The sequence below is a fragment of the Chenopodium album genome, chromosome 2 (genome assembly GCF_948465745.1).
Source record: "Chenopodium album chromosome 2, dcCheAlbu1.1, whole genome shotgun sequence".
NCBI classification, from domain to species: domain Eukaryota; kingdom Viridiplantae; phylum Streptophyta; class Magnoliopsida; order Caryophyllales; family Amaranthaceae; genus Chenopodium; species Chenopodium album.
Window position 1 is genome coordinate 13,929,541 of NC_137835.1, and position 119,886 is coordinate 14,049,426.

Below are 119,886 nucleotides of genomic sequence, written 5' to 3' on the forward strand. Positions count from 1 at the left end.
CATATTTCTAAGTTTATGGGTCTACATCCTCTAAATGAAGCCATTTCAAGCCAAAATGGCTTGTTACATGCCTATTTTCTTTATTTCTTAACTTTTGAACTCATTCTTTCTCAAACCATCTCAAATTTACATAGTTTTAACATATTTTGACTTTAAATCACATAAAAGAAGCATATTTCTAAGTTTATGGGTCTACATCCTCAAAATGAAGCCATTTCAAGCCAAAATGGCTTCTTACATGCCTATTTTCTTTATTTCTTAACTTTTGAACTCATTCTTTCTCAAACCATCTCATATTTACATAGTTATAACTGATTATGACTTGAAATCACATAAAAGAAGCATATTTCTAAGTTTATGGGTCTACATCCTCTAAATGAAGCCATTTCAAGCCAAAATGGCTTGTTACATGCCTATTTTCTTTATTTCTTAACTTTTGAACTCATTCTTTCTCAAACCATCTCAAATTTACATAGTTTTAACATATTTTGACTTTAAATCACATAAAAGAAGCATATTTCTAAGTTTATGGGTCTACATCCTCAAAATGAAGCCATTTCAAGCCAAAATGGCTTCTTACATGCCTATTTTCTTTATTTCTTTACTTTTGAACTCATTCTTTCTTAAACCATCTCCTATTTACATAGTTATAGAATATTTTGACTTGAAATCACATAAAAGAAGCATATTTCTAAGTTGATGGGTCTACATCCTCAAAATGAAGCCATTTCAAGCCAAAATGGCTTCTTACATGCCTATTTTCTTTATTTCTTAACTTTTGAACTCATTCTTTCTCAAACCATCTCATATTTACATAGTTATAACAGATTATGACTTGAAATCACATAAAAGAAGCATATTTCTAAGTTTATGAGTCTACATCCTCAACATGAAGTCATTTCAAGCCAATATGGCTTCTTACATGCCTATTTTCTTTATTTCTTAACTTTTGAACTAATTCTTTCTCAAACCATCTCATATTTACATAGTTATAAAAGATTATGACTTGAAATCACATTAAAGAATCATATTTCTAAGTTTATGGGTCTATTTCCTCAAAATGAAGCTATTTCAAGCCAATATGGCTTCTTACATGCCTATTTTCTTTATTTCTTAACTTTTGAACTCATTCTTTCTCAAATCATCATATATTTACATTGTTATAACAGATTATGACTTGAAATTACATAAAAGAATCATATTTTTAAGTTTATGGGTCTATATCCTCTAAATGAAGCCATTTCAAGCCAAAATGGCTTTTTATATGCTTATTTTCTTTATTTCTTAACTTTTGAATTCATTCTTTCTCAAAGCATCTCATATTTACATAGTTATAACAGATTATGACTTCAAATCACATAAAAGAAGCATATTTCCAACCAGACAACATACCGTAAGCTGGGAAGCTACTAACGGTCCAAAGGATGGCTGCTTGAAGATTGAAATTTTGTTTCCTTGAAATGTCATAAGTATTTGCGCCAACTTCCCATAAATGTTTCAACTCTTCTACCAACGGTTGCATATACACATCCAAATTTCCCTTAGGGTTCTTAGGACTATGAACGAGCAATGAAAGGAACATGAATTGTCTTTTCATACACATTGAGGGAGGCAAGTTATATGGGGTCAATATGACAGGCCAACAAGAATATTGTCCCCCAAACTTACCATGAGGAGAAAAACCATCTGTACACAAGCCAAGTCGAACATTACGAGGCTCATTGGAAAATTCTGGAAAGCAATTGTCGAGGTGTTTCCAAGCTTCACTATCACTAGGGTGCGCCATTGTGCCTTGAACTCGAGGATTTTTCGAATGCCATGTCATTTCCTCCGAAATGTTCTTGGTTGCATAGAGCCTTTGCAATCTCGGTGTGATCGGAAAGTAAATTAAAACATTCAAAGGCACTAAGCTACCTTTGGAAGTCTTCTTGTATCGGTCGCTACCACACACCCGACATGTAGATAGCTGAACATCATCCTTCCAAAATAGCATACATCCTTTCGGGCATGCATGAATCTTTTTCACCTCATTAAAATCTTCTTCACCTCATAGAATGTATCGGCCATATTGTTCTTGTTAGGAATAGCCTCATTGACCAAAGAAGCAAACCCATCAACACATCTATGGGGCAAATTATACTCGCACTTAAGACTAGTAATTCGGGCATCCATCTCTAAGACAGACAATGAACTTCCTTCGAATAATGGTTGTTCGGAAGCTTAAAAAATCCAAGAAATGCTTCGTTTCTGCATTAGGCTCCTCCTCTGCCTCTTCAGAATGCCCTTGATCTTCATTATGACCAAAATCATCGAAAACCATTTCACGGTATTCATTTGACGGCCCTTCAGGAACTCCCGGAAACCCTTCCCCATGACACATCCACTCATAGTAATTAGGCACAAAACCCTTGCGGTATAAATGAATTTTAACCGTTTCCGCTTCCCATAGCCGTTTGTTCTTACATTTAAAACATGGACACCTAACTTCATTCGGGTTGCTGCTCTCGGGATGATCTTCCATGTATTTAAGGAATTCATCTACCCCTTTCACAAAATCCGGATTAATAGAATGTTTAACCTTCCTTTCATACTGACAGGGTAAAGGCGTATCCCCTAATCAAAAGTAAATACCTAAATCCTCTAACTAAAGTAGATAGGGAAGTAGGGTCGATCTCCACAGGGAAACAAGTCTTTTTACTCCCAATTAATTATTATAATCTAAATTATCTAAGTAACCAATATTTATATTCGAATAAGAAACTAAACTACTAAGATTGAGAATAGAGAGAAAACAATATATAAAAGGATCTAGGGCATAGGTTCACCAATAAATAATACTCCAGGGTAAAACATAGTAATCAATCATTGACATTGCATAAATAACACGATCAACAGGCTCTCGCAATTTATTAATCACCATAGATCTAACAGGCTTTCGCAATTTACTAGATCTAAGTTCTTATTGAAAATAGCCTTTAATATCAAACCAACATCTGCTCGATTCATCAATTTAATATTGCCATACTTTTACAAGCCGCAATTGTAAAACGTTAAAACAATTCAATAAGAAATTATCATGCAATACCAATAATCAATAATAATAAATCATCAATGCATCAATTAACCAGATTGTAAAGGGCTTTCGCTACGTATTACAATCACACAATTAATTTACCGGTATTAAATCTCATCTCTCGAATCTCGACTTAACCATTTATAAATTAACCTTCCTATTGAAACTAGACCTAAACATCAATTCTCATCTGTCGAATCTCGAATCAATATTGTTAAACTCATGCATAAAAGATCTGCGCGAATCTAGTCATAGAGCATTAAATCAATCAATAGGAAATTAATATAGCATTGATAATTAACAACAACAATTTACCCCTTCATATTATTTATGGATCCCCACAAACCCTAGAAATAAAACTACTCACACATATTAAAAATTAAACAAATCAAAGCAATAAAATAAGACATGATTAAAGGAATAGAATAAATAACTAAGATTAAGAGAAGAGGAATCGTTACCAAAATAAATCTGGAATTAAGAGTAGAATTAAGAACAAAGGTTTAAGAGAAAAGAAATCTAAGAGAATAATTAAGAGAGTAAGGAAAGAGTATAAAGAGAGAAGAAGAGATCCTAAAATCGTATTACGGAGGAGTATTCATACTCCGTACAAAATCCTAAACTAAAACAAATTAAAACGACGTTAAACGTCTACTAAGAAATACACGCGCCCGATCGGGCGAGGCACCGCCCGATCGGGCGCGCCTTTTTTGCTCCTAATACTAATCTCGCGCCCGGCCGGGCGCGTCACCGGGCGCCAGCCTAAGCTTCTCCCGCCCGGCCGGGCGCGCCTTCGGGCGCTAGCCTCTTTGGCCGGGCGGCTCATTTGGGCCAATATTTGGACTTCGATTGGGCTCCAATTCTTCGGGCCAATCTGGATTCCTCTTCCGGTCTTGAATACTCGGTCCAAATGCCCCGGTATCACCTATACCGAGCCCTTAATCACCGGTTCGATGGCTCTAACCGGCCCTGGGCTATAAACTCTGGTCGTGCTTCTCCAATGCTCGTGATTGCTCCAAAATATCTCGGGAAAATACTCCAAAAGCATAAATCCCTGCAAAAGTCAACCAAATCTACGAAAACACTAGAAAACACCAATTAGTAATTAAAGTGGCTTAAAGAGCCAAAAACACTACTAATTATGACCAAGGGACGGGGGTAAAATACTACATGAAATAGACACATCAAACTCCCCCAAGCCAAACCTTTGCTTGTCCCTAAGCAAAGATCTCATCAATGAATCAATAAATATGCTTCACCCCAAAAAGTAAAAATCAAGCACAAACGATTCAGGGTAAATCAAATAAACATGCTTCAGAGTCAACTAATCTAGTCCATCCAATTACCTTTCTTCCCTAACAATTGTCAAATAGAGCAAACCACAAGAGCATATAGAATTCAAGACTAGTGCTCACACACTCAACTCTCATTTTCGTGGCGAGTAAAAGATATACTCGATCGCTCTCCATCCAACCCCTTTATATGAACAATGCCCTCCCAACTCACACTCTCGTGTGTATAAAACAATGAACGCTCAATCCTACTAGTCGACTCGAAATATGCCAAATCATAACTTGCATTGATAAACAACACTTTCACATTCATACAATTCTATGCACAAAGGTCGGAAGGTCTTTAAAGCTTGTAATGTAAGGCTAGGGTAAAGGGTAGGATAAATTTGGGAATAAGTGAGAGAAAAGCTATGCTTAAAGGAGCCATATCCTAATAAAACCCATGATCAAAATAAATAGTGATCATACATCTCCTACAAAACCAACTCTAACATCAACCAAATAAACTCCAATCATAATAAATAATCCCAACTCTTACAATTTCACTCATAAAAATATAATAATGAAGAAGTGGAGTGAATAATCAAACTTTATTTCCAAACTTGAGTTTTTCATTGAAGCTCAATTTTTTTTCTTGTTATCGACCTCCAACTAGAACATTTGAACATTGAACACTTTTCTTTTCTTTTGAAGTTCACTTATTTTTTTACATTTTTTTTTTCTTTGAACTTCTATTTTTTTCATAACATCATGGTTTATTTTTTTCAAGAAAATATAACTCTCAAGCTCGTAAAAAATAAACATGAACAACAACAAAACAACTTCTCAAATCCCACCCAAATTGTGCAAATAATAAGCACACTACAAAGTCCCTCACCTCACTCACTAATAGCTCCCCCAAGCCAAGCTTGGGACTAGTAACCAATGGGGCAAAATAGTCTTGTAATGTGGCTAATAAACAACAAAATGTCAAGGCAACAACATGGGTAGCAAGAAGGGAACAAATGAATCTACAATCATCTGGAGGCTACCTAAAAGAACAAATGCCTTCGTCCTCCACAATGTGCATAATAATGAATCATATAAACATTACTTATAGTTGCAAACCAATACTCAAATTCATTGACATACCAGGAACTATGGAACTATCACACATTCCTTACCAAATCAACTAGTCAAGCACTATATTCACAAGAAGTTAGACAAAATTGACGCATGTTAAGGTTTCAGGGCAATCAAACATCAAATCATGATCAACTAATCCACAATGCCTATCATCAAATACCAGGAATCAAAACAATTTTTCTCAAGTAAGGGGCACAGGGAAGCATAATTTACAATTCATTGGAACGTATTTTTGGATTTTTTATTTTTCAATTTTTTTGTATTTTTCATATATAAGAAAGCAATAAAAACTAACCTAGAAAGCAAGAAATCTAACCTAAGAAAACACACCAAAAATAAAAGAAAAGAGAAAAAGAAATATACCAAACCAAAACCTCCCTCAAGCCAGAATCAGACAATGTCCTCATTGGCTCGGAAACTAGCCCAGCATAGCTAGTCCTCATTATCCTCGTCCATCGAGCCGAAACCCGCACCTCCACTGCCACCTGCACCACCTGCACCAGAAGAGCTACCACCAAAATAATCAGCGTGAAAACTCCCTCCCCCCGCCGGTCCCCCGAAAGGAATGTCCTGGCCGTACCAAAAGAAAGAAGAATAGTCAGTGTAAATACCACGGGCAGTGGGATCCCTATCGTATCCCTGGGGTGGAGGCTGAAACCAGTCAGGGTGAATAGCGTCGTTGGGAATGTTACCCCGACGAGCATAATCATCGTACATAGGGTAGAGAGCTCTACCCTGGTTCCTCTCTAGGTACCCTAACCTCTGGTCTAAGGAGCCTACCATCCTCCTAATGTTAGTATGTGAATGCTCGATACGTCCTAGGGTCTGACCTATACTCTAAAGATCCCAAACTGGGTCAGAGTCAACATGAGGAACAGAGTGGGACATACGAGGTGGAGAAAAAGCCACCTCGGGCTGAGGCTGGGGTGGTGGAACTGGTGGTGGTGGTGCCTGCCCCCTAGCGTTGGCAACTAAAACATCATAAGTGTAAGAAGGTTTCCCTGGGGGAAAGGCGGTCAAGTCAGGACTGGGTAAGGGAAAAATGGGCAAAGGTTGCTCGCTCCCAGTCCGAATACACCAAAAGGGTGTCTTCTCGCTATCCGGTCTAACCCACCCCACATCCTCAAAATACCTAGCAGTCATGTAGGTATCTGGTCCACAGTTAGTCAGCTGGTGGGGTCCGTCTACTACAAAACCGGCCTTTTTCACTGCTATTCGAGTGATAAGGCCACCTAAACGGATAAGGGTCTGGGAAGTGGTGCTGGCGGTGGCATGCCTACTCAAATGGTGAACTATAAACCTACCTATGTTCAATTTCCCGTACCCGTACACATAATGTCCTATGACAGCTAGTTCGTTAGATTGAGCGTTATGGGGCTCAACCCTACCTAAGAAACACAAACCCGCAAATCTTTGCCAGATTTTTGGGACAGGGTGGTGAATAGGTTTGGTACTAGCATGTTGGGGGTCGGGGGTAGGCAAACCAGTCAAAGCATAATATAAGTCACCCATTTTATAGTCTGCATGCCACTGGTGAGATAATTCAGAATTTAATTCAAAAATTTTACAAAATTCTACAAAAGTTAAACTAATATTTCTATTATTTAACCTGAAAAATAAATTTGGCCCATTTCTACTACTAACAACATGAAAAGTGGACAGGAATTCACAAGTAAGTTCTCGGTATGTAGGATAGTGCATGTCAACAAATTTTCTCATGCCATTGTCATTCAAAAATCGTTTAACAAAATCATACAAACCAAATGATTCTAGGGTAGGGCGGTGTAACCACCGAGAAGGAATTACCTCACGACCGACCAAATGCTCTAGCCGTTCCTTTTATTCCCGGCTCACAATCCAGATCGTCGGCCAGTACGGGAGTTGCAAGTCCGGGTCGTATTCCTCCCTCGAACTGGAGCTCCTACAAAAAATGGACCTAGCCCTCTTTGATGCCATGTTCAAGAAATGGGTTTGAAAAGTTATTGAATTAAAACTGAAAAATTTTAATATGAAAGTGAAGAGGATGAAGAGAGGATCACAAATATGTAAAGAGTTTTGAATTTGGGTAAGAAATGGAGGAGAAATCTTAGAGAGAAGGTAGAGAGAATTTGAGTTTTAGAGAGAGAAAGTAATGGAGGAAAGAAGAAATGGAGAAAGAAAGAAGAAGAAGGGGGCGGATACGCTCGCGCCCAGTCGGGCGGTGGGTCGCCCGGTCGGACGATCTGGAAAATTTCGTAGCTGATTCTCGCGCCCGGTCGGGCGGCCTTCGCCCGGTCGGGCGATCTGATTTGCCTTAATTTCGTAACCTTTCGCGCCCGGTCGGGCGCCACTCGCCCGGTCGGGCGATCTAACGACCTGATTCATTCTAGCTCTCGCGCCCGGTCGGGCGCCATTCGCCTGATCGGGCGATCTGTAAGTCAAAATTTTCACCCTTCTCGCGCCCGGTCGGGCGAGGCTTGCCCGATCGGGCGGACAACTTAGTCCGTATACGACGAATTTCGCGCCCGGTCGGGCGAAATTACTTATTTTCAGATCCTTGCTCTCGCGCCCGATCGGGCGAGCTTCGCCCGGTCGGGCCCGAGACTAAATCGGCGAAATATTAATTTTCTTCTTTTCTCCAAAATTTGGCTAACTCTTTTCCTTCAAACCTGTACAAACACTCATAAAACTCGTTAAATTCCCTCATCTATCCTCTCATAAGAAAAAGAAAAGAAAAACTAGTCTAAAAAGCATTAAAAATACGGGTTGCCTCCTGCAAAGCGCTGGTTTATCTAGGTCCCGCACGACCTTCTTAACAAGTACAATTTCTAGGACCCTTGGCCTAACGCTCGATCGGGTGGTTTCTCACCCGGTCTAGAAGTGTTTAGGCTGCGATGCGGCTTCCTGACATACCCTGTGGGACGCTAAGTCTCCTTATCTGGTGGATCCTCCTTGACTTGGACTTGGGGATCTTCAATGCTACGCACTAAAAATCCTCCTTCGATCGAAGGTTGCTCCAGATTGTCATTGCGTTCAACTCTTGCAACTCGATCCGGCGGAACACTTACCGTAGGCTCGGTTTGCACAACTTGCTCGATCGGTTCCACTTGTTCATCCTCGAAACCAAGACCAACATTATAGAGTGCTCTTTCTATTGCATCGACTTCCTTCTGCCATTTGTCTATCTCATCTGAAAAGGATGCAACACAAGATACCGCCTCCAAGGGATCTTTTTCAAGAGCTTGGGGCTTGTTAGAATAATTTACAAGCACATTAACACTGAAACATTTCTCCTCAGTCATGGAGCTTTTAGGGGCATTATTCAGATTAAAAACAACTTTATCATCCCCTACTGATAGTGTTAACTTACCACTTCTTACATCTATGACTGCTCCTGCAGTGTTAAGGAATGGTCTACCCAAAATAATTGGGGTTTGCGTATCCTCAGCCATATCAAAAACAAAGAAATCTACAGGTATATAAAATTTACCTACTCTATGGGGACATCCTCTAAAACACCTAAGGGGTATTTGAAAGAACGGTCGGCCATTTGTAGAGTTATATTGGTAGCTTTTAATTTACCCATATTCAACTTAGAACACACAGATAATGGCATGACGCTAACAGTAGCACCCAAATCACATAATGCATCATCAATCAAGAGATTGCCAATATGACAAGGGATAGAAAAACTACCCGGATCTTTTAATTTAGGTGGAGACTTATTTTGAAGTACGACACTACACTCTGCAGTGAAAGCTACTGTCTCTACCTCACTAATAGACCTTTTTCTCGTCAATATTTCTTTCATAAATTTTGCATATGAGGGGATTTGTGTGATCAATTCAGTAAAGGGAACTGTTACCTTCAAATCTTTAACTACCTCCAAGAACTTACCAAACTGCTTATCCAAGTTTGTCTTCAATTGACGATTGGGGAAAGGAAGTTTGATAATTGGGTTTGGAGCATTATTATTCTTGTCTGGAGTAGCCACCTTCTCTGGAGTTGTACCCAGCAATGTAGAATTAGATGTGTTAGTATTATCCTTTAGCCCTGCAGGGCTATCAACTACATTGTTTGGTTTAACGGAATCAAGATTAGCATTATTTAATAAAACAGGTTTATCGACTCCGGGCTTAGAGGGCCTTTCATAGTTTGAACCACTCCTTAGAGTAATTGTAAATGCTTGATCCGTAGGCCTAGTCGGCTGTGCCGGCAGAGCTCCCTGTTGGCGGGCTTGTAGAGTAGCGGAGAGTTGCGCAATTTGATTATCCATAATTTTATTATGCGCTAGAATTTGATCAATTGTCGCATCTCTGCTCTCCATGTGCTTTTGCATATTAACCAACATTGCTCTTATTTCCGCCAGAGAAGGGTCGGAGGATGAGGGGGTTTGTTGTGGTTGGTTCTTCTGGCTAGCATTGGGATGATAATATTTCTGCTGCTGTGGCGCCTGTGGTTCTTGTGGTGGTGGATTTTGAACGTTAGTGCTCCGGTAGGAAAGGTACGGATGATTCCGATACCCAGGATTGTAGGTGTTGGAGTATGGGTTATTCTGCCTATAAGCTTGGAAGGCATTAACTTGCTCCACGGAACTCCTGCAATCTTGCTCCCAATGACCTACAATACCATAATTTTCACATAAGGCCTCATTAGAATTATTATTAATTGCAGAAACATTAGCTACATTAGCAGTGCTCAGATTATCTAATTTTTGGCAAATAGAGGTTAGTTGAGCTTGCAAAAAGGATAAAGAGTCGACACTATGCTTCCCCTTGTTAGCAAATCCTCTGGGATTCCCATATTGGGAATTGTGTATCGCCATATCTTTAATAACCTGACCTGCATCATCAACATTAAGATTCATGAATCTCCCACTAGCTGCAGAGTCTAAAATTATTCTAGAGGAATTTCCAATGCCGTTATAAAAGGCTTGGACTAACTGCCATTCCGCTAAATTATGGTGAGGGCATTCTCTTTGTAAGTCCTTGAACCTCTCCCAAGCCTCATATAAAGATTCATCGGCTTCTTGGGCAAAGTTCTGAATCGCACTCCGTAGTACTGCTGTTCTCAATCAATCAATCAATCAATCAAAGCCTTAATCCCAAAAGTGGGGTCGGCTAACATGAACCAAATTTGATTATTCCGTGTAGTCATCAACATAAATCTTTCTCCTCCATCCCTTACGATCCAAAACTTCATCCTCACGTAAATCCATGCACTTCATATCCTTCCTCACTCCTTCCAACCAAGTCATCTTTGGTCTCCCTCTTCCTCGTTTAATCCCTCCATGGTCCCACTCTTCCACTCTTCGCACCGGTGCACCCTCGGGTCTCCGTCTTACATGTCCAAACCAACGCAGACGATTTTCCCTTAGTTTATCTACAATGCCCGCCACACCTACTTTCTTGCGAATAACCTCATTTCTGATTCTATCTCTTAAAGTGTTTCCACACATCCACCTTAACATGCGCATTTCCGTAACCTCCATCTTTTTAATATGCTCTTTCTTAGAAGCCCAACATTCTGTACCATAGAGCAACACTGGTCTTATGGCAGTCCTGTAGAATTTTCCCTTCAACTTTAAGGGAATGCTGCGGTCGCATAGCACTCCCGTGGCCGCTCTCCATTTAAGCCACCCTGACTTAATCCTGTGGGTCACGTCTTGATCAATGTCACCATTCTTCTGGATGATCGACCCTAGGTACTTAAAACATTCACTCATGGTCAAATCCTTTCCATCCAAACTCACCACTTCATTGCGTGTCCCCCTCTGAGTGCCAAAACGACATACCAAATATTCAGTCTTACTCCGACTTAGCTTAAACCCTCTAGATTCCAACCTTTGCCTCCATTGCTCCAACTTGACATTAACCCCATCCTTAGTCTCATCCACCAAAACGATATCATCTGCGAACAGCATACACCATGGAACCTCATCTTGAATTGGTCTAGTTAATTCGTCTAGAACCGTTGCAAAAAGAAAAGGGCTTAATGCAGACCCTTGATGCAATCCGATTGTAATAGGGAAATCTTTTGTCAACCCTCCGCATGTCCTCACATTTGTTGACACATCCCGATACATATCCTTAACTAGGTCTACATACCTTCGTGGGATACCTTTCTTCAACATTGCCCACCAAAGTATCTCTCTTGGCACCTTGTCATATGCCTTCTCTAAATCAATAAAGACCATATGAAGATCTTTCTTCTTTACCCTATAAAACTCCATCATTTGTCTTATCAAATGGATTGCCTCCATAGTAGATCTCCCAGGCATAAAACCAAATTGGTTATCTGAAATGCTTGTGCATGCCCTCAACCTTTGTTCAATCACCCTTTCCCACAACTTCATAGTATGGCTCATAAGCTTAATTCCTCGATAGTTAGAACAATCTTGAGCGTCTCCTTTGTTTTTATAAACCGGGACCAAGGTGCTCTTCCTCCAATCTTGTGGGATCCTTGTAGCCGTCCATATCTTGTTGAAAAGGTTTGTTAACCAATCAATACCAATCTTACCCAAACACCTCCACACCTCTATCGGTACCCCATCAGGGCCAACCGCCTTCTTAGGTTTCATCTTCCTCAGTGCAATCTCCACCTCTACTCTCCTAATCCTTCGCACATACTCCATGTTGATTTCTTCATCACTCATAGAGGTATCTCCTATCACAACTCCATTACTTCCATTAAATAATTCATCGAAGTACCCCTTCCACCTGTCCTTGATGCCCTCCTCTTGCACTAGGACCATTTGGTTCTTATCTTTGACACACTTCACCATGCCAATATCCTTCCTTGCCTCTTGTCTTCTCTTTGCCATCTTATAAATGATCCTTTCTCCCTCCTTGGAATCAAGCTTTTCATAAACCTCCTGATATGCCTTTTCTTTTGCTTGGCGAACAGCTGCCTTTGCCTTGCTCTTAGCCTCCTTATACGCTGCAAAGGTTTCATCACTCCTACATTTTCCTAAGGCTTGATAGCATTCCCTTTTTTGCTTAATTACTGCTTTCACCTCTTCATTCCACCACGAAGTATCTCTCTGTACCGAAGTTCTTCCCCTTACTTCCCCTAAGACCTCTTTGGCCACTCTTAGGAAACAGTTCTTCATTCGTAACCAAGTCATGTCCGGATCCACCTCTCCATCCCAATCCGCTTCTTCAATTACCTTTTCTGTAAAAACCTTAGCTTTTGCATCCCTTAGGGTCCACCATCTTATCCTTGGTTCTTCTTGTCTAACTTTTTTCTTCGCCTTCTCTTTCAGACGAATAGTCATTACCAATAGCCGGTGTTGGGTGACCACACTCTCCCCTGGGATAACCTTACAGTTTATGCAACTTTGTCTATCTATGCTCCTTGTGAGCAGGAAGTCTATTTGAGTTGCATTTGCTCCATTCCGAAAAGTTATCAAGTGTGAATCCCTCTTCTTAAACCAAGTATTAGCCAAAATTAAATCATATGATTGGGCAAAATCCATAATAGCTTCACCACCGGCGTCCCTCTGCCCATACCCAAAGCCTCCATGGACACTCTCATAGCCATCTCGGCTCGCCCCAACGTGCCCATTTAGATCCCCTCCAATATATAACTTCTCTGAGTGGTGGACACCCTGCACCACCTCGTCTAGGTCCTCCCAAAATTGTCGTTTCTCTTCTGCATCTAAACCCACTTGGGGAGCATAAGCACTGATAACATTCACAATCTCCTTGCCACATAGCAACTTCAGCCTTATCAACCTATCGTTCTTCCGATAGACCTCGATCACCTCTTTTGCCAACCTCTCATCGAGAACCACACCAACCCCGTTCCTAGCTCCACCATTCCTTGTTCTGTGGCTCGTTTCTTGCCCAACATACCATACCTTATACCCCAAAACCAAGCCTCGAGCTCCTTCTCCTGTCCATCTTGTCTCTTGGAGGCACATGATGTTCACGCGTCGTCTTTTCATTACTTCTACCAATTCTGCTGATTTTCCCGTAAGAGACCCCACATTCCAAGAACCAATCCGCAAACTAAATTCTTTTCTCCCACGCTCCCTCCTGATCCCAACTCCAAGCCCTTGATTATTTGACACCACAATTGGGCAATATGGCGCGTCGCTTCTGGGCGACGACCTAGCAACCCTTACATACTTATCACTGCACCCGGGTCTGGGAAGTGCAGCGCGTCGCTCAGTAGGGAACGCCCCAATGGCACGCCCTTGCTCATTTGACACCACACTCGGGCAATGTGGCGCGTCGCTTCTGGGCGACGACCTAGCAACCCTTGCATACTTATCACTACACCCGGGTCTAGGAAGTGCAGCGCGTCGCTGAGTAGGGAACGCCCCCACGAAAATATCTGTTTGGCTCATGTCATGGGATGTGACGAAGTTTTATACTGGCTGTCACTGGCCTACCGTAACCCTCCTCCTTTATCCAGGCTTGGGACTGGCAGCGGGAAACCCACTGGCGGAGTTCGTAGTACTGCTGTTCTCTCTGCAGATAATACTTGTTATAGAAATTCAAAACAAGAGTTTCCTAGTCAGTTATACCAAGTGTAGTTCTATTTAATCCATTAAACCACAATTTAACTTTTCCAGTTAAAGAGAAGGGAAAGAGAATCTCCCTGATTTGGTCTTGAGTGACCCCGGCTTGCCTGATGGTGTTGCAATATTGACAATAGTCGGCAATGTGAAGATTCGGGTCTTCACCCTTGGCTCCACTGAATTGCTTCCTCTCTATCATCGTTATAAATTGAGGTTTGATTTCAAATTGAACCCCATCAAGAGCCGGAGTAGGGGTGAGATGTGGAAAATCCGTAAGCTTTGGTTGTGAATAATCACTAAGCTTCTTTGGAGCCGTCATCTCTGATTCTGCGTCTGATGATGTCTCTGAATCGCTAGAACCAGTTGGAGGATCTCGGTGATTATTGTTATTATCACCAGAATCCGCCAGGATTTGCTTGTAGAAATTTTTCTGTCTATGGAAGGAACGTTCGATCTCAGGATCGAATGGGATGTAACCTGATCTGGAACACCTGGGCATAAACAAAAACTAGAAGCAAATATGAGATTTGTCTCAGAGAACTAACGCTCTCTGAGACAAAAGAGAAATAATCTAGACTACAAAAACAATCAGAAATAAAAATAAAACCGTTTCCCCGGCAATGGCGCCAAATTTTGACAGGGTAAAGTCGTATCCCCTAATAAAAATTAAATACCTAAATCCTCTAACTAAAGTAGATAGGGAAGTAGGGTCGATCTCCACAGGGAAACAAGTCTTTTTACTCCCAATTAATTATTATAATCTAAATTATCTAAGTAACCAATATTTATATTCGAATAAGAAACTAAACTACTAAGATTGAGAATAGAGAGAAAACAATATATAAAAGGATCTAGGGCATAGGTTCACCAATAAACAATACTTCAGGGTAAAACATAGTAATCAATCATTGACATTGCATAAATAACACGATCAACAGGCTCTCGCAATCTATTAATCACCATAGATCTAACAGGCTTTCGCAATTTACTAGATCTAAGTTCTTATTGAAAATAGCCTTCAATATCAAACCAACATCTGCTCGATTCATCAATTTAATATTGCCATAATTTTACAAGCCGCAATTGTAAAACGTTAAAACAATTCAATAAGAAATTATCATGCAATACCAATAATCAATAGTAGTCAATCATCAATGCATCAATTAACCAGATTGTAAAGGGCTTTCGCTACGTATTACAATCACACAATTAATTTACCGGTATTAAATCTCATCTCTCGAATCTTGACTTAACCATTTATAAATTAACCTGCCTATTGAAACTAGACCTAAACATCAATTCTCATCTATCGAATCTCGAATCAATATTGTTAAACTCATGCATAAAAGATCTGCGCAAATCTAGTCACAGAGCATTAAATCAATCAATAGGAAATTAATCTAGCATTGATAATTAACAACAACAATTTACCTCTTCATATTATTTATGGATCCCCACAAACCCTAGAAATAAAACTACTCACACATATTAAAAACTAAGCAAATCAAAGCAATAAAATAAGACATGATTAAAGGAATAGAATAAATAACTAAGATTAATAGAAGAGGAATCGTTACCAAAATAAATCTGGAATTAAGAGTAGAATTAAGAACAAAGGTTTAAGAGAAAAGAAATCTAAGAGAATAATTAAGAGAGTAAGGAAAGAGTATAAAGAGAGAAGAAGAGATCCTAAAATCGTATTACGGAGGAGTATTTATACTCCGTACAAAATCCTAAACTAAAACAAATTAAAACGACGTTAAACGTCTACTAAGAAATACGCGCGCCCGATCGGGCGAGGCACCGCCTGATCGGGCGCGCCTTTTTTGCTCCTAATACTAATCTCGCGCCCGGCCGGGCGCGTCACCGGGCGCCAGCCTAAGCTTCTCCCGCCCGGCCGGGCGGCTCATTTGGGCCAATATTTGGACTTCGATTGGGCTCCAATTCTTCGGGCCAATTTGGATTTCCTCTTCCGGTCTTGAATACTCGGTCCTAATGCCCCAGTATCACCTATACCGAGCCCTTAATCACCGGTTCGATGGCTCAAACCGGCCCTAGGCTATAAACTCTGGTCGTGCTTCTCCAATGCTCGTGATTGCTCCAAAATATCTCGGGAAAATACTCCAAAAGCATAAATCCCTGCAAAAGTCAACCAAATCTACGAAAACACTAGAAAACACCAATTAGTAATAAAAGTGGCTCTAAAGAGCCAAAAACACTACTTATTATGACCAAGGGACGGGGGTAAAATACTACATAAAATAGACACATCACATACATCCAGCTACGTTCTGTTCGTTTCATGATTACAACTTCTACACAACTCACGAATATGTATAATCACATTAGTCACAATGCGTATTGAATATTCATTATCCATAAAAATGTTATGAATATTCAAGTAAGATTGTAAATGTTGTCCAAAGGTCCTTATCACTCCAACCTAACCCATCCTTGGACATTTAATCTCACTAGCGAATGTATGCCAGGTTTTCAATTCTATGAAAAATCCGGCAGCATTTCCCTTAAGTTCTCCAAGTACACGATCTAGGCTATTAGATAACCCGTCATATGTACCTAGAGAACATTGTAGAGAAATGACAAACCAGGATAATCCCTAGAATCAATAACAAGACATACATTCACCACCTAAGTGAGAATAAACGTCTAAGGACAGTCCCAACCGGGGACTATTCAAGACATACTCCTAATGAGTATGACTTGAACGGGTATCTAGGCAAATGATTATGCAAATGATTCATTCAAAAATATATAAAGTCAAAAACACATACATTGTTATAACACATTCATTATAACATATCCATCATTATAACACGCTCATTTTAAAATATGCCAAGCAAATAGCACAACCATTATAAAGTAAAGAACACAATTAATTAAATTATAATAATAATTATAAGTAAACCAAATATATCATAATCATCATTAAATAAATATAAATAATCATATATAAACAATTAATATTCATAATTAAATTTATGCAAAAAATTATTAATCATTACATTAACTAAACAAAACTAATGAACATTATATTAAATCAAACAAAACTAACATACATTATAAAATTATAATAAATTAAACTAAGCTAACATACATCATTATACTAAACTAAACCAATATAAATTAACATATAATCCCGTACATTATTATAATAAAATATCAACCTAAACTAACATATCATGTCATACATTATTATACTAAATCAAAGCAAATTCACATGTCATGTCTTACATTATTATAATAAACCAAATTAAACTAACATATCAACCGTTATTATAATAAAATAAACCAAACTAAAGTAACTTAAAATAAAAACTTGAATAAACTAAACTAAGAATTTTTAAAATTATAATGTCACTAACCTCAAGATCTGCACTTTTTATTGAGATTCAAAGCAAGTAAATGTTCAAATCCTACAAATAGTTAAAATTAAAATGTCAATTTTTATTCGAATATATATATATATATATATATATATATATATATATATATATATATATATATATATATATATATATATATATAATAAAGGTAAATTACCGGCTGCAGAACGACGGGAGGTGAAGATGGTGGTGGTTCTGGTCGGAGCGAGGACAAGATTGGAGGAACCTGTCCAAAAAGGGTGGTGGTGGTTAGGGTTTAAAAATAAGAAAAAAAACCAGAAATTATAAAAAAAATAAATAAATAACCAGAAATTAAAAAAAAAAAAAAAAAAAACCAAAACAAACCGGCGGTGGTGGCGGCTGATTTTAAAGGCGCCGACTGGAGACTGGCGACGGTGGTGGCTGTTCAAACCAAAGGTGGCATTTTTAAATTAAAATTAAAAAAAAAACACAAAACAACACTTACCGGCGGTGGAGAACTGCGTGGTTGGGCGACGCGGGACCTCTGACTGGCGCAGTGGTGGCTGTTCAAAGCATACGGTGGTGAATGGAGGCGTTTTTTTAATTTTTTTTTTAAAAAAACCAAACCTACACTTACCGGCGGTCGAGCAACGAAAGGGCTGGGCGACGTTTACCTCCGGTGGCGGACCTCCGACTGCGGCCTAGGGCAACGCTTCTCTTCGACGGCAGCTGTTGTTGCTTCCCTCCCTTTCTCCCTTTCTTTATTTCTCTCTCTTCCCCCTTTTTTCCCTTTCGTAACAAATGGTTTCAAAATTGAAAAAACTGACTTTGTTTTCCAAATTTTCCGACGGAATTAATTTCGGTCGGAAAATTAACTTTCCGACGGAATATTCCGTCGGAAAGTTAATTTTCCGTCGGAATACCGATTTTTCCAAGGAATTTATCGACAAACATAGTTCTGTCGTTGATGATAGGTTTTGCGACGGAAAAAATGGTCCGTCGGCATAATTCGGTCGGAAATTGGCCATTTTCTAGTAGTGATAACATAAGGCAGCAAGATCACATCCACACATCAAACACCAGATCCCAACAACATCCAGAATAATCAATCAGCAACAGAGTACAGGGGACTCAAAATATCACCAACATCCAAAATCCAACAACATATGCATAACAATCCAACACTACATGGAGTATAATGCAACCACAAGCATGATAATCCAACAGATTTAGCACACAACAACAAAATCCAACAAAATATGTGCCAAAGGACTCATAATAATTCACCAATCAACAACAAAATCCAATAATACACAAACCAACAAGCCTAGAACAGAAGCATCAATTCAAATTCGAACAATAAACTTAAACCAGAGACTCAAAAATTAAAAGTAAAGAGGTTAGGGTTAGGAATCGTTACGAATGCAGTAGGGTTCATCCGCCTCACATAGCATTTGACAACAGGGACAGAAGAGCATCCAGATTCAGGCTTCTTGGAAGGAGTAGGTGAATCCTCCTCCATTTCCTCGTCCTCATCAGAAGAAAGGACGATGTACTCATGGTCTGGAATCCCACGCATCCTCCTTAGAGAAACACGCGCCGCCTTCCTGGAAGATTGATCCTTTGGGGGAGGGGGGTGGCCTTGGCCTCTTAGATTTGGCCTTTTTGGGAGCCACAACACTCCCCTCAGCAGATTCAGCCACCAGATCTACATCAATATCAGCAAAATCAAGCGATTTCTTGCCTCGGGACTCAGCTTGACCCTGGCCTCCTCCCTCTTCACTCGTTCCTCCTCCTAAATACTCTTAAGAACTTGACCCAAAGCTCCGTAGGTATACAAAGTACAGTAGGGACCTATTTTGCTAGAATCGTAGAATTGACAAGGGAAAGGAGAACCAGTCTCAAAGCAATGCATGAGGTTCTGGATCAAGTTCTTCTCACCCTTATCATTTGAGGCCATGTACGCGTCCCTCAAAGGATCGAGGTTAACCATTGTCGTAGGGGACTCTTTTGGTGAGAAATTGGAGTGGTGAAGAGTAGATCTAGAGAGAAGAAGAGGAATAATCGAAGAAGAAGAGGAGAGAGAAAGTGAAAGGGGATGAACTAGGGTTCATCTTCTGAAGAACTCTCCATAAAATAAAGGGAGACCCAACCATCAGAATTTAATTTTTGGTGGTTGGGGAAGTGAGTAAATGATGAGAGAATGAGGGGGATGGGAAAATAAAGGGAGGGAATCATTAGATTAGATGATTCTGATTAGTTTTAGGTTAATTAGATTAGGATATAATAAGGGTAATGATTAAAGAAGAAAAAATTAAGTAAGGGTAAAATAGTAATTTACAACATTTTTATTTACTAAAAATAGGAAGAAAATGAAAAGTTGCACATAACCCCGATCATCCCGAAATGGCAAAAGTTGCAGAAAACATTTAACGGAGGTAGTACTAAAATAACAATCGCTAACATCATCTTTTTTTAAAAAACAAAAAAAAAACAATTGTACACATGTCAGCTTCTCCTTAAATTTTTTCCCGCCTAAACTTTCTTTTTCCTCTTCCAATTCTCATTATTTATTTTATTTTTTTATTTAATTTTTATTATTTTGGAAAAGCTAAATATTGACTACAAAATACTTTTATCTTAAATTACTTATATCTAATCTTATGGAAAACAAATATTAACCACTAGGTTAGCCCCGTGCGATGCACGGTTTTAAAATAAAAAAATAAATCATAGACTCTTTGGCACATGTTGATAGAAAACAACTACTTTCTCTGTCTACCTAATTACTTTTTAATTAAATAAGAAAATACAATTTCCAAAAATCCAAAATCAATTAAACTATATTATTAACTATTTTTAACAATTACTTGTAAATAATAAAATAGCGTAATATCGTAGAAAACCTAAAATTTAAAATTCAATTTGAATTTAATTTTTAAAATAATGTTAAATATGGTAGCTCAAAAAGGGAAAACAAAAACAATATGACATCATCTTTGTATTTTGGCGGGAAAAAATTAAATAAGAAAGTGACACGTAAGCAATATTGACGTCAGCGGTTGTTACTTTAGTAATATTTATAGATGTATATATGTAATTAATCCGTCTAATTATAAATTCCACTAAATTTTTTTGTAAACATGAATATATATTTTTTCATTATACAAAGAATATTTTAATTTTTGTAGTTGTTGTTGATTAATACAAAGGTTTTACATATTTTGAGTGATAATATGACTTGAAATGCATGTATACAATTATAAATTCTTTTTATCATATCCGTGCATCGCACTGGAGCTAAACTAATTTACTTATTAAAATGAGCCCAAAAGTAAACAACAATTTTCGTCAAAACTTTAAATTAACAACCCAACTACATAAAGTCTTAAAGTATGGGTTTTAGCATTTATACTGCTTGAAATATGAGTATCTAATTAGTTATTACTAATTAGTAACATTCTTATTACTTCTATTTTTCAATTTTGATAAGATTTTACAATTCGATATTACCAATTCGATCATACACTGCTTACCGATCTAATGTGGAATCTCAATCCGATCCAGACAGTCTTGTGTTCAACACAAAGAGTGACTTTAGTGATGCATCCTACGAACATCAGGCAATTTAAACTCAGTTATCATCACGGGCTTCTTGGATAGATTTTGTATATTAACCATCATAAATATGATGACCTCATAAATATGAGGTCATCATATTATAGCCATGTTTCGGTAAAATTAGTTATGATTGTTAGCTCTGTGGCTTTTTAGTCACTACTAATATCTACTTATACCACTACTTTACCAAACATCCTAATATTTCTTAGCTAATGTTTTGACTTGGTCCAAACACACCGCTATTAAGGAATAACGCCTATGGTGACGGTGAGATTCCTATCTCCGATTCTAGCATAAATTGGTAGGACATTTTGAGAAACCATCCTTGAGAAAATACAACAAACTACGCCAAACCCAGTAGGCTTCTTTTAGTCCAAAATCTTAGATTTTTTAATCTGTTAGTACGACCCAGTGGGCTTCGATTATTTCAGCCCAAAATCTTGATTTCCTTAACCAGATAATTTTATGCTTACTTCCAAATATTGGCAAGATTAGGAAGTATTTCTTGGCAAGGCCTTCCCTTTTTATCCAACTTATGGTTCTTTAATGTGTTAAGTATGAGACTTTATAAAAATATCTAACTTCATTGTATGCTTATGGGAAAGATTCATACTCCATCCGTTTCTTAGTTCTTACAATAAAGGGGTAGCACGGTTCTCAGGTCAAAACTTTTTAAGCATACTTAATGAAAAATAAAGACATATAAATGACGTAATTAAGGAGGAGAGAGGGTGAATAATTAATCCAACTAAAAAGAAATTAAACAACCAAAGTCCAGCACTACCACCGGTGAATGCACGCCACTCACAACCATCACCCAGAACCACCTTGACTCGTGCCACCAAACCCACGAAACCATCAAAACCACCGCTCCACCCCTGCAAAACCACCGACACCGCCAGAGCTAGACCCACCGAAACCACCAACACCAACTAAACAACTAGATCTAGTACCCCCAAAACCACTAGAACCAACCAGATCCATGCCATAAACCCACAAAACCGCCATAGCCCCTCCTCCATCCCCGCGAAACCACCGACACGACCAACTAGGGATGGCAAAAGGTCGGATCAGGATCTGGGTCCATCTGGACCTGATCCAGATCCGTTTTTGTATGTAGGATCCAAACTCGACCCGGATCCATCGGGTCTGGAAAATGGAGACCTGGATCCAGATCCGACGAGTCCAACGGATCTGGGTCCAATATATTTTGCCCATTTTTTTGTAACTAGTTGTTGGCCCGCACGCTACGCGCGCGGTCCCCCAATTTGGTGATTTCGCCTCGGTGATTAGTGTGTAATTAGTCGTTGTTTATGTGATAATGTAGTTGGCTGCATTTTGATTGTTGATTTTCGTTTGCTTTGATTGGTTAGTGTATAATGATCACTTTAGCTATAGTTAATAAATAAATGCACAAAACTAATGCTTCAACTAAAATTGGAGCTGTTTATAACGTAATGTCAAAGAATTGTGTTTAGATTATACGAACTTTGCATAACATGTAGCATTTCAGAGTGTATTGAACCAAATTAAGTAATGATGGGAAGTAATACATATAACTTTATTATAAGTAAACAAATAAGTAATGTTACGGAGGGAAAAGATGAGAGCGCACGGTCCCCATACATGGTGATCTACTCGGTACGCACGCGGTCCCTCAATTTGGTGATCTATACTCGGTGATGAAGGTGTAATTAGTCGTTGATGTATGTGTAGATTATTTTAATTTTGTTTTGGTAACGGAGTCGGGTAATTTGATTCGTCTTTGGTAAAACTCCCTATTTACTATAACATCTCTTTCTTCTCTTTAATTTTGTCATTTGAGAAGTATATATATGATGATAAGAGTACATAAATAATGTTTATTTATTAATTAATAATCTATAATAAAAGTTTTTTATCAAAATATTTTCATTTTTTTGTAAATATCATATTATAGGAAGGATTTCGAGCTTCTTACGAGCTTTCGAGTCGTGTAATGAGCCACTCGACTCGTTAACATTTCGAGCCAATCTCGAGTTTGAGTCGAGCTCACTCGAGTCGAGTTTTGACCCCGTTAACATTTCGAGCAAATTTCGAGTTCGAGTCGAGCTCACTCGAGTCGAGTTTTGACCGTGTCAAACTCGAGTAGCTCGTGAGTTGTCTCGTCTCATAAGCTCCCCTATGAATTAAAATCGAATTTAAGAGCTTTGATTTAAATGAATTAAAATAAATCACTTGGGGTATCAAATGTTAAAAGGATACTTTTAACTCAAATGGAAAACCTATATAAATACAAGATGTATTTGTTAACAAATTTGTATCATCATAAATAACGGCGCGCAATCCCCCAATTTGATGATCTCTAATTGATTATTATCACTTTTTTTTTTAGGAAGTTATTATCATATAAAGTTATGTTTTATGTTACATTATTTTATCTGTTTACTTATAATAAAGTTATGTGTATTTATAAGTGTAACAATTTTGATTAGCTTTGTTTTATGTTAATCATCGAACCTATAATTCTGGATAATGTGAGCGGTATTCAATGTGTATATATATATACAATTTTTCTAAACAAATTGATTTAGTAACTTTTACGATTATACAATACAGTTATGTAGACATAGACTTCATTGTCTGTATTTTTTAAACAATTAGTCCTGCATAATAAAAGTATTAATTCTGCAATCCTTTCATAATGAAGAATGCTACTTCGATTACAATACGTTAACGAATTTCTTATAACCATACAGAAGGAAAAAAAGGGAAAAATTCATGAAAAATTGCACATGTCCAAATGTAATTGCTACTTAAGCTGTAAATTATAAGATTCTTAAATTCGGTAAAGAGCCTCCTCGATCTCCTCCTCAGTTGCCGTAAAATTAATCAAAGTAGACAAAGAACAAAAAGTATGATCATTCTCATACTCGGCTATAAACCTATTGAAATCAACTGTCCTTACCCCGGGATCAAATCTCATGCCTGAATCATTTACTTTATTTTGTTTCAAAATGTCAGCTAACATGAAGCCAAACTTTTTTTTGAAGAAAGCGGTTAGTGCATTAATTCATAGAAATAGAGTCCAACAATACATACGGAGAAATCTCATCAGGCACGAGAAACTCCCACAATTGTTCACAACCAAAAGGCACTAACCTAGCTAAGTGATGAGCTACAAAATTCCCATCACGCTTAACATGTGACCAAAAAATGGAAGAAAAACACACACTCACAGACACAATATCTTCTAAAATTCCATCAGCAGCCGCTAAAGAGAAGGAATTTTTCTTCAGCTTTGATACCATTTGCAAAGAGTCAGACTCCATAATGGCATCACTATACCCTTGCTCTCTCGCCTTTTTTATCCCAAAAAGAGCAGCCTTGCACTCAACTACTAATGGCTCCCAGTAAGCTTTAATCCTACGAACTGCAGAGAAGAGAACACGACCCCTGCTGTCTCGAGAAATAGCCCCTAAGCCCACCCATTCATCATCAGAAACAGCAGCATCAACATTGAGTTTGACAACTCCAGCTGGGGGGGGGGGGCATCCACATCGTTCTTCCAGCAGGCTCGGGACTGGGCAGAGTACCACCATAAATTTTTTCCGTATAATTACCAAAGTCAGCTATCAATTTGCTATGTCTGATAAGAGTAACATCAGCCATATCCCATTGTTCTTCAAAAACCCACTTGTTTCTTCGGAACCAAATAAATCATGTGAGGAAAATTGCTCTCTGATAAATTTCTTTCAAGATATTTTTTGCCCAACAGAGTAATACTTCCCCAAACGATTCAGACACAGCAAGATTGAGAGCCTCCTCGCAGCCACTTCTTACCCAAAGCTGATATGCACATGGACACTTAATAATAACATGTGTGGCTATTTCAATCTCGGATCTGCAGCAAGGGCAACTAGGATCTTCAATTAGATGTCTGTGGTGCAACAAGAAATGGCGAATTTTCGGGGTAGCCTCCACCTTCCACACTTCAACCCAAAATTGCTCAAAGTTGTCCAAAGGAAGAGATTTTCCTAGAAGATATGCAGATTTGACTTCAAAGTGACCATTCCTCGACCAAGCCCAAGTAAGAGAGTCATCGGGCCTTCGTTCACTGATTGGTATGGCCAAAATCGCCTGCTTATCACTGTCATTAAATGTTCTCTCGACCTTGTCAATGTCCCAGCAGCATCCCACTTCATCAATCAGATCAGCCACAGTACACAAATCATCTCTTCTGTCAGTGGTAACAAAACGACTCTCATCTGATACGAGGCAAGGGTCATCCCATATTTTGATGTTGCGACCATTCCCAACTCTCCAAAGCATACCTTCCTTAATGAGCGCTTTTGCACTCCATAAGCTCTTCCACGAGTAGCTAGAAACCGGCCCAAGTGCAGCCTCAAAAACAGAATTTCGAGAGTAGTATTTGGCTTTTAGAACACGGCTAACAAGAGAAGTTTCATTAGTTGCAAGGCACCAAATTTGCTTACCAAGAAGGGCGTCGTTAAAAACTCCCAAATCTCTAAAACCCAAACCCCCAAGGAACTTAGGTTGACATAGAGATTCCCAGCTTTTCCAGTGAATTTTTCTTCCCTTTTCATTCGAGCCCCACCAAAACCGAGCCATCATACTATGAATTTCTTGAATCAAGCCAACTGGGAATTTATAAACACCCATAAGATAGGTTGGATCGCTTGAATAAATGACTTCAAAAGGACTTCCTTTCCGGCTCTCGATAAAAGTTTTTCCTTCCAACCCTGCACTTTCTTCCAAATTCGATCCTTCACAGAAGCAAAAACCGCTTTCTTCGACCTCCCCACTACAGTTGACAAACCAAGGTATTTAATATGGTTATCAGCCATTTCCATACCAAGAATAGAGCTAAAAGTGATCCTTGACGGTAATGAAACCCCTTTACTAAAAGATACTTCCGACTTCTCCAAATTAATTTTTTGCCCGGAAGTTGCTTCATATTTGTTGAGAATATCAACAATGATTGAACATTCCTGTTGAGTAGCTCTAGTAAATAAAAGACTGTCATCTGCGAAAAACAAATGAGTAATCTCCGGACCACTCCTACTAGCCCGAGCTCCATGGATCAATTTCTTCTCCGATGCCTTCTGTAACATTCTAGAAAGCACGTCAGCAACTAGAATAAAAAGGTAAGGTGAGATAGGGTCACCTTGTCGAAGCCCTCTAGATGGGGTTAAAGAATCCGAGGGGGCCCCATTGATGATAAAAGAGTAATGAACTGTAGAGACAAATGTCATGATAGTGTCAACCTAAGCTCCTGCAAATCCCAACTTAGTCAACAATCTTCTCAAAAACTCCCATTCCACCCTGTCATATGCTTTGCTCATATCCAAATTCATGGCAATCGTCCCACGACGGCCTTTCGATCTCTTTTTCATAGTATGGAAAAGTTCAAGAGCAATCAAAGGATTATCAGTAATGAGACGTTTAGGGACAAAAGCACTCTGATTTTCCGTAACAATGCCATGGAGAAGAGGCTTTAATCTATTAGCCACAGATTTTGAAGCTAATTTATAAAGCACATTACACAAAGAAATCGGCCGAAATTGGGAGATACAAGTAGGGCCCTTAACTTTCGGGATAAGAGCAACATTGGTACGATTAATTTCACATAGGGATGTTCTACCAGAAATAATATTGTTGACAAAAACAGTCACATCATCACCAACTATATGCCAATATTTCTGATAAAAAAATAGCATGAAGGCCATCGGGCCCCGGAGCCTTACACGACCCCATTTGGGAGAGAGCAAAAAATATTTCATCCTTGGTGTAAGCACGACAAAGAGACAGATTCATACCTTCATTGACCATGGTCGGGACACAATCAAGGACTTCATCCATCAACGACTCATCAATCTCCCCTCTAGCAAATAAGGACCCGTAATAATCGAGAATTAACTTCTCAATGTCCTTCTCTCCAGAACACCACTCCCCTTGCGCATTGTTGAGACCCTTAATGTAATTTTTGCTCTTCCTTTGACCCGCCTTATGATGGAAGTACTTGGTGTTGTGGTCACCGTCTTTGATTTCGGAAACTCTAGATCGAAGAAACCAATACGCTTCATTCTTTTCATGTAAATCATCAAGGATTGCTTCAAGGCGACCACATTCGGCAAAATTAGACTGAGTACATGCCTTACATTGTGCCTCCTTTAGCGCATCTTCAGCTTCAACAATTTTAACCCCCAAATTTTCGAACGAGTACTTACTCCATGCTGTCAAATCATTCGCCACCTGCAGCAATTTGTTAGGCATACTTAAGTGACCCGAATCCTCCCAAGCCTTCCTGATGACATCCTCAACTCCATCCGCAAGCAGCCAGCAAGTTTCAAATCGAAATCTCTTCTTCTTCCCATGAACATGAAGCCAAACTCATCCTTCCAATACACCACCTAATTTTATAATAGAGAAAGCCATAATCAGAACAGATTATTTATTTTAATGCCCACATTAATTATCTTTAATCAAAATATAAAGTAGCAAAAATCCTACAAAATCAGAAAAGCATAAGCAAATAAAGTAGCAGCTTAAAATCCTCGGATATTATTTAAATCCACATGTACCCACACTGGAATTAACCTAAAAAATTAGTGTTGAGACTTGAGAGTAATAAATCATCTTAAAATACTTCTTATTACTACCATTTCCCTTAAAGAAACTCAAGACTAATCACATTTGCTCTTTGTCCTATTCCAGACAGTCACATCACCATGAAGATCACAATGTCAAAGCAATAGAAGATAAAAGCACTCAGTAGTACATTACAAGTATCCTTTAAGCTCTTTAATGATTAAAATCATTTGAAAATCCAGCAGATTATTCATGGAAAGACAAATGAAGATTATTTCAATCAGCAAAAAAGCCTTTCTACATACTACACACAAAGACCAAGTCTGACCTTCTTGACAACATTCAGTACGCAAGGCCGGAGTTCTTCGGTTTGATAGGCTCCAACACCAAGATTGAGCTTCTTTTCATTCATATTATCTTTAAAAGTTTCTAAAACACCTAAAATAGGGTCTGCAGAAGCCATTGGTATACCATCAAAACGAGAAACATTGACAGTGGAAACCATGCTAACCCGACTGAAAGACTGCAATAGGAGGACCAAACACATAAAAACAATAAGCATACAATGAAGATTAAAACCTTGTTTTAGGTAAAGCTCAACCAATAAAACCTTCCAATCCACCCATCTTCTTCCCCTAACCTAAAATGATTAGATTTATTGTTTATGGTAAAGTTCAGAATCATCCATGAACTTTGGCCATTGCTAACCAGTATCATTACACTCAAAGAAACAATTTCAGCATGAAATTAAGATAACGTTGTCCAATATGCATCATGATTCTCCCCCCCCTCTCTCTCTCCCTCTCTCTCTCTCTCTCTCTTTCTCTCTCTCTCTCCTCCTAAGAATTAAGTAAAGGATTCCCAGTGATTCAAATCCTAATTGTTGTGATAATGAGTCAACACTAACATGCTAAAGCTATATACGGATTACTGACCTCTATTCACACCTGATCAGATTTTTAACATAATGGAAGCTAGAGAAGTGTCAAATGAACAAAGTAAACATCCCTTAGCTCATAAATCAGAGAGTAGTAGTCTTTCCACTTTCCTGCACTTATCTAAATTACCCCACTTCATCCTGAATAAAGAACCCTTCTCGTTGTTATTCTCACTACTTATAGTACCTCAATCGATATACAATAACGATTCGATAACTTCACATTCATTCTATTCAATATTGAATTGCTCAACGCTTCCCCCAATAATCCCCATGCCTACCACAATTTATGTTGCACGTCAAGATATTACTGATTAACTAATCTTTATATATACTACTTGCATCACAGTTAAAGAGGAAACATACAAAGTGCATAGATGAGTGATTATCAGAAGAATATTCGATTTCAACTGATCAAATAGAAGCCAAACCTGAAAATATACAAAATAAATCATTTCCACTTATTTGAATAATCTAAAGACCACGTATAATGGTAGAAGATATAGGAGTCTGCAGTATCACACTATCACATGCCCATATTCTTAAGCCTTAATAGTCACTTAGATGAGAACTCTCTAATATCAATTGACCACCAGAGATAAAACAGACAATCAAAACCTATATTTAGAACAATGCACCTAAGGTTCCAATGTAGCTAAATATAAAAAACTAACATCTCATTCAAATCAAGAGATCAATCAAGTAAATGTTTCAGCAAAGGCAAAAGAGGATTTGTCCAGCTTGAGTATATTATTAACTAATTACCAAGATAGAGAAGTCATGCCTTGACAGAGCTCACCAAGGGGAGAATGGCTAACATTGCTCTTGACAAAGGTCAGTTCTTCCTGTGTGCATCCAAAGACTGATGCTAGGTGATCTGGTCGGGTCTAAATCTACCGCAAGTGTACGGGTCAATTACAGTAAATATAGGGTGAGCAAGGTATCGTATTCACAAGGAGGTCTACTCAAGTACCAAATTAAGAAGCTAGAATATTATTTAGACGACGAAAATATGAGAAAAGTAGTACTAAACTAAAAACGATTAAGGCTTGAAAACTAATAAAACGATAGACAATAATAAGAAGTAGTTCTAGGTTTCGGGTTTCGCCAATTACTCTCTATAATGAAATTAAACTAATTGCAGGGTTGAACATATATAATGTAACAATGATCGAATTACCAATAGTATGTAATCTCCTCTTCCAAGGTAGAAAACGCATATTTAAATCAACATTGTGTCTACTTCCGTGATCACAACAATTGAAATAAACTCATTAAGAATAGGAATTCAAAAAGACCACCCCAAGTGTATAACTATTCCTAAAATTATACTACTTGACGTTTGATAGTCCCACGAACTAGTATTGAAATTTCACTTCCGCTAATAATCCAATACCTTAAACATACAATCAATTGGCCAGATTAAGAGTACGAATTAAAACAAGATTATCAAATTGCAATTATATAAATCAAACTCAAACAAAGTAATTCAATTCATTGATAGATTATAATGGACTACATCCCTAACCTAGAACAAAGGAAATTAGCTAGACATGGAGATTAAGAAAACACAATCAATAATATATAACATTGTTAATTGCATAATCTTAAAGAGAGAAGAGTAAACTCCAATTATAGAAGTTGAACGCTGCTCAAGGCTCGTCTAGAGGCGTGGTTTGCTGATGCTTCGTCCTCTTCTCCGGCTGCTCTTCGTCTCCGTCTTTGTGTGTTCGTGCTCGCCGTGTGTGTCTTTCGCTACTGCCTCTGCTTCCCCTTAAATACAGTATCTCAATTTTGAGGGTTTTTCCTCCAATTCTTTGTGCGTGTGCAGCTTCTGTTTCTTGGGCCATTAGGGGTTGGTGGGTATTAAATCCCACTACTACTACTTCTTTTGCTTATATGTTGCACGTGAGTATATAGTGGGCTTTTGTTTCTATTGTTTTGTTTAGTCTTTGTAAGTAATAAACCTGAAACAATATGAAAGTTGAAATTTTAGTAATTCCTTTGTCAAAATCGTATATTAGGGGTATAATTAAGTAAATGTTATCAATTAAGCTCAACAAAGTAAATTTCATGATAAGCCATTAATATCTATATATAAACACATAATTTATACTCTAAAATAGAGTAAAAATGATACAATAAAGTATATAAAATATGAACTTATCATGATCCTCACTCTCAGACCAAATTCAATAATATCAACTTTGATATTATTCTAGTGTTCATGCTAGGTGATCCTCACAGCATATATTTGTTGGGTGGTCCAGTCTTGCTGAATTTGAGGTCAGTGACGGCAGCATTTTAAGGTTAGCACACACATTTATAATTCTATGCTAGGTTAGTTTGATAATACTTTCAAATTTCAAATTCTGAAGCAACACAACTATATAAGTTTCCTCAACAGTGTACAAGAATTTGTTTTCTGTAGATTGTATGGTTTAGGGTGTACGTCTGAACTATGAAGTATGAGCAGTGCTGTCTATTTATCAAATGAAAATCAAATCCTATGAATAATTCCAATTAATTAAACTAAATAAAAAAACAATCAATTTAATTGCAAAAAATACAGAAAATCTCACCCATATCCATGCTCATAATAAGGTAAATTAAAGAGAAGGGTTTCAACACCATCGAAAACCCAAGCATCCTTTTCTTCGCCAGAAACATTAGCGGACTTCGCGGATTCCAACTCATCTTCGGCGACAACTTCCAAATTTGAAAAGTAACGGTCCCTGGTTAAAAAAACAGCAATAGATTAAAGAATCATCTAAAAAAACACAACAAAAATCTAAAGAGAAAGAACCTAGACAATCGAGTTTCGGGTTATAATGAGAGAAATATACACACACGCTGAATTTTACTATGCAACCCATCAATACATACTGACCCAAGTAGGTATGAGGTGGTGGGCGATTGCAAAAGGCCCCGGAATAAACATGGACGCAAGCTCTCCACTTTCAGTGTTGAAGTCCGAGGAGAGGTTCTTACTCTGCGTGACCCCTTTGCAAATCTGCTCTACCTTGGCAGCAACTGTTTTTTCTGCCTTCTCATATTCAGCAAATGTATGAGCTTTCTTGATATCTTCTCTACTATGCCACTGGGCATCTAAATAACCGCATACATACATTAGAGACGAAAAATAGATTAGATATAAGCTGATATTTAGTCGCAATCCATTAATCAGGTATAAACAGTTAATTGTAAGTTCTTACCTAAGTAATACTTCCTCTATTTCTCAATACATAAATCGTTATGACTTTCATGATTACCAACGAATAACTTTGACTCTTAATACCTAATTTTTAAAAAAAAGATATATATATATATAAAGTTAATACATTAAAATTATACTGAGATTAACCAAACAGTTATAATAGTTTTTATTTATTTTTACTTATTAGTAATAAAATGAGGTCCTATAAGTAGTCTAAAAAATCATCAAGTAATAAAAGAAGTATTGAGATCCTACTTTAAGTTTCATGTCCAAATGAGGAAGGCAAAAGAAAGATAATACAATAATAGGAGAAAATGTGGCAAACCATACCTTCCAATTCATCCTTATCCATAGTTATTTCAAGAGATCTCGCATAAGCAAAGAAGCCTACCATCAACTGGCAGGGCATGCTGCTTGGCCCAACTGGAAAAGGTCAAAAGTTCAAGTTTGTTAAGCTGAGACAAGAAACTGATTGCAGAAATTTATCTGCTATGATCATTAATTCATTACAGACTTACAGTATGACAACAACAACAAAAAAAAAAGTTAAATAGGAGATGACTTTTACTCAGTGTAGACACCCAAATGTGTCTCCCCAAAACCAAACCCAGTGATGAGTACCTTGCACGTCGAATCATAATCGAATGAAGTGAAAGTGTGGAAAGTCTAGTGTTGCGGAAAGTTTTATTTTCTTTTCTCTTCTCTCGGTTTTTGAAAAGTTATTTTAAGAAAACAGCCAATCCAGTTTTGTTGGTCCATGATATGGGTCCAATAGTAGTGTAGTTGGATGGGGCTTGCAAAGACCTTTCCAACGATATATTATAAGCCCAATTCCGATGAATATTGAGGAAGTTATGGCCAATTTACCAAACTGGGCCCGGTTTGAGCTTTATATGCGGCCCAATGATCTAGAGGAGGGCCTAATATGATTTATCATTCCTAATGTAATTAGGAATTGTTTTAGTCTTCTAGAATCTTCTATAAGGTTCTTTTCATTCCTAATTCAATTAGCATTGATAAATTGACTTTTTGTTGACTTTTCAGAGTTTTAATCAAAATCAAATAGCATTTTCGAGGAAATTATATGATTTTATCCTCCAGTACGTCAAACTTATCTGATTTTCGAAAACGCGTTGGAAATAGGCTTGGCGCTTGACCCCAGGCCTTGGCGCCTGGAACCAGGTCTGGCGCTAGCCATTGGCGCCTTGCGCTAGTGTTGGTGCCTGGCGCCAGCTAGCCAGGGTTGGCGCCAGCTCTGTTTTTTGTGCGTCTAACTCTGTTTTGTTTAATTTATCTTTTTGGCTGATCTTCTCTATAAATATCGTATTAAAAACTCCGTTTTCGATCATCAATTCTCCTCATTCATCTACATTCACCAATTCTCACGATCAATAATCATCTACATTCATCTACGATCAGTTTTCTTTATTCCTTCAATTCTTTCTTTCTTTCTCTAAACTTTGTTTTCACATACAAAATTCCGCATTCACAAGATTTAGAAACACCTAGCCATATTCGAAGTTGTCTTCGCCCTAGACGTGAAAGGTTTTAATTTATGAGGGTTTGGTCCCAAATCTCTATTTCAATTATTTAATTTAATTTAATTGTTTATTATTTTCCTTGAAGTTACTAACGCGTGTATTTTGTTATTAGAAAGAGGTACGAGGCATCAAAGTAAGTACTTTAATGGTTTTAATTGATATTATGATGTAGAAATCATGTTTACATTGTTCTTATGATATTCCTAGTATCATGTCTAGGGTAACTTTAATATTAAATATGATTATTACGATGCTTCCTATTTTCTTCCTAATATTTATGATTGTTAGTATCATGTTAGGGTTAAAGATTTGATTTTTATTGCTTAGTGACATGCTAGGGTTTGTTATTAATCTTGTTAGTATCATGCCTAGGATCTTGCTATTATTATTATGCTTTAATATTAACATGAACATGATTATGAATATTATTATTATGATTATTACAATGATTGATTATTTATTATGTTGCTTGATGCTTATTTATTTTTATTGTTTGATCACGCCTTTTATGCATGTTAAAGGGAATTTGTACTTGTAATCACGCTTAATAAGATAATTAATAATCTTGTTTAGGGTTAATTTGATTATAAATTCAAGTGATCGCCAATAATAGATTTATTTGTGCATTAATATTAAACCAACGTAGATAAACAAGTTTAGGGTTAATCTATTGATTGCATGTTAATTAGAAAGCGCACATGAATACGATCAGAATAAAGTAGAGGCCTATTATTAGGGCAGGTTCAATCTCTTTTAGGTTGGATTTGTACCTTCATCCCCGAACCCTTATTTGGTTCTAGACCTTATGGAGTTGATGATCTCTTGGATCGTTAAGGGGTGTAACCTTCATCCTATGAACGGTTTACAAGTTCCTAAAACTTGTTGGCGACTCTTTTGCTCTATCTTCTTCCCTTTTGGACGCCACCGTACTTTAGTGTATGATCACAGTGGGGTTCAAGATAGTGGGATTCTAAGGCTTGAATTTATTCCCTACAGTTTTTTGGCGACTCCATTGGGGAGGATTTCTATTTTAATTCCTGAATTTGTTTCGGCAATGATTTAGAATGAGTGGATGAGACTTGAAACGTTCTAAGTATTTCATGTGCGTAATTTTGATTAACATTATTGTCATATGCATAAAAAAAGATCTCATTGGAAAGACCATCCGTAATGAGTTAAAAACATAGGATTTTACACGTAGGAAATTTGAGAAATATCTTTCACAACTAAGACCGAAATAACACCGCGCGAAACTGGAAAATTTTATCGAGCACAGAAAGCTGCTGAGGCATGTGGAAAGTAGCGTCAGGGGCCAGAGCATTGGCGCCAGTATTTTAACCGTAGCGCCAGACGCCAGCCTTGGCGCCAGGCGCTACAGCTAAAAGCTGGCTCCAGTCTCTGTTTGCTGGCGCCAATTTCCCCCAATACCGAGCCAGAAATATGCGTTCTAATTTTGACCAGTTTTTCGTATTGTTTGCTCGATCCTACTTCCTGATTCAATTTTTTCTAACTTTTTTGAAACCCATATGTGTTCTACATATGGACATAACTCTCTGGGAATTCATGCTCCATATACCCGATTGAACGCTCCGTGCAACAAAGGGTACATCCGAGATGTTGAATTCACCAAACCATGGAAGCGAGTTTTTTTTCTAAAACTCGCGGTGTCCCATCCACTCGCGCCAACCCTTCACGGTTAAGCTTCCGCGCGGTGCATCCGGACAATTAACCATGGACCCTCTTTGACTAAACCATATCTCAAACTTTAGAGAACTAGAGCCATGGTTAGGTTGCAAACGCATTGCATCATATTGTGCCTACTTGACTAAGTGTGCATTATTTGTTGTGCATATATATTCTATGTTTCTCTTAACCGTTTGTTGACTTGTGTTGAGACTAAATAAATTAATGGCTTAAAGAACTTTGCCTAATTAATTAATTGATTAATTAATTTGAGTCATTAAAGTCTAGTATTTTAATCGGATTTGACCTAGTACGACTTTAGGCATACCCCAATTGACTAATAACACCGAAAACAGTCCTAGATCGAAGCTCCAATATTGGCGCCAAGGTCTGAGCTGTAGCGCCACATTATGGAGTGTAGCGCCTGACGACATCTCTGTCGCTTGGCGCCAAGCTCTACGATGTGACGCCAGTCCTGTCGTTTGGCCGACAGTTTGGATTATTGGTCGAGTCATCACCTAGAATCTAATTAATCAGTTTGCTAAATAATTCGGTTAAATTTTGCTGTCAATAGTACTTATTTGAGTCAATGATCGAGTTTAGACACTAAGTCCCATGGTCTTACACAAGAGTCCAAGCATGTCACTTACACTCAATGAACACACCAATACACATACTTTGACCATTTTTAAGAGAGTCTTATGTGCGCGTTTTTCCGTCATTTTTTTAGGGGGGTAAGTCGGATATTAATCCTCCAATAAAAAAAAAAACTATACTTATGTCCCTAAAAATATGTACATTATTTTTGCCAGAAAATATGCACCCTTTTTTTCTTTTTTCTCTTTTCTTCCTTAAAATAAATCGTAAATTCAAGTTGATTCGAGTCGAGTAATTAAAACGCAAAATGGTTTAATTTACAGCGCGTGGTCAAGAAAGGAAGGACGGTTAATCAAAGTCAACCTCTTCGTACAAGTCCAACTTTTCGACAAACCCATAGCTCGTAAGAGGAAAGCTAAGACTATAGCAACACAAGAAGAGGTCAATGATCTTAAGAACCAACTGGCTACCGTGATTGAGACACTAAAGCTTCTCGCACTCAAGATCGATGATCCCGTGAAGCAACAACAGATGGACCTCATGCAATAGAGCCTAAGCAAGTTGTCTAGCGACTACAAGTTTCAAGAGCTTACATCACAAGGGGTCTCGGTGGACAAAGAGCTTCTTCCGCAGAAGTTCAACGCCAACGACATCCCAAAATTCAGAGCAATTGACAACCCTTACTTTCATTTAAGATCATTTGAAACAATAATGAGTATCAAGGGTATTGATAAGAAAGTGTTCCCCTCTCTGTTCTCACTATCTCTCGAGACCGTTTGCCAACAATGGTTCTTTTCTCTCGAGAAAGAAAAGACCTCTACTTGGGATTCCATAGCAAACGCTTTCGTTGATAGGTACAAGTGCAACATTCAAGTCGAGACTGACCATAGGGAACTTGAAATCCTCAAACAGAAAGAGAATGAAGGCTTCACCTCTTTCTTTAACAAGTGAAGAGAAACCTCAGCAAAAATGATTGAGGTGCCAAGTGAAAAAGAGTCTGTGAGACTATTCATAAAAAATCTCCAAGAAAAATATTCCACGCATCTCAAATATCAAAATAATCTCCATACCTTCAAAGCCATTTATGACATTGGGATCAATATTGAAGATGACTTGGCTAAATTAAAAGCTGCCAACAATAACTCCAACAGTGGCTGGAAAGGAAAGAAGAACGACAATCCATCTTCTTCCAAAACCGCCCACTCAAAAAATGTTAGCACCTTTAATTTAGGAGAAGTCCTTGCCATGAACAATCAAGGACAGAAGAAACCATTTAGGAGAAACTTCACTCCTATTAGCATGAGTTATGACACCGCATTTGATCGATTAAATGCAAAAGGTCTTATAACTCCTATTGGACTATTTGGCGACCCACCAGTTGAGAAGAGGTCGGCTTATTGGAACCCCAATGCACACTGCAAGTATCACCAAGGTAAGGGCCATCTCACTGAAAACTGTTGGAAGCTTAAGGAAGCTATCCAAGACTTAATCGACAACAACAAGCTGTCGTTGCCCCCTGCCAGTAAGAAGCCAAGCATTGACAATGCACCTCTCGCTCATACCCTGGCAATCTCTCATTAGACCTGTCAAAGAAATCCGTGTCAAAGAAAAAGAAGAGGAAATCTTTTTCGATGCCAAGGATAACCTCCCAGAACCGGCAAATAAGGAAGATATACAATTGCTCACACTGTCCATGAGGGAGGTATCGCAACTACTACGCGAAGCTCTCAAAGTTATGAACGAACTCCATAAGAAATATGATGAGCTTCCACTTCCGAAAGATGAACCTAAAAGAGAATTCACACCGGTGGGAACGACTTATGAGGCAAAGCATTTTCCCTTACAAGTCACTGAAAAACCCAAGAAGAGTAATAGAATTTACACTCTAATTGGGATCCCATATGCGCAAATGTTCGAAATGCTCTCCGAGAGTGGCGAGATCAAACCTCTCGAACCGAGACCATTCGAATCGTTGAAAAGGACGGATAGATATTACTGTCAGTATCATCAATCAGGGGGTCACACTATAGAAAATTGTTTCAAATTCAAGGATTTGGTACAGAAAATGATTGATGAAAAGAAACTAGTCCAAATTCAACAAGAAGAGGATGCGACCATCAATGGAGTTTGGGACAGTGATGAAGAAGATGTCTATCTGAAGGACATAGTAGGACCTTCACCTTCTGTGTCATATACCACAGATGACATTTGGGCTGAAGAAGACTCATCGATAGACGTCCTCACAAGATCCGGGAGAATGCAACCTCCCGTTTCAACACAACCTATGCCAACCACACAACAAGTTCCCATACCTATCATCGAAGACAATGATATTGTTAACCAGTTTAAGAAGACAAAAGTTGAGATGAATGTGTGGAAACTTCTGGCAACATCTCGAGAACATAGGTTGGATGTAATGAATGCCTAAGACAAAATCGGGATAGATTTTGACACTACTCCTGAGGGACTAGCCAACTTCCTCACAAGTGACCTTCCTAGTCCGATTAATTTGATCACCTTTTCTGACAAAGATTTACCCCCAGAAGGTGACAAACATTACAAGGCATTAAACCTCACAGTAGTTTGCAAGAGGATGAATGTTCCTATGACTCTTGTAGACAATGGATCGGCTATCAATGTCTGTCCACTTAGAACTGCGAGGATGCTCGGCATAAGGGACGAAGATTTAACTCTGTCCACACAAGGAATAAGGGCCTACGATAACACTCGTCGTCAAGCTCTTGGCAATATTACCCTAAATGTAACGGGAGGAGCAATAGAACATTGTACTACTTTCCAAGTAGTAGACATCAAAGCTTCATTTAACTTGTTGTTGGGACGCCCTTGGCTTCATGATCTAAAGGCCGTCCCTTCATCTCTCCACCAGCAAGTAAAAGCTATAGTTGGGGGAATTCCAATCACCATAGATGCTTCGCCTATGAGAATCAAATCCATAGAGAATCCAATCATTAATGTGGAGCACGATGAGGATGATGAAGATTTATGGGGCTTTAACGAAGAAGTCTCTTTAATCTAGGAGGATGAAAGGACCCCTCTTTGCCATGACCCCCATTCCAACATGATTGTCAACGCCATGCTGAAGAAACAAGGACACTTTCCTGGGATGACCCTAGGGAAGAAGAAAGCAATGGAAAAACTGCGGAAGTCACCTGGCCTCCCTAAGTTAGATACTTTCGGACTTGGTTTCGAACCGACTCGGAAGGATCTCAAGCGAGCCCAGGAAAAGTCGAAAGCACGTAGGGACGCTCGCATTCAAAAGAAAGCAATTCCAATGGATCAGTACCCTCTTACGCTTAATGGTCAGTTCATAAAAGAAGGAGAGGACTATCCATGCCATGAATTTCCCGAGCCATTTTTTGTAAACGGCATAAGACAAACGGGATTTGAGATTTTCTTGGATTTCTACTTCACTGATGAAATCCCAACTCCCGTCCACAAGGAGAAAGCACCCCCATGCTTTGACTTTGACGTCATGGGATTACTGTTCGGGCAAGAAAAGAATGAGCCAACTTATAAAGGAGATAACTCCTCGCTCATTCAAACAGTCCTACAAAGTGAAAGCTTCGATCCCTCGAAGCTAATTACTCCAGCTGAAGGATCACTACAGGGGTGGCGCAAGACTATCAAGGTGACTACTCCAAGCGGAAGGAAGATATCCATCACGACAGGGCAAGGACCGATGTTTGAAGAGTCGTCTGAGTCTGAGTCTGAGTCTGAGTCTTTTCCTTTAGAGTCTTCTAAGTCTTTAGCAGCAACACCTCCCCCTCTTATTTCTTCTCCTAGGATAGTTAGTGATCCAGTCCCTGAGGACATATCACTCTTTGATGTAATGATCTCAGAGTATAATAATATTTCTCATTCTCCTTACTTCTTGTGTTCTTCTCTAACCCAAGATGACGAGCATTGCTTAGATAACGATGAAAAAGACAAAGAAATTATTAAAGCAATGGAAACACTCGAAAAGAAAACACCGATAATCGAAGAAACTGAAACAGTTGATATCTCAAATGATTCAACTCATAAGAGAGAAGTTAAAATCAGATTAACATTGAATAAGTAAGAAAGAACCGATTTAATTAACTTACTTACAGAATTTATCGACGTATTTGCTTGGTCATATGAAGATATGCCAGGCATTAATAGAGAAATAGCTCAACACACTATACCACTAATTCCAGGAATGAAACCTGTAAAACAAAAGTTACATCGAATGAAACCCGACGTAGCACTTCAAATAAAAGAAGAAGTTCAAAAACAGATAACTGCAGGTTTCATCAAAGTATCCAAATACCCCGAATGGGTCGCCAACGTCGTCCCAGTTCCGAAGAAAGACGGAAGGGTAAGGATGTGTGTCGACTATCGAGATCTAAATAAGGCAAGTCCAAAGGACGACTTCCCTTTGCCACACATCTATATTCTGGTAGATAACACGGCAAATCACGCGCTTCTTTCGTTTATGGATGGATACGCATGTTACAACCAGATTCTCATGGCAGAAGAAGACATGGAGAAAACAACCTTCATAACGCCATGGGGCACTTACTGCTACACGGTAATGCCATTCGGGTTGAAAAACGCGGGTGCCACTTACCAACGTGCAGCAACTGCTTTACTCCATGACATGATGCACAAAGAAGTCGAAATATACGTCGACGACATGATTGTAAAATCAAAAGACTGTCCAGGCCATCAAGTAGCCTTAAGAAAAAATTTCGAAAGGCTAAGGAAATATAATATGAGGTTGAATCCATCTAAGTGTGCTTTTGGAGTCACCTCAGGCAAGCTTTTGGGTTATGTCATTAGAGGAATAGAGGTAGACCCAACCAAGATCAAAGCAATCATGTCCATGCCACCGCCCAAGACTGAGAAATAGATTCGAGGGTTTATTGGCCGGTTGCAATACATAAGTAGGTTCATATCAAAACTAACGACGATATGTGAGCCAATCTTCAAGAAGCTCAAGAAGAATGTACCAGTAATATGGGATGACGAGTGTCAAAAAGCCTTTGAAAAGATCAAAGCCTATCTCGCAAATCCTCCCGTATTAGCACCAGCACTCCCCGGAACACCTCTTAGGTTATATTTGACGGTTACCAAAGAGACAATGGGAGCTATGCTAGCACAAGAGGTAGAAGGCAAAGAGAACGCAATCTATTACCTAAGCAAAAAGATGCTCGAATACGAAGCACGCTATACACCACTCGAAAAGTTTTGCCTCGCCTTGGTGTGAGCCACAACTAAGTTAAGACATTACATGCTGGTGCATACCGTCTTCGTAGTCTCCCGATTAGATCCACTCAAGTATCTATTCAAGAAATCTACACTCAATGGACGCATTTCAAGATGGATAGTCAATCTAGCCCAGTTTGATGTAAGGTTTATGCCACAAAAAGCTATCAAAGGGTCCGTGGTGTCAGACTTTCTAGCAGATTTTCCAATAGAAGACTCGACGCCAATACAAGATAATGAATTTCCAGATGAAGACCTAATGGTTACTGAAGATGATACCTGGACCTTGTACTTCGACGGAGCCTCAAACCAAAAGGGATGTGGCGTTGGAGTACTACTTGTATCACCCAAAGAAGAGCATGTTCCAATCTCCATAAAGCTTGATTTCGACGTTACCAACAATGCTGCTGAATATGAAGCGTGCGTGGTAGGCCTTGAAACAGCTTTGGCATTGGGAGTAAAGAAGTTAAGGATATTTGGAGACTCTTCTTTGATCATCAATCAGATATCTAAAAGGTGGAAAGTAAGGAGCGAAAGTCTAGCCCCTTACCAAACCTATCTGGAAACTCTTACCGATCAGTTAGAGAAGGTAGAATACACATATCTACCTAGAGAAGAAAACCAATTTGTTGATGCCTTGGCAAGATTAGCCTCAATGGTTAGGATTCCCACGGAAATCGAGAAAATGCCTCTAACTATTGAAAAAAGGCACAAATTGGCATACATGCATCCAGGCCATAGAAGACGACGAAGTAGTCCAAGGCGAAGAAGAAGAAGAAGAAGAAGAGTCGTGGTACACGGACATACTCAATCATGTCACCAATGGAGAATACCCTCCTCATGCTGACAAAAGAGCAAAACGAGCGTTGAGGCTTTTGGCTTCCCAATATGTACTCATAGACAACGAGCTACATAAATGGGTACCTAAAGGTCGAGTTCTCCTATGTGTAGGAAAGAAGGATGCACAAAGAGCAATGAGAATAGTCCACGAAGGAATCTGTGGCACTCATATAAATGGCAAAATGTTAGTCCAAAAGATAATGCGAAAAGGATATTATTGGACTACGATGAATAGGGATTGCCATCAATACGTAAAAAGATGCCCTAAGTGCCAAATTTATGCCAATTTACAACATGTTCCTCCATCTTTGCTCTACACCTACACATCTCCATGGTCATTCTCTACATGGGGAATTGACATCATCGGCAAAATCACTCCCCCAGGAACAGGAGGCCACGAATATATCCTAGTAGCAATCGATTACTTCACAAAGTGGGTCGAAGCGCAATCATACGCTAAACTCACTGCAAAACATGTAGCACTCTTTATCGAGAGAAATATTATTTGTCGATACGGAGTCCCACATGAAATGATAAGTGACAATGGAACTCACTTTCAAGCCGAATGTGAAGAATTGCTACAAAAATATGGCATTCAACATCATCATTCTTCCCCTTATAGAACTCAAGCAAATGGAGTAGTCGAGGCAGCTAATAAAAATTTAAAAACTATCATCGAAAAAATGACGGAGAATTATAAGGATTGGCCTGACAAACTTCACTTCGCATTGTGGGGTTACCGCACGTCAATCCGTACATCAACAGGAAATACGCCATTTTCCTTGGTATATGGAATGGATGCCGTACAACCTGTCGAACTAGAAATACCATCTCTACGCATTGCGTTGGAGAGTAAACTCGATGAAGTTGAATGGACTAGGGCAAGATATGAAGAATTAATTCTACTCGATGAAAAACGACTAGAAGCTCTACATCACACTCACTGTTACCAGACTCGTATGGCTAGGCATTTTAATAAGAAGGTCAAGACAAGAAATATCAAAGTAGGAGACTTGGTGTTAAAAGCACTAAGGAAAAATGTTTTAGATCCAAGGGGTAAATTTAGACCCAATTGGTCTGGACCCTACATTGTCAAAACAATCATGTCAGGAGGTGCAGCAAAATTAACTGATATGGATGGCAATGAATTCTCAAACATGACAAATCTTGACCAACTTAAGAAATACTACCCATAATTACTTGAGTAGGATGCTCAAGAGAGCTACGTTCGGCCTGATTCCTTAAGAAAGGATACGTAGGCAACCCTTTACGGGTGCGGCCACTTTATTTTTCAACATCTCCGGGTTCCAGAATTAATTAAAAATTCAACAGAAGATCGGCGAATCATCGGCGTCGCAGAGAAGAGCTTGGCGCCAGCCAACAACCATCAGCGCCAGACAATGAAATTGGCGCCTGGCGCCAGACATCAATGACAGGCGCCAAATGCAAATAACTGGCGCCAATTTGGAAATAAGTTCTGGGCAAATGTCGGTGTTTTTCGAAAAATTTTCGACTTCCGTACTCGAAGAATTTCTGGAAAATTAATTTTTTCGGTTTTCGTTGCTTTAATAAGATAAATTTAAAGTAAATAATTTAATTGAAAGCTCAAATTTCATTAATAAAATAAAATTACATTATTGATGGAATTTAAATAAAGCTGAAATAAATTAACTTTAATAAAAATAATAAACTAAGTCTAATAAATTGAAAGTCAAGCAATGCTCCTAATCTTTTTTTTCCTTCTAGCCCTTTTCCAATTTTTGTCTGCTTCCTCCTCCTCATCCATAACTTTAGCTAGTAGGCATCCTTTAGAGGACCTACATTCAATTTTAGAGTAGATAGTCTCTCCTTCAGCTAACACTCCATGCTTCTTTTCCATCCAAGCCTTTTTATCTGTGGTGTTAGCTTTCCTTTTCCCTTTGGTAGCATTTTTCTTCCTAGGCATTGCAGGTGTTTTGAATTCAATTCTTGCACCTAAGCGTTCCTTGGCAGGAATCACCCTGTCACCTAGACGATTCTTCACATCAGTTCTACCCTGATCATTCGAAGACTTCTTCAGCAACCACTTCTTTACATCATTGGGCAAAGAAGGAGGAACCTTTTGGGTAACCACTTCCCATAAAGGTCTAGCACTCCAGTAAGCATCAAATCTGTCCACTTCTTGAGAAACAGGGTACTCATAGGGAGGACGAAGATCCCCGGAAGGAATATTCTGTAGCAAGTCGTATTGTCTTTTTACCCTGCAGGGGTAATAATAAGTTACACGGGACAAACTTGGAAGATGGCAGAAAGGTTGCTTGTTAACACCAACCATCCTTTCTATTTTCCACCATGGGATGACCCACTTGATAGCAAAATCACGTGATTCGAAGACTTTTCTCCACCCATGACGCCCAATCTTAGGGAAGCGTTTCTTCCTCCTCACGAAGCAATTAGGAGTATACTTCTCAATTTCGTCTGGAGGGCTAATTAATCCTAGCCTTTCCATTAGCCACATCTGTAAACAAAAATTGCAATGCAAATAAATCATTAATTATTACAATACAAAAATATATTTTTTAATTTCTGTAATTAAAATTATTATTTTTCTACCTGTAATAAAATTGGAGAGCCGCGAAAAGGTGCTTTTGGGTCCCTTTTCAGTTCATCAAGACTAATCATGGTCTCTCCAACTATCAATGGCATTAGATTTCTCCCTGATTCAATTTGTTCTAAAACAGTGGTTATAATTGATTGGCCTTCATTATTTTTACCACTACTATGAAAAAAATGATTAAGCATGTGTAGGGAATAATTTCAAGCCTTTAAAATCCCAATAGCTTGAACCCCACTGTGATCATACACTAAAGTACGGTGGCGTCCAAAAGAAAAGAAGATAGAGCAAAAGAGTGGCCAACAAGTTTTTAAGGAACTTGTAAACCGTTCACGAGGTGAAGGTTACACCCCTTAACGATCCAAGAGATCGTCAACTCCATAAGGTCTAGAACCAAATAAGGGTTCGGGGATGAAGGTACAAATCCAACCTAAAAGAGATTGAACCTGCCCTAATAATAGGCCTCTACTTTATTCTGATCGTATTCATGTGCGCTTTCTGATTAACATGCAATCAATAGGATTAACCCTAAACCTGTTTAATCTATGTTGGTTGAATTTAATGCACAAATAAACTATTATTGGTGATCACTTGAATTATAATCACAATTAAACCTAAACAAGATTATTAAATATCTTATTAAGCGTGATTACAAGTACCAATTCCCTTTAAACATGCAATAAAGGTGTGATCAAGCAATATAATAAAATAATGTACCAAGCAACATAATAAATAAATAATATCATGAATAATAATTATAATAAATAATCATCATCAAAATAATAATAATAATCATCATAAAATATAACAATTATAATCATAATCATGTTCATGTTAAAGCATAATAAGAATATCAAGATCCTAGGCATGATACTAACAAGATTAATAACAAACCCTAGCATGTCACTAAGCAATAAAAATCAAATCTTTAACCCTAACATGATACTAACAATCGCAAATATTAGGAAGAACATAGGAAGCATCATAACAATCATATTCAATATTAAAAATACCCTAGACATGATACTAGGAATATCATAATAACAATGTAAACATGATTTCTACATCATAATATCAATGAAAACCATTAAAGTACTTACTTTGATGCCTCGTACCTCTTTCTAATAACAAAATACACACGTTAGTAACTTCAAGGAAAATAATAATCAAAACAATCAAATTAAATAATTGAAAGAGAAATTTGGGACCAAACCCTCAGAAATTAAAACCTTTCACGTCTAGGGCGAAGGCAACTTCGAATATGGCTAGGTGTTTCTAGATCTTGTGAATGCGGAATTTTGTATGAAAAAGCAAAGTAAGAATTAAGAGAGAATTAAGAGAGAAGAAAGAATTAGAAAACTGATTGTTGATGATAATTCGTGAGAATTGGTTAATGAATGTAGATGATGATAATTGGTGAGAATTGGTGAATGAAAACGGAGTTTTAAATACGATATTTATAGAGAAAATAAGCCAAAAGATAAATTAGACAAAACAGAGTCTGACGCTCAGAAAACAAGGCTGGCGCCAACCCTGGCTAGCTGGCGCCAGGCACCAACACTAGCGCCAGGCCTGGTTCCAGGCGCCAAGGCCTGGGGTTAGGCGCCAAGCCTGATTCCAACGCGTTTTCGAAAATCCGATAAGTTTACCGTACTGGAGGATAAAATAATATAATTTCCTCGAAAATGCTATTTGATCTTGATTAAAACTCTGAAAAGTCAACGAAAGTCAATTTATCAATGCTAATTGAATTAGGAATGAAAAGAACCTTCTAGAAGAATCTAGAAGACTAAAACCATTCCTAATTGCATTAGGAATGATAAATCATATTAGGCCCTCCCCTAGATCATTGGGCCGTACATAAAGCTCAGACCGGGCCCAGTTTAGTAAATTAGCCATAACTTCCTCAATATTCATCGGAATTGGGCTTATAATATATCGTTGGAAAGGTCTTTGCAAGCCCCATCCAACTACACTACTATTGGACCCATATCATGGACCAACCAAACTGGATTGGCTGTTTTTCTTAAAATAAGTTTTCAAAAACAGAGAGAAGAGAAAAGAAATAAAAACTTTCTGCAACACTAGACCTTCCACACTTTCGTTTCATTCGATTATGATTCGACGTGAAAGGTACTCATCACTGGGTTTGGTTTTGGGGAGACACAAATGGGTGTCTATAGAAGCCCCCACTTTGACTGAGTTTGGAGAAACGCGAGTTTCGAAAACGAAAGTCAAAGTATCGATAGGGACAGAGAATGATTTAAAACGTTCTGCGATCCTAAATCAATCTTGCAACGCCGATACCTGCAAAACTAGCGTTAGTTAAACAGATAAAAGAGTTAAGAAACGCGTATCTTGCACCGTCGAGCACACGTCTCTGAAAGTAACCGATTGTTTTGACGACCTCCTGCAAGCTAGAGAATGTCATCCCGCTTGAAAACCGCAACGCCTGTAACTGATTCCAAATTTGGAAGATTACTTCGCCTGAAACGATCCTCCTCCGCATTGATAATATTTCGCGTCCAAGGGAATACTATCGAAGATTGTTTCTCTTGAAACAATCCTCATCCGCATTGATAATACTCCACATCCAAGGGAATACAATCGAAGATTATTTCTCTTGAAACAATCCTCATCCGCGTTGATAATACTCCACGTCCAAGGGAATACCATCGAAGACAACTTCGCCCGAAGTTGTTTATGACAACCCTCCGCAAGCTAGGGAACGCTGTCGAAGATATCTTCTCTTGAAGTCATCCTCATTTGATGCGATAATTTTCCAAAGGAAATTACCGAAGATCCACGCATGTCGATCTTTAAAAGTTCGCCTGAACTTTGCTCCCACTATGCCTGTACGTCGGCGCTTCCGTTGCTTTGAACATGTACGTCGGTGCTCTTTTGCTTTTGAACCTATATGTCGGTGCCTTTTTGCGCTTTTGAACCTATATGTCGGTGCTTTTTTGCTAATGAGCCAATGCTTAGGCGCTTTAAGCTAAGTGAGACGATCTCTTATCAGGTCGATCACTTTATGTAATCAAGACGATTACTAAATCATGTCAAATTTCTTAGAGGGGCTAACTGGCGTACCAAGGAACCCAAAAATATGTTGCAGAAGGCTAGCACAACCTCATCAGATGGCTGGGTGCTTTGGCGTCGCTGAAAAACCATCAGCGCCACCTTATTAGCATTGGCGCCAGGCGCTGATATTGGCGCCAAGACAAATATGTGACGCCAATGGATAGGGCTTGGTGCCTGCACGGGGATTTCCTTAAATACCCCTTTCTTCTTCATTTTGCTGCTTTGTTCGTCGCGAAACTGCTCGAAGAAACCCGAAAGCTTCAATTGCTCATTGCTTGCTCGTTTCTCAACCGAATTTGCTCAAAATTGTTGCAAATCAAAGCTCTTTTCATCTATTTTCCTGATCTATGTAAGTTTTCTTCAAACTCACATCAATTTTTATGAATTCTTGGCATGTTTATTCACGAATTTCATGAAAATTCGAAACTTATAATGCTCAATTTGCTTTGTTTGTCAAGTTTTATGCCATGAAATTGCTTGTTTATGTTTGTATATTGCCTTGGGAGTAATTTGAGACTTGTTTGACTCAATTTGGTGAAGAAATGAGCAATTTGCCATTGTTGGACCTCTTAAGGTCGTGAAGAACAATGTGACTCGTTCTTGATGTTTTTGCTAGCAATTCTTGTTCAATTTGCCACAATAATCACTATAGTGTTGCAAGAAATTGTTTGATTGCTTGAAAAATGTTGTCATGCTCAATTTGAATTTGTGCTCTGTTTTAGTACTACGTACTCAGTTTTTTGCGAATATAGTATCATGCGGCTAGGCGAACCTTAATTAGATACTATAGAACCTTAATTCGTGATAATTTTGCACAATGTAGCATGGCTAGACAGCGAGGCTCGGGTTCACGATCCCGAAACACTAGACAGGAGCATGAGCCCGTAGAGGATGACATTACGCCTTCCACTTCGCTTGGTCGGCTTCCGGAGTGGGATGAGCGGACCCTGTTCTTCGCCCCTGTCCACCACATTTCTGAGAGGTTGAGACAGGGCATCGCGCCCGGGAGGACACGGCATCACGGCTCTGGCTGTGATGGTTTAGGCGATTTGTACAGGATGTACATCGCCAGGGATCTTGAGACGAGACTCCTATGGGAGTCTTGTGGACTAGCTACTCTGTTCGAGACCTCTGAGGCTATGATCGCCTCCAGCGGGGGTCATCATGTAGTGCGCGCTTTGGTGGAGTTCTTCTGGGACACCACCACCACCTTCCATTTCCCCTGGGGCGAGATGATGGTCACCCTTACGGACTTCAGTCTCATCACAGGACTGGAGTTCACTTCTGTGCCACTGCCGTTTGACAGTGGAATCGACGTCTTTTCTTCGGAGGTCGAGGAGCTGTTGGGGCCGATCGCTATTCGGGCCCGAGCTGAGGTCGAGACTACTCAGTTTAGTGCTAGAGGAATTCGCCGCTCGACGCTGGCAGCGGCTCTTGATGACGATGCGACCACCCAAGAGCAGCGGGTGCGCATCTTTGTGCTGATGTTGTTGTCAGGGACATTCTCCCTGACAAAGGTAGTAGAGCGTTGCTTTACTATCTTCCTGATGTCCGTGATCTTCACGGGATCGGGACTTATGACTGGGCCAGCTTGGCCTATGCTGACTTCGTTCGTGCGCTGAGGGACTCGTGTCGCCACCGGTCCTTTGGGGTGAACGTTGCTTTGTCTGCCTTTTGGAAGGTCGTAGAGGTAAACATTTATTCCTTATAAAGTTTAGCTCTGCATATTAGTTAGCATTTTCTCACACTTTTAACTCTTTGTAGATCTGGTTCTACGAGTACTTTCCTTCTGCTGCGCCAGCGAGACCATCGCCGCGGGGATTTCCAGTGAGCGCCTCTTGGGGCGGTCATCATCTGGACATGTCCACTACACATGTCCGGAACCGGATCATCTCGGTACGACTTTTATTGTTTATCTTGCTCTTCCGCGGTGCTTTAGATGTATTCTTGCCTGATTGATGCTTTTTATAGGGACCTGAGGTGGTATACCGGCCGTGGGGCGGTTGGACAGTCCCTGGGTTAGCCGCACAGTATTCTACTAAGCGTCGCTATTTTCTGGGGACTTATGGAGCGGTCGCGTACTTAGGAGAGTGGGTCGCTAGACAGCATTCTTCTGATGTCTTCGTCGTTCCCGTTGCTCCACCACGTCATATGTTCGACGAGGCGCGGTTGTCGAGCATGTCTGAGGGAGCTGGTACTCCTTGGCGATCCCATGTGATCCTCGGGCGGTGTTATGCTGAGGAGCTACTACCTTTGTTAGCTCCAACCCCTGTACTGGCTGAGGATGTGAGGGTAAGATTTTCTTAGCTTTACTTTCCACTAAGTAGCCCCCAAGTAATGTTTTACTGACCTTTTTGTCTTATCAGGACGGTGCTACTGAGTTCGTGCCACCCCGTATGTCCATCCACTACCAGGGGATGTACGGGCCGATCGAGGAGATGATTTCTTCGGCTCCAGAGGGAGAGCGCTTCGTAGAGCGGTCGATTCCTCGCCACCAGACTAGAGTAAGCCTAGTTTTTTCAGAATCTTATGTTCATATATCATGTATCTTTACTGAATTATTTTTCTGACAGTTTTCACGCGAGGTGGTTTCGGCGATGGCACGATGCATAGATGCCTTCCGGAGCCAGCTCGTCCGGATGAGGAATGCGGGCACTTGCCGTCGGGATGACATCACCCGAGAGGTAGCCTTTCTTTACTCATTATTTTTGCATTGCTGCTTCAATTTTATTTTGTTTCTGATTTAACTCTTTTTGCAGGGCCAGCCTATCGCTTCTCACACCCGCACGAGACCTGAGGGGCGGAGGGACCCAGCGAGGTCCAGCTCGAGACGTCGTCGCACTTCGTCAGGGGGTAGAGGTGGTCGCTCTAAGGCTGCTCGAGCTGACGTTGCAGAGGGCTCGGGATCTTCTTCTGAGGGTGCTCATGCTGCACCGGTAGGAGAAGCTACCTCGGCTTTCAGAGGTGGTGGGATGTACGAGGTTGGCTCGTCATCGCAGCAGCCTCCGCGTCCTCAGCCTCAGGTTGATCCTGGCTGGAGTGGTTCTATATTGAGTCTTCCTCCTCCTACGGAGACTGGAGCTGGAGCTGGTGGAGAGGTGACTCCTCGTACGGCGCAATTTTATGACATGATGGGCCTACGTCCTCCGGCGCCGTAGTTTGTTCCTGTGTATATTTTATTTTGACTTTTTTATAGAACTTTGCCTTAGACTCTTTATTCATAGACACATTTTGTACATTTATGCCATTATGAATTTATTTGATGTTGTGTGTATGTTTGTGTGTGCAAGAAAAGTGTGACAACAATTTTGCGCAAAAAATTCCGTCATTTTTATTATTGATGGAGGGTATCCGACTCTCTCCCCCAAAAAGAAAAAAATAAAAAAGGAAAAATTGAATAGAATGTCGGGTGTTTGGAAATTAAAATAAAGTCCAAAAAGAATAATAAAAATTAAAAAAAATAATAGCTATATTTAATTAATTAGGAAAAAGGATGGAAAAGGATTAAACAGAGTCATAAAGTCATTAATCGACTCGAGTTTAATATTAAAAACGCAAGTTGAGCACGCGCGGCTGGTCTGGCAGCTTGGCGCCAGCTGGCGTCACACTATGGCGCGTGGCGCCAGGCGCTACACTTAGCCTGTGGCGCCAAGCGCTGGCGGTTGGCGCCAATCACGGTATTGTGACGCCAATTGACGCTGATACCGTGTTTCATTCTGATTAAAAGTCTTCGCAATTTGTGTATAAAAATCCCCCTGCCCAATCGATTCTTCTCATAATTCCAGCGAATAAATAATTCTCTTCTATAAAAAAACAATAATTATGTCTTTAGTCACCAATACCTTCACCCAATACACTCATGAATGGTGTCGATCTCTTAATGCGAGGGAGAGAAAAGAATTAGACTTATTTCACCTGGGGGAATTTATGGCATCAAAGGGGTAGATCTTGACCTAGACTTCATACATACCGCTTTAGAGTTTTGGAATGTTGATACTCATTGTTTCAGAATAGGGTATGATGAGATTAGCCCTTTGCCGGAGGAATTTGGTGCTATCTTAGGCTTCCCTGCGATAGACCTTATAGCAATCCCTAGAGTAGATGCATATTATTATAAGGATTTTGAGCGCTTCTTTAATTTAAAGGAAAGGGATTTATCAAAAATAGTGGATGGCAATATAGTTAATTTGAAAGAATTTGCACGCCATTATTTTGATAAACCTCTTTCTGAATCTTTTCATATATATAGAAGAAGGGCGTTCTTATTTTGCATGCTTAATCAATTTTTTCTTAGTAGTGGTAAAAATAATGAGGGTCAATCAATTATAACCACTGTACTAGAACAAATTGAATCAGGGAGAAATCCAATTCCATTAATAGTTGGAGGGACTATGATTAGTCTAGATGAACTGAAAAGGACCCAAAAGCGCCTCTTCGCGGTTCTCCAATTTTATTACAGGTAGAAAAATAATATTTTTAATTACAGAAATCAAAAAATATATTTTTGTATTGTAATAATAATTTATTTGCATTACAATTTTTTTACAAATGTGGCTAATGGAGAGGCTAGGATTAATTAGCCCTCCGGACGACATTGAAAAGTATACTCCCAATTGCTTTGTGAGAAGGAAGAAGCGCATCCCTAAAATTGGGCGCCATGGGTGGAGAAAAGTCTTTGAATCACGTGATTTCACTATCAAGTGGGTCATCCCATGGTGGAAAATAGAAAGGATGGTTGGTGTTAACAAGCAACCTTTCTGCCGTCTTCCAAGCTTGTCTCCTGTAACTTATTATTACCCCTGCAGGGTAAAAAGACAAGACGGCTTGCTTCAGAATATTCCTTCCGGGGATCTTCGTCCTCCCTTTGAGTACCCTATTTCTCAAGAAGTAGACAGATTTGATGCTTACTGGAGCGCTAGACCTCTATGGGAAGTGATTACCCAAAAGGTTCCTCCTTCTTTGCCCAATGACGTAAAGAAGTGGTTGCTGAAGAAATCCTCCATTGATCAGGGTAGAACCGATGTGAAGAATCGTCTAGGTGACAGGGTGACTCTTGCCAAGGAACGCTTAGGTGCAAGAATTGAATTCAAAACACCTGCAATGCCTAGGAAGAAAGTTACTACCAAAGACAAAGGGAAAAGGAAAGTTAACACCACAGATAAAAAGGCCTGGGTGAAAAAGAAGCATGGAGTGCTAGCTGAAGGGGAGACCATCTACTCCAAAATTGAATGTAGGTCCTCTAAAAGATGCCTACTAGCTAAAGTTATGGATGAAGAGGAGGAAGCAGACAAGAATTGGAAAAGAGCTAGAAAGGAAAAGAAAGATTAAGAGCATTGCTTAGCTTTAGATTTATTAGACTTAGATTGTTATTTTTATTCAAAGTTAATTTATTTCAGCTTTTATTTAAATTCCATCAATAATGTAATTTTATTTTATTAATGAAATTTCAGCTTTCAATTAAATTATTTACTTTAAATTTATTTTATTAAAGCAATGAAAATCGAAAAAATTAATTTTCCAGAAATTCTTCGAGTACGGAAGTCGAAAATTTTCCGAAATACACCGAAGATCGCCCAGATTTTATTCCCGAATTGGCGCCAGTTATTGGCATTTGGCGCCTGCCATTGAGGTCTGGCGCCAGGCGCCAATTCCATCGGCTGGCGCTGATGACTTATGGCTGGCGCCAAGCTTTTCTTTGTGACGCCGATGATTCGCCGATTTTTCTGTCGAATTTTTAATTAATTCTGGAACGCGGAGATGTCGAAAAATAAAGTGGCCGCACCTGTAAAGGGTTGCCTACGTATCCTTTCTTAAGGAATCAGGCCGAACGTAGCTCTCTTGAGTATCCTACTCAAGTAATTATGGGTAGTATTTCTTAAGTTGGTCAAGATTGGTCATGTTTGAGAATTCATTGCCATCCATATCAGTTAGTTTCGCTGCACCTCCTGACAGGATTGTCTTGACAATGTAGGGTCCAGACCAATTAGGTCTAAATTTTCCCCTTGGGTCTAAAACATTTTTCCTTAGTGCTTTTAATACCAAGTCTCCTACTTTGATATTTCTTGTCTTGACCTTCTTATTAAAATGCCTAGCCATACGAGTTTGGTAACACTGAGTGTGGTGTAGATCTTCTAGTCGTTTTTCGTCGAGTAGAATCAATTCTTCATATCTTGCCCTAGTCCATTCAACTTCATCGAGTTTACTCTCTAACGCGATGCGTAGAGATGGTATTTCTAGTTCGACATGTTGTACGGCATCCATTCCATATACCAAGGAAAATGGCGTGTTTCCTGTTGATGTACGGATTGACGTGCGATAACCCCACAATGCGAAGTGAAACTTGTCCGGCCAATCCTTATAATTTTCCGTCATTTTCTTGATGATAGTCTTTAGATTTTTATTAGCTGCCTCAACTGCTCCGTTTTCTTGAGGTCTATAAGGGGAAGAATGATGGTGTTGAACACCATATTTTTGTAGCAATTCTTCACATTCGGCTTGAAAGTGAGTTCCATTGTCACTTATCATTTCATGTGGGACTCCATATTGACAAATGATATTTCTTTCGATAAAGAGTGCTACATGTTTTGCAGTGAGTTTAGCGTACGATTGCGCTTTGACCCACTTTGTAAAGTAATCAATTGCTACTAAGATAAATTCGTGTCCTCATGTTCCTGGGGGAGTGATTTTGCCAATGATGTCAATTCCCCATGTAGAGAATGGCCATAGAGATGTGTAGGTGTAGAGCAAAGATGGAGGGACATGTTGTAAATTGGCATAAATTTGGCACTTAGGGCATCTTTTTACGTATTGATGGCAATCCCTATTCATTGTAGTCCAATAATATCCTTCTCGCATTATTTTCTGGACTAACATTTTTCCGTTTACATGAGTGCCACAGATTCCTTCGTGAACTATTCTCATTACTCTTTGTGCATCCATCTTTCCTACACATAGGAGAGCTCGACCTTTAGGTACCCTTTTATGTAGCTCGTTGTCTATGAGTACATATTGAGAAGCCAAAAGTCTCAACGCTCGCTTTGCTCTTTTGTCAGCATGAGGAGGGTATTCTCCATTGGTGACATAATTGAGTATGTCCGTGTACCACGGTTCTTCTTCTTCTTCTTCTTCTTCGCCTTGGACTAAGTTGTCGTCTTCTATAGCCTGGATGTATGCTGGTTTGTGTCTTTTTTCGATAGTTAGAGGCATTTGCTCGATTTTTGTAGGAATCCTAACCATTAAGGCTAATCTCGCCAAGGCATCGGCAAATTGGTTTTCTTCTCTAGGTAGATATGTGTATTCTACCTTCTCTAACTGATCGGTAAGAGTTTCCAGATAGGTTTGGTAAGGGGCTAAGCTTTCGCTCCTTACTTTCCACCTTTTAGATATCTGATTGATGATCAAAGAAGAGTCTCCGAATATTCTTAACTTCTTTACTCCCAATGCCAAAGCTGTTTCAAGGCCTACCACGCACGCTTCATATTCAGTAGCGTTGTTGGTAACGTCGAAATCAAGCTTTATGGAGATTGGAACATGCTCCTCTTTAGGTGATACTAGCAGTACTCCGACGCCACATCCCTTTTGGTTTGAGGCTCCGTCGAAATACAAGGTCCAAGTATCATCTTCAGTGACCATTAAGTCTTCATCTGGAAATTCATTGTCTTGTATTGGCGTCGATTCTTCTATTGGAAAGTCTGCTAGAAAGTCTGACACCACGGATCCTTTAATAGCTTTTTGTGGCATAAACCTTACATCGAACTGGGCCAGATTGACTATCCATCTTGATATGTGTCCATTGAGTGTAGATTTCTCGAACAGATACTTGAGTGGATCTAATCGGGAGACTACGAAAACGGTATGCACCAACATGTAATGTCTTAACTTAGTTGTCGCCCACACCAAGGCGAGGCACAATTTCTCGAGCGGTGTATAGCGTGTTTCGTATTCGAGCATCTTTTTACTTAGGTAGTAAATTGCGTTCTCTTTGCCTTCTACTTCTTATGCTAGCATGGCTCCCATTGTCTCTTTGGTAACCGTCAAATATAACCTAAGAGGTACTCCGGGAAGTGCTGGCGCTAGTACAGGAGGATTTGCGAGATAGGCTTTAATCTTTTCAAAGGCATTTTGACACTCGTCATCCCATATTACTGGTACATTCTTTTTGAGCTTCTTGAAGATTGGTTCACATATCGTCGTCAGTTTTGATATGAACGTACTTATGTATTGCAACCGGCCAATAAATCCTCGAATCTGTTTCTCAGTCTTGGGCAGTGGCATTGACATGATTGCTTTAATCTTGGTTGGATCCACCTCTATTCCTCTAGAGCTTATGACGTATCCCAAGAGCTTGCCTAAGGTGACTCCAAAAGCACATTTTGATGGATTCAACCTCATGTTATACTTTCTCAGCCTTTCAAAAAATTTCCTTAAGGCTACTTGATGGCCTGGACGGTCTTTCGGTTTTACAATCATATCGTCGACATATACCTCGACTTCTTTGTGCATCATGTCATGGAGTAAGGCAGTTGCTGCACGTTGGTAAGTAGCACCCGCGTTTTTCAACCCGAATGGCATTACCGTGTAGCAGTAAGTGCCCCATGGTGTTATAAAGGTTGTTTTCTCCATGTCTTCTTCTGCCATGAGAATCTGGTTGTAACCTAAGTACCCATCCATGAATGAGAGAAGTGCGTGATTTGCCGTGTTATCTACCAGAATATCGATGTGTGGCAAAGGGAAGTCGTCCTTTGGACTTGCCTTATTTAGATCTCGATAGTCGACACACATCCTTACCCTTCCGTCTTTCTTCGGAACTGGAACGACGTTGGCGACCCATTCGGGGTATTTGGATACCTTGATGAAACCTGCAGTTATTTGTTTTTGAACTTCTTCTTTTATTTTAAGTGCTACGTCGGGTTTCATTCGACGCAACTTTTGTTTTACTGGTTTCATTCCTTGAATTAGTGGTATAGTGTGTTGAGCTATTTCTCTATTAATGACTGGCATATTTTCATATGACCAAGCAAATATATCGATAAATTTTGTAAGTAAGTTAATTAAATCGGTTCTTTCTTGCTTATTCAATGTTAATCCGATTTTAACTTCTCTTTTATTAGTTGAATCATTCGAGATGTCAATTGTTTCAGTTTCTTCAATTACCGGTGTTTTCTTTTCGAGTGTTTCCATCGCTTTAATAATTTCTTTGTCTTTTTCATCGTTAACTAAGCAATGCTCGCCATCTTGGGTTAGGGAGGAACACAAGAAGTAAGGAGAATGAGAAATATTATTATACTCTGAGATCATTACATCAAAGAGTGATATGTCCTCAGGGACTGGATCACTAACTATCCTAGGAGAAGAAATAGGAGGGGGAGGTGTTACTACTAAAGACTTAGAAGACTCTAAAGGGAAAGACTCTGACTCAGACTCTGACTCAGACGACTCTTCAAACATCGGTCCCTGTCCTGTCGTGATTGATATCTTCCTTCCGCTTGGAGTAGTCACTTTGATAGTCTTGCGCCACCCTTGTAGTGATCCTTCAGCTGGAGTAATTAGCTTCGAGGGGTCGAAGCTTTCACTTTGTAGGACCGTTTGAATGAGCGAGGAATTATTTTCTTCATAAGTTGGCTCATTCTTTTCTCGCCCAAACAGTAATCCCATGACGTTAAAGTCAAAGCATGGGGGTTCTTTTTCTTTATGGACGGGAGTTGGGATTTCATCAGTGAAGTAGCAATCCAAGAAAATCTCGAATCCCGGTTGTCTTATGTCGTTTACAACAAATGGCTCGGGAAATTCATGGCATGGATAGTCCTCTCCTTCTTTTATGAACTGACCATTAAGCGTAAGAGGGTACCGATCCATTGGAATTGCTTTCTTTTGAATGCGAGCGTCCCTACGTGCTTTCAACTTTTCCTGGGCTCGCTTGAGATCTTTCCGATTCGGTTCGAAACCAAGTCCGAAGGTATCTAACTTAGGGAGGCCAGGTGACTCCAGCGGTTTTGCCATTCCTTTCTTCTTTACTAAAGTCATCCCAGGAAAGTGTCCTTGTTTCTTCAGCATGGCGTTGACGGTCATGTTGGAATGGGGGTCGTGGCAAAGAGATGTCCTTTCATCCTCCTGGATTAAGGAGACTTCTTCGTTAAAGCCCCATAAGTCTTCATTATCCTCGTCGTGCTCCACATTAATAATTGGATTTTCTATGGATTTGATTCTCATAGGCGAAGCATCGATGGTGATTAGAATTCCTCCAACTATAGCCTTCACTTGTTGGTGGAGAGATGAAGGGACGGCCTTTAGATCATGAAGTCAAGGGCGTCCCAACAACAAGTTAAATGAAGCTTTGATGTCCACTACTTGGAAAGTAGTAGCATGTTCTATTGCTCCTGCCGTTACATTTAGGGTAATATTGCCAAGAGCTTAACGACGAATATTGTTGTAGGCTCTTATTCCTTGTGTGGACGAAGTTAAGTCTTCATCCCTTATGCCGAGCATCCTCGCGGTTCTAAGTGGACAGACATTGATAGCCGATCCATTGTCTACAAGAGTCATAGGAACATTCATCCTTTTGAAGACTACCGTGAGGTTAATGCCTTGTAATGTTTGTCACCTTCTGGGGGGTAAATCTTTGTCAGAAAAGGTGATCAAATTAATTGGACTAGGAAGGTCACTTGTGAGGAAGTTAGCTAGTCCCTCAGGAGTAGTGTCAGAATCTATCCCGATTTTATCCAAGGCATTCATTACAGCCAACTTGTGCTCTCGAGATGTCGCTAGAAGTTTCCACACATTCATCTCAACTTTTGTCTTCTTAAACTGTTTAACAATGTCATTGTCTTCGATGATAGGTATGGGAACTTGATGTACTGTTGGAATAGGTTGTGTTGAAACGGGAGGTTACATTCTCCCAGAGCTTGTGAGGACGTCTATTGATGAATCTTCTTCGGCCCAAATGTCATCTGTGGTGTATGACACAGAAGGTGAAGGTCCTACTATGTCCTTTAGGTAGACATCTTCTTCATCACTGTCCCAAACTCCATTAATGGTTGTATCCTCTTCTTGTTGAACTTGGACCAGTTTCTTTTCATCAATCATTTTCTGTACCAAATCCTTGAATTTGAAACAGTTTTATATAGTGTGACCCCCTGATTGATGATACTAACAGTAATATCTATCTGTCCTTTTTAATGACTCAAATGGTCTCGGTTCGAGAGGTTTGATCTCGCCACTCTCGGAGAGCATTTCGAACATTTGCGCATATGGGATCCTAATTGGAGTGTAGATTCTATTGATCTTATTGGGTTTTTCAGTGACTTGTAAGGGAAAGTGCTTTGCCTCATAAGTCGTTCTCACTGGTGTGAATTCTCTTTTAGGTTCTTCTTTTGGAAGTGGAAGCTCATCATATTTCTTATGGAGTTCGTTCATAACTTTGAGAGCTTCACGTAGTAATTGTGATGCCTCCTTCATAGACAGTGTGAGCAATTGTATATCTTCCTTATTCGCCGGTTCCAGAAGACTATCCTTGACATCGAAAAAGATCTCCTCTTCTTTTTCTATGGCACAGATTTCTTTGACAGGTTTAATGAGAGAGGAGGGGTTAACCTCGTTTTCCTCATCGGAGATAGCCAGGGTATGAGCTAGAGGTGCATTGTCAATGCTTGGCTTCTTACTGGCAGGGGGCAACGGTAGTTTGTTATTGTCGATTAGGTCTTGGATAGCTTCCAACAGCTTTCAGTGGAATGGCCCCTACCTTGGTGATACTTGCAGTGTGCATTAGGGTTCCAGTTAACCGACCTCTTCTCAACTGGTGGGTCCCCGAATGGTCCAATGGGAGTTATAAGACCTTTTGCATTTAACCGGTCAAATGCGGTGTCATAACTCATGCCAATAGGAGTGAAGTTCCTCCTAAATGGTTTCTTCTGTCCTTGGTTGTTCATGGCAAGAACTTCTCCTAAATTAAAGGTGCTGACATTATTTGAGTGGGCGGTTTTGGAAGAAGAAGGATTGTCGTTCTTCTTTCCTTTCCAGCCACTGTTGGAGTTATTGTTGGCAGCTTTTGACTTAGCCAAGTCATCTTCAATATTGATCCCAATGTCATAAACGGCTTTGAAGGTATGGAGATTATTTTGATATTTGAGATGCTTGGAATATTTTTCTTGGAGATTTTTTATAAACAGTCTCACATAATACTTTTCACTTGGCACCTCAATCATCTTAGCTGAGGTTTCTCTCCACTTGTTAAAGAAAGAGGTGAAGCCTTCATTCTCTTTCTGTTTGAGTATTTCAAGTTCTCTATGGTCAGTCTCGACTTGAATGTTGCACTTGTACCTATCAACGAAAGCGTTTGCTATAGATTCCCAGGTAGAGGTCTTTTCTTTCTCGAGAGAAAAGAACCATTGTTGGCAAACGGTCTCGAGAGATAGTGAGAAAAGAGAAGGGAAGACCTTCTTATCGATACCCTTGATACTCATTATTGTTTCAAATGCTCTTAAATGAAAGTAAGGGTTGTCAATTGCTCTGAATTTTGGGATGTCGTTGGCGTCGAACTTCTGCGGAAGAAGCTCATTGTCCACCGAGACCCCTTGTGATGTAAGCTCTTGAAACTTGTAGTCGCTGGACAACTTGCTTAAACTCTCTTGCATGAGGTCCATTTGTTGTTGCTTCACGGGATCATCGATCCTAAGTGCGAGAAGCTTCAGTGTCTCAGTCACAGTAGCCAGTTGGTTCTTAAGATCATTGACTTCTTCTTGAGTTGCCATTATAACCTTATCTTTTCTCTTGCGAGCTATAGGTTTGTCGAAAAGTTGGACTTGTACGAAGAGGTTATCTTTGACTAATCGTCCTTCCTTTCTTGCCACGCGCTGTAAATTAAACCATTTTGTGTTTTAATTACTCGACTCGAATCATCTTGACTTTATGGTTTATTTTAAGGGAAAAAGAAAAATAAAAGGGTGCATATTTTTGGCAAAAATAATGTACATATTTTTATTTTAGGGAACTAAGTATTATTATTTTTATTGGAGGATTAATATCCGACTTACCCCCCTAAAAAAAATGACGGAAAAACGCGCACACAAGACTCTCTTAATCATGGTCAAAGTATGTGTATTGGTGTGTGCGTTGAGTGTAAGTGACATACTTGGACTCTTGTGTAAGACCATGGGACTTAATGCCTAAACTTGATCATTGATTCAATTAAACATTATTGACAGCAAAATTAACCGAATTAAACAGAAGACTGATTAATTAGACCCTAGGTGATGACTCGACCAATAATCCGAACTGTCGGCCAAGCGATAGGACTGGCGTCACACTGTGGAGCTTGGCGCCAGACAACATAGCTGTCGTCAGGCGCTACACTCCATCGTGTGGCGCTACAGCTCAGACCTTGGCGCAAATATTGGAGCTTCGGTCTGGGACTGTTTTCGGTGTTATTAGTCAACTGAGGTATGCCTAAAGTCGTACTAGGTCAATTCTGATTAAAATATTAGACTTTATTGACTCAAATTAATTAATTAATTAATTAATTAGGAAAAGTTGTTTAAGTCATTAATTTATTTAGTCTCAACACAAGTCAACAAACGGTAAAGAGAAACATAGAATATATATGCACAACAAATAATGCACAATTAGTCAAGTAGGCACAATATGATGCAATGAGTTTGCAACCTAACCATGGCTCTAGTTCTCTAAAGTTCGGGATATGGTTTAGTCAAAGAGGGTCCATGGTTAATTGTCCAGATGCACCGCGCGGAAGCCTAACCGTGAAGGGTTGGCGCGAGTGGATGGGACACCGCGAGTTTTAGAAAAAACTCACTTCCATGGTTTTGTGAATTCAACATCTCGGATGTACCCTTTGTTGCACGGAGCGTTCAATCAGGTAGATGGAGCATGAATTCCCAGAGGGTTATGTCCATATGTAGAACACATATGGGTTTCAGAAAAGTGAGAAAAAATTCAATCAGGAAGTAGGATCGAGCAAACAATACGAAAAACTGGTCGAAATTAGAACGCATATTTCTGGCTCGGTATTGGGGGAAATTGGCGCCAGCAAACAGAGACTGGCGCCAGTTTTTAACTGTAAAGTCTGGCGCCAATACTGGCGTCTGGCGCTACGGCTAAAAGTCTAGCGCCAAGCTCTGGCCCCAGACGCTACTTCCCACATGCCTCAGCAGCTTTCTGTGCTCGATAAAATTTTCCAGTTTCGTGCGGTGTTTTTTCAGTCCTAGTTGTGAAAGGCGTTTCTCAAATTTCCTACGTGTAAAATCCTATGTTTTTAACGCACTACGGATGGTCTTTCCAATGAGATCTTTTTTATGCATATGACAATAATGTTAATCAAAATTACGCACATGAAATACATAGAACTTTTCGAGTCTCATCCACTCATTCTAAATCATTGCCGAAACAAATTAAGGAATTAAAATAGAAATCCTCCCTAGTGGAGTCGCCAAAAACTGTAGGGAATAATTTCAAGCCTTTAAAATCCCACTAGCTTGAACCCCACTGTGATCATACACTAAAGTACGGTGGCGTCCAAAAGGGAAGAAGATAGAGCAAAAGAGTCGCCAACAAGTTTTTAAGGAACTTGTAAACCGTTCACGAGGTGAAGGTTACACCCCTTAACGATCCAAGAGATCGTCAACTCCATAAGGTCTAGAACCAAATAAGGGTTCGGGGATGAAGGTACAAATCCAACCTAAAAGAGATTGAATCTGCCCTAATAATAGGCCTCTACTTTATTCTGATCGTATTCATGTGCGCTTTCTGATTAACATGTAATCAATAGGATTAACCCTAAACCTGTTTAATCTATGTTGGTTGAATTTAATGCACAAATAAACTATTATTGGCGATCACTTGAATTATAATCACAATTAAACCTAAACAAGATTATTAAATATCTTATTAAGCGTGATTACAAGTACCAATTCCCTTTAAACATGCAATAAAGGTGTGATCAAGCAATATAATAAAATAATGTACCAAGCAACATAATAAATAAATAATATCATGAATAATAATTATAATAAATAATTATCATCAAAATAATAATAATAATCATCATAAATTATAACAATTATAATCATAATCATGTTCATGTTAAAGCATAATAAGAATAGCAAGATCCTAGGCATGATACTAACAAGATTAATAACAAAACCTAGCATGTCACTAAGCAATAAAAATCAAATCTTTAACCCTAACATGATACTAACAATCACAAATATTAGGAAGAACATAAGAAGCATCATAACAATCATATTTAATATTAAAAATACCTTAGACATGATACTAGGAATATCATAATAACAATGTAAACATGATTTCTACATCATAATATCAATAAAAACCATTAAAGTACTTACTTTGATGCCTCGTACCTCTTTCTAATAACAAAATACACACGTTAGTAACTTCAAGGAAAATAATAATCAAAACAATCAAATTAAATAATTGAAAGAGAGATTTGGGACCAAACCCTCAGAACTTAAAACCTTTCACGTCTAGGGCGAAGGCAACTTCGAATATGGCTAGGTGTTTCTAGATCTTGTGAATGCGGAATTTTGTATGAAAAAGCAAAGTAAGAATTAAGAGAGAATTAAGAGAGATGAGAGAATTAGAAAACTGATTGTTGATGATAATTCGTGAGAATTGGTTAATGAATGTAGATGATGATAATTGGTGAGAATTGGTGAATGAAAACGGAGTTTTAAATACGATATTTATAGAGAAAATCAGCCAAAAGATAAATTAGACAAAACAGAGTCTGACGCTCAGAAAACAAGGCTGGCGCCAACCCTGGCTAGCTGGCGCCAGGCACCAACACTAGCGCCAGGCGCCAGTGGCTAGCGTCAGGCCTGGTTCCAGGCGCCAAGCCTGATTCCAACGCGTTTTCGAAAATCCGATAAGTTTACCATACTGGAGGATAAAATAATATAATTTCCTCGAAAATGCTATTTGATCTTGATTAAAACTCTGAAAAGTCAACGAAAGTCAATTTATCAATGCTAATTGAATTAGGAATGAAAAGAACCTTCTAGAAGAATCTAGAAGACTAAAACCATTCCTAATTGCATTAGGAATGATAAATCATATTAGGCCCTCCCCTAGATCATTGGGCCGTACATAAAGCTCAGACCGGGCCCAGTTTAGTAAATTGGCCATAACTTCCTCAATATTCATCGGAATTGGGCTTATAATATATCGTTGGAAAGGTCTTTGCAAGGCCCATCCAACTACACTACTATTGGACCCATATCATGGACCAACCAAACTGGATTGGCTGTTTTTCTTAAAATAAGTTTTCAAAAACAGAGAGAAGAGAAAAGAAATAAAAACTTTCCGCAACACTAGACCTTCCACACTTTCGTTTCATTCGATTATGATTCGACGTGAAAGGTACTCATCACTGGGTTTGGTTTTGGGGAGACGCAAATGGGTGTCTACAGCATGCAAAAAAGGAACGCCCTTCTTCTATATATATGAAAAGATTCAGAAAGAGGTTTATCAAAATAATGGCGTGCAAATTCTTTCAAATTAACTATGTTGCCATCTACTATTTTTGATAAATCCCTTTCTTTTAAATTAAAGAAGCGCTCAAAATCCTTACAATAGTATGCATTTACTCTAGGGATTACTATAAGGTCTATTGCAGGGAAGCCTAAAATAGCACCAAATTCCTCTGGCAAAGGGATAATCTCATCATACCCTATCCTGAAACAATGAGTATCAACATTCCAAAATTCTAGAGCGGTATGTATGAAATCTAAGTCAAGATCTACCCCTTTGATGCCATAAATTCCCCCCAAGTGAAATAAATCTAATTCTTTTTCTCTCCCTAGCATTAAGAGATCGACACCATTCATGAGTGTATTGAGTAAAGGTTTTGGTGACTATAGACATGGTTATTATTTTTTCTAAAGCAAAGAATAATTTTATTCGCTGGAATTATGAGGAGAATCGGCTGGGCAGGGGGCTATTTATACACAAATTGCGAGAAGTTTTAATCTGAATGAAACACGGTATCAGCGTCAATTGGCGTCAAAACCCCGTAACTGGCGCCAACCGCTTGGCGCCACACGCCAAGTGTGGCGCCACGCGCCATATTGTGGCGCCAGCTAGCGCCAAGTTGCCACATCAGACGCGCGTGCTTACCTTGCGTTTTTAATCCTACACTCGAGTCGACTAATGACTTTATGGCTCCGTTTATTTTTCCTAAACATCTTTTTCATCCTTTTTCTTAATTAATTACAATAGCTATTATTTTTAATTATATTATTCTTTCTTGGACTTTACTTAAATTATATTCCAAACACCCGACTTTTTATTTGACTTTTCCTTTTTTATTTTTCTTTTTGGGGGAGAGAATCGGATACCCTCCATCAATAATAAAAATGACGGAATTTTTGCGCAAAATTGTTTGTCACACTTCTCTTTCACACACAAACATACACATAATAATAATAAAAAAAACAAATAAACTCATAATAGCATAAATATACAAAATGTGTCTATAAATAGTGAGTCTAAGGCAAAGTTCTATGAAAAGTCAAAATAAAATATACACAGGAACAAACTACGGCGCTGGAGGACGTAGGCCCATCATATCATAAAATTGCGCCGTACGAGAAGTCACCCCAGCTCCAGCTCCAGTCTCCGTAGGAGGAGCAAGACTATATGTAGGACCACTCCACCCAGGATCAACCTGAGGCTGCGGAGGCTGCTGCGATGACGAGCCTATCTCGTACATCCCACCACCTCTGAAAGCCGAGGTAGCCTCTCCTACCGGTGCAGCATGAGCACCCTCAGAAGAAGATCCCGAGCCCTCTGCAACGTCAGCACGAGCAGCCTCAGAGCGACCACCTCTACCCCCTGACGAAGTACGGCGACGTCTCGAGCTGGACCTCGCCGGATCCCTCCGCCCCTCAGGTCTCGCACGAGTGTGAGAAGCAATAGGCTGGCCCTGCAAAAAGAATTAAATCAGAATCAAGGCAAAATTGAAGCGGTAATGCAAAAAATACAAAGAAAGATTACCTCTCGGGTGACGTCATCCCGACGGCAAGTGGCCGCATTCCTCATCCGGACGAGCTGGCTCCGAAAGGCATCTATGCATTGTGCCATCGCCGAAACCACTTCGCGCGAAAACTGTCAGAAAGATAAGTCAGTAAACATGCATGATATATGAACACAAAATTGTGAATAACTAGGCTTACTCGAGTCTAGTGACGAGGAATCGACCGCTCTACGAAGCGCTCGCCCTCGGGAGCCGGAGAAATCATCTCCTCAATCGGCCCGTACATCCCCTGGTAGTGGATGGACATACGGGGTGGCACGAACTCAGCAGCACCGTCTTGATAAAACAAGAAAAAGTCAGTAAAACATTATTTGGGGGCTACTTCATGGAAAGTAAAAGCTGAAAAATATTACCCTCACATCCTCGGCCAGTACGGGGGCTGGAGCTAACAACGGTAGTAGCTCCTCAGCATAGCACTGCCCAGGGATCACATAGGATCGCCAAGGGGTACCATCTCCCTCAGACATGCTCGACAATCGCGCCTCGTCAAACATATGACGTGGTGGAGCAGCAGGAACGACGAAGACATCAGAGGAATGCTGTCTAGCAACCCTCTCTCCTAAGTACACGATCGCTCCATAAGTCCCCAGAAAATACCGACGCTCAGCAGAATACTAAGCGGCTAACCCATGGACTGTCCAACCGCCCCACGGCCGGTACACCACCTCAGGATCCTACAACGAACATCAATCAGGCGAGAGTATACCTAAAGCATCGCGAAAAAGCAAGTAAACAATAAAAGTCGTACCGCGATGATCCGGTTCCGAACATGTGTAGTAGACATATCCACATGGTGGCCGCCCCAAGAGGCGCTCACTGGAAATCCCCGCGGCGATGGTCTCGCCGGCGCAGCAGAAGGGAAGTGCTCGTAGAACCAGATCTACAAAGAGTTAACGGTGTGAGTAAATGCTAACTAATATGTAGAGCTAAACTTTATAGGGAATAATGTTTACCTCTACGACCTTCCAAAAGGCAGACAAAGCAACATTCGTCCCAAAGGACCGGTGTCGACGCGAGTCCCTCAGCGCACGAACAAAGTCAGCATAGGCCAAGCTGGCCCAGTCATAGGTCCCGATCCGATGAAGATCACGGACAGCAGGAAGATAGTAAAGCAACGCCCTACTACCTTTGTCAGGTGAGAATGTCCCTGACAACAACATCAGCGCAAAGATGCGCACCCGCTGCTCTCGGGTGGTCGCATCGTCATCAAGAGTCGCTGCCAGCGTCGAGCGGCGAATTCCCCTAGCACTAAACTGAGTCGTCTCGACCTCAGCTCGGGCCCGAATAGCGATCAGCCCCAACAGCTCCTCGACCTCCGAAGAAAAGACGTCGATTCTACTGTCAAACGGTAGTGGTACAGAGGTGAACTCTAGTCCTGTGATGAGACTGAAGTCCATAGGGGTGACCATCATCTCGCCCCAAGGGAAATGGAAAGTGTTGGTGGTGTCCTAGAAGAACTCCACTAAAGCGCGCACTACATGATGACCCCCGCTGGAGGCAACCATAGCCTCAGAGGTCTCGAACAGAGTAGCTAGCCCGCAAGACTCCCATAGGAGTCTCGTCTCGAGATCCCTGGCGATGTACATCCTGTACAAATCGCCCAAACCATCACAGCCGGAGCCATGATGCCGCGTCCTCCCGGGCACGATGCCCTGTCTCACCCTCTCAGAAATGTGGTGGACGGGGGCGAAGAACAGGGTCCGCTCATCCCACTCCGAAAGTCGACCAAGCGAAGTGGAAGGCGTGACGTCATCCTCTACGGGCTCATGCTCCCGTCTGGTGTTTCGGGACCGTGAACCCGAGCCTCGTTGACTAGCCATGCTACATTGTGCAAAAACATCATAAATTGAGGTTATATAGTATCTAAGGTTCGCCTAACCGCATGATACTATGTTCGCAAAAACAGAGTACGTAGTACTAAAACAGAGCACAAATTCAAATTGAGCATAACTGCATTTTTCAAGCAATCACACAATTTCTTGCAAAACTATAGTAATTATTGTGACAAATTGGACAAGAATTGCTAGCAAAAACATCAAGAACAAGCCACATTGTTCTTCACGACCTTAAGAGGTCCAACAATGGCAAATTACTCATTTCTTCGCCAAATTGAGTCAAACAAGTCTCAAATTATTCCCAAGGCAATATATAAACATAATCAAGCAATTTTATGGCATAAAACTTGACAAACAAAGCAAATTGAGCATTATAAATTTCGAATTTTCATGAAATTCGTGAATAAAACATGCCAAAATTCACAAAAACCGATGTGAGTTTGAAGAAAACTTACATAGATCGGGAAAATAGATGAAAAGAGCTTTGATTTGCGACAAATTTAAGCAAATTCGGTTGAGAAACGAGCAAGAACCGAGCAATTAAAGCTTTCGGTTTTTTTTTTCGAGCAGTTTCGCGACGAACAAAGCAGCGAAATGAAGAGGAAAGGGGTATTTAAGGAAATCCCCGTGCTGGCACCAAGCACTATGCATTGGCGTCACAAATTTGGCTTGGCGCCTGGCGCCAATATCAGCGCTTGGCGCTAAGGTTAGACGAGTGGCGCTGATGGCTTTTCAGTGGCGCCAGAGCACCCAGCCACCTAGTGGGGTTGTTCTACCTTTTTGCAACATATTTTTGGGTTCCTTGGTACGCTAGTTAGCCCCTCTGAGCAATTTGACATGATTTAGTAATCGGCTTGATTACATAGAGTGATCGACCTGATAAAAGATCGTCTCACTTAGCTTAAAGCGCCTAAGAATTGGCTCATTAACAAGAGGCACCGACATATGAACAAAACAAAAAAAGGCACCGACGTACAGGTTCAAAGCTACAGAAGCGCCGACGTACAGGCAAAGCGGAAGCAAAGTTCAGGCGAACTTTTTAAAGATCAACAGGCGTGGGTCTTCCTAGCTTGCGGAGAGTTGTCACAAACAACTGGAGGTAATTTCGGGCGAAGTTGTCTTCGATCATATTCCCTTAGGCATGGAAGATGGTCATAATACGGATGGAGATTTGTTTCAAGAGAAATAATCTTCGATGGTATTCCCTTGGACGTGGAATATTATCAATGCGGAAGGAGATTTGTTTCAAGAGAAATAATCTTCGATGGTATTCCCTTGGACGTGGAATATTATCAATGCGGATGGAGATTTGTTTCAAGAGAAGCAATCTTCGATGGTATTCCCTTGGACGTGGAATATTATCAATGTGGAGGAGGATCGTTTCATGCGAAGCAGTCTTCTAATTTGGAAGCAGTTACGGGCGTAGCAGTTTTCAAGCGGGATGGCATTCTCTAGCTTGTAGGAGGTCATCAAAACAACAAGGATACAGCAGCAATCGATTACTTTCAGAGACGTGTGCTCGACGGTGCAAGATACGCGTTTCTTAACTCTTTTATCTGTTTAACTAACGCTAGTTTGCAGGTATCAGCGTTACAAGATTGATTTAGGATCGCAGAACGTTCTGAATCATTCTCCGTCCCTATCGCTACTTTGACTTTTGTTTTCGAAACTCGCGTTTCTCCAAACTCAGTCAAAGTGGGGGCTTCTGTAGACACCAAAATGTGTCTCCCCAAAACCAAACCCAATGATGAGTAACTTGCACGTCGAATCATAATCGAATGAAGTGAAAGTGTGGAAAGTCTAGTGTTGCGGAAAGTTTTATTTTCTTTTCTCTTCTCTCTGTTTTTGAAAACTTATTTTAAGAAAACAGCCAATCCAGTTTGGTTGGTCCATGATATGGGTCCAATAGTAGTGTATTTGGGTGGGGCTTGCAAAGACCTTTCCAACGATATATTATAAGCCCAATTTCGATGAATATTGAGGAAGTTATGGCCAATTTACCAAACTAGGCCCGGTTTGAGCTTTATATGCGGCCCAATGATCTAGAGGAGGGCCTAATATGATTTATCATTCCTAATGCAATTAGGAATGGTTTTAGTCTTCTAGAATCTTCTATAAGGTTCTTTTCTTTCCTAATTCAATAGCATTGATAAATTGACTTTTTGTTGACTTTTCAGAGTTTTAATCAAAATCAAATAGCATTTTCATGGAAATTATATGATTTTATCCTCCAGTACGGCAAACTTATCTGATTTTTGAAAACGCGTTGGAAATAGGCTTGGCGCCTGACCCCAGGCCTTGGCGCCTGGAACCAGGCCTGGCGCCTGGCGCTAGCCATTGGCGCCTGGCGCTAGTGTTGGTGCCTTGCGCCAGCTAGCCAGGGTTGGCGCCAGCTCTGTTTTTTGTGCGTCTAACTCTGTTTTGTTTAATTTATCTTTTTGGCTGATTTTCTCTATAAATATCGTATTAAAAACTCCGTTTTCGATCATCAATTCTCCTCATTCATCTACATTCACCAATTCTCACGATCAATAATCATCAACATTCATCTACGATCAGTTTTCTTTATTCCTTCAATTCTTTCTTTCTTTCTCTAAACTTTGTTTTCACATACAAAATTCCGCATTCACAAGATTTAGAAACACCTAGCCATATTCGAAGTTGCCTTCGCCCTAGACGTGAAAGGTTTTAATTTCTAAGGGTTTGGTCCCAAATCTCTATTTCAATTATTTAATTTAATTGTTTTGTTTATTATTTTCCTTGAAGTTACTAACGTTTGTATTTTGTTATTAGAAAGAGGTACGAGGCATCAAAGTAAGTACTTTAATGGTTTTAATTGATATTATGATGTAGAAATCATGTTTACATTGTTCTTATGATATTCCTAGTATCATGTCTAGGGTAACTTTAATATTAAATATGATTATTACGATGCTTCCTATTTTCTTCCTAATATTTATGATTGTTAGTATCATGTTAGGGTTAAAGATTTAATTTTTATTGCTTAGTGACATGCTAGGGTTTGTTATTAATCTTGTTAGTATCATGCCTAGGATCTTGCTATTATTATTATGCTTTAATATTAACATGAACATGATTATGAATATTATTATTATGATTATTACAATGATTGATTATTTATTATGTTTCTTGATGCTTATTTATTTTTATTGCTTGATCACGCCTTTTATGCATGTTAAAGGGAATTTGTACTTGTAATCACGCTTAATAAGATAATTAATAATCTTGTTTAGGGTTAATTTGATTATAAATTCAAGTGATCGCCAATAATATATTTATTTGTGCATTAATATTCAACCAATGTAGATAAACAGGTTTAGGGTTAATCTATTGATTGCATGTTAATTAGAAAGCGCACATGAATACGATCAGAATAAAGTAGAGGCCTATTATTAGGGCAGGTTCAATCTCTTTTAGGTTGGATTTGTACCTTCATCCCCGAACCCTTATTTGGTTCTAGACCTTATGGAGTTGACGATCTCTTGGATCGTTAAGGGGTGTAACCTTCATCCTATGAACGGTTTACAAGTTCCTAAAACTTGTTGGCGACTCTTTTGCTCTATCTTCTTCCCTTTTGGACGCCACCGTACTTTAGTGTATGATCACTGTGGGGTTCAAGCTAGTGGGATTCTAAGGCTTGAAATTATTCCCTACACTCAGACATCAGAGCTCCAAATGAACTTACCCGGCCATAGCTGAGAACTATGATAGACATCTTCTCTTACTTCAATCCTAGTTTCCTCCGATGTTTCTCTTCTCATTGCTTCTTCCAAACTCTCTCCGGGTTAAGACAAATGTATCACGAATGAGGTATGGAGTCATCATATTTCTGCAGAGTACTAACCTCTAAAAAAATAGCTAAACAACTCCACATTCTAGGTACGAATCTCGGCTGTCTGCTTAAAAGTGCACGGTCATTTTCCTTGTCGATCACGAGCATAATGACTACCTGGTAACAGGACACACAACAGGAAGAATTTAATTCCATTTGTTCAAACAGTGCTTCTACATTGCATAATGAATGAGAGACTGGCATCAACATATTGGATCAACACGAGGATATATCCTCCTTTTGCACAATTCATTTGAGCACTGCACTCTTTTACCAGCTTCCCTGGGAATTGTTTTACTTCCACACTGCCCGCAAAATCGCCATGTTCTATGCCATTCAAGCAATGCTCTATCCTAACAAACACCAGATGCAGAAAATACAAGACCATAGTTAGACGGAATTTGAACAAGAGAACAAACTAAGAAGCTAAAGAATCAAGACAACTGATTAGAACTGAAGCGTTGAATTCGCCAGTACTAGATAAATGATTTTGAGCTTATGCACTGAATAAAATGAGGAACAATATCAAATACGTAGTATAAAAGCTAAAGAATTAGAATCGCCAACAGTCACACAAAGTAACTGGACAACTATTTTGGCAAAGCAAAGCTGTATAACTGCCACTACAATAGAAACTCAAGCACATTTGAAAGGAACAAACTTGGTCATTGAATTTTTAGATAACAGATTCAATCCCAAGTTTCCAACCCCATAATAAAACAGAGTTGAGAAAGATAACCTTGCATATCTATTTACTTTAAGTCTACATAATTACAACTTCTTGTTTAAATGTGAAAGTTAAAGAACTGAATAGCTTCCCGTTTTTTAAAATAAAAAAAAAAATAAAATAAATAAATAAATGAATAGCTTATTACATCTTCCCATATAATACTCATGAAATTAATACTTCCCAAATGAGATGTCATTAAATAGAAACCAAGATACATATCTAACTTTAAGATTCAAAATCAACAATACAAATGCTTCATTCATGTTTCTTTGTCATTTTTGTGTCCCATTCACCACAATCATGTTAACCAAACCCACCGATGGTACCCGCATAAACAAATTTTACATTTTTAAGCCCCTCTTCTTTAACAATCATTAACATTCCTGGCACAAATCAAACTTATTTCTTCCATCTCCGTTTATAAGAAGATGCTCAAGCTCAACTACGTCTGCCACTCTACCACCAAATAAACAAGAAACCGTAATTAAAACAAAAAATTCAAGAATCAAATCAACAAACCTTCTCAAATTCCCGAGTCTTCTGAAAATCAACAGCAAAAGGTCCCGCAATAGAAATCGGCTTCGTCACTCCAAGTTGCTTCTTACAAAGATAACTAAATTTAAAATGTCTAGATACAAGTTAGGAATACCATGTACACCCTTCAAGCTCAATGGATTTTGGGTAAGGAGATGATTTAAGAGTAAAAACATTTCATCAGACATCCAGATTCCAACAAAAAGCCCAAGTAAAAGATAAGTTGGTTCAAACTTCAAAACAAAGAGTGTGAAAACCATAATTCTATGCTAGGTTAGTTTGATAATACTTTCAAATTTCAAATTCTGAAGCATCACAACTATATAAGTTTCCTCAACAGTGTACAAGAATTTGTTTTCTGTAGATTGTATAGTTTAGGATGTACGTCTGAACTATGAAGTATGAGCAGTGCTGTCTATTTATCAAATGAAAATCAAATCCTATGAATAATTCCAATTAATTAAACTAAAATAAAACAAACGATCAATTTAATTGCAAAAAATACAGAAAATCTCACCCATATCCATGCTCATAATAAGGTAAATTAAATAGAAGGGTTTCAACACCATCGAAAACCCAAGCATCCTTTTCTTCGCTGGAAACATTAGCGGACTTCGCAGATTCCAACTCATCTCCGGCGACAACTTCCGAATTCGAAAAGTAACGGTCACTGGTTAAAAAAAACAACAATAGATTAGAGAATCATCTAAAAAAAACACAACAAAAATCTAAAGAGAAAGAACCTAGACAATCGAGTTTTGGGTTATAATGAGAGAAATATACACACACGCTTAATTTTACTATGCAACCCATCAATACATACTCCCACATGTATAATACCAAGCATTTGATTTCACACGACCAGTAGCTATTTATACAAATACACATGGCCTGAAACTTCAACCCATAAGCTGTACACTTGAAATTAAACAGGAGAAATGTAGTAGCAGACAATAAATTGAAATATATGAGAGGTCTGCAATATCAAAATTCATGGTTTTATCATCCATTGCTGTACAAACTTGTAGACCACACGATGCTATCAGCATCACATTGGAAAGAAGAGTCAACAATCTAGTTCTGCTTGTTGGCTAGTTCAAGGCATTCGTTTCAAATTTAAAGTTCGTTATAATCAGAAATAAAAATAGTTATCTTCATATTTGGTAAAAAAATCAAATTTAATTATGAACAATCAGTTTTCATCAGTAATAATCAACAAAACTCAAAAACACAAGAGGAAGGATTGCAGAGTAAAGTGAACACAACCGCAGAAACATTCTAGTTCGATTCAAAATCCATAGAAACTTGGGTTTTCGAACTAAGAATACACTGTGAGCCTTGCTTGAGCTATCACAAGTCTCGATCTGCAGCAAAAAAGAAAAAAGCAGCACAATGACACACCACACAAACCCAGAGAAATCAAATTATATCAATCTAAATGCTACCTGATAAATTATTCTGATCTGAAATCAAACAAATGAGGGAAGGCTACCTGAAGACCAGCTGTAGGAACAGCAAGAAATGTGGGCCTTGCGAATTAGCGACCCACCGAAAACTGAAGGACAACCCGATCCCGATCAATAATTGTCTCTAATATTAGATTAGCACCATTAATTAATCTGAAGAAAACAACAAAAATTAGAAATACTGGATGAAGAATGAACAAGAAACAACTAAAATCAACATAATTATTTAAAAATTAAGGATTTAAACAAATAAAAAAGCAATTACCTTCCCTAAATCAGCATTCCACCTGGGTTCATCCTCGGTGGGGCTTGCAAGTAAAATCGGCTTAGAAAAAACATTATACCTCAGAGAAGTGAAAACTCAAAGTAGGCTTCAATGGAGAACTCAAAGTGCGTTTCAATGGAGAACTCAGAGTGCGCTTCAATAATAGTGGAGAGAGAGAGAGAAATTTGAGGATGCTTAGGAGAAGAGTGAGGATGAGAGGAGAAAAAGCAGGAGAGAGAAATAGGGAACCCGAAAAGACCAAAATAGCCCTGTCAATCAAGGAAGGGTGCTAAGGGCAGGGGAGGGCAGAAATGTCAATTTTCTGTTCATAAGGAACAGTAAAATTGCTACAGCCTTGGTGCTTGGGGCTTTTAGAAGGGTTATAGATAAATGTAATGTTTGGGTAAAAAATAAGCATTTTAAACTTCCGTCGGGAGTTATTAAATTCAACCTAAATTACAATTATACAACTAATCTAAAAACACAAAGTAACCAACTTGTACACTTATACTTTGAAATAAAAATTATAAACAACGGAAAAAAATACGTTATTACAAATGAGTAAGTGAAAAAAAACAACGATGATGTATTCGATATGAGCATCCAAAATTCATCTCTAGAAAGGGCTAATATTTATCACTACTAACAACATTAACATTTTAAATAAAAAAAACAAACAATAAGGGCTTGTTTGGCATCTGTTTTGGTTTTTAGTTTCCTATTTTTTTGAAAACCAAAAACCAAAAACAGGAAACAAGAAAAAGGTGTTTCCACTTTTCTGTTGTCAGTTTTCAAAATTATTATAATTTTAATAAGTTTATATAATTTTTGATTAATTATGAGATTCATATCATATACTTTTAGAAAACAAAAAACCAAAAAACAGAAAACCACAGCAATGCCAAACGAACCCTTAGTTTTTTTAATAGGAAAATTAAAAAACGGGTAAACGTATATATTGGGCGGTGTACCCAAGATATAACATATTACTAAATAATTTTATAATGAACCCTTTTGAGTTTTTAAAGAGAGTCCCGTTAAGAACAATTGCATAACGAGGGGTAAGAGTGTAATTGCACGTAATTTAGTACTTGATTTTAGTGTAGTACTATCGAGTGATCAATAGTATCACTGGGTGATCAAATTAAATAGTACCATTGAATATTTCAATGGTACTATATATGCATTCATGGTACTATATATGCATTTAGTGGTACTAACTATGTGCATATATAGTATTACTAAATAACTAATGGTATTATATAAACTTTTAGTGGTACAATTAGAAGTGGTCCCACACATCTTTCTATTTCTTCCTTTCTTTCTTTTTCATATGACTTTTAATATTTTAGTATTTGTTATGCATTTGAAAATTCATAACCAACTACATTAGTACTTCCTCTTAGAGCTGACAATCTTGACCCGACCCGAATGACCCGATCCGTGACCTGAAATTGACCCGAAAACATCAAACCGAAATCGACCCAAACATGAAGCTAACCCGACTTGTACCCGACCCGAAGTGGAGTTAACCCGAACTTGACCTGATACCCGAATTAACCCGAACCGAAGTGACCCGATATCTGAATTGACCCGAAGAAACCGAAATCTGAAAAGACCCGAACTATACCTGAAATGACCTGACTTGAAAATTAAACAGATACTCAATATAACCTAGTTAGCTAATTTAGGGCTTAATTACTTTATCATGATAAACACTTATCGAAACTTGTTATTGTTATTATTACTATTACTCTTCTTTTTTTTTTTTTGGAAAATTTGCAAATTGCTGCCATTTAAAGTTCGTATTTTGCAAATTGCAGCCATTTAAATTTTTTTTTGCAAATTGCAGCCCAAAAGTTCGTATAAATTGTAAATTGCAGCCCGATTCAATTTTTTCATCGGTTTACATGTTGAAAAATCTTCGGTTAAGGTTTTAGGGGTCATTTTAGCCTTCAAGGACCCGAATTGAGCTCGGAATTAGCAAAAAAATAACGTAAGTGTCTCATATTTACAGTTTCCCACAAATCGATACACTTTTGTTACGCAAAACGAGATACTTGCGTTATTTTTTTGCTAATTCTGAGCTCAATTCGGACCCCTAAGAACTAAAATGGCTCCTAAAACCTTAATCGAAAATTTTTCAACTTGTAAGCCGATGAAAAAGTTGAATCGGGCTGCAATTTACAATTTATATGAACTTTTGGGCTGCAATTTGCAAAAAAAAAAATTAAATGGCTGCAATTTGCAAAATACGAACTTTAAATGGCTGCAATTTGCAATTTTTTTTTAGAGTGTTACATTTAAATTCTTTTCCACTTTTTACGTACGTTGTAATCCATGCACGTTATTGGTGTAATACCCCGTATTTTTATGTATTTTTATAAAGTATTTAAGTATTAATAAAATGTATTGTTAAGGGCTCAAGTATTTTAATTAAATATTATAAAGGGTTAAAGTATTTTAAATATAAGGTTTTATAAAAGTAAAATATATTTTGGGTCAAACGTTTATTAATTATTGGACAACGTAAATTATTCCTACATACTTTTATTGGAATAACTCATTCCAAAACCCATAACTTAAGCCCTATCCCATAACTTAAGCCCACATTTTTATAAGCCCAAATTTAACCCTACACTCTCTACTCTATAAATGCCTCATGAATCCCCAAAAAATTTCCCACACAAAAAGGTTAGTCTTATTTTCTTTCTCCTTTGTTTTATTAATTTGTGTAATTTTAATTATTGATTTATGGGTTTTGATTTTACTGTTTGAAATTAATTTAATTAGTATCAAATTGTATTTTTATGATTAAACTTTATAATTTAAAATTTTATAAATGTCATAATTTTCAGATTTTGTAAATTTTATAACCTAGGGTTTTAATTATTGAAAATCATGATTTTAGGGTTTTTATGAACAATTGATTTAGGACTTTTATAGTAATGATGTTTTGAAATTTTGGTGATTATAACTACTGATTAGTTTAACTTAATTCCAGATTATTTTGAACACGTAAATTCGTATTTTAATATTTAGATTTCCGTTCGTTAATTTTTAATCCCGTTTTAATCTCGACCAGGTTCTGAACTCATCCGATTTTGATAAAAAAAAAAAAAAAATTAGTGTTTTTCATGTGGAAACAACGTTTTAAGATATGTTCACTACCTTGGTAGTGAGTACCACCCTCTCGTGGCCAAATTCAGCCTCTAAATATGATTTTCGGACAGTTTTTGATTTTTAACGAAGTTTTTTTTTTATGCTTTAAATTTTATCCTTGAGTTTAAAAGGGTAAGAGGTAATTTAATGTTTCTATGGATAATTTAAGTACAAAGATGTATTTTGATGAAGTTTTAAAGGGTTTTTGATTAGTTTAAAATGCTGGAATTTTATTTAAAGTAGTATAATTGTGATTTTAACAAAAGGGTGTGATTACCCATAAAAAAGGAGTTTAATTAGGGGGTTTTCACTAATTTTCAGATTATTATAAGTTATTTAAAGTGAGTTTAAGTTGCTGGAAATTGTGTATACAAGGGTAATTAATATAGTATTATTGTCCCTTTATGTAAGAGACTTGATTCGGGAATTGTTGTAGTGTAATCGGCTACTTTAAGGGCTTATTTGAGGTACGTTCGCGTACTTGGCATACTTTGGTGTTGTAGTATTATGCTAGGTTTGATTTAAATTAATTACAAGTAGTATCATGCTAAGGTTTATGTTTGGAATTGTGGATTATTGATGTTGGTGATTGAATTATGAAGCATGATTTATTTGTGATGGTTTATGGAATGGAAAATTATCTTTTGGCGTGTTTGTATGAACCACACTTTTATTTATGGCATGTTGAAATGCATATTTAATTAAACTACATGTTTAATTTGACTTGGAATATTGAAAAGGAATTTTATTATAGTTCATATAATTTTTATTGATGCTATAAGCATGGGAAATGAGCTATATAAGTGTCTATGTACACGAGGAATAAATTATATTTTGGTGCCTTAGTGCACTTAAGGTGTTTTTAACACCGAGGGATAGTATTTGTGGCGCTTTATGCGTTTAAGGTGTCTTTGACACTGAGGTAGATTTTAAAAAGGGTTCAACATTAAATATTATGTGGTCACTAATTATACAAGAATTAAATTAGTATGTTTGTTTGATTGAATAATTATTGTTGATTGAATGAATTATTATGTTTTGAGAGTCACCAAGTCTAATAATATGTAAATAACGTAAAGTGAAAGAGATTACGCACCAAAACTCTTGGAACGTATATGCCTTGAGTATGATCTGAACATATGGGGGGAGTTATGTGACTTTATATTTGATCATAACTTATAATGGAGTACAAGACACTGTACATTCCTTTTTATTATTATTATGCGCTGGAATTCCGCCACCTATGTGTGGTTTTGTGCTGGCACGGTTAGCTCCCGTGTCAGTTAACCTCAATTTATTTAGGGGAGGTAGAGTTGGAAACTCGTTCGATGCGTGATCAACGCTAAATAAATTATTTAGTGTCTAGTTGAAGAGTCATGTTGAATGTTGTGTGTGTTTGTTAACAGGTGCATTGAGGTAAGTGTGTGTTGATAGGTGAAAGCATGTTAGTGTGTTCAATTACGCTTATATACTCAACTTTGTTGATTGTGTGTGTGTTTTGGCCATGTCTTTATCTTGGCCCTATGATGACCTATTTTTAATGGAGAGTAGTGGAAACAAGTAGAGATAAGTTTTTCAGGTATTGAAGCATATCATGACGGGGCATGAGTGAAGAGCGAATCATGCTAGTTTTCATTAGTTACGATGTGTTTTATGCTTTAATTATATGAGATTATTTATATGTGGAATTAACATTAAGTTTTGGGTTTCGGTTTGGTTTTAATAAGGGCCTTTAATGGTTCCAAGTTGTAGGTTGATTTTTATTTGACTTTGTTTGCTTTTGGTTTTAACTTTACTTTTGTTTGGTTGACTTTTGAGTTGACTTGTTTTGAACAGTTTTTGATTTTAGTCTTCCGCTGTGTATCTTTGAAAATTGCCTTAGCCGTTTTCACGGTGGCGATAATGTCTTAGATATTCCTAAATCATATTTTAAAGAGTAATATAGGTATTTAAAGGAAAGGAATTTCTAGGGTGTTACAATTGGACCTGCACTTATCAGAACTTAATAGACCTTACTGGACATATAGACTTAATTGAACTTATTAAAACTTTTTGAATCTTGTTATTAGACCTATTTCTCCGGTTGGATTAAAAAAAAGGAAAAATGAAATTTCCTTGATTAGAACTTATTAGATCTTGTTTTGACTTATTGGAACTTATTGACTTTATTAGACCTTATAAGCTTATAGTAACTTATATGTACTAATATGAACTTATTTAAAGTCATTAGCTTAGACCTTAAACTTATTTTTATAAGGTGAAGTTGTTAAGAGAACAAGCTCGAACTAATTTGAAAATCTGACTAATTAATCAATGATAGTGATTATATATATGAAACAATAATATTATAATAACTCTCAGTAATAATAACAGTGATGTTACGGAGTAACACATAAATTTATATTTTTTTATTAAAAACAATAGTAATTATAACAATAACAATAATAAATTTAACTATTTGAGCTTGATGCCCTGACTCAAAGTTTCGACCCAAATATGACCAGACCATAACTTGACTCGACAACTGTATCCGAATATTGACCGAACATTTGGACCAGAAGATTGACCCGATCCGAAATAACCCAACCCGAAGTGTTGACCTGATACCCAACCCGACCCGAATAATCATTGACCTGAACCTGACTCGAAATCTGAATTTTCCCGACTTAACTTGAAATTCGAATTGATCCGACCCGACCTGAAACCGATTGACACAAAACCGACCCGACCCGAACAACCTGTTTGCCAGGTCTACTTCCACTTGAGTTTGTGCTCTCTTTTATCAATAGCTTGTACTTGGCTCAATACAAGAATCCAACTTAACTAGCTCTGGATTTGAATCCGAAAGCCGGAGTCTTAGCTCACCTATTCAATCGGGCCTAAGTCTTTTTTTTTTTTTTTTTTTTTTTTTTTTTTTTTTGGGAAGGGATCGGGCCTAAATCTAGATATACTATGAAATGCCAAACAACAGCACTGAATAAATCATTATCTCAATTTTGATTAAAGTTAGTTGAATGGAATCTGAATGAGTTAGCCCTACTATAATGATATAGTCATTATCTCAAAATCAGTAAATGAATGCATTAAACCCACATGCATGCATCGGCGTGCCTTTTGGTGTAGGAAAAATGGAAAGCACAAGGAATACTAATGTTGGATAGTCATACATTGGACCTACTCTTTTTCTTTGTGACGCTTCCATGTGTAATTCAACACGTGTGAAACTTCCCCATATTTTTGCCTTTTTCTTCAAGTATATATTGGGACGATGTCATTTTTTGCAAACTACAACTAGGATGGCGTAGGACTTTGTTTCCAGCCCAAATGACACACAATAGCTCTGACTCAACAATCGATGGATAGATGTGATATCATATGCATTTTAACAACTTTGAAAACGGTGAATCGATAATTTCAACTAAACTAGCTGGTTAAAGTTTTCAGGGTAGTACAAAGTGAAATAAATAAATAAAACAATTTTATTTACTATCTCCGTTAAATGGTGTGTGCAACTTTGAGGTATTATTTGTAAAATACAAAATATTCCAAAGTTAAACATAACATCTAACGGAGGTAGTATAATAATTCATTAATAATAATTTTTACAACTGGTGTGACTTGTGATCGAGTACAGCTGCACGCGCGTGCAACATGTTGGTACGGGCACAAACCCGAATCCAAATATTGAAATGGTAGTGAAATTGGGGAGCTACAAAGCACGCACAATAGCAGGAGCTGTGCGCGGCAACAAAGGCTTGCGCTGGCATAGGGGTCATGCTGTATATGCAATCCACATGATAATATGTAGTTTTATGTTGTTGCAGGGTATTACATTATATGACTCAGTTTAAGGAAGCCATCGTACATCACCTTGATTAAAATAAAAAATTAAAAAAAAAAAAAATGGCAAATTTGTTTATGAATCAATAAAAGTATTCATTTAGACATTTAGTATGACATTTTTGTACTTATGTCAATAATTATGAGACTTATTATATCTATTAAAAGTTGTTGATTCATTTAATCACCTCTCAAAAATTTATCTTGATGATCTAATCCCTACTTTATACTTTCTCAGTTTTTTTAATACTTGCAACAATTCTTCTTTGACTGCACGCGCTTGTCGTAAACATTATTATTTCTCCTCGTATTATCTTAGTTACCCTATTGTATTCGGTTAATAAAATGTCTCAATTTGCGTGTCAGTATATATCGGTGGGGTTACTTCATGGTTAAGGCAGAAGCAAGTGTAATAAAATAGTAGAGTAAATAGAGAGAGGTGCATAGAAGGAGACTGGGTACATTGGCTGGATGAACCAAAGGTAGAGTTGGTGAGTTGCTGTTAGGTGTCAAATGTCAACTGTGTGCTACCTCCATGTGTAGGCGTCCCCTTGGCTTTCTTAGGTGTGCGTTTTTCTCGTCTTTTCCCATTCGCTTGATTGCTATGGTTGGTTTTCATACACGTTTGCCTACTTCTTCGAGATTCCTTTTAAATTTTATTTTTTTTCAAAATAATCTTTTATAGTACTCCGTTTTTACTAGTTGACACGTTTTAATTTTATATTATTTATACACTTTTCTTTGACCGTTTTATGATTTATATATAATAAAAAATATAGTCATGTAGGATTTCGTCACGATATATATTTTCAAAATATCAACCTTTTATAATTATTGTTTATCGATAATTAGATATATAAACGGTTGAATATGTATATTGACAAATATGATTAAAGAAACATATAAACTAAAAAGAACAAAAGAAAAAACTTGAAAAAAGCCTCTCTCCTCCTTTCTCTCTTAAAAACTCTAGCCTCCATTGTTGAATTTTGAACCCAATCCTTGTTTCTTTATTGTTTTTTAGGTTTATAATAATACTTCCTCCTTTTGGGAGGAATTTTTCTCCCTCGAAAGAAAGGGTTTCCGATCTCCTTCGAAAGACAAGGGTTTTTCGACCTCCTTCGGAAGACAAGGTTTATCTCCTCTTTCCGAGGGAGAAATTTCTTAGTTTTGAATCCATGGTAGCAGATCTAATGGATTGTCGTAAAATTATTTCGTTGGTGAAAAAGTTATCAAGTTTTCGAATACGAACAGATGAATCAGAAGGAAAACATCCTCACGGCTACAAAGGATCGTTAGATTGTCTCTCCAACAAGGCTGTAATTTTCAGCGAAATAAGCGGGAGATGCTCCGCAGTGCAAGATCTACTCGACGATCGTAGTTTTTATGAAGGAATATTCTATTTGATTCAATATCTTATGTATTTGTTAACATCGAATCTCTATTGTAAATGTCGTATGACTTTTATATTTTAACAAAATTTAGATCTTTTTACTACAAAGTGGCAAGCTACTGCTTTGGTTAAAATAATTAAATTGGGTTATATTCAACTGATTTTAATAGTAAAGGTGGGCAAAGGTTGAGTTATGTAGATTGTGTAATGATATTATTAATTTATGATATGCTGCGTTAGTGTGCCTACTACAAACTCAAATGGATGTGTTTCGAAAATACCGTGTTAAGTTCGTGTGGTTTTTTTAAGCAAAGCCCCAGTGCATGACTTGATGCATTTGTACTGTCATGTCATTTTTGTGTAGGGTTGTGTTGTTCCAGTAAATCTCCTTCCCTATTTGTAATTTTTATGTACTTAGTAAATTGGTTAAAACAATAGGCAAGTCGATATACAGAGAAACCCATTGTGTTTGTGTTAAACCAGGCCATGTCAACTTTTGAATATGACGTCCATGCACATCACATGGTCCACTGGTGTGCCTCAATCTCATGCCATTAACCATCATTAACAATTTATAATTGATAAAGACTTAAAATTTTATGCTTATTAATACATAATATTAACCATCAATTATAATTAAAATGAGATAATGTTAAAGTGTTACAAGTATATAAGAACGGAATAACCGAAAAATACACCGTCTTATCCAAGACTAAATTTTCTAGGACGGACCCAAGACCTAACTATACAAATAGTACAATGGGTGGATAGAAATAAACCTATATATAATATTATATAGATTCCTCCGCCGTGTCGAAAACATACTCCCTCGCTGAGGAGTCATTTGGTCACTTGAACCCACTTAATTTGATTATATCATAGCATATAGTTTTATTTCATATTATTCCCATTTATATATCATAGTTTGTCCTTGAGGCATCAGCATGCAACTCATTTTTGTGGTCGTGAGTTTGTCACCCGTCACCCGTCACCCCTTAAAACTTTATAATAAAATAAATCCGAATACTTTATATAGCAACCTCAACCTCAACCTCATCACATCTTATTTTTATTTTTATACTTTATGTTATAAATTTTCTCTTATCATCTCTTTTCAGTTTTCACTCAAATTATATTTTTCCCTCAAAACATGCCAAGTGGCTCACCGTTACCAAACAACACCAACGCTAATTACTCCTTTGAGGAGTTCCTCCGCGGTTGGTGCCACCGCTTGGACCGCCTCTCCGCCGAGATCACCGCCGCTGTCGATACGAAGGATGGCGAAGCGAGCCAGATTGAGGACATGGATGCTAGGCTACTAATAGCGCGAGCACTCGGTCATTTTGAGGAGTACTATGAGCACAAGTCTCGTGCTGCTCATCTCAATGGATTTGCTCTTTTCTCCCCTAATTTTTGTTCGTCATTTGAATGTGCTTTTCTTTGGGTTGCCGGGTTTCGGCCTCGGGTTCTTTTGCACCTCGTCTCCAACTCCGTTCAGGATTTGTCAGCTCAGCAGACTCAAGCGCTTGACAGGTACATACATACTTCCTTCGTTCTTTTTTAATTATCTTATGAATCTGGTGACGTGTTCAGTGTACTTATATCTATTTATGGTTGACACGTGTATTGCATGCGCAATTAAATGCATACAGGCACGTGTCTTGAGACTGTGCTGATTTATCATAGGCCGTGCTGGCTGGTGCAAACTATACCTTCTCTAAGTAGAAAGAAATTGTGAAAAAGGGCTATTGAGCAAGAGTGCAAGTGGGAAAAATATAATATCTGAGATCAAATTTTGTTTATATTATTATTATCCTTTTTTATATATAATGTATATGTATATTCCAAAATGGAAACTTTTATACCAAGAAAAATGTACATTTTTTTTTTAATAATTTAGAATAGGTGGAGAGTAATTTCAAAATAATTTAATAATGTACATTTTTTAATAATTTTATAATTTCAAAATAATTTAATAATGTACATTTTTTAATAATTTTATAATTTCAAAATAATTTAGAATAGGTGGAGAGTAAATGAGATGACCCAATAAATGGAATATTTGGATGGTAAATATTGATTAAAAGGGTAGTGGGTAGTTGCATCATTTGCATGTAAACATATAGTCAGTGAGGGTAAAGTGACAGTGTAACACTGAGAACTTGTTTTGAAATTATTTGCAATGTGACAATATGTGCTATAGTGCTCTGCCAAACCATACTTCCGATTTTTCTTTCTTTCTATTTTTAATTTTTTTAGCTACAAACATTTTAGGGTAAACTTTTACAATTTTTGACTTTGAATTGATCGATTGCCGGCTCATTTTTACATCTAAAAATCTATATAAGTGCTATTTGATTATGTGTTAAAGGTCTAATACTTATACTAAATATGTTATCCCTAACAAAAAATTTAGTGTGATGTAAGGACTTGTTAGTATCTTTTCATCGTATTTATCGACATAGTAAGAAGATGCCGTTTAAAGAATCAATGAAACATGTGTCAACGGTACATAGCGAGAAACGTGTTTTTTAGTTTATTTCACTAGAAGGTAAGGCCAAGATTGAATTTTATATGCTGCAAGATACAACCTTTCTTAACACATTCCACTATAATAAAACATGCATGTAGCTCAATGAAAAAAAAAAAAAAAAAAAAAAAAAAAACACTTAATTTATTTTCAATTTCTCATCCGATTTCATTATAATGTGTTAGAACTCATATATGAATAGTTGAATACCCATTTTCCCTCTTACTCATTCTTCTCTTATAATCTCTTACACTAGTAACGTCCACCAAATTTGCAAATTACCATTTCTTTCCAATCTCAACATTCATTGAAGATAGTCATAATTGGAATAATGTAGTCCAATTTAATAATCAAATTCACTGCTTAAACTTTCACTTTCCTAGATCTAGTGTTGGGTCTTCAACTTGCATGCATGACCATTGCCTTCTAACAACTTCATTAAATCACAACATCATTAAAGTATCAAACATACTTCCTCCATTCTTTTTTACTTGACCTTCTTTGACTTTTACACTATTCACCATCCCTCCATTGACCGTGTTTTGTGAATAATATGTAAGGAAAAACATATTTATATTGGATCATTTTGAATTCGTCTCAATAAGTATTATCATAATATATAACTTTTATATTTTTTAATTATGGAGAATTAAAGTTATTGACCGTTAAAGTTTTGCATTGGCAAGCGTGATAAAAGAAACAGGTCAAGTAAAAAAGAACAGAGAAAGTAATTGTTTTCGAAATTTAAAGTGTGGAAATGAGCAACCTATTCACTTATAAAATTGCACATTAAAATTTGGAAGTTATGTTTCTATTGGATGAATTAATTTGTTGTTACAATCAAATCACAAGTCTAGTGTGAAAATGTAATTATTGTGCATTGTTTTTATACTATCCTTTTTTTTTTTTTTTTTTTTGTGTTATTTTATTGGTTATTTGCTGAAATTTTTGAGCAAATAAGCTAATTTATAAAGATAGGTTTATTTTAAATTTTTCAAGATTTTCAATTTCTTTTACTTCTGATTTTTGAATATTTGTGCAAATGAGAAAATATTAAAGAGCCGAATTTTAAAATCCCAATGTTTTCTCTTTCCTTTTGCACTCTAATTATCCCAAAGTAAATTTGTCAATGTTTATAAAATCATTTTCCTTAATTAGAATAAAATAGGAAGGGGTTATTTAATTAAATAAGGAATAATAATGATTCAACACTTACAATTCCTTAAGAGATCTAAATTCTCAATACAAGTATGTACGTAACACCTCTAAACTAATGGCATCGCTTTTGAACTGAACCTGAATAATTTTAGATGTCTTTGCATCGTTCTTGGAGGAGCTCCATTGTTGTATAGTCACGAAAGTGATAAAATTTAATTGGTCATCAAGATCAAAATATTTGCAGTACGAATCTTCTAAATCTACACCCTTAAACCAACTGACCCACAATTCTACAAATTTGTAAACGAATCTTCCAAACTTGTATCCCTGCACACACGAAAAACAAACAAACGAACAATATTGACAATCCCATGCACCACTGGGGAACCGACTAAACCCTACATATAGGAACTAACTATAATCACCACATTGTTGGTGATCTTTATTGGCTAAAAGCATCAAATTAATGAAGAATTTGGGGCTTACTATGGATAAAAATCGATGGCAGCCCCTAAGTTTTACTATGGCGGCTTGGTTTAATATAGTCCAACCCTGGACATAGGCGAGAGGTGCGACAGCCTAGGGCCCAGAGCTGGTAGGGGCTCATAAATCTCATATTTTAGTGTTCTATATTTAACAAAATTAACATTAATATTTCATAAACCTTAATATATATATTCTTGAGGGTATGTGTTGGAATCTTTTTAATGAATAAATTATTATTTTTCAATTGTTATAATTCATACATATTGTTGATTAAAGATATTATAGTCAAAGATTTGTATTGGTATATGTGCCAAAAAAAAAATACTACTTCTGATTCGTATTATATACAACTTTGTTGTATTATTTGTGACATATAAAAAATTCAGAAATTGCATATATTATGAACCGGATTAGAGGTAGTAGAACACTTAGCTTATTAAAAAGAATGGAGAAACTATTATACTAAACTACCAATTATTTTATCATGAAAGGCCCTAATATCTTACTTTGCCTAGGGCCCATAAAAATGTCAAGAACGGCCTTGGTTTGAAGAGAGAGAATAGGTTTTTTTTTTTTTAATATATATATATATATATATATATATATATATATATATATATATATATATATATATATATATATATATATATATAATCGTTTTCCTTGATTTAATAAATTGAGCAAACATGTGAAAATTAGATTTGATCTGAAGGACCAAATATATTTTATTACTCTTCTTAAAGTAGACATCACAATTCGAAACTAAGATATGTGATACTTCATGCTTTCTCTTGCAAAAGATAAAAATCAATATATTGTGAATGCCATCATAAATAAATCTATAATAAATAAACTAAAACAACAACCGCTGATATCATTTAAATTGCACACATGTCAAGTTGTGGTTAAAATTTTTCCCGCTTAAATTAATTGCTGACATCATATATTTATATTTATTTTTATTTTTTACCTTAAATTTTATGATGAATTTATGAGTTACTATTTGGCTTCAAAATATAATTACTCTCAGTTAAATTGAAGAAATTGTCATTTTTTACCTTAAATTTTATGATGAATTTATGAGTTACTATTTGGCTTCAAAATATAATTACTCTCAGTTAAAGAGTATGGAGTACTTTGTATTGCATTATTTACTTAAATTTATACTCTTCTTCAATATTAGTTAGATCTAAATAGCTTTGCAATTAATGGTTATGTTTTTATAATTTATTACATATAAGGGACATATGTAAAATTATATTTATTTTTTTAAAAAAAAATTATAAAAAGTATAATGCACGAGACTTATCTAGTAAATAAATAAATAAATATCTAAGAAAGATTTGGGTCATGTAGAAAACGTATTGCAAATACTATGTAATGACCCGGACATATTGTCTTAGCCAAAATACTAGTTCAAGACTAAAAATGCGTATGTGTTTGTTGTGAATTTGGTATCCTAATGGATTGTAAATTTCTTTCTGTTGTAGTAGATCAAATGATTGAAATTGTTTTTGGAGAGAAAATTGAGAGTGAGTTTTTTTTTTTTCTTCACATTAGTAACATTTCATATACTACCTCCGGTCCAAATTACTCGCAACTTTGGAGTATTATTTGTGAGATATAAAATATTCCAAAGTTGCGAGTAATTTGGACCGCAGGTAGTAATTAATCCTCCCACATCGAATGAATGGTATAATTGATTTAAGTTCTGTTTGAAATTGTTTTTTATTTTTAAATTTGGAGAGTTGAGTACGTTTAAGTTTAGTGAGAGAGTGGCGTATTTTCTCCGTTTTTTAACAATTGCAACACACATTTTTTCATGGTATCTAAATAAAATAGGTTTCACGTTATTAACACATTAAAAACGAAGTTTAGAGATTGTTATGAATATACTTAAGTAATAAGCCATAAGTTTTAACTAAGGGCAATAGTACCACATTTATAAATAAAAAAAATTACTTTTCAATTATACTTTCTTGTAAATATTATAACATTTTCATATTATAAAAGCATTACAAGTATTTTTTAAAAAAAGGGATGAAGTCTGAGTTATTATGAAAATGTCAAAATTACAAAATGTCTACCTTGCAAGGTACAACGACAATGCATAAGTTAAAGAAGATTTTACCAATGCTTTTGGCAGACTCTGAAAAAAAAAAAACCCTTTAAAGTTAAAGCTAAAAGCTGTCTTTCTACTATTTCCTCTCTTTGTACTTCGTATTAATTAATCTATTTATTTATTTTTTTTGAGTAGAATTAATCTATTTATTAGTTAACATAAAATTTCGATTATTAATATTTTTCTTAATCATATTTCTTTTAGTAATATTTCTTCTGATGTTTTTGTTTTCCCATTTCAAATCTTGATACTATTCATTATTAAGAAAATCTTCTATGAAAAAATTACTCTTAGAGCATGTTTGATAAAGGGAGTTTTTTTTTTTTTGGTTGAAAACGGATTCAATTAATCAATTGTTTGGTTAGAACATTTAGATGACAATTACCATTATTTAGGGTTATTAGTTAATTTATTTATGGAGTACTATTCTAGAACCTAAGGTAAGAATTATGAGTAGTCGAGTAATGTATTATTTGATAAAATACCTACCTCGCTAAAACCTAAGGTAAGAAAAAGAACCAAAATACTTCCTTCATTTCGAATTAGATAACATGTTTTGACACTAATCATTAACTTTGCTTTGGCTAACATGTGTGATTTATAAATAATAAATAAATAAAAACATAATAATGTGAAATCTTGTTAGATTCATTTTAATAAGTACTTAATTAAAACTCAATTTTAAATTTTTTTATAAAAATATAATTAAAGAAATATGACAAGCGTAATAAAGAAACATATCATCCGAGCAAGTAGCAAAATGAGGCGTGGGTCCTAATCCCTTATATTGATATTGTGACCTAAAAAGGATCCAATCTTTTAGATCGTTGCGCAGGCTCACAGGTTTGTCCACTTCTAGCCAAACATCTAGGATTGTGCACTTCATTAATCTCCCATTCATTCTTCATTGTGAGGCCCTAAATTTGAGGCTTCTATTTAATAAAATTAAACAATTCAATCAAAAGTTATATGAACCTATATGATGGAAATTCACAATTTGTTTACGTGGAACTTTCTAGAGCAACCAAATAATTTTAATAGGGACAAAATTGCAAATTCGAGGAAAATATAAATTATGTATTTTGTATAGAAATGTGAGTATATTTGTTTTGCTTTTTAAGCAAACTATACATATACTATCAACTTAGGAACACTTTGAGAGTGAGAATCTTTTTTCCTTCTCCGTCATTTTTTGAAGTGTCTAATTCACAAATACCACACAAAAAAAATCGTGATTTTGAGGTTTAATCGAATTTCTTCTCTTTACCTACATTTAGGTATACTTAACTACTTAAGGTATATTTTTGTCAAAAAAAAAAAAAACTACTTAAGGTATATGATACGAAGTAGATGTTACCAGTCTTACTACATGGGTGGCCTTGGTGAGATAAGGGATAAAACTTGCACGCGACCTCATTCAGTCGTTGTATCCCTGAAGAGTTGTAGGCTAGGACTCTCCATCTATCTTTGATCTTTGGTGTTTTACACTGGTGCAGTCATGCTAGATGTTCTATACCATGGTACTATGATTCTCTCTAGCTAGGCTTTTCCGGCGTAACACTGTCACTATACATCAAATATATGGCCAAAGTTTCATGAGCATCTTCTAGCTAGCGGTTTTCATAGTTCATATATCTGCCTCTTCCATTGGTCTCACAGTTATTTGGCACTAGTTAGGGGCTCCTTCAGTAGCCCTTTGCTCTGTTTTGCTCTTGGATTTTTGGTCTATTGTAAATAACCAGTAGTATGTCTAGTATCTTTATACTTGTATTAGTTAGGGTTTACATGTGTTTTGTTTGATTTTCGTTCAAAGGTTTTACTTTGCAGAGGGTTTTAGGTTATTGGGTCGTATTGACAGGATTAGAACTAGATTATTTTAGAGTTTTCCATTCTAGTGCATGTATATCCTACCTAAAGCACATTTAACCAGAACGTTAAATCTAATAGGAAAAAAATGATATACCCTGTTCTAAGAAATTATTTACTCATGAATCCATTAGCTTATATTTTGAATAATTTAAATCTATTTCTCCCATGTATAAAATGTAAAAATGTACGTCTTGTTCTTTGATTTTTATTGAATGTATTTTCATTCATATGATAGTAACTAGGACAAAAATTGAGTGGTGCCAAAATGAATCAATGGTGTTTGAACTAAAATTGAATAATTTGTCATCAATGCCAAAATTATTTAAGTTTTATGTTATTCAATTCGATGCTCAAACTTTTTGAATAAATCTTGATATCTTCATAAAATTCCTAAATAGGCTGAAAAGAGATACAAGAATAAATGAAAAGGCAGTGGAAGACGAGCTAACAAGGATACAAGAGACAGCAGCAGCACCACCACTAATTGATGCCATGCGGGAGGCTGCATGGCTATCAGAAGGGCAATCCTTAACAACAACAAATGAGCAAATACAACACTTGAATGCATCGCTTGAAGCTGTCATAGCTAATGCCGACTCCTTGAGGGTGACAACGGGAGCTAAAGCAGCCGAGATTTTGAGGCCAACTCAATGTTTGAGGTTCTTGGTAGCTGCTATGAGACTAATGCAAAGAATGAGGAGTACAGGAATGGAAAGAGATAATCTTGGAGGAGACTTGGATAGAAGTAACATAAATATATATATAGGTTGATGCTTCATTTTCGATTATTTTAAAAAGAAAATAATGCAGCTAATATTGAAATAGATTTAAAAATAATTATAAAATATATATAATTATAGTTTTGTACGAAGTATGTTACTATGATTGTGACTAGCATAGATAAGTTGGATGATAAAAGAAAGCCCAGAAAAACAGAAGAAAAGAAAAAAGAACAAACCTCTTGTGATATTCCAGAGGGGTTTGTCATGGTATAGTAGTACTCCTATATGTCCTATAGTAGGTTGATTGTTGTTTTTAAGCCTTTGAAAAAAAAAAGGTTTGTCTCATATTTTATGGCTGTTTTTGAAAAATTGAAATTTCTTTATGTTAGAGAGATGTATTAGATTATAAGGGTTATGAAATTAAGTACAATGTGGGTATGATGTAATGTTTGTGGTCTATTACTTTGTACGAAACCAATGTACAATTTTTTTTTTCTCAAAGGAGGGTATCCTAAGATGTATTTTCATCATGCCTATGTATGTTTATACATTACAAAACTTAATTTAAATCAACAAGATCAAAAGAAATAATAATTATAAAATTGAATTATTTAATATTGAAAAGAACAACATACAAATTCAGAATGATGTATCAATATAAATTACATTTACATGTATCAAATATATACAAGTGCAATTTATGTTCAATTTATGTGCAATTACAAAAGTGTATATACATGTTTTTAAATGATTTAGAATATTGTTTTCGAAAAAAAAATGATTTAGAATATTGAATTTATTTACATTTTGATTAAAATTTAATTTAGTTGATTTTTACCTACTAATAAAAATGCTAGCTGCGTGTTTCCTATAAAGCGTCCTTTATAGTATATTCACATTCAAAATTTTATCGACTTCGGTTTTTTTTTTACCAATTATGTTAAGTATGCTCGGTCAATATCCCTCTTAACAATGCCGATTATTATTGGTAGGCTTGATTTTTATTAATTTATTTTATTTTAACAAAAATCACTCCATAAAAGTATATTACAAATAAGTTGGGGTAATATTACTTTCATTTCATTAACATTACTGGTTTATTAAGAGGGATATTGACTTTTAATCATTCTGTATACTAAGCAAATAATACGCATTGGTAGATACTTTCGAATTTGCAACAGTTTGATACATAGGAGCATAATAACATTGCTAAAAACAAGTTTAAAAACTATACTTAATTACATCGTCTTTTAGTATTTTTCCGTGTAGATTGTCTATCCCAACACCTACATTGTGTTTCATAGAGGTATAACAATGGGATTTCAAACAAACTAAGGTACATAAGCATATCATATGAAGCGCTTTATTGGTTCACCAAGCAGTGACATCCTAAGCTAGCTCACTAGTCCTCCTTTCTTGGGTATGCGAGGATAAATCTGGAGCCTAAAATGCACATAGTAAAATAGAGGGAAAAAAAAAAAAAAAAAAAAAAAAAAAAAAAAAAAAAAGGATGTCAAACCAAAGTTTACACAGAAGAATGAGATAAGCAACACAATTTTATTTTTTTTAGCAAAATAATGTATGAATTTTGCTGCAAGGATCGTGATAAATTAGCAGCCTGCATTTACAAAGTTAATATGTTTGAATGTGGTATACAAGGTGTGGGTGCAAAAGCCTCACAAATGAAGGTGATGTATGAGCTTGGACACACCATTAAAATACAAGAGTATTTATTTGCAAAAAACACAGGCTGACGTAATAGGATGATAAAAAAACAATCATGCCTGTGAAGGAGGGAATGGAAAGAGGCCAATCTCAGCAGAATACACAGAATACACCACACCATGGGGTTCAAAACAACTGCTAAGTTAATGCATCTCCTGTTAAAACACAAATCAATCTGTAACTGCTTCTTGCACAAATACAGAAAACCAGTATATTCTCAATTAAATAGGTGTTAATTATAGTAGGCAACCACCAATCAAACACCGCCCAAATCAAGAGGAGCTACTACACCTCTACGGCTGTATGCCTGTACATATTCAAATTTTGCTTTGTTAAGTGTTTAGTGAGCTTGGAGTTCCTCTAGACTTTGATTCTATCTTTACATTCACAACTGAACTTAGAGCACATTTCAGGCACTAATTAAATTAATAAGGTAACAGGCTCAAGCTAGGCTCTTTAAAACTAGTATAGTTGTGTGCCTATTGAAAGGATTTGATATTTTGGCTTGCCCAGTTTTTGCACATCCAAGAACATTCTGTTTTCCTTTCGGAAAAAAAAAAAAAAAGAACATTCTGTTTTTTACACTCACTTTGGAAAGAGGTATACATAGATCTAGCCCTTTTTGATGAAGCAGCAACAAAGGAAACATGAGATCACCAATATCATTTTGCTTATGGTACCCACTTTAGCTCCACCAACTGAAAGCGCGTACTGGGTATGGGGATCTAACTATCCTCCAATGTGGTTGAACTTTCTCAATACAAGATTCCTAATGCATTTTATTTTATTTTATTTTGTTTTTTTTTTTTTTTTTAACATCAGAAAAAGCATTATATTAATCATAAAACAAATTACACACTAAAACACTAGGGGTAGGACCATACAATCTTTTTCTATTGGAGAACCAAAAGCTTTCGAAGGAACAGGATGCTCTTCTTTTAGAGCCACTCATCCTGCAAAATAAGGAGTTAGTAATACTGGAGAGAGTTTTATTTCTTTGACGACAAACGATTTTCCTTCTAACTCTGGAGCGGTGAGAAGAGGCAAATATCTTATTTTTGGGGTTCGTAGTATACTTCAAGTGGGACTGGTGCATCTGGGTAGAACATTAACATACTTTCCCATGATGACGCATGGGTGACTATACCTATAGTCGGATCTTCTTGCGTCAAGATTGGAGTTTTTTCACATCTATCATGCCCTTCAAAAGGGGGGTGACTAATCTCCATTGGTGTAGAAACTTCTTGAGTTTCAACACTATCCTTCTTCTTAGGAGGATCAAGTACTCGAATGCTAATAAAATTCTTCCGGGAAGAACAATAGTAGAGTAGTGTTCGTCCCTTGAAAACCGCCCCATACATTGTCGGGGTGAGATGAAAATAGGAATCAATTCGTTTTCGGTTCAAAAACCAATAACTTGACCTGTAAGATTTGACTTCAGAACAGAAATGTTATCAATAACGTTGGGCCTTTCATCTTGATCGGACGTTACCTTCCAAATCCAAAGATTTGCCAACAACATTCTTTTCCACTATGGTGTCATCTTTAACACCAATACATCTACGAACACACCCATTTTCATGACCATCTCCTTCTTTCCTTTTCCCCTCCTTTCCCAACTTTCTTTTTTCTTCTTCCTTCCCTAAGTGAACAAAGTCTCTAAACCTCTCATCCTCTGTTGTAACCACAAGTGCATCATCAACAAAATTTTGAGACCAACCCAATCTAGAGGTCACCTCCTTAGTTTTTGTTTAAACTCTTTGTTGTTGGGATCAATCCTAATTGCTTGCGAAAGATCCATGAAAGCTAAGTCGGTTCGGCTCTAAAGTTGCTACCGCTCTTCTAAAGTAAGCTTTCACATTTGAGTTATCATAACACAACACCGCCAAGCACAACTAGCCAACTTTGCCAAAGTTCCTCTCTTTGACAGAACAGATTAAGAGACACAGCAAGGCTTGAAAAAACTGATTTATCATCATCATTACAAACTAGAACAAAGGACAAGTTCTTGAGTGCAAAAGAGCATTTTGCAATGGCTAAAACCATATTACTCTCCTTGTACAACTGGTTACCATCTTTTAAACTCCTAACAAATTTCAGAATACCAAAAGGAATCTCCAATTCCCCAACTATTTTCTCTAACTTATGAAAAGAGAAATCCTCCTCTTCAAACCGAGCAAAACAAAAATTCCCCCTAAGTTCCTCAAATACATCCATAGTACTTGAAATAAGAATAGAAAAACAAAGAGCAACACTGGTAGCTAGAAATTTAATGCCATAAAGAGCAAATAATATGCTTCCATAAACTGAACAAAATAAGGGAACACAAGTCCACAAACCTTGAACCGAAGAAATTAACAACACCAAACACTTCCCACGAGGCTAACAAGCCAAAGATCCTTCTATAATTGACCAAAAAATAAAAAAAGATACTTGCCGGAGAAACGAGGTTAAAGCTTAATGGAGGTGGAGGTCGTTGGTGTAAGGTCGACTTGGGTCCGCTTCCTCTTCATCGCCGGTGGAACCGCAAGAGACTTAAATAGGTGGGGAGCTCGACCACGACAAGGGACGAGAATATGAAACAGGGGAGATTCGCCCACAAAATAAAGGAAAATTACGGGGGTGCTTGCCGGAGAACCGATTGCGGCGCCGGAACCCCGACGAGACCCTAGGTTTCCGACAGTGGCTTTGTTTTGGAGGAGGAGAGAGAACAGAGGATTTGGAGGAGAGAGAAAGTTTTCAACTTTTTTAACAAACATGAATCTTAATGCATTTTATTACAACATTATATAATTGACAATCTACCCGGAGTTATTTCTAACACTGGACAAATTTAGCTTAGTGCTATTATTCCTCTTCCCATTTTAAGCAGTAAAATAGAAAAATATGTTGGATAAAAGTTCGAGCGACATAAGCAAGCCTTCTTATAAACAAACTAAACAAACAACACAAGGACTCGAATTCCAACAAAACAGTTCCAGTCCACTTCTTGATCAACAACTCTGCAAAAAGCACGTATTTCCAGCATAAATGGCCTTTCATCAAGTGTTGTATTACTTGTATTAGTTGTATATACTTCATCCCTTATTTAATACTAGCAAAATAGAACTTTCACAATCTCCAAGACACATCTTTGATTTTTAAAGTATTCAATATATGTTGAAAAAAAAATTATGTAAATTAAATTCGAGAATATTATTTGAAAAGAATCTAACAAGATCCCAAATGATACATTACATATGTTAATTTAAAAACGATGGTCAAAGTTTAACTTTGACATAGAAAAGCCAATTGCTAAACGCATCAGAGTGTAGCAGATTTTTTTTAAAAATCAAGTCATCTCGAACTTTGCATACATCACATGCCATTGGCCATAGCCATGTTGTATTTTCATACTTTCTGATTTTTTAGTTCTTTACATCTCTTGTTGAATAACAAAATATAGACATTTAGTTTGATTGGAAGCCAAACTTGTCTCTATTTTTATCTAAAATTCCTCTTGGTTTGAAGACTTTAACAAAGCAGCAAAAATAGCAAGAGCAGAGCATATACGTAAAGCAGAAAACAAATCAAAGAAGAAAAGAGAAATGTTTACATGCACTATAAGCGGCTCCTTGCAGCAGGTTTGAAGCTGGGAATACCAGTGACTTCCCTTGCTGTCACCAATGAATTGATGTCATATGTTCCTTCATATGTGTAGATGGGCTCAAGGTCACAGAATGCCTGGAAATTGCAATGTCGGAAATAATAAGATACAGGAAAGACTGCCTAGTGAAACACAAGATAAAGAAATGTCGCAAGGAAATGGTAGACCTATCATAACAAAATATCCAAAAGTTGATTTTGAACTCAGGAATAATATGTTCAATGGGTTTGGATGTAAAAGACAGGTACTTGACAATTCAATTGACAAATCAGTCCAGCAGACACAGGGACTAAGTCACAAAACAGAGTAATTTATAGGTCTCATGCTTGAAAATCATCAAAGGATCTCTCTTGATCTATTAGTTTCTCTCTCTGAATCATTTATCAGTTAGCTTGCCAAGATCAAAAGTCTGAACAACTCTATCATACTCCCTTCTCGTCATTTCCAGAGTTTTTGGTCTACATATTACCAGTACTCATCTTTAAAGCACAGAAAGCTATCCGCCTATCCAGTTTCATGTTGCTTACTAATGGCAAGGGATCTGACAAGTACAGATGATATAATTAATCTGACAATACTGCAACATCCTTCTTAGTAATAAGCAAGTCATCTATATCACTTGAAATTCCAGAACTATTAGATTGCATTACAGCATGATCCAAGACAGGATAACAAATTTCGCATTTCTATTTATAACATACGGAGAGAATCCTTTATATTTGGTTGCAAATAAAACCATCTGACATAAATCACAAGACAAAATTGTTCAGGGGGAAACCACATAACCAATGGTAAAATTTCTGTCAAAAAAAAAAAAAAAAAAAAAAACAAAACAAAACACTAATGGTAAAATTGGAAAGACAATAAGAAAGAGAGCCAGCCCCTGGGAAAAGAATTGGCCAGCAAGTTTCTCAGATTTTTGTGGAGATGGGATCTGATTTGACTAACAATTTGACAACCATGGGAGGCCAATATCAGACAAAAATCAATACTCTTGTGAGAAGTAGTACCCCTCAATTTTTTTCAGGATCATTTAACAATTGAGTTACAGCATTGCACTATAAAAAACATCACTAAGAAACCTGAAAATGTTTTACTACAATCAGAACCAAGGAACAACTCGAACAAGGAGACAAGACAACAAATTAACCACTTACAACATTAGAAATATCATAAGCTACATTTATCCTCAATAAAATGATTGAAGCAAGGCTTATATTCATTTGCTAAGCAGATCGGGTCCTTTCAACCAAAAAGTAAAAGCAGCAGCTAGCGCGCATGATTTCATAAAGACAAGCACATCAGATTAAGACATACAATACAATATAGAAATATATATACTCTTTTCTGCCAATTGACTAACTATTGGGAAAGCTTAAATCTATAGAAGAGTCAGCTGACATGTTCTGTTAAGTAAGAATAAAAAATTAACATTTTTTACATCTTTAGTAACAAAAGAATTGACATTTAGTTCATATATATAATGAAACTCCAATGTAAATTATTTTCCCCACAATCTTCAAAAAGCATATGATAGACAGTAAATAGGCAAGACAACGCAAAGTATTGAAATTAGGACGAGTACAAGACCTTTGCAACAAGAAAATCAGCAAGGATTCCATTGCCTCCTAGTAATTCGCGACCAAGAGCCACTGTCTCCCTTGCCTTGACAGAAATCCATGACTGATATATTCACAGAGGAATTTGTCATTAGAACAGCTGTTACAAGACTTTAGATAATCATAGCTTGTGAGCTAAATTCACCTTTCCCAAGCTTGCATGACCAGGGGTCATTTTTCCACTCTCGTACAATTTACAAAGGCGCCAACCAACAAGAAACATTGCCTGAACATTTCCCAACATCTGCACAAGCTTTTGCTGGTTTATTTGGAATGCTGCCAATGGTGCACCAAATTGTTTCCTCTCTTTTAAGTACCTTCAGGAGCAGTATTCAGTCCAAGTAATGTTAGCATATTAGGGAACTACCATTTCATACCTTAATATCAGTAAACCATCATAATACCTGAGACACATGTCATAAACACCCATGGAAATGCCAATAGGTTGCCAAGCAACCATGACCCGTGAAACTGCAAGTACCTGCTCACACCAAGAGAGCTGCATCACATAATGCACAAATAATTTGACAATTTGTCAGCAGCTTTACAGAATAACTAAGCACCAAAGGCATTTTCCTACTGCTATTGAGCTTGTTTGATAAACCCTACTTCAGGTCACAGGTCAAGTTGCCTTCCGTGACCTCACTCTGCCCTCCTTTCATCCTTATTTATTAGCCAGTCCATCAAAGATATCACATTAGGCAGCCAACAGCCATTGCTAAATCGGCAAGGAGTTCTAAAGCATATTTGGATGCTAGTTAAAAGGTAAATGGATAGATCTTAAATCCAAGTGTCCATTAAAAACATTGGCACCTTATCTTGTAAACATATTTCAGTCAAGTTTTATGTTTTCAATGTCAAATTCTTAAATACATAACTAAGTTTGACACTCATCAATATTTAAGCATCACCTACACTCCCTCCTTCCACCATAGTACCACACCCTCCCAAATGCACCTTAGCTTTAAATAGTGCATCTGAGGTACAAAGCAACAAAAGGCACTATGGTCACATCAGAGAGCATTGAGGCACAGTGAACTTCAAGCGGTGAAGCTGGTTGCCTCGCCTCCACAGATGCCCAAGATGAGGCTACTCAGCCAGCTATGAACACTGTATACTGAAATACGAATGCAATTAAATGGAAGAATGTTAAGATACTTTTTTTTTTAAAAAAAAAAACATAGATTATCACTCAACTAGATTACCCCATGTGTTGAATTATTTAAATAGGTTGTTTACAAAGGATAGTCATTATTCTTTATTCGGGAAATGTGTAGGCATATTTTTATCGGAGGAATCCTTCATCAGTTGTTGTAAATTACTTGTTTTTTTTCAATCTTTTCGGTCTTGGTTCCGTAGGAGCATGTCATCTGACTGTCAAGACCATGGGGCATCCTTCTCAAAACCAATATTTTCTTAGTTTTGGAACTTGGAAGGACTAAAAAAATGATGTCATAAGTAATTAAGGCGGGAAAATTTTCATAAGAAGCTGACACGTGTCAATCAATAATGTCAGCAGCGGCTTGTTTTAGTAATAATTATAGCAGTGATGCATGAAGTACAAATTCTTAGGTATTCTAGGGTACATTATTTACTCATTTGCTCATTTGGATGGCTCTAGATGAGTGTAAATTGCATCCCAAAACGAGCAACAATAGCCTTGGGTAGAGAAAACTACCAGAGTATCCAAGAACATAATGAACTGTATGTGCATTTGGCTTACCCTCTCCCCTCCTCCCCACTTCTTAACTCTGCTCTTAGCTCTTTATTATTCAAGCAAGAGAAAACCTCAGTGGCTAGATATCCTAACAAATGCCTGGCGAACAATCCACCAATCATTTCAAATCATTAATTTGAGTAGAACAGGAAAATCAGCAAAACAACCAAAAGCTGAAAATAATCAAGTTCTTTACTCTGGCTTTAATAATTTGATTCAGGCTTTATATTCAGACATAACTTGACATATAAACATACATATATAGCTAGAGAGTTTAGCAGCAAAAGCTCTCTCAAAATTAGAAACATAATGAGCCCGCATTAATTCTCCCACATATTAATTTTCTTAACTTGCAAGACCCTAATTAGAACAAGGAACACAATACAAAACAAGAGTAAGGACTTTCAGCAACTGAAGTTATGTATCCCTCCATTACCTTATTTGTGTCTTGGAAAGAATTGACACCAGGTAGCCTATCCTCATCAGGGACAAAAACCTTCTTTAGGACTATATCACCATTCTGAACAATCCGCAAGCCTATCTTGTTCTCAATTTTTGTAGCAGTGAGCCCAGGCGAATCCTTTTTAACAATGAATCTGTAGAGTGTGGACTGTTGATCAAGAAAACAGGGGAAAGAGGACAAATAGTATGGAATCAATGAATTAAAACAGCAGTGTGTCCAAGTGTCCAACATCAAGCTCTTGTTGCACCAAACACTCGAGATTTAAATCAGACTAAGACTGATACATCATACACGAGCTTTTTAAAATTACCAAAAGGCAACTTTGCGATGATGTTCAACCATACACAATGCCAACATTGTTTTATTCTGAACTCCGAGCCAATTAAAGGTATGGCTTCTTACATCTTGACCTCCTAAACCATTCAAGTTGGTGATCAGGTGATGTATCAACAACAGGTAAATTAACCACATCCAATGACTCTTAAAAGTATACCCCCTATCATGTGGAAAAGAAGAGAATTTATAACCTTTGATGGAAACATTGCGCACAAAGTTGAGCATACTCTGATATTATATACTGCCTTTTACAGATAACTGTAAGACAATTGATTCAGTGAACAATATCATTTCCTTCATTTTTTTCTCCCTCACTACGCACAAATGGGACAAGATTTGAGGGTCATACTTAAAGACTAATTGAATTGTGTTTCTATATTTTAAAGGGAACATGACATCTAAGTTTAATGGGAAATGCATTTAAGATAACCACGCATGTAAAGGTTGTAGAGGATCCTAGAGCACTGATCAAATATCACAAACCTAGAAGTATCTTGTTTTAATTAACAAAATCATTATACATTTGCCTGTAACTTCCTTATGTAGATCATACTGCATTTCAAATTTTCTCCACTGGTGTTTCCCTCCTTCCCACAAGTTACAACAGTGACAGCTTCAGCAACAGATTTCCCAAGTCCAAAGTCCTCGATGAAAAGTGTTATGGAATCATAAACCACTTTCAAACATTCAAACCTCTGGCAAACAGAGAGAAATAGCAGAGCTTTGAAGAAAACAAGTCTACAAAATACCGTCAAGGCGTCAATCATTTAACTGGTAGCCAGGGGCCTTAGTGACAATTTAGACACATAAAGCTTAGGTTGAAGACTCGATGTTCTGCTAACTTTATACATTTACATCAATGTAATCATAGCCCAAAACCTTTGATTAGAGGTAAGGAAGATCGGGTATCACATTTGATTAACTACGAAACAACTGCATGCTACTTCACAAAACTTTAATAGGTATACACCATTTAATAAGCCATTTTAGTTTAGCCCATTGTCATCTAAAAGTCAGAAAATAGAAATCCACAATGGACAGGCTATTGCCTAATGTGGTACTTCCAAACTATCAGGCAAGAGTAGAGCAAGATGTTGCAGCAGCAATAAGGGAAGGCATCAAAGACAGAGAAGGGGCATTCTCCAAGCATATCTTCAGTATTAATAGAGATATTTGATAGAAAGTAAATGCGTCACTCCATCAACCATACTCAGATTCAGTAGGATTGTTCAATTGCAACAGATAATCAATTGTTCACACTTGGATGCCACGTAGCATAATCGCATGTGTCAAGCACTTTATTTACTTATCCCTAAGACCATAATTGAAAACATAAAAGCAAATTCTTACAAATTCTTCAGAAATTGTCTAAATGCAAACTTTCGGCAAAAGTTCTACTCCATATAAAATTTTTTTCAGCTCTTCTACATTAATAAATAAATTTTTCTTTCAAGGATGCTGTCAAAGGGCTAGATTTACTCAATATTTTAGAGGATTTTCACACTTACCCATTTATCTGATTTGTTGCAGTGTTCCTAGCAAATATGATGAGTAAGTCTGCAAATGTGCTATTACCTATCCATCGCTTTTGACCTTCCAATATCCAGCCTCCAGCAACCTATAAATAGCTATAATAAGATACGCCTCTTGAGAAAGGAATGGGAAATGCATGGAGAAAAAAGGGATTTTAATTTTTAAACCTTTGTAGCAGTTGTTTGCAGACCACTTGCATCACTTCCATTGTCAGGCTCAGTCAATGCCTAACAGACAAAGAAAATGAGAAAGATTATAAGCATAAATTACAAAAGCCAGCCAAATTAATGAATGGCAGCAAAGGGGAACCTTACCCAACATGCTATAGTTTTTAACTGTGCCAAAGAAGGCAAATACTTCATTTTTTGATCTTCTGAGCCACACAATGCTATCTCAACAGACACCACAATATTGCCAAAAGCAAATTATCAATCAGATATTGCCTTCCAATAAAACTAGATAACAGACATATATATACTGAAATTGCAAGTTTATTATCAGACAGGGAAAAATGAGTTCATATATATAAAAGAAGTTGAGGAGGTCACCAATTGTGAGCATCGCCAGAGAAGAATGGACCAATATGAATGTCGAACAACTAGCATCAACCCTAGCAACCTCAGCCGTGGCAATAGCATTTCCTGTAATGGAAAGACCGGGGCAACCATAACCCTAATCACTGAAACTTGTTAATATCTCATTTAAGGTGGTCACAACAAAAGAAAGTCAAACCCAATTTATATTAATTACCTTAATACTCCCACCAGCAATTTGCAAGGCCCCCAACTTTGGAATAATCTGGAATGGAAACTCAGCTCTTTCCCAGTACTGCAATTAACAAAACGTGTTACAATCTCTTGCTTAATTTGGCAACTAAAGATGATACAAAGATGACTTAGAATTATTTATTACATAATGATAAATAAGAAGGCATGATGGTAGCAATCAAAGTTACTAAGTAGAGGTAACCACCTCTGCCATGATAGGAGCTACTTCTTTTTCCATACACTCTCTAACTTTAGCACGAATAGCCCTCTCCTCATCATTCAGCAGATCATCAAATTGATAATAGTCGGATGCTGCAGTCCAAAGGAGGCACAGGAAAGAATATATAAATAAACATCTAGAATGAAACTAATTTAGTAAAGCATCAAAGGACACTAGCTGAGTAGGATATATTAAAAAATAAAAATCAATAGAAAACAGAATTTGATAACTAAATTGGTGAAAACAGAGAAAATCCTATAACTGATGCAGACATACAGGAGCATAAGTTCGAAAGTAAATGAAATAAGACAGTTCATTAATTGATCCAGCCAGCAAAAACCTGTAATATCCACAATTGCCTCCTTTATGAACATTTTTGTGCATGTTTTAAGCCTCATGTGTCACAACTCACAAAAGAGATAAGTAGATTACATATAGTTTTTTTGAGGAACACTACTAATTAGATTGAGACTTATGTAACTTGTTCAAAAGCATACTGAAATGATACTTTGAAGCTTTACAATTATCAAAATCCAATACGTAAGAGAAAAATTGAGGCAAGACTTGGATAATATGGAAAAGCAAAAAGAGTTTTAACACAAAAACAGGTATTGGAATTCAAAATAAAAATAAGAAACTCATGCATCTGAAGAAGCTCATCCAAATTTTATCAACTATGAAACCATGATTTCATAAATTGCATTAGGATACTTAGCCAACTTTGTAAATTCTAAGTTTTGACTTTCCAACTCTTTTCTATTACAATTTGTCGATTGTCCTAAGGGGAAAATAAGGACATGAAATTCAACAAAAAAAACTCTAATTTTCTCATTCAATTCATGCATTATCACTTTATCAGTATATTACTAGTAGTTTAAATTGATTCTGAAATTAGCAACTGTGATAATTTACATTATTATATTAATTATTCATTTCAAAATAAATGTCACATATATAAGGACATATGGGATACCTAAGGCATCAAAAAGATCAGCATAACTTAAACTTTATCAGAACTTTACACGAATAAAGAATAAAAATCTCACCACAAGGAGGAAATATCGATGCAGGTTTTGCTTGGGGGAATGCTTCTGATATATCAAGCGGTGGTAGATTGAAATATGAACTCCTCGCATCCTTGAGTGAGTCACCTAGTAGCCAAACAACACAACATTTGATCAACAATCAAAGTGATTATAAATTTATAATCACTAGACTACCCAAAACTTTCTTTTTTTTTTCTGAACTTATTTTATCGGAGCTAAGATAAGATATGTTAAAATAAGATGAAATAAACAGGCCGTAAGGTAAGTTTATAGGGATCATTAGAAACATCACATACACTTAAAGCAGAATGATCCAATTAATTAGGCTACTTCAATTTAGCTTATTTAAGCAAAGGTTTGCTGGTTTCAATAATGATCGAATCAGGCGAGATCAGATCAAACTTGATCCTTTTATTTGTGTTTGCTCAATACTAAATATCTAGCTCCGTAACTAAAAAAAATATGAAAATTTCATATTTGAAAAGTATACCATAATACAAATTTAATGACATCTCATTTTATAATATATTATCTAGTTTACAAATAAATTAAAGTTTAGCCAAATCTGAAAATCAAATCGAACCAGATTTAATCATATTAGAAAAATTCAGATAAGGTGAATTGAACATAGCCTTAGCCTTAATCATCAAAACATTCAAAGTCAATAATCCATTAAAATCAATAATAGTATTAACATTCAAAGTCAAAATCGTATTCCAAACGAAACCAAGTAATTGCTGTTTGCCAAAGCCAAGCAAAATTAATTAGCATTTATTTACAAAAAGAGAAATTAAACAACAAAAATAATTTTAAAGCCAATAAAACAGTATTTTTTTAATTTTTTTTTAATTAAGAAAAATACGAAGTATATATTTTTATCTCCTCCCCGTTTAAAAAAAAAAAATAAAATTAAATCCAACAAAATTGGAAGAATTTAAATATCAAAAGGTGAATAGATTGGTGTATAAGTCAGCTAAACAGAATTCCATTTCACATACATAAAGCGAAAATATACCACAAAAAATCGAATTCATTACAAAGCGAGAAATGGTAGACGATTATGATATCAAATTTAATGCCAAAACATATCGTAAATTTCATGATCTTAAGAATTAAAATTCATGCAATTTAATACATTCACCAAACTTTAACTATAAAAAATAAAAAAATAAAAAAATAAATAAAATAAAAATATATATATATATATATTAAAAAAACGTAAAAGTCATGATCTTAGAATCAAAACTAACCTTTATTTGTAGAGGAAATTGTCATTTTGCAAATTCAGGAAAAGAAATTGGAGCTGAAAAAGAAAATTAGGAATTTAGGAGAGAGAAAAAAGAGACTTAAATGGCACGGAGTTCAAAGAGGACGAAATTGGGAAATGAAAATTGAAGACTGTCTTATTAATAAAGAATCGTGATTATCTGAAATTGAAAACAAAACCGTGAATGACGCGGCAAAGGCCAAAGGGTACACCCAAAACTTTAAAAAATAAAATAAAAATAAAGATTAATATGGAGATGCGGGGTATCGATCCCCGTGCCTCTCGCATGCTAAGCGAGCGCTCTACCATCTGAGCTACATCCCCAGTTCGTGATGGTTAAGGTTTTTTTAATCATCTTCGATTAGTTGTTATTATGATTTTATTATTATTATTTGTTTGTTTGTCAAAAAAAGCCAGCAGAGAATGGGGAGCTCATTCAAGTTTTAAGGTGATTTGCTTATGGTGTTTTTAACTAGAATCATTTTGGAGTACCATAGCATTCTTTATATCTTATTTATTTATTGACAATTTAACTTAATATTTGATTGACACAAGTACGAGAAGGATCAATTTTACAAACCCCACCATGACTATTTTTCTGATTCTGTAAGTTGAGCCTTCTTATGACAAGAACCATCTGTTGCACATGCTTGTCTTTTTTGTTGATGTTTTTTTGTTTAACTTCTGTGTGATTTCAGTTTAATGTGAAGCGAGGTGGTGAAAGAGTTGCAACAATGCTTATGTACTTAAGTGACAATGTTGAAGGGGGTGAAACATATTTTCCTATGGTAAGCCTGAGTAGATTTGTGCACAATAGTTAGGTGCTTTGATGATTTGATCTCTTTAATTTTGGGAAATTCTCAATGGTAGCCATACACGATTACGCATTCTCATTGGTAGCAAATTTTTAAGAGGATTCTCTTAAATTTAGAAATTGGATTAATAAGTTTTCTCTAACCTAGCCATATTATAGAAAATTAAACATAATTGACCTTTAATATAGTTATACCCTCACCACCACTACCACATTCACCACCCTCCTTTCCACCTCCTACCACCGAAAACACCTAACTACCCTTCTTCCTCGCAGAAAACACTCAGCCGCCCCTCTCCCTCCCCTTGCCTCCCCTTCCACCACTAATGAAACACTCTATCGCCCTTACCTTTCCCCCCAAACCGCCAGCACACCTTCCCTCCCCCCCCCCCCCCACCTACCCCGTGGAATCAATTGACAAAAAATCAAGAGGACGTGAAGTCATGAATCACAAGTATAGAGGAAGAACCTAAATATCGATGTTGTTGTTATGACTGCAGAGGTTGATTTCAGTAACGTTGAGTTCAAGGTGACCTGTATCAGTAAACCCGAATTCATAGATGGGTATTTTGGGCCGTTTATTGAAATTGATCATGGTGGGAGAGGTGAGAGAAAATAGGGTTATAAGGAAGAAGAGGGTTAGGGTGGTGGTGCAGTGGTGCGCCATGGATAATGTCGCGGAAAGGGGGAGGTGATTTAGGGTTTTGTGGGGTGAGGGAGATGTGGCTGGGTGGTTAAAGGGTAAAAGGTGGGGCAGCAAGGGGAGGGGAGAGGGGCGGCTGGGTATTGTAGACACCTAAAAATGTCTCCCCAAAACCAAACCCGTTGATGAACACCTTTCACCGCCATAGTTGAGTATTTAATCTTTGGAGTGCTTAAATCCATGTTCTATCCAATATATTTCATGAACCAATCCAATTTCTAGCTCATTTCCCTAAACCATAACCTATTTTCCACTTTTCGTGTCCACTGAGAGAAACTGATTTTATGGCTATACAATTTTGATCCAATTATTATTTTGTTGGATAGGCCTTTAAATAAGCTTTCCAACCATATATCATAAGCCCAATTCCGAGCTATAACGAAAAAGATATGAGCAAAACACCAAACTCGGCCTAAAACCGACACCCTTCCACTAAAACGGTCATATCTTAAAATCTACATATTATTTTGACTTGATTCTAATTGGGTTGGAAATTATACTTGATAAGCTTTCCAAAGGTATATTATATGCCTCATTTCGAGTTACGGATCAAAAGTTATGATGGTTTTAAAAACGGGTAAAAACCTGGAATCACCGCGCATAGTGCAATTCCACCGTGACACGGTGCCCTTGCTGTGACGCGGGGCTATTCCGTGTCCTATTAGCGTTCTTCGTACCTAAACAACTCCCGCGTCACAGCATTTTCCACCGTGTCACGGGAATTTACACTGTCTGACGGTGGGATTCCCCGTGACACGGAGCTGTTTCCGTGTAATTTCCGCGTCTCCCATACTGTGACACGGTGTACTGTACCGTGCCACGGTGGATACTGCCGTGTCACGGTACCTGTGCCGTGTCACGGGACATTCCGTGTCTTTTCCGCGTAAACCCTTAACGCGTTTTCCTTCCCGTAACCTAAATATTTCCCGTGTCACGCAAATTTGTACCGTGTCACGGGAAAGTTTCCCGTCTGACGGTGGGATTTCCCGTGTCACGGTACACTTTGCCGTGTCGCGGGATACTTTTTTAAGGTTTTTATCATTTTAGGGTTCCGTGTGCTCCCTCAGCACATTTTCTCTATAAATACCCCCTCATTTCTGATGTACGGGGCACCGAGTAATTTTCTTATTTTATTTTCTCTCTTCTATGCTTTAGCCTAAACACTAGCCTACCCTTTTTCTACTTCAAAATTCCTTCTTCAAGTACTCAAAGGAGTCCATACTTTACTCGTGGTTCTATCCTTAAGCCAAGGCGTGAAAGGTAGAATTATTTGAGGGTTTGGCCCCAAAATCAACTTTACTTTATTTAATTTAATTTAATCATCGCTTTATTATTTTCTTGAAGTTACTAACTCGTTTATTATTTTGTAGTTGCAAACAAACAGAATCAAAGTAAGAGTCATGCTCCTTTTATTTCTATTATTTTTCTAACGATTTTATGTTGTTGGAATTGTGATTAAATTGGTTTTAATATTAATGTTTATTCTATTATTATTTTTATGATCACTATATTTCATGTTAAAGGGAATATGTAATTGAAAATCACGCCTAATAAGATAATTTGGACAACCGGTTTAGGATCCTTTTTAATCTTGTTGTTTAATTCAAGTGATCACAAATTTTATAGAATTATGTGTGCATTAATATTAAACCAATTTAGTTAAATAATAGTTTGGAGCGAATTGAATTATTGTTTGTATGCCTTTGAGATCACAGGAATGCTTTTCAATATAAGAATCGAGTAGAGGCCAATACGGGCGAATGTGACTCCATGACTCACTTCGTACCATCATCCCCGATCCTCCTTTCGTGGTTCCGAACCATATGGAGTTAGTAATCTCCTGGATTATGAATGGGGTGTAACCTTCACGGGTCAATCGTTGTTGCCTATCGTTGTCCCTTATCGGGGTTGTCTTTTTTATGATCCGTGAATGGTTTACAAGTTCCTTAAAAACTTGTTGGCGGCTCCCTACTTTTTTGTCCCTAATCGTTGTCCCTAATCGTATATGTCAATTCCCACTTCCTATGAGTGCCAAGCATATTCACAACATGCTTTTTACGTAGGCGCACTTCGAGCGACGCCTACAGGTATTTACGGTGATGAGGTTGAGGAAGAATTGGAGGATGGTGGTGTAGTGTTTGAAAAAGCGCGCTAGGCGCTGAGGCGCAAGGCGATAGGGGGTAAGTGCTTAATTTGGTCTGGCAGGTTAGGTGCATGAGGCACACAAAAAGCGCACAAGGTGCACTTGAGCAAACTTCAGCCAAAATTTTTGTACTGTTGATGTAAGGCGCACTGGCGCGCCTAGGCGCAGCATAACCCCTCTCGCTTCAGCGCTCCTTGAGCTTTTTTATACATTGTGCTGGTTTATTATTAAACTATGTTTAATCTATTTTATCTTAATTTAATTGAGAGGTTGATGTATCCATTTTATATAGTATTTTACCCCCCGTCCCTTAGTCATAATTAGTAGTGTTTTTGGCTCTTTAGAGCCACTTTTATTACTAATTGGTGTTTTCTAGTGTTTTCGTAGATTTAGTTGACTTTTGCAGGGATTTATACTTTTGGAGTATTTTCCCGAAATATTTTGGAGCAATCACGAACATTGGAGAAGCACGACCAGATTTTATAGCCCAGGGCCGGTTAGAGCCATCGAACCGGTGATTAAGGGCTTTGTATGTGTGATACTGGGGCATTTGGACCGAGTATTCAAGACCCGAAGAGGAACCCCAGATTGACCCGAAGAATTGGAGCCCAATCGTAGTCCAAATAGTGGCCCAAGTGAGCCGCCCGGCCAAAGAGGTTGGCGCCCGGAGGCGCGCCCGGCCGGGCGGGAGAAGCTAAGGCTGGCGTCCGGTGACGCGCCCGGCCGGGCGCGAGATTAGTATTAGGGATAAAAAGGCGCGCCCGATCGGGCGGTGCCTCGCCCGATCGGACGCGTGTATTTATTAGTTGACGATTAGCGTCGTTTTAGTTTGTTTTAGTTTAGGATTTGTACGGAGTATAAATACTCCTCCGTAATACAATTTTAGGACGATCTTTATATCTTTCCTCTCTCTCTTTTTACTCTTTCTTTACTCTCTTAATTGTTCTCTTAGATTTCTTTCTCCTAAACCTTTCTTCTTAATCTACTCTTAATTCCAGATTTATTTTGGTAACGATTTCTCTTCTCTTAATCTTAGTTGTTTATTTTATTCCTTTAATCATGTTTTACTTTATTGCTTTGATTAGTCTAGTTTTTACCATGTGTGAGTAGTTCTATTTCTAGGGTTTATGGGGATCCTTAAATAATATGAAGGGGTAATTTATTGTTGTTAATTATCAATGCTAGATTAATTTCCTATTGATTGATTTAATGCTCTGTGACTAGATTAGGCCTGATCTTTTATGCATGAGTGTGACAACATTGATTCGAGATTCGAAAGATGAGAGTTGATGTTTAGGTCTAGTTTCAATAGGCAGATTAATTTATAAATGGTTAAGTCGAGATTCGAGAGATGAGATTTAATACCGGTAAATTAATTGTGTGATTGTAATACGTAGCGAAAGCCCTTTACAATCTGGTTAATTGATGCATTGATGATTGACTATTATTGATTCTTAGTATTGCATGATAATTTCTTATTGAATTGTTTTAACGTTTTACAATTACGGCTTGTAAAAGTATAGCAATATTGAATTGATGAATCGAGCAGATGTTAATTTGATATTAAAGGCTATTTTCAATAAGAACTTAGATCTAGTAAATTGCGAGAGCCTGTTAGATCTATGTTGATTAATAAATTGCGAGAGCCTGTTAATCATGTTATTTATGCAATGTCAATGATTGATTATTATGTTTTACCCTGGAGTATTATTTATTGGTGAACCTATGCCCTAGATCCTTTTATATATTGTTTTCTCCCTATTCTCATTCTTTGTAGTTTAATTTCATACTCAAATATAAATATTGGTTACTTCATAATCTAGATTATTTTAGTTAATTAGGAATAGAAAGACTTGTTTCCCTGTGGAGATTGACCCTACTTCCCTATCTACATTAGTTAGAGGATTTAGGTATTACTTTTGATTAGGGGATACGACTTTACCCTGTCAGAGGTACCAAAATATAGCTGGTTCAGAGAAAAATTATAAATCCAATCCTATTTAAGAGATTTTTGAAAATGTTTTGCTACCAAAGAGAATGTGCAGTTTTATGTAGCTATCATTGAAAATTTCCCTATAATTTTGATATTGCTCTCTTACAAATGCTTTGCTATCACTATCCTATTTCATTGCATGTCACACTTCTAGAGCTGTTTTTTGACTGGTTCTGCCGGCAATCACAAGAAAACAACCTATGAGAGTACTACCATTTATTTTACATTTAGCAGGTCAGGGGCTCCATCTGATCCTGATCAGAAAGAAAGTGGTGTTTCAGATGATTTCAATCTTATCCTGATCAAAAGGATCAGTCATGTGGTTGAAAACAATGATAAAAGAATGTTGTTTCTGTGAATGACTATATTTTAAGGAATTTTGCTTTGTGTCATTATGTGCTCTACTTCTTCTTTCTCAATTATTCTTTATGCTTGTATGCTATTTGTTAGGTTCCCTGATGACTTGCGGTTTAAAAAGTGGTTCAGATAGAAAATCTGAGGGATATTTAATACAAATATTATCTTTTTGGTGCCTGCAAAGTTTTATAGAAGTAAATTAGAGCTCTTTTTGCCTAGGAAAGTAGTGTCAGAGCACTGTAGTTTATATCTTAAGCTTAGGAAATAGTAATATCCTGATGTATACAAGATCCATCTTAACTCAGTTGAAAAGGCAATTTCTGAAAGACTTGTGTTGAAAGCAGTTTCCATAAATAAGTTGAGTATTTTCTAAAGTTGGTGTTGGTAAGGGGGAGTAGTAGTAATGTATTTTTGATGACAAGTTTTATTCATTACAATGCTTAGGATAATCATGGGTTATTTAGAGTGCTTAGGATAATCATTGCCTTTTCTTTTCTGATGAGTATCTAAGCCTCATAGCCCAATATATCTCCTCGTCTTATTATCTATGTCATCATCTCCACCATCCATGTCCACCTCATGCAAGTGCAATGAGTTGCTAAATTTATGTTCAGCTCGTTGCGTATCAGCATTAGATGCATGTCTCATATAAGTTTATCTTTAAATTCCACTTGACTGCATATGCTTGCAACTGAAGATCTATACAAGTATGTTTTCTTAAGAAACAAGGGGTAAAAAGAACAAAGATGATTAGGACAGTCGTCTCTCAACAGTGAAAATATATGTTGCTGCATAATGAATTCCTAACAGTCATCTCTAAGTGGCTAAAAATTGCTGGAAATGATACCTTCATGCTACCTTCTTTACCAGGATAAAGATATGGTAGAGAAATAAACCCCCGATTGGTTCTTGAGTATATACCTGTTTGTTTTGTCAGGCTGGTTCGGGTGAATGCAGCTGTGGTGGGAAGATGGTTTCAGGAATGTCTGTAAAACCACTCAAAGGAGATGCCGTTCTTTTTTGGAGTATGGTAAGCTAGAATTACAAAGTATCTCAGGTTTAAAGATGCATGCAGTGTTATCAAACCTTGAATTTGGTGAATTGATTTATTCCTTAAATTCGTTGCAGGGTCTTGATGGACAACCTGATCCACGTAGTGTACATGGTAGATGTGAAGTGCCTTCTGGCGAAAAATGGTCGGCTACCAAATGGATGAGGCAGAGAGCCATAGCTTAGCACCCAACATATGGCTGATACGAAAATCCTTTCCTTTCATTCTTGAAAGCAAGACTCTCAAATGTGTTCCCTCATTTTTTAGTCTGATACATAGAGGATAATTGCCATGTGACATCGGCTGAATTTAGATATAAGAGAGATAGAGTAGGTTAGTTAGAAGACTTGTACAGCGAACCACAGAGTTTTGCTTCTCAACTGAACTCTTAGAGATCTCCATATATACATATCATGTAATTATAGGAAACGCCATTTATCTGCCTCCACAACCCTTTTATTGGGTGCTATACTCAGCTTAGATTGTTCTCGAGAACATCATGGCTTCTGTCCAGGTTGATTTTGGCATAATACCATCTGGTTGCATCAACTTGTTGAGTTCCACTGCTATAAATTGTTCAGGATTTTATTTTTCCTCGAACTAATTTACAACTCATATGCCTTGAAAGGAAATTAAAGCAAAAAAATGTGAAGTAAGATTCTTTTGCTGGTAGCAAATGTCAAATTTTTCTTTATTTTTTGAAACAATTATAATCAATCAATGTCAAAGATGCTCTTAGGTTGTATTGTTATAATTTGCCAATAAAACCTAAGAGCAATAAATGTCAAAGACGCTCTTAGGTTGTATTGTTGTAATTTGTCAATCAATCAATCAATGTTCAAAATTACTTTGAACATCAATACAAAGTATAGAAACACTTCCGTAAAAAAAAAAATAATAATAAAATACAAGCACTTGCTAAAAAATATAGCCTAAACCAATTATTAAAAATGTACTTTGGTAATAATTACAACAAATAATTCACACATTGTACTATCACACGCAACGCCCACGATAAGACTACTAGTAAACATAAACACAAACATTACATCACGTGTCTATAAACCAAAACCTTTCAAAGGAATACAAAATAGAAACCTTTCAAAGGTAGCATGTCTAATGTAACACAAGTAGGACCTCAAGCCATTATGGTAGCATGATTGTTAAACATCATCATATTGCATTACAAAGGAACACAAGCAAATTACTCCAAACAAATTACAAACTTTCTTCAACACATAAATTATAACAAAATATAGGCAGGTTTATGTTGTTGGTATTTATTGAGAGAACCAAAGCTAGATAAATGAGATAAGGGATCCAAGAAAATCCATGGTCTTGTAAAGCTTTTTCGCACATTCGTACCTACTTGATACTCCTCTTGACAAACCACATTAAAGGAGCACATACTTTAGCTAACGCTAAAATATTATGCGTTGATGGCTTCACTTGTGGGGATTTCCATAGACGATTTTCCATAGGATTAAGGATGTGAATTGTACGATAATGAACACATGACTCAATAGTACCTGTCACAACCTTCTGCACCAAATAATTAATTAATGCAATATCAACATATAGTACATACAAACCTATAATGTAAATCTAACGATTATTTCACCATATACCCTTAAATTTTTTGTTTATTCACCATATATACCCTTAAAAAATTTCAAATTCACCATATACCCTTGAGTGGTTATAAAAATTCACCATATACCCTAATAACAAGATGAGTGAAATTTGGTTAATTATGCATCAAAACCACCTTAGAACTCTCCCCCATATCCCCAAAACCACTCCTTTCCTTTTTCAACCCCCGAAACCACTCCAAATCTCCATAACCATATCCGTATGATTGGTTTCAAGGATGGAAAAAGGAAATTTAGGGTGGTTTTAAGGGTGGAAAAAGGAATAAGGGTTGTTTCGGGGGTTGGGGAATGTATTTAGAGTGGTCCCTAATAACGGACGAGTTAACAATCATTAGCCATCAAAGATATATGTTGTATTTTTGAGAAAACTCAGGTATATGGTGAAAAGACCGTTTTGTTTGCATTAAACTTCCATGAATTAAATTTGAAAAACTAGGGAAGCTATTCAAATGCACCTAAAAGATGAGTAATAATACAGAGTGAATCGTAAGATGCCTTTAGTTAAACATGAGTAAAACCAACAAAATCAAGTGTATAACATGCTTTACAAGAAATTCAAGCGAAAATAAACCAAAAGTAGAAAAAATGTTAAGTGGGGTCAAGTCACTCTAGTGATATCACTTTTTTGAAATCACTACCGAATATTACAATATATTTTAAGAAAATTACCAAAATTTCAAAGTTTGGGTGAGGCCAAATGAAATCCCTATTCATAAACTAGCTTTGACGGTCATTTTTTGATGATAAAAAATAAATTTCATCATGAAATATATTGTTAAATACGTAAGTATTAACAAAAAGTTTAGTTTTATAATATCAACTTTTCAATATTTTTTAAAATAATATTTGGTCATATATATTTAAGGTCAAACTAGTGTATTGGCATGTGTGCCGAATTTAACCGTATCAATAATTTAGGAATAGAGGAAGTATATATACATTTCCTTCATTTTTTTATACTAGCAAGGCACACTTGCGATATTTTACAAAAAATGAGTCCACATGATTTAAATACTTCGTGAAAAGTTAGATAGTTTTTGGAATTTTATTCTATTTTTTAAGAATTTTAAAACTATGAGCTAGTTAAAAACTACTTCACCAAACACTCATAATTAATTATTTCCACAACTAACAGCTACACCTAAAAGCTACTACCACAGCTAATAACTACCTCTATAGCTATATTTTGCCCCACCCTTAGAATGGGGGGTGAATATTGTTAGAAAAATATTTTAATGAGTCATTAGACTAAATTAAGGGTAATAGTACAACTTTAAAAAAAAAAATTACAATTATAGTGTGTTGCAAATATTGTACATTCCTAATTTAGGAATATGTTGCAAATATTAATACAAGGAGGAAATGTTGCAACTTTTGAATGGTGGTGTTGTTTTGTGGTGGTGGTGGTGAATTGAGTGGTTTGAATGGTGGTGGTGTTTTTTAGAAGCGGTGGTGCTTTTTTAGAAGTGGTGGTGCTATAGGTGGTTCAAATGGTGTTGTTTTGTGGCGGCGGTGAATGATTAGGTAATTTCATATTTAAGAGGTGGTGGTGTTTAGTTGGTGTCTATAGATTTAGGTGGTGGTGCTTTTATATTAGGGTGATGATGGTGGTTGGTTAGTGTGTGGACTGTGAAGTGGGTGGTCGTCGCCAATGTGGTGTTGCGATACTTGTGATGGTGGCAAACTGGTGGAAGATAATGGAGGGGGTGGTGATAGGAAGCATTAACCAAACTTTGATTTCTTAAATCACGTGCCTTCCCTCAATTTATACTATATTACATTGCATTGGAATTGTGCACACAAAAAATGTCGCAACTAAGAAAAGCTAAGAATATGTAATAGATTAACCTTAGGAAGGGCAATTTGGGAAGTTTAGATGGTTTTAGGTTGGTAGTCCTTACTCCTTAGTATATGCATTAGGGGATAGTATATGCATTAGGCTTTATGTGAATTATAAGGAAAAATGTTGAGAGTGATAACCTAAAGTTATCAAGAGAGTCATAGCCTTAAACTATTAATCTATCCTTTTGTATCCAATTTCAGCCATTATTAATCAAAGTATCAAGCTTTTATCTCTTAATTAGTCTTTTAATCAGAAAATACTATGTCAATCCATAACAGAATATATAGTATTAAAACAAGGAATTACTGTTATTAAAAACGAGAAGAATAATACTTTATTTTAGTAAAAAAAAAAAAAGTTGGAATCTTTACCCCAAGAAAAGAACATGAGATTTGACCAGATTGTTGAGGCTCCACATAACATTTTGGCTCCAGAATCACTGTATGACATCAAAAGCCCTTTTACCACTTAATATCATGTCATCAAAACTATTGAAATCTTAGTTCAATTGTCAACAAAACTACATACCTTTAGCCTTTGAGGTAAGCTTGGGCGGCAAGCTTCACCAATCGAATCAGGATATCATGTTCACAAACAGATTAAGTGATATTAATACGTAAATTACAAGGAGATGCTTCTATCAAAATTTTTATAATAAAATATAATAAAACTACAAGGAGATGCTTCAACATATAAATAAATATAATGAGAGCCAAGGCTAAAAAAGAAATATGAACTAATATAGGCCCTTAGAGCATGTTAATCAAACAGTCAAAAGATTCCGTGTCATTTCGTAATATTTCAACTTTACAAAATAGTTTCAAGATTTTTTTTTTCTAAAAAGTAAATGAAAAATTAATAAAAGTAAAAACTTCCTTTAAATAAATTGGAAAAGACATATATATATATATATATATATATATATATATATATATAAGCAATATATGCAAGCACCCAAATCTCAAATTATTCATTCATACAAAAGCTCTCCTGCAAGTCTGCAATTATTCGACAATGTACTGTTCATTTTACATCTCTAATGAAATTGCTTGTCAACTTAAGGATTTCATCATACCATAACCTACCCAAATTATTGGGCATAATTTCAGAAGTACTTCTCAATTCCTATGCTAGCACTTTAGTGCTAACAGGAGAGGATGCAAATTGTATGACTACACACACTTTGTCATGTATCTTTCAAAGACAATATATTCATGTGACTACTTTTGCCAAAATTAAGGGGTTACACTTAGGGGTGTTAACGAGCCAATCCTGCTCGTGAACTGTGCACAGCTCGGTCAAAGCTCGGCTCAAGCGGGCTCGACTCGAATTCGAGTTCAGTTCGACGTCTTAACAAGCCAAGCCTGAGCCAGCTCAAAAGCTCGTGAACAAGCTCGAATATTTTTTTTATATTAACATTTTATTGTATATATTAAAAAATATATATATAACAAAAAAAAATTTAAAAAAAAAAAAAATATTTAGACTTTTTTTGCCTACGTATTTCCCAATTCCTATATTGGGCCTCATTTTCATTTATAGATTTACCCTCCATTATACACATCTTAATATACTACCTTCAAGTTTCAAATCAAGCCAGAGATTGGCGTAGGTCACTTTTTGGAGTAAAAAGAAAGAACAAAGTAAGATACTAATATTTATTTTTCTATTTCTTTTATATGTTCCTTTTCTATTTATAATGTGCAAATTGTATATTTAACTTCATTATAATTTCATAAACTCTCCTATGTAGAATGTTTATGAAGATGATCCAAAGGAAATCACTCTTCTAATTCCTTAGGTTAGTTTTCGGTAACTTTTTCTCCTTATACTATATTATAAAAATATATATTGACTACTCTTAGTCTCTTACATATTGTGCAGGTATTTGGGAATCAATATTGAAAGACCAACAAAATATGGCAACAAAGAGGCGCTACTGCATGCTACTATTATTTATTATCGAGAGTGTGAAACCATTAACTTTATAAATTCTGTAATATTCATGTAGTAGTTTGTACCTAATTTTGCTACCTATAAGTATTTATTGATCAACTGTTGTACTTTGATTGCTAAAAATATTATTTTGTGCTTCACAATTGTATGTCTAATTCTTATAAGTTGATTAAATTAAAACAGGTTAAATTCTGTGTAAACAGGTAAAATTGAGACTAATTGAAGCTTTTAATCACGTCCTAAATTTGAGCTCGAGCCGAGCCTTGAGTTGGGCTTGAGCTCGGACCACGCCCAAGCCGATCTCGAGCTCGAGCCAAGCCCTTGTATACATGTTTCGAGCTCGAGCCGAGCTCAATATCTCAGACTTTCAACATTGTCGAGCTCGAGCCGAGCCTAGAGATGTTCGGTCTCCGCTCGGCTCGTTAACACCCGTAGTTACACTAGCACAAACAAACTAATCAGCCAACCAAATAGGAGTAAAAAACAGACTGCTTAACCAAATGTTAGTGCATATGTAATATAGTATCAAACTCTCTTTACCACTGTATGTTGGCCCCACCAGGCTTCAAGCCAAGTACCGCATCTTCAAGCTCAGATATAAGCAGCTCATACATCGGTACACTCTTGAAAAGAGATAGAAAATAAATGTCAATAAAAAAACAATGCAAAGGGAAAAAGGGAGAAAAACAAAGCAGAAAAAAAGGTAAAAGACGTTGAAGTTCCTATATCATTACTCCAAACATATTAGAAGAGCTTTTGTCACAAAGTTTAGGTTTCTGAAAGCACTAACGCTAGTCTCTAGTACTCACAAGCACTTCCAAGTGACTAAATTATATTGTAGATAACTCCAATTGTCATTCAATTCCTTCTTGATCTTTAAGAGTTCCTCTTTTATTTTTAGAAATGGGTTGCTGCAATGGCTTCCACGTTGCGGGTAGACATTTGATACTTATCCATGTTAAAGGTATTATCCATGTCATTATCCATGTGGCACCTAGTCATAAAACTCATTATGACATAAGAGTGACATATCATCACCATATTTTTCTTTTGAGATTTAACAATATTGTAGATTTTTCATATAAAATCTTCGATTAAAAGCAAAATTATAAGATGAGGGTGTATCATTTAAGAGGATTTGGTATGTAATACGAAAACCAAGTACCGCATCGATAAGGAGGCTTGAAGAGTAGCAAAGAGAGAAGGTGAGAGATGATCGACAAAAGCAAGCTTGGACAAGGGTGGTTGAAAGCGATAAATGTTAAAGAAGAATGGAGAAAGGATCTATGTATATAGCTCATGCGATAATGTCTATATGACCCTAATATATATACTCTCTCCGTCTTTAAATACTTGCTCCACTTTTCATTTCCGACCGTTTTTAAATACTTGCTTCATTTCCTAATTTGGAAAGCTTTTACTATATTTAATTCATTTCAGTCAGCTAGTAGACCCAACATAAATTATATTTTATTAATTTCATATTCTCTCTCCTCCAATTTTCTCCTAAAATTTGATTGCGGGTGAGTAGGTCGTTGGTGTACTACCCTAATCAAATTAGAAATTTATAAACCTAAACTTATACTAAACTCTTTTAATTCTTTTTTTCACACATATTTACAGTATTTATTGGCTATTTTTCTAGTCAAGTAGGTTTTTACATTGTTTTTATAACTACTTGGCTTTAGCACCTA

The 119,886-nt window shown here is 37.1% G+C and overlaps 6 protein-coding genes and 2 non-coding genes across 20 annotated transcripts; 3 read left to right on the forward strand and 5 right to left on the reverse strand.

Annotated features, from left to right (window-relative positions):
* The first annotated feature begins 10,424 nt into the window (after positions 1-10,424).
* On the forward strand, positions 10,425-10,531 carry LOC145607007 (small nucleolar RNA R71). Its single transcript, XR_014105478.1, has one exon. It is a non-coding gene; the product is annotated as a small nucleolar RNA R71 (small nucleolar RNA).
* Positions 10,532-24,029: 13,498 nt separating this feature from the next.
* Positions 24,030-24,563, reverse strand: LOC145568836 (uncharacterized). The gene has a single exon (XM_081628229.1). The coding sequence runs from the start codon at positions 24,561-24,563 to the stop codon at positions 24,030-24,032; it is 534 nt and encodes a 177-aa protein (XP_081484355.1).
* A 2,650-nt stretch (positions 24,564-27,213) lies between these two features.
* LOC145596653 (aspartate aminotransferase P2, mitochondrial-like) lies at positions 27,214-31,443 on the reverse strand. Of its 2 annotated transcripts, XM_081652874.1 has the most exons (4): positions 31,093-31,443; positions 28,877-28,941; positions 27,902-28,096; positions 27,214-27,395 (listed from the first exon to the last, which is right to left on the reverse strand). In XM_081652874.1, exons 2-4 carry the CDS (start codon positions 28,883-28,885, stop codon positions 27,261-27,263), a joined length of 339 nt encoding a protein of 112 aa, XP_081509000.1. In that variant the 5' UTR covers positions 28,886-28,941; positions 31,093-31,443; the 3' UTR covers positions 27,214-27,260. The 2 variants fall into 2 exon arrangements, 1 of the variants encoding a protein (XP_081509000.1); XR_014103292.1 differs by lacking the exon at positions 28,877-28,941.
* Positions 31,444-64,751: 33,308 nt separating this feature from the next.
* Positions 64,752-74,294, reverse strand: LOC145596595 (uncharacterized). Of its 11 annotated transcripts, none has more exons than XM_081652849.1 (12): positions 74,060-74,294; positions 73,821-73,947; positions 73,595-73,692; positions 72,846-72,998; positions 72,314-72,407; positions 67,667-71,417; positions 66,330-67,197; positions 66,125-66,256; positions 65,730-66,050; positions 65,516-65,652; positions 65,337-65,447; positions 64,752-65,265 (listed from the first exon to the last, which is right to left on the reverse strand). In XM_081652849.1, the coding sequence occupies exons 3-6, from the start codon at positions 73,603-73,605 to the stop codon at positions 71,268-71,270; spliced, it is 408 nt and encodes a 135-aa protein (XP_081508975.1). In that variant the 5' UTR covers positions 73,606-73,692; positions 73,821-73,947; positions 74,060-74,294; the 3' UTR covers positions 64,752-65,265; positions 65,337-65,447; positions 65,516-65,652; positions 65,730-66,050; positions 66,125-66,256; positions 66,330-67,197; positions 67,667-71,267. The 11 variants fall into 11 exon arrangements, with proteins under 11 accessions (XP_081508975.1, XP_081508971.1, XP_081508990.1 ...); XM_081652845.1 differs by having other exon boundaries at positions 72,314-72,422; XM_081652864.1 differs by lacking the exon at positions 67,667-71,417.
* A 9,224-nt stretch (positions 74,295-83,518) lies between these two features.
* On the forward strand, positions 83,519-91,871 carry LOC145583343 (protein RESPONSE TO ABA AND SALT 1-like). Its single transcript, XM_081640576.1, has 2 exons — positions 83,519-83,987; positions 91,018-91,871. The coding sequence occupies exons 1-2, from the start codon at positions 83,605-83,607 to the stop codon at positions 91,388-91,390; spliced, it is 756 nt and encodes a 251-aa protein (XP_081496702.1). The 5' UTR covers positions 83,519-83,604; the 3' UTR covers positions 91,391-91,871.
* Positions 91,872-92,539: 668 nt separating this feature from the next.
* Positions 92,540-105,824, reverse strand: LOC145596665 (acyl-coenzyme A oxidase 4, peroxisomal). Of its 2 annotated transcripts, none has more exons than XM_081652885.1 (14): positions 105,664-105,808; positions 104,414-104,518; positions 103,353-103,459; positions 103,131-103,208; positions 102,929-103,052; positions 102,695-102,768; positions 102,548-102,607; positions 102,356-102,465; positions 100,485-100,644; positions 98,736-98,812; positions 98,477-98,648; positions 98,303-98,395; positions 96,662-96,789; positions 92,540-92,784 (listed from the first exon to the last, which is right to left on the reverse strand). In XM_081652885.1, the coding sequence occupies exons 1-13, from the start codon at positions 105,686-105,688 to the stop codon at positions 96,667-96,669; spliced, it is 1,308 nt and encodes a 435-aa protein (XP_081509011.1). In that variant the 5' UTR covers positions 105,689-105,808; the 3' UTR covers positions 92,540-92,784; positions 96,662-96,666. The 2 variants fall into 2 exon arrangements, with proteins under 2 accessions (XP_081509011.1, XP_081509019.1); XM_081652893.1 differs by lacking the exon at positions 92,540-92,784 and adding an exon at positions 95,803-96,068 and having other exon boundaries at positions 105,664-105,824.
* A 107-nt stretch (positions 105,825-105,931) lies between these two features.
* On the reverse strand, positions 105,932-106,004 carry TRNAA-AGC (transfer RNA alanine (anticodon AGC)). Its single transcript has one exon. It is a non-coding gene; the product is annotated as a tRNA-Ala (tRNA).
* Positions 106,005-106,012: 8 nt separating this feature from the next.
* Positions 106,013-113,346, forward strand: LOC145568875 (prolyl 4-hydroxylase 1-like). The gene is made up of 5 exons (XM_081628256.1): positions 106,013-106,021; positions 106,236-106,286; positions 106,379-106,468; positions 112,628-112,720; positions 112,819-113,346. The coding sequence occupies exons 1-5, from the start codon at positions 106,013-106,015 to the stop codon at positions 112,924-112,926; spliced, it is 351 nt and encodes a 116-aa protein (XP_081484382.1). The 3' UTR covers positions 112,927-113,346.
* Positions 113,347-119,886: the final 6,540 nt, after the last annotated feature.

Coding starts and splice junctions, on each gene's coding strand:
- LOC145596653 (XM_081652874.1), bottom strand. Junction 27,396..27,901: donor TACTGAATGTTGTCAAGAAG/GTCAGACTTGGT, acceptor TTATAAAATTAG/GTGGTGTATTGGAAGGATGA.
- LOC145596595 (XM_081652791.1), bottom strand. CDS start 66,788: ATGATGGTCACCCCTATGGACTTCAGTCTCATCACAGGACTAGAGTTC. Junction 66,257..66,329: donor CCTTTTGGAAGGTCGTAGAG/GTAAACATTATT, acceptor AACTCTTTGTAG/ATCTGGTTCTACGAGCACTT. Junction 66,051..66,124: donor TTCGGAACCGGATCATCGCG/GTACGACTTTTA, acceptor TGTTCGTTGTAG/GATCCTGAGGTGGTGTACCG.
- LOC145568875 (XM_081628256.1), top strand. Junction 106,287..106,378: donor ATGACTATTTTTCTGATTCT/GTAAGTTGAGCC, acceptor GTGTGATTTCAG/TTTAATGTGAAGCGAGGTGG. Junction 106,469..112,627: donor GTGAAACATATTTTCCTATG/GTAAGCCTGAGT, acceptor TTGTTTTGTCAG/GCTGGTTCGGGTGAATGCAG.
- LOC145568836 (XM_081628229.1), bottom strand. CDS start 24,563: ATGGTGGTACTCTGCCCAGTCCCGAGCCTGCTGGAAGAACGATGTGGA.
- LOC145596665 (XM_081652885.1), bottom strand. CDS start 105,688: ATGACAATTTCCTCTACAAATAAAG. Junction 102,466..102,547: donor TGCAAACAACTGCTACAAAG/GTTTAAAAATTA, acceptor AGCTATTTATAG/GTTGCTGGAGGCTGGATATT. Junction 98,396..98,476: donor GTCATGCAAGCTTGGGAAAG/GTGAATTTAGCT, acceptor TGAATATATCAG/TCATGGATTTCTGTCAAGGC.
- LOC145583343 (XM_081640576.1), top strand. CDS start 83,605: ATGCCAAGTGGCTCACCGTTACCAAACAACACCAACGCTAATTACTCC. Junction 83,988..91,017: donor CAGACTCAAGCGCTTGACAG/GTACATACATAC, acceptor ATTCCTAAATAG/GCTGAAAAGAGATACAAGAA.